This window comes from Emydura macquarii, unplaced genomic scaffold (genome assembly GCF_026122565.2).
Source record: "Emydura macquarii macquarii isolate MOO-44397 ecotype Brisbane River unplaced genomic scaffold, CSIRO-AGI_Emac_v2 contig_1876, whole genome shotgun sequence".
Taxonomy (NCBI): Eukaryota; Metazoa; Chordata; order Testudines; family Chelidae; genus Emydura; species Emydura macquarii.
In genome coordinates this window covers 25,652,670-25,774,565 of record NW_027132013.1, presented here as the reverse complement: position 1 = coordinate 25,774,565, position 121,896 = coordinate 25,652,670, and the positions used below count along the sequence as shown (strand labels likewise).

The 121,896-nt window shown below is 40.7% G+C and overlaps 2 protein-coding genes and 2 long non-coding RNA genes across 5 annotated transcripts; 1 reads left to right on the top strand and 3 right to left on the bottom strand.

Annotated features, from left to right (window-relative positions):
• Positions 1-870: 870 nt before the first annotated feature.
• On the top strand, positions 871-65,680 carry EIF2AK4 (eukaryotic translation initiation factor 2 alpha kinase 4). Of its 2 annotated transcripts, none has more exons than XM_067558018.1 (39): positions 871-1,300; positions 4,885-5,000; positions 6,550-6,652; positions 10,917-11,090; positions 11,869-11,949; positions 12,483-12,631; positions 17,835-17,950; positions 19,058-19,215; positions 20,831-21,366; positions 21,743-21,852; positions 22,825-22,982; positions 23,377-23,804; positions 24,763-24,832; positions 26,035-26,118; positions 28,143-28,265; positions 28,676-28,780; positions 29,274-29,334; positions 30,600-30,679; positions 33,293-33,394; positions 33,970-34,020; positions 35,217-35,453; positions 36,072-36,147; positions 37,350-37,471; positions 40,234-40,283; positions 40,425-40,593; positions 41,109-41,225; positions 41,969-42,034; positions 42,650-42,820; positions 43,490-43,624; positions 43,712-43,819; positions 44,567-44,695; positions 47,148-47,234; positions 48,734-48,846; positions 55,486-55,544; positions 59,324-59,421; positions 60,660-60,728; positions 61,468-61,512; positions 63,326-63,444; positions 65,320-65,680. In XM_067558018.1, exons 1-39 carry the CDS (start codon positions 1,154-1,156, stop codon positions 65,375-65,377), a joined length of 4,980 nt encoding a protein of 1,659 aa, XP_067414119.1. In that variant the 5' UTR covers positions 871-1,153; the 3' UTR covers positions 65,378-65,680. The 2 variants fall into 2 exon arrangements, with proteins under 2 accessions (XP_067414119.1, XP_067414120.1); XM_067558019.1 differs by lacking the exon at positions 871-1,300 and adding an exon at positions 2,530-2,559.
• Positions 1,406-3,075, bottom strand: LOC137159563 (uncharacterized). Its single transcript, XR_010921653.1, has 2 exons — positions 2,980-3,075; positions 1,406-1,912 (listed from the first exon to the last, which is right to left on the bottom strand). It is a non-coding gene; the product is annotated as an uncharacterized lncRNA (long non-coding RNA).
• On the bottom strand, positions 50,699-53,326 carry LOC137159701 (uncharacterized). The gene is made up of 4 exons (XR_010921700.1): positions 53,196-53,326; positions 52,428-52,469; positions 51,429-51,499; positions 50,699-50,999 (listed from the first exon to the last, which is right to left on the bottom strand). It is a non-coding gene; the product is annotated as an uncharacterized lncRNA (long non-coding RNA).
• A 2,338-nt stretch (positions 65,681-68,018) lies between the features above and the next one.
• SRP14 (signal recognition particle 14) lies at positions 68,019-71,307 on the bottom strand. Its single transcript, XM_067558020.1, has 5 exons — positions 71,253-71,307; positions 70,126-70,198; positions 69,458-69,570; positions 68,681-68,713; positions 68,019-68,252 (listed from the first exon to the last, which is right to left on the bottom strand). Exons 1-5 carry the CDS (start codon positions 71,274-71,276, stop codon positions 68,163-68,165), a joined length of 333 nt encoding a protein of 110 aa, XP_067414121.1. The 5' UTR covers positions 71,277-71,307; the 3' UTR covers positions 68,019-68,162.
• Between the last annotated feature and the right edge of the window lie 50,589 nt (positions 71,308-121,896).

Sequence of the window (121,896 nt, the reverse complement as noted above, 5' to 3'; positions counted from 1 at the left end):
TAGGAATTTTTAGGTGTAATGACACATGATGATATTAATGAAATATCAGTTTGAACAATCAGGATTTTGCTTTTGCTGAAGTTTCCAAAAGGGTTTTTTATTTTATTTTTTTATTTGTGGTCATATCACAAAACCAGCTGTGCCTAAACACTTCAAATTTTCTTCACTCTGTTGTCTTTGATAACGCCTTTATTTTTATAAAGTTTGAACACAGAAATTGCCATACTCAATCAGAGCATCAGTCTGACTAAACCAGATGCTTCAGAAAACCATGCAAGAAGTTTCATAGTGGGCAATTACAGAATAACATATCCATAGGACAAATGTCTTCCTCGAACTGTCATCTAGTAGTTGGTTTATGCCCAGAAACATGAGGGGTTTTAGCCTTCATTTTTATTCTGTCTACTATAACTGTGGATGTAACTATCCAGATAGGTGTCTAATAATTCATTTTTTAATCCTGCAAAGCTCTTGGCCTCAATGATATTTTGTGATGAGTTCCATGGGTTAACTATACATTGCATAAAATATTGTATTGTATTAAGCTTCTCGGGGCTGGGACAACATCCTGTGTATTTATGCCGCACTTAGCAAAATGGGGCTGTGATCTTGATTGTGCCCAGGCCCCAAAAAGAAAGTGTAGGAGAAGTCTCTGGGGGTTCATAAACACTACAGCCCGTCAGTTTACCTAACACTAAAATATTTACCGTCTTAGGCTGAGGACTTTTGGAGAGCCAGCAGCATCATTTCCACCGCGGCTGCTCGTTCCTTTCCCCTTCATCGGTCAGCTGCCAGGAAGGGGTAGGGGAGTATCTGGGGCTAAGGTGGAGACCAGAGCGCTTCGCAGATGCCAGGACGTGTCCCGGGGCTAAGGGGAGGCTCTAGGGAGGAGGTCGTGGTGCGCCCGGGGATGTGTGTGGGGCCGGGAAGCCCTAGGGGTGCCTGAAAGGCGGCGGCTCCTCCTGCGGCCGCGTGGGGCAGCACCCGTGGCGGGGGTGGGGCTGGGGCCTGTAGCAGAGACAGTGCACGCGAAGGGCAAAAGAAGATCCGGGCGCCCGGGCCCTGCCACTTCCACCGTGGCCTTGGCAGGCGCCCGCTTGACTAGTGCTCGGCGGCGGCCCCGCCATGGCGGGCAGCGGCCCCTGCAGCTGACATGGCTCGGGTGAGCGACGCGCCGGGGGCGGAGGAGGCCTCGGAGCAGCCGGAGAGTTACCCGCTCCGCCAGGCCAACGAGCTGCAGGTGCTGGAGGCCATCTACGGCCGGGACTTCCGAGACCTGCGGCAGGAGCAGCCCTGGAAGGTACTAAGGAGCCGCGAGCCTCGGCCGGCGCGTGGGACGGCGGGGGTGCGGTGCGGGGCCCCCGCCACCTGCAGGGAGGGAGCCCGTGTGGCAGGCCGGGTGTCCTTCGCAGGGACGCCGGGCAGCCTGACACGGTAGCGCCAAAAAAAATGAGTGCTGGGGTGTTCCCTTGTGTAGCCCTTTCCCTCCTTTCTGAGGGCTTGGGGAGGCGGGGGGACGCTGAAAAGGGCCCCCCGGGTGGGGGTTATGTACGGGAACCCCGCCCCATCGACTTTCACGGAGGGTGAGCTGAGGTGCCCGCTGCTTGAGCTCCCACGCTTCCTCTTCTCCACAGCACGCAAGGCTTGGCCTGCTCCGGTCCCTTCCCTTGCAGCGCAGGAGGTGGTGGTGCTAACGCGAGAGCCTTAGCCTGGCACCCAACATCTGGAGCTGCCTTTGCGCGGCAGTGGTTCTAAACGTGTCCTCCTTCCGGCTTGCAGCTGCATGCACGAGTGGGAGCTTGCTTTCTTGGAGACCTGGCAAAGGTGTTTCTGCCCCCTGCCAGCAGGGTGCAAGCGTCAGGGTTTGCCTCCACCAGCGGCATTACCATTACTGGCTGGGGCTGTGTTGGTACTACAGGAACAGTGGAAAGTTAAAATTATAATAATGATGGTGATGATGATAAACTGAGCACACAGGCTTCTCAGGCCATATTTAGGCTAGGGTGTTTGAGCAAAAATGATCTGTTTAGCTGCACAGATGGATGCCATAATATAACCAAAGCTAAAGCCACTGCTGGGTTTTTTAAAATCTGCGTTAATTAAACTTTCTAAGGAGCAGGTTTAATATTGAGTTTAATTAATATAATTAACTAAGAAGTTGCTGAAGCATTGTCTACACTAGGGTTGCCAATTGAAAGTTGGTGGGAAGTTTTTGCTGAAATTCTCCAGTGTAGGAAAGGCTTAAGGGTGTTTCCTCCTTATCTCTAGCTGGAACTTTTTCAAACTTGAGAGCTCTGTGTATAGTAATCATTAAATATTGTCTGCCTCCTCCAGAAATGAGCAAGATAGTTACTAGGGATCAGCAAAGGGAATTGTGCAGTTGTTGTTTTCCCAAGAGTTGTTTCTAAACATAATTAATGGACCTATTATCTATCAAGGAAATAATGTGTTTCACTGGCATCCCCTCCCCACCAAACTGCTGCTAACCTATGACATCTGTGTATGACACTTACTTAATGACACCAGGGAATTATTATCACCTGCATGTTCCAGAAAGGTGTAAGTGAAATAAAAGGATAATTTGGGATTGACTTTAAAGGGAAGCCCTTCCTCTCTTTCCACCACCCCAAGAGCAGCTGCTGCTAAATTTATACATCTTTGTGTGTGATAATTCCACTCTAGGACTGTGTAATTAAACATCAATGAAACCTATGTAAAGATCATTTTGGATAGTCACTTAAAACCTTTTATTACTGGCTCCTTACAAAGGTTGCTGCTAAACTGACAGGTCTGTGTATAAAAATACTGATTATGTGCCTTTAAACGGTCTTGAAACTTATATGATCCTTAACAAATATGCCGGTATTCATGATTAACAAAAGTTTTGTTGTTTCCCTTGTGATGGTCTGAATAACTTCTAGTTGAATTTTTGAGGCAAATCCTCATTGTTTTTCTATTGGAGTAACTCATTTCTCTCACCTTAGTTAGTCTCTCAGCTGGGTTCTGAGAGAGGCTCTTTATTCCCCTGCCAGGAACAGCCACCATTTTCTCCCTTTCAGCAGGGGACACCTTCAGAACATTTTTAGAACTTGGTTGCTGACATCACTAAGTCCTTGATTTTTCAAGAACATCGTATGCATTCAGCCTCCTTATTGGTTGCCCATTATCTTCCACCTCTTTGGCTGACCTCTGTATAACTAACTTACTCTATAACTCATCCTCAGCAGTCTTTTTTTATTCTGTCTATAATTAATACTCTTCAAATGTGACTTGCTTTTTAATTAATTGTTAGCATTTTTATTTACTCTATAGTTGATTCATTCCTTCATGTTAATTACATACCTATTTATCTGCTTAATTGACTTACCTCATCACTGGTTCTCTGCATTATTGATTCAAATTACTGTTGTTTCTCTGCATATTTGTTGCATGCTATAATTTATTCAACATATAACATTTCTCTCATTATTTGGCTTTTTGCACTCACTTTCAATTTCACAATAATTGTTTCTTAGGATAACTGATTTATATAATGCCCAGTCTCTCCTCTTCTCTATTTCTTTGCATTCCCCTTCTAGAAGTCTCTTCCCATATATTCTCTGCTGCTGCCTCCTGAACTGTAGTGATATCATCTCAACCCTGACCCTCCCTTCATTTCTACCTTTCCCAACTCCCACAAACTTCTCTCTGTGGGACTCCCCACTTTCAACCTCACTCATCCCTGCCCATGCCCTTCCCTTCTTTTGCTGCTCAGGAGTACTTACTGAGTCTCTAGAAGTATTGCCATTCATGGCTTCTTATATCTGCCACTCCTCACATGCCATAATACTCACTGAAACCTGAAGTCAGTATTTTCAATATGGACTTAATCCCTTCCTTAATCAGAGTGAACTAAGACTACTTTATTCCTGAATAGAGAATGCAGATGGGATTTAAATTAGTGTGTTAGTGCATTAACTTCACACTTTTAGTTGATTCATCTTAATTTTCCTGAGCATCCCCATGTAGACGAGGCCATACACTCTCTTCCCTCAGGAACCTGTTGGGAACATTGGGCACTTTCTAGCTTGTGTCGTCTTGTTGCTCTTCCTCTGTCACTCCATCTAGCTCTTTTTTTTTCTTTCCACCATTGTGTTTGTGATCTATGACTCACCTTTCTTCCGACTTTTCTCCTTCTCGGTAAATCCAGACTCCCAGTGTCAGAAAGTTTGTGTACTTTTTCCACTTTACTTTGAAGTCAGTTTAGTCCAAAGAATGTTTTTAAAAAGTCAAAAAGGAAAAAAAGACAACAGTAGTTAGCAAAACTCTACCATATGCCTAAAATAAAAAGCTCCATCTCTATGCCCCAGCAGGATTATATTGTAGCTATGATATCCTGGCATCACATCAGAAAGAAAGATGTTTAGAAGTGACATTTTTCAAAGGCCTAACATGAAGTGTAAGTTTAGATTTCTTTCTTTGCTGAATGCCCCATTAATCTGCTATCTGTGACATTCCACAAATAATCCAAAATTCCACTCATTTTTTAAAAAGCCAGAAACTTTTCACATATCTTTTTCCATTTAAAATACAGTGAATCTTTTTTATCCAGAACGCCCTCTTACCTAAATATGACTCTTGATAGGGCACTACTTCTTCTGAATATCTCTAGCCCCATTTATTCTATAAACTGGATAAACTAAGGTTGAACTGTTTAACATAAGGTGACCAATGGCGTTAATTCACGTGTTCACTAATCAACTGTAAATGAATTAACAGATTTTATTTTTTTTTAAGGCCAGAAAGGATCATGGGGATTCTCTAGTCTGACCTCTTGCATGATACAGGATTGGATTTCCCTGAATTAATTCCTGCTTAAATTAAATGCCTTGTTTTATATTTTAGGTAAAACAGCCTCCAGAAATCAGTTTAGTTCTGCATCCTCAGGGTTTGACTGGTGACAATGAAGTTTATGCCAAAGTTGATTTGTGGGTCAAATGTCCACAAACCTACCCTGATACGTGAGTGAAAATCAAAACCTACCTTCTAATATTTTCTTTATTCTCTCCATGACAAAAATGAAAGTTGAAGTGTAACATTGTGTTCATTGCCCTTATTCTTACCTTAGTTTAAATGTGTCTCTATTTGTTAGACATATAGCACTGAAGTATAAAAGTGGGGAACTTTATAATTAATTCATTTGAAAACCTGTATCTGAGATAGAAGCCACCTCATCCCTTCTGTGTTGTAGCTGCCAGTGAGTAATAGAGATGCATCTGCCAGTTGGAGATTCAGACACTAATTGAGCAAGATACTTAAGCCCACATGTAACTTTAAGCATGTGAATACTTCCACTGAAGTTGTTGAGACACAGTACCTTGCTGAATGGGAAACATCTTCTATCGTCTGCTGGTCCTGTATTGTGCTGAATTAGCCTTTTGGAGGACTAATGGATATTTCCTTTGAATGATGAAAAGTGTTGTGGATGATCAGCAGCTCCTGAGATTTGGCCTTGACAGTAATTTTCTGAATAAGTATTGTTGTGCCAGAACAGCCCAATAGTCCATCCAGTCCTTCCACCTCCAACAGTGGCCAGTGTGAGATACCTCAAAGAAAAATATAAACCTTCCATGGCATGCCCAGTTATGCAATGATCTAACATATGAGGTAGGGAAATGTTCCTGTCCAAGTGATGATTTGATTATACCCTCAAGCTTGAAGATTGATGACCATTATTATTTTTGTTTAAGATAGTATAACCGCAGATGTTTTTCTTATTCCTGTAACTGTTTAAGCCAGTGTTTCTCAATTGGTGTTCCGTGGAAGCCAGGGTTCCACGGGAACACTGTTAGGGTTCCGAGAGCAGCTGTTCTCCGCGCCGCCGAGAGCAGCTGTTCTCCGCGCCGCCAAAAAAGGGAAGATGTCTCGGATTTTCCGGCGAAGGGTATCCAGTGTAAGTGTAATTTAAGTAAGAAATGCTGACCTTTGCTTATTTCAACATTTGAAGACTGTTAAGAGTTTGGGGGGTTCCGCAATTATTTATGGAGTTCAAAAGGGTTCCGTGGCCAAGTTTAATTGAGAAACACTGGTCTAAGCTTTTAAAAAATGTTGATTGTTTACCTGAATGTACTTTATTGTAGTGTATTCCTCAGACTAACTGTGTATTACTTACATAATGGAAAAAGGAAAATCAGCAAATCTAAAACTGCCATACCTTATGCCAGAAATATGTACTGCATTTTCAGTACATTCCTTTAAAAAATAATGTACTGGGTTCGAACTGTAGTTAACATAGACTATGGGGTTATCCTGAGGGTGTTTCACCTTTCTTCTTAACATAATCCAAATTGCTGGGTCACAGATACTCACAGTTTCAACTACCAGAACTTTTTATAATCATGTAGATAGAGTATTACTTGTTCAGGTGTTGAATGACAATTGTCAGGTTGCTGCAAAAAAACAAAACCAAAGTTCTTATTGACCTGTTGTGTGGCCTATGTGAGTCTCCTTGTCTGTCTGTACAGCTGATCCTTAATAAGAGAACATTTCTTGTGATCTCTTTTTCTCCAGTGTCCCTGAAATACAGCTAAAAAATGCAAAAGGTTTGTCAAATGAAAACATTAATTTGTTAAAATCCAGACTCGAGGAATTGGCAAAACAACGCTGCGGAGAGGTAAGAGTTCTCACTTTTGTGAAAAGCCTAATTTGATTCTAAATAGTCTTGCAAATTATGTCTAGTAAAATGTTATCAAAATAAGGAACTACAAATACATCAAAATTAATATGTGATTATCTATCCTAGTGAAGCAGGGTGAGGGTTCTGCTCTTCCCTCAATGCTCTTCCAACTCAGGAAAGTTCAGTGTGTGCAGCCAGCAAAAATAAACCACATAGAGGCTGAGTTTGCATTCGTTGCCTGTCTAGGGACAGGATCATACCCTTAAAATGTTTTTATCATGTTATAGAAAGTAACAATCAGTGTATAAAATTGAGAGGATTTTATGCAGCTTATGTTGAATTTTAATTTCATTGTAAAATAGCTGTAACTATTTAGTCAAAACACTTTTTACTTGGGGAAGGAGAGGGTCTAGTGCACTCAGCAGTGGATTGTGGGACAAGAGACCTGGATTCTAACCGCAACTCTACTGTTCATGTCACATCTCTTTGCCTTAGTTTCCCTGTCTGAAAAATGGGAATATTGATACTGACCTTCTTTTGTAAAGCACTTCTAAGTATCCATGTGGACTGAATATGGACTGAATTGATCCAAAAGGTTGACAATGAATGTGGGAGCTTTTTGTAAAAGCACTGTTTTCAATACACTTTTTTTATGTGCATATGTATATTTTACAGATAAATATTTGTTTAATTTGCTTGTTTTAACCTTTAAAAAAATCAAGCAGTTGTAACTCCTCCATTGTGTTAAAGCAAGAGAATATTTTTGCTCCTAATTTCCTGAGTCCATATGCCAATTCACTTGGCACATATACTTCTCTTTCTATTTATACAGCATATTCCTGTTCTATTAGTTTTAATATGTTCTGATAGCTACTTTCAAAAGAATTATTTTAGATTATTTTTCATTCAAATTGTGTTTAGTAATGAGTTGTTACTTCAAAACTTTTTGGTACCTTCTGGGAATTAACAGTTCAATATTGTACTCCTGATTTTTGTAATAAATGTGTTAATGATAAATGAGAGCAAATATTCGAACTAAGGCAGATGTTCTCAAACTGGTCTGTGGACCATGGGTGGTGCTTTTGCTGGCGATCCATGGAGAGTTGCTTGGTCACATTCATCCTTCCTTCTATCTGCTGTATCATATTAAAAGGAGCTAAGATAATTAAATTTCCTAATATTGCTATTTCACGTGAACGATTTGCTGTACTTGCTACAGGGATATATTGTAGAATCATGAATCGGAGGGAGGGTTATCCTCGCTGTCAGGAAATGGAAGGTCATCCCTGAGAGAGCCTCTTTATTAGAATGGGGTCCACTGTGTGGACCCCCTACAGTAGGGTCCTTATCTTCCTAGTCTATTTAAGGGTGTGTTAAACAGTAAGTGGAAAGTTTTATTTTTAGCATGTTTGTTCAGAAATACCTTCTTTATTTTCTGTGTCTCTGCACTTGCTTTTAGTTCAGTGAGACCATAGGAAGGGTTTTTTGCTTTGTGCATGGCACGAGATGTGTTCATGTTGTTTTTGTTCCACACTGCCTTCTGGCTTCGTTATTACAAGCAATCAAGGAATTAAATATTTAAGATTCTTGGAAATTTCAATTCCCTATAAGCAGTCAGTGTAATGTGCTGTTGTCACATGCACACCCGAACTCAAACCAAACCCCGGGCTCTGGGTTTAACAGTAGGTCACTCAGCTGAAAAGGTGAAACCCTCTTGTGGTGTTGCTCTCATTTTGGAGAGCTGATAGTCTTTTCACTCTAAGGATTATTTAACTTGAAAAGGGGTAATACTAGATGTGTATGGGACTGGTAATGGCCTCTCATCATAGGTCATCAGCATGCTGGCCAACATTTTTCAGATAAATTTCCAAGTGCATCCTGTCCCTCCAGTGCACTCGCTGCCCTTCCACTAATATCCTGTTCAGTCTCTCCCATCCTGCCTGTGCCCTATGCTCTATAGAACAGAGGTTCTCAAACTGGGGGGTGCGTCGTGTATTCTGAGGGGGGCATGAGAAGCTTTAGGAAAAAAACTTACTGTGCACATTTTACCCTCCACCATTAATAACTAGCCATGCTGATCTCTCCAGACAAAGCAGCTCCTCAGCTGGCGTTGTGCATTAGACTCGAGATGGTGCTGTGCTTTTGGACAAATTGCTGTTAAGCTTGCATAGCATTATACAAAGTCGTTGCCATCTGTACTTTAATCCGTTTGCTATGACGCGATGTGCACGTTTAATTGCAAGCATCGATCATCAGGGCAGTTTTGCTTTTGCTCTTATTACAATGGATTGTGGGCTCTGTTTCAATCAATGCCTTGCTGCTTTTCATATTTAGTGAGAGTTGCATATTAGTTTTTCTTTATAAGTATATTTAATTGTGTGGCAGGGGAGGGGGCGTAAACTACTCCAGACACAAAGAAGGGGGGCGCAATTAAATAAGTTTGAGAAGCACTGCTATAGAACACACAATGAGGCAAGCCTAGTTCTAGCCACCTCCCCTTCTGGGCCCCACCCCAGCAGGGCTATAGTAAATATGGCTGTTGGCAGTGTTCAGGGAGACATGGCCATAGTTATGTCTGGGAAAGTGAAGACAAGATGTTCACTTTTTTCAGGATGCTTGCAGCAGAACAGAATCCCTTGGCCTTGTCCCCTCCCTGTTCTACTGAGTCCTGGAAGAGGATGGGACATTACCCTTCCTCGATCCTCCTCCTGCTGCTGCAGGGGAGAATGGGACTGTGTCTGATCTCTGACCCCCTTGCTACGCAGAGGCCCTGGGTGAGTGGGGCTGTTCCTGATCCCTGAACCGCCACCAGCCATCCTCTCCCTGTTGTAGCCAAGGCCCAGGGAGGGAATGGGGCATGACCCCCCCCTCCCCCCGACATACTGGCCATCCGACCCACACACCAGTATCTACCTGTCTCCATCTACTGCTGCCTGGGCTCTATGTTGCCACCACCACGCCCTGCACTTCAAATCTAGCTCCCATTGTCCTACCGTTGGCTGCTGAGCCAACTGACGCTGCCCCTCCCACACTCCCATTTGCCAGAAACATAGCAAATGTCAACTACAGGACCCAGAATCTTGTCTGTGAGCCACACAGCGTTTCAGTTCCTCTCACTGACTCAGAGAGCACGTGAGAGACTGATGCACGGGTGACTAACACACATGATTCTAGGTAAGGTAATTTTTATGCCAGAGATAACATTATTAAATCAGGAGTCAGGAATTTTTTGCTTGCACACGGCAGTCTCCTTGACATATTGGGAGACTTTGTCAGCTGGGTCATCAGTTTGTGTTCAGCCAAAATTGGCAGTGACTGAAAATCATTATCATTTGAGAAGCCAAACAGTGTAATTAGGTAATAGTCTCAGTCCCATTCCCATAGGATGGTGAAGGAACTGCTACTCTTAATGTTTGTAGCAAATAAGTACAACATAATAATCATTATCAATTGATACATTTTTGGCAGTCTCAGGAAGACTAACAACTGCATGGTCTTAGACTAGTGTGCTGTCCGAGCACCCAAAGACAGTCCCTCCAGAGCATGATTGAGGCATATTGGGGAAGCTTGCACTCCCATTCACTGTCCATGTTTTGTTTTTCAGAGCTATCCATTGGGCCTTTTTAATTTTATTTATAGCAAATAGTTTTTAGTGAGAAAGAACAGTGCCTTGTTGACTTTGACACTGGCCGTGTTGATTTTCAATCTGGGTAAAATTTGGAACTGAGCTGAACTGTCTTGTTTCATCAGGATGCCACGTTACCCTGGATGATGACAGTTGGTCGCTACCAAAGTGGTTCTACAGCTGTAATTGTGGGTTTGTTTGCAGAGAGAAGATCAAAATTTAATATCAGCATTTTAATTAAACAATTTGTTCTCAGCAACCTGGACAATAATACACACTTGTAGAGACACTCTACTAAATGGCTTACATTCTATCATTTGAAATGGTTTTGACCGTGTATAGAAAAATACCATTTGTTTTATCCAGGAGAGTGTTTGCATATTTGTAATGAAATCGTGAACATTTTTGAGAAAGCTTTCTTTGTTGCCCTGCTTAGTGATTAACATGTCAGTTAATAACCATAGTTCTCTGACAGAGAGTAGTATAAGGAGAAGTATGTTAAATTCTCATAATAAGTAACTGAGCACTGTCAGAGAATCTGCTGACTTTATTGCTTTTCTAAAGCCTTGTTACTATATTATTTAGTATTTGGAACTGTTTTGAAAACTGGGTGTCATTTATGTTTACCTTTTTTAGGTGATGATATTTGAACTTGCGGACCACATACAGTCATTTCTCAGTGAATATAATAAGCCACCTTCCAAGTCTTTTCATGAAGAAATGCTAAAAAATCAACAAAAGGAACAGGAGAGACTAGCCCAGGAAGAACAACGTCGTATGCAAGAAGTTAAGAGAAGAGAGGAACAGGAGGTAACAAAATTAAAACGTTCACGTTCTCATTGTTTTTTATGAATATGTAAAAAGTCACACTTTATAAATGCATCCTTAATATAAATAGTTCATAAAGATTAATAGCAAGCAGATATTTTAATAAGTGGTTAATCAATTGGTATAGATTGTTACAATGCCACAGGGTAGTAGACTTCTAATAACAATGGCTTATAGATGTCTGTAGCACCATTTTTTTTATGTGCTTATAACCCTCAGTAATGCATATTACTTGTTATGATCTTGTTATGGACATCAATTATTATTAACGCACTGCTAGCCATTTTTTGTATGTTTTATTTGTATGTGTGGCCACACAAATATATGAAAAATGGATTTCATCTTCAGCTACAAAGGGATTTGGAGTCTTAGCTCAGACCAGAACACCAGAGATCCTAGATACTGGTCTTGTCTTCATACCACATCTCCCTACATATCTGCAGTATCTCAGTCTCTGTTTTGGAATGTAATAAATCTGTACCGAAGAACTTCCTTTCATAACATCGTTAAGAGGCTCTGTCTCTTTGGAAGTAATTTTCCTTTTGTTATTCTTGCCCTTCTCCTTCAACATGGAATTGTTACCATTTGCTTGAAGTAGCTAAGAAACTGATTTGACTGAATTATTTATGCATCTGGGATCAATCCTTTTTTAAAAATCCTTGAAAAATTAATACTTTAGCTTTTCTCTCAGAAGTAAAATTAGAGATAGTTTTGTGTTGTTTCAGTTTTGCCTTTCTGATAGCAGTAAAATGTATTTCAGCAACGTGAAATTCTTGATGAGATTCAGAGAAGGGAGGAGGAGAAGAGAGAAGGAAGAAAAAAGAAAGAAATGGCAAAACAGGTATTGTTTTTAAACTTATGTACAAGAACACTTTTGTAATATTTGCTGCAAGCAATATATCATGATTATAAAAACGAAAGAGAATAAAATGAATACATTTTTATCACATGCTTTCTTAATTTTCTCTATGAAATATTTCTGACAAGTATTCAAAAATTTAAGTAATGATTTTTGTTCTTGGAGTGTAGAAATTGCTTCTGAAATTAATTTGATGTATGCTGAATTTTATCTATTTTATTGTATTGGCATCTTTTCAAGGCATAGACATTCTGTATTAATTTATCCAAGTGAAAGATATCAAACAGATTAAATAAACTAATATATAATGTTCAGTTTCAGTGTGAAGTGTCTTTATGTTCTTGCCAGTGCATAATGCTGAAACCTTCTTCCCCAACTTCACATACGTACTCCTGGTGGAAACCTTACCATTTCTTTACCCAAGAGATTTTACAGGATACATAATGAAGTTCATCCATGTGTTTTGAGGACTGAAGTAATCCCTTTACTTGTTTGTTTCTTTCACCTGTTCCCAGGAACGTTTGGAAATTGCCACTTTTACAAGCCAAGAAAATTCTTTCAGAAGAGACACTGTAGGGCACAAATCTGCTTCCAGTTTAAATGGAGGTGTGTTGGAACATGGAGGGAACAACAAACATCGCACAAATTCCACAGGGCATTCAAAGTATGTATAGTTTTATTTTGGATGAGGTCAGAGTGGTTTTTTTTACTATTTGGCAGTTATTAGATTTTGAAGTGTTCTGGTCATCATGCAATACTTTATAAGTAGGCTTGGGAGTATTACTGACATTTACCGATAAAAATTTAAACATCTGTTTTACGGTACACCCGCAAACTGATGAAAAAATATTTCCATCATTGATATTAGATGTATACAGATAGGCAAAGAAAGAAAAATGCTGCTTGAGAACTTTAGATTGCTTTAAGGATATTTACTTTGTATATTTTGACATGTGATGTTAACAGTTTGTTTTCTAATGGTTGTAAAGCTTTAACTTTTTGAATCTCAATGACTACTGTCATTAAGTAATTATCGTTTGACCCCCCACACACACACCTCCCATTGTCTGATCTCCTCCCCATAATTTCCTGCAACTGAAAAGGTAAGTCAATAAATCTGGGGAAAAAATGCTCAACAACGAACGTTGATACTTTCTGTCGAAATTATAAAAATTGAATACTGCCAAATCTATTTATAAGTTTTGTTTAAGTTGGCAGGGCTTAATGTGATAGTGACACAGTAAGTAGAAAACTCTCTTGTGAATGGGAGACTTATCCTTCAGTTTAAATTGAAGTATATATTTCTGTCCTTCGTGGATATGAAGTAATCCTTCTGAATGTGAATTGATGCAGTGCTGTCTTCCTAAGCCTGCATCCTAGTGGCAATTCCAGGTGAAAATTATCTGGTTCCAATTGGTCTGAGATACTGGAACAGATCAGCAAATGTATTAGTCTGCTGTGATTCATGTGGTTACTGGTCCTCCAAATGAAACCAGATCAAGTTGAGACTTGTTAAAGAAGTCTAATGGATTTCCAGTAGAACAGACAGATTGGAACAATATAGGGTGTGAACTTCCTATTCCCAAATCCTTTGTCTAATGGATAACCTGAGCTGTTTGCCTGTGTACTGTGGAGTTGTCAGAACAGGGAGAAATCCTGCTCCTCCATCTCTGGCCTCTTGGTTGCTACTTCAGTGCAAGGCTCAGATGGCCTCTGTCTCACTTATAGTATTGTCTCCCTTCCTGCTTGGGTGGGAATGGGCTGGTGGATTCAAGTAGTGGTAGAATCACAGCTCTTGTCTCCAATTCCCACAGCAAGGATAGAGGATTCAGGATGCTACTGCAGGTTCATGTGAATAACTGTGCATCCATTGTTTTCAATTTGAACAATGGGAAGATCGGCACCATCTAAAAAATTCAGGAACAAGAGAGAGGAAGACTGAAGTTCAAAAACATGGAACCAACAAGACATACCAATTCTACCTGCTCTAATGCTTTGCTTGTGGTTGCCACCCATCCATTCATCTTTATGTTGCTATAGCTTGTTGAATTGTCATCTTATCTCTAAAGCATGTAGCTCAGTGGCATTATATTTCTTTCACTCTTCTTTTTAATTATTGTTTGTTTTCTTTTCCTCCTTGTATAGCTTTATTATACACTTCTTGATTAATGCACCCTTTAAAAGATTTTCTCCACAAATCTCATAAATGTTACAGATATCTTGAACAAAAAACCTTTATGCCTCCACTATCTGCTCATTCTTCTTTGACTACCATTATATTTTATAAAGCTTTTTTAATGTTTCAGAGTTGTCTTTTCTTCTCTTTAATAAGGTTTCACTAAGCTGTACTGATTATTTATTTGTGCCTGCTGTACAAAAGACAAATGACCTTGATATCTTAAATCACAATAATACAAGCTCTTTTTATTTGTGGGTGTGTATAAATTGAATTTTCTGTGCAGATATAGCACAATATCATTTTCATTTTACTTGTTAATGTAAAATAGATAGAGCTTATTTTTTTCAACTTCCAATGCTGTTGGAAATAAATACAGACAGCTGAAACCTCTTGTAAAACCACTGTTAGTTTCTTGTTGCAGTATTAACAAAATAGTTTGTCAGTTTAATTTTTGAAGGTTGTCTTCACAACAAGAAGGGACGGGGCTTTTATTTGTTAATGAAACCTTAAATTCTGGCCAAATAATGTAAAATCTCCTGGAAATTTGTAAGGGGGCTGTAGATCTTACTAACTGAAATTTTCTTTATTTGCTTGTTGCTTTGGTCCCAGCAAATGGGGTTATTTTAGTCAGGTGATTCATGTGGTTGATGGTATGGTGTCAGTTTAAAATATCATCAGTTTCATATTAATTCAGATACTTTTACTCCTGGGGGAATTCTACACCAAAAATTTTAAAATTCTGCACACAGTATTTTAAAAATCTGTAAAATTGTACATGTAGCTGCGGCTCAGGCTCTCAGCTCCGTGCATGGTAAGGTACCGGGGCTCTGCTCCAAACATGGTAGGACTCGGGATGCCATGTGCAGGGCTGAGAACCCAAGCCTCACCATGTGCGGGGTTGACAGCGAGAGATCACAAATTCTTTTGGAAAAAATAAGTCTGTGGGGAACGTTCATTCTTTGCAAATTCTGCATTGGCAGTGATGCAGAATTCCAGCAGGACTTATACATGTCTTGAGCTGAATAGGATTTTCTGCACTAGTCCATCTGAGAAGAATAATTTTATATTAGAATTAGAAATTAATTTTTTTCAAGTTCTAATTTGGGGGGCTGTCAGTTTTAATTTAGGTCCTTGTGAATTTATGCAGTTTATTGGGTGTTTAAAAATGTTGGATAGAAATACTAACATAATGTGCGCACATGTATAGATGGATTAACTTCTCTATTTTGTGAGTGACACTTGTGGCAAATTGGACCTAAAATCTTTTAGAAGGTCAATTTTGTTTCATGAGCTCTGGTCTTGGCTACTGGAAATTATGCAGCAGCTCCAAAACCCTAAATTTTAATGGACCATTAAAGTTTATATTTAAGTATTAAATATAGGAATATTTGATAGAATTAACCATAGTCAATATAGTAACTCTATGTTATTTTACTGTTTTCTGCCTTGGGAGCTGTGGAGGCAGTTTGGGTTTAGGATAGTTACATTTGCTGAATGTTTTCTCCCAAAATGACCAGCAGTGATCTGGTTATATGATCACATGTAAATTGTCATCTCTGGGTTTTAGCATTAACAGACCTTTGAGATGAATGGGACAGTTTACACCTCTGAGCTATTTTTTCCTGCCTTTGCAAACTCAGCTATTACACTGACTAAAGGCCAGGTCTCTGCTACAGACCGACGTCAGTATAAATACATCGCTCAAGGGTGTGAGAATTCCACACCCTTGAGCAACGCACTTATACTGACCTAACCCCTGGGTAGACAGTATAATATTGGCGGGAGAATTTCTCACACCAACATAGCCATTGCCTCCTGGGGAAGTGGATTTACTACACTGAGAGGAGAAGCTCTCCCATCGGCATAGGGGCATCTTCACTAAATGGCTACAGCAGCGTATCTGCAGCGCTGCGTGTGAAGGCAAGTTCTTACACTCAGCATGTGTTTTTAAGATTATCCTCACCATCATGAAGGACTAGAAACATATTTTTTAAGAGTGAAAGCTGAGATTTTACAGCAGGAGGTGGATTTTAAGGCAGGCAGGGAATTCCATTTTAAATTTCGCCACTACAGAATCGCAGAATACATGAAGCCCTACCTATGAGTGAGCAGTTTCCTATGAGATTTTTATGGTTGTTTTGAGGATTTCTTTTTAAACTGTACCAAGTAGAATTAATAACATGATGAATTTATCTGAAAGGGCAAATGAGTATCAGTACATTAAATGAGTCAGCCCTAACCTAAGAGGAATACATTGGTAGTGCTGTTAAACACAACCTCTCCTGAGTGGAAATGTATTCTAATGGGAAATGTGCACATTAGTCCCTTGGAAAATAGTTTGCTAGCACTAATTAAATCCTAGGGCTATTAATGAAGTTCTATGGGGAACAGTACATTGCAAATTCAATTCCTCTATAGTCTGTGTGTAGCAGCTCTGTGGAGTCATCTCAGCAGCACTCCCTTAATCTTGGGAGTAGCGTTACAACTTATTTTCAGAATTCTACTTTTCATTTCTCTAGAATTTTTTTCTTCTGTGATTTGAATTGAGGGTACCCAAACTTTGTAACAGTGAAGGTGCACCTAATATGCATATACATCTTACATAATTCTTTTAGCAAAAATAAATGTGCACAACCACAGTAGCTTATTTTGAAATCTCTCTGACTGAATAGAGATTGCTTGTTTGAGTTCCCCAGCAATAGCATCAATACTACTTAGCACTACTAAATCTTTAAATTGCTTTCCAGACTTACTGATAGGTCAGTGAATACCTGGTGATTGTCAGGTTTATCTTCACTTTGCATTTGTAGAGGGGAATTACACTGCTGTGATTACTGGGTCAAAGTACACTGACAAGCAAAGCATTCTCTACACAAGAAATAAACTCTTTTTTGGGTTTCCAGTAATACTTCAGATTGTTTTAAAATGGTTTCATCTTTAATAACCTAATTTCCTCTTCACAACTGGTACTATAAACTATTTCGCTTCATGCAGTGAAGTTAGATTGGTCTGTTTCACAAGGGGTTGTAACATTCTAGCAGAGGGCCATAGTCTTGGGGTTTCCAATGCAACAGGCAATATTTAATTACAGAATAAACCTGTCATTTAATATTTCCTTTAAAAATAACTATTTCTATAAACATTTGGCCCACATGTAATCCTTTCTTAACAAAATCTAAATTTTAGGGACTAGACTGCTGATGTGTCCCTTTGAAAGAGAGAAAATAAAAGAAACAAGATGGAGTTGAATTTAGGAAAATTAAATCTGTTTGTCTTTAAAATATTGTGAAAGACATAGCAAAATCAAGCTGTGTTCATTTATTATTTTCAGAACTGTAGTATCAATTACAGGTATATTCAGACTAGAGTTGTTCATCCCAGGCTGAAGCATTAAAGCCTGGATTCAGCATGTAAGCATGAGCTTACATGCTTGCTGAATCGGGGCCTATGTATAGAGACCCATCGCCATATATTAATTTATATCTATAAGCTAATCACAAGTAAGATCTTGATCTTGTAATCAGATTTATGCAAGCAGATGTTCGCTCTTATGCAGACCTGTTGATTTCAATGGGTATCTCATTGGATGCAAAGGTTTGCCTCTTCAGATCCAATACAAGATTGAGACTTGTATAGATTGTATCAATAATATAATTCCAAATTAAAGATAAAACTTTCACATTCACAGGCGAGAACGTCAGCATTCTGCATGTAGTAGTGAAGATTCTCCTGGAAATTATGAAATTTTGAACTTCTGTTCTGGTGGTGCTGGTCAGCTCACTGTTCACAAAGGAAAATGTATAGGTGAGTAAAATAGCAATTGAAACTTTCATTTTTTAAAAAGTGTGTTGCTTACATAAAATGATTGGATGGGTAGGTGTTTGCCAGGTGGAGGGAATCATGCTGCAGGGACTTTTAAATGGTGTAAATAGGGGTAAAGCGTGGGGGACTGGGAGGGGAGGGAGGATGTTGCTCTAAGGACTCCGATAGGGGTATGAAGAGCCCTTGTCAAGCATGGGAGGGAGAAATGAGAGATTTTACTTGAGTGAATGTTTGTTTGTTTTTAGGAATATTTGAAGTGAAATAGATCTAGATCTCTAAATGAACATTTTCAAGGGAGAAAAAGTTTCAATGTTTACTATTATTATTTACATGACTAAAATACTCAATAAATGGTTTTGGGTTTTTATATTTGTAAATAACAGGCTTTTTACACATCGCTACCAGACTTGAAATTTTATAGCTATTGATGATATGCTTAAGGCCAATAATAAGAATAGGGTTAGATAATGCTAGGATGCCCTCCACCATTGCTAGCATTGGTACTACAGCATTAATGGGAGATATTCTCAAAAACCTCAACGTAGACAAGGCTGGGAGATTCAGATAAGCATATAGGCTTTATATTGTTTGAATTGAGCCATCAAACTTCTTCAGCATTCTCTCTCACTATATCACTTTGATGGATGTTGTTGAAAATACTACTTACTTTGAACAAACATTGTTTCATTATTTATTGTATATTTTGAAGATGCGTGATTAAGCTGCTGTATATAGAGTTTAGCATTTGGTCAGTGGACAAGAATGTTTGTTTAATGAAATCTCAAATTCCTACATTAAACGTATGTCATTTTATGTTAATATGAAGTTTATTGTAAATTTTCCTATAATTACTTCACTAGTCTTTGTTTTTTAAGTCTGTCATTTGATTTCAATGGAGCTGACATTCTGCAGACAAATATATCAAATTCAGTTACAAGTTTTGTTCTTTTGATTAGATTTATATTTTAAGATTCAACTGAATTAACTAAAAAGTGAACTTTTTAATGTTAATTCAGTATTTGCAAGCACTCTTTCAGGCCCATTAAAAGTGAAAGAAGTTATATTTTTCTTCCTCCTTTTTGTGTGTAGACAAGGATGAACAGCTTGGTAAATCAGTCTACAATGCCTTGGAAATTTGTACTGGCAACTTTGTCTTAGTATACGAATGGGTTCTTCAATGGCAGAAAAAAATGGGAAGATTTCTTACAACTCAAGAAAAGGAAAAAGTTGATAAATGCAAAAAACAGGTAATAAATACACTTATTTTCTGTTCAGCTTGATTTTTTTTGTCATGCTTTTTTACTATAACTGTCAGTTATACTGTGTAGTATTGTATATTGAACTGCTAACTGAGATGCTGGTGATGAGGTAGAAAATTCCAGTAGTTGGAATGTTTGCATCATTCATTGAGAGATGTTAAGTTGTTTAGGGGTGATAGGCGTACTTTTTATAATACATAAGTAAAATCTGTTAATACAATATTAAAGAAAATCCTAGGGAAGGGGGAAATCGAGCTTCTCTGGCATAGCCCTATGGTGGAGGAAAAGTTTGTCTTTGCCACCTGGTCATGATGTCCTCACTTAACTTGGGAATACGGCTTTCAATCTGAAATTTTTAAAATATACATGTGCTGCTGTGCCTGCTCAGTAGATTGTATTTAAATCTTTTGGCTTGAAGCTTTAAGGGAAAATTCTGTCCTGATTTGCAACCCTTGCAAACCAAAGATTAGTCTGAGACTAGAATGGACTGAGACTAGGTAATGTGACATTTCAGCACAAAAGGGGAATTTTTTTATAAAGAGTGATCTGTTGGAAGCAGATTTATTACAGAAGTGCTATTGCAAATTAAAATACAGTATTTAGGACTGTGAACTTGTTTCCACAAGGGAATGCTGTGTACTAAGATACGGAAATAGAGCTATGGGACATGAAGTGTGAGTGAATTTTGGGAATCTTTTAGTACTTAAAAAGATATAGTTTAATTGGTATAGTTTAATTAATTTATTATCCAGCCTCATTCACTTGCCACCCCATTACTGAATTAAGGGCATGTCCACCAACCCCATTCCAGAATAAATTAGGTTTGAATAACCAGGTTGGCAGCCAGCTCCACAAAGAAGATGCAGAACAGGGATGCCTGAGGAAGGGAGCCCAAGAACCAGGAAAAGAAGCTGGAGCAAACCCTAGCACACCCAGAAACACTACAGGAGCAGAATTTCAGGGTCACGCATTCCTTTTAGACTTCCCAATAATCACATCCTGTCTATTCAGTATAATGACACTGAGTAAGCTGGTCAGCAGCTCTGAAATGTGTCCTTAAAGTCAGTTCCCATCAGGACACATTTCTGCAGCCTGCTGGCCATTTCCTTAGTATATTCAAAGTTATCTGCACATCTCCCAGGGCCTTTGTATTACTTGGGTTACATTGTGTTAGACTCTGATTTAAAAAGTACTAATGAGTAAACCTCAAAAGGCTCCAGGATAGTTTTTCTTCAGGTAGCACCCAAATATTTAGATATTGGTTGAAACTTTAGCTGAACCTCTGGATTGTGCAAGATTGAAGTTGGTGCTGTAGAGAAAGTAGCTTTTGGTGTTTCAGTGCTTCCATTCCCATCTAAATTATGAAACCAGGAAGAGCAGAAGCACGAGAAACTAAACAGCTCTTACTGAAATTATTCAAACTATTTCAAATTTCAAAAAATTGATATAGGTCTTGGGCTAAAGTTTCGTTCTTCTCTTATTCATATGAGTTCATTTTGTCTTTATTAAAAACATACTCTTTTTAATGCCGCTTTTATGAAATGTGAGAACAATTACTGTATTTTGCTAATAATATGTGTGATGTTTTTTTTCTGTTAAACAGATTCAGGGTGCAGAAACAGAGTTCAGCTCACTGATGAAGCTAAATCACCCAAACATAGTACGTTACATGTCCATGAGCCTTAAAGAGCATGATGATTCAATTGTGGTAGATATTTTAGTGGAGCATATTAATGGGTCTAGCCTTTCTACATACCTGAGCAAAGAGGTCCCAGTTCCCATTGATCAACTGCGCCACTATGCAACACAACTTTTGTCTGCTCTTGACTACTTGCATAGTAATTCAGTGGTGCACAAAGTCCTGTGTGCTGCCAGTATCCTGGTAGATTCCGATGGAAATATCAAGGTGACTGACTACAGCATTTCAAAGCGTCTTGCTGATATCTGTAAGGAGGATGTTTTTGAGCAAACCAAAGTTCGATTTAGTGAGGATGCTCTGCCCAACAAGCCTGGAAAAAAAGGAGACATATGGCGTCTGGGCCTGCTACTGCTTTCCCTCAGCCAAGGACAAGTAACCAGGGAATATCCAGTCACAATTCCTAATGACTTACCTGCTGACTTCGAAGATTTTCTGAAAAAGTAAGTGCCCATCGTTTTTTTCCTTTTCTCTACCATCTTTTTTTTTCCCTAAAAGAAAGTTTTCTGGAATAGGATTTCCATAGTAAAATCAAATCCATCTGTCTTACTAGTAATAATACTAGAGAAGAATGATGGTTCAGTGCTTAAGGAATTAGCCTGGGACTCTGGAGACCTGGATTCACTTCTGTGCTCCTCCACAGACTTCCTGTGTGACCTTGGGCAAATCACTTAAAGAACAGAGGCACAAAGACTATCTGTAAAATGAGGGTAATAATAGTATTCCCCTTCCTGTTCCTAACATTTAGGGAAGCTCTCTGGTAGTTTAGAGCCAATTCATAGTTTTGTGAAACATGGTTTGTTTTTGGTTTGTTTCTAGATGTGTTTGCTTGGAAGATAAGGAAAGATGGAGTCCTCAACAGTTGTTACAACACAGTTTTATAAACCCTCCACAAATGAAAATACCTGTAGTGGAAGAAAATCCAGAGGGTAAAGAATTAGTCTCTTCTGCTATACCCTGGCATTAAGTAATTAATGATGGGAAGATAAACACAAATGAACATATAAAATAAGGTACACGCAGGTAGTTTGAGCTATGTTAAGAGTATCAAGAGCCGGTGTATATTTGTATTTGTATAAAATATTTTAAAAGGTAAAGAACACAGTATCTTTGTTTTGTGGTTAGTTGGTGTGAACTGGCTCAGTCTGTACCCCACCTTCAGAAGAACACACCCTGTGTGGTGTCCAATCTAGCCCCCCTTCCTGGAGTCTGGTTTTACTGGTAATTCAGAAACAATAACGGAATGTAAAACCTTAGCCTAAACTTGCTCCTGAGCAAGGCTATTCATAGGATTTCCTTACTCTGGCCCAAAGACACTCTTCCACAATTTCTGGGTTCTTGTTGGAGCTAATTGTGCTTATCTACCAGCATGACTCATTAGTAATTACCCTGAACTTTAATGCAGAGTTTTAGTACCTAAATCTGGGGGCAGGTCTATGCTACTGCTTAAATTGATCTAATTTACATCGCTCGGGGGGGGTGTAAAAGACACCACCCTGGGTGATGCAAGTTACAGCGACCTAAGCGCTGTCCACACCTGTGATCTGTCAGCAGGAGATGCTCTCCTGCCGATATAGCTTCTGCCTCTTGTGGAGGTGGACTGATTATGCTGATGGGAGAGCGCTCTCATGTTGGCATACAGCATCTTCACCAGACGCGATACAGCAGCACAATTACATCGGTCCAGCTGTGCTGATGTAGCGCTTCTAGTGTAGACCTGCCCTGGGTTAATCCAACAGAAGAACCCGGCATTCCAGGACTTAATCTGCCATCCTGTCATAATTGATCATGGTTCTTTAAAGTATGTGTCATTATTCCTTCTGATGAATGGGTAACATTGTGTTGTTTTTTTCCACATTCTGTACTTTTGACTATGGTCAACTCTTACCTTTTGGTTTCAGATTCACCAGGAATAGATTACATTGAAACTGTTATCCCCAGCAGTCATGTACCTCATGCTGCATTCTTCACAGAAACGCAGAGGCAATTTTCACGTTACTACAATGAGTTTGAAGAATTACAGCTACTTGGCAAAGGGGCTTTTGGAGCAGTCATTAAGGTTCAGTATGGAAAGTCATTCCCATTCATTTTATAGAACCATTCTTGTGTATTCATTTTTTTGATGAAATGCATATTAAATGTTTCTTTTTTTATTTTTAAAATGTGTATTTTATTTTTGAAATATGTGGGAATCTCATTAGAACTGCTATCCTTCCTGATAGCACTAAGCAGTGGCCAAGAATTGAATAGATCTAACTACCCTTTTGCTCTGATCCTTGGGGTCAGGGTAGAGGTATACTGGTGAAGAAGTGTGGGAAGGCTTACGCTCCAGTTGCAATTGTTTCACAGATAAATGGAGGGCTTCTTCAGTGCTCTCACTCTGGCACCTTTCATGAGCTCTGATTGTGAATGAACTAACAGTCCTGTAAGGTTAGATTTATTTTAATTCACAGGTACAAAACAAACTTGATGGCTGCTGCTATGCTGTGAAACGTGTTCACATAAATCCTGCAAGCAAGCAGTTTCGGAGAATTAAAGGTGAAGTAACGTTACTGTCTCGTCTGAATCATGAGAATATTGTGAGGTATTACAATGCTTGGATAGAAAAACATGAAAAGCCCCCTCCCAGTATCTCAACATCAGAAACTACAGAAGGGAAGAAAGCATCCATCAAATTAGATCTGAATGGGAAGGATGAAGAAGAATCAACAGATGATGTGGAAGCCAACGCCCCTCCTCCTGTTTTAACAAGTTCAGTTGAGTGGAGCACCTCTTGTGAGAGGTCTTCTAGCACCAAATTTAGTGGAGCTGAGCAGGAGTCCAGTGACGAAGATGATGATGATGATGATGATGGCGGAGGAGTATTTTCACAGTCATTCTTGTAAGTAGACTTTAGCATCGACATTAGAAAGAATAATGTCAAGTCCAAATTCTGATCTCTCTTTTATATCCCATATCTGTTTGGTCAATAATGTTTATCCATCGGGTTGTGCTGTTCCAAATGCACATTTTAATGTTTTGTAAAATACTTTATTTGCAAGTAGCCAAATAGCTGCGATGAGCACATTTTACAATAGATCAGTGACAGCTTGCAGTGTCACCGGGGGGGGAAGGGGGAGGGCGGGGCGGGAGAGAAAGGTTCAGCCTTAAGCTTCTAAGAGTTCTTATAAAGGGGGTCCATTCTGGAGCATAAGATTGCTCAATCCTGCTCTGTTGATTTGGTTTTTCCCTGCCTGACAAAAGCCTAATATGCTGTCCAGGGGAAATCATTAGCAGTGCTGCCAGCATTAGACACTGGATGAGAAAAGCAAAGGGAGGGAGGATCAAGTGCTCAGTCCTACAGAAATGCAGGACAAAAGGCAGTGGCTCCAGAAAAGTCAAATCGTGTGCCAGGAAGTGGCAGGAGACATAGGAGCGTGAAGGCAAGATCAAATCATCTGACCTCAAGTGAGAAAAATAGCTGGAGCATAAACTTTACTTATGTTCCTCCACTGTTTGTTTGTTTTTTTTGTCAGTGAAGGGGCATGATCTTCTAGAGGCAAATTTCTGAAATATATATAAAATCTGCATAGGAGATACAGAAATAAAATATATGGTTGGAAATACCTGTCTCTCTTTTAGTAACTTGGAGATAGGGTGATCTGTCAAGAAATACTTTTGCAGCATTTAACTGCACAGTTGTGGTGCTTTTTTTGTCAGGAATGTAAAATCTTTCCATTCTAACCTCAGATTTTCTATGTTTATAGTAAATAACCTACTAATACCCTTGCAAAAGGAATGGTAAGTGTATTCATTAAAAATAGAGGCTCTGGCTTTTTTGTCTTTCTTTTTCTAAACAGACCAGCTGCAGATTCTGAAAGCGATATTATTTTTGATAATGAGGATGAAAACAGTAAAAGTCCATCTCTGGTAAATATAAAATTACTAAATACTGGAAGAACAAAAGGAGAAAAGTAACATTTGGAGGTAGGATATAAATTACAAACCACAGATCAATCATAAGGGATCAGTCTGGTTCTTGAATACAGGTAGGAACACCTTTTGGAGATCTTCCCTGAAAGCAAATACTACACACAACCAATGTGTATTGTAACATTAATAAAATAAAGAGAAAGCGGCCTCTTGCTTATAGATAGAAACTGGGAGTTAGGACTCTTATTTGCATTGAGTTAAATGAGACTACTCATTTGTAAAGTTACTCATGAGCACAGGTGCTTGCGAGTTTGGGGACATAATATTACGTAATTTGAATAGTTTAGCTCTGATTGCCAAAATTAAAGATGAATGCTTTTTATTATTTGAAAGCGGGGATGCTGAGCTGCTTTTAGATAGTATAAATCAAGGTATTTGATTGTAGCTTAAGTGGTTCTTAATTTAACAGTTGAAAAGGGGGGGAAGGATATTAATCAGATTAATGTGATTTTTAAGCTGCAGCCCCTCACCACTTGCTATGTGAAATCATTGCAGCATATCACTGGAATATCACTATGTTCCCAGTTTTTTGTAGCAGACCGCATTTGTGTCTAGTCCTAATGGTTGACGAGATATTTGACCTTAAATCTATCACTCTTTCCTCCTCCTATTTGTGCTCTTTTGGCACTGTGGATAGGTTGGATCAATGTAGCTTTCAGTCACTAACTTTGATATGATTTAAAAACACAAACTCCAGTGCAAAGCACTTTGGTCACTAAAGAATAGGTTTTTGTTATATTTTAGTAGTTTTATGTTATAGTTCACTAAATTGTAGGTTAACATTTTATTTTTAAAAGTATATTACTCATGCTTATTTTCCACGAATAATTTATTTTTAAAGATAAGGTAGTGTGAGGTACAGATTAAATCCAGATATTCCACTGTGTACCCTTTTTCTATTATTTGGTAATGATAAGGATATTTGTTAATATTTTGAAAATGAGATGAATGGGACATGTAATTTAGAAGCAATGTTAATGGATAGATGGCAGTTCTTCCTGTTTTACTATCCCCAAAATCCAGCCACAGAAAGTCATAATACAAGAATATATTCTGGCTATCCAAAAATGATTTGATGATTAAGGAACTGAACCCCTCTGTGTTAGCATAACTGTTTTGTTTGTGTTCTTGTGGCATAGGATGAAGAATGTCATCAAAAGAATAGTCACAGTGAAGAAGACTGCACCCCAGTGGCTCAGATAGTGCACTATCTGTTCATTCAGGTTAGACATCTTGTGTGGGCGGTATTTGGCTATGGAGAACAGCATGGTTATTAGATAAACCATACATCATGCAAACACAAATGTAATTGCTTTCTGTGTGTAGTTGGACAAGTAACCAAACAGAATCAAATTGCTGACATGAGACTCTGAAGATTACTGTTCCTTTAGTATATAAAACTAGGATGCTTTTTAAGCAAGATTTGGCCAATGAATGTGTGCATTCTTGTTAAGGAAGAAAGAATGTGAAATACATCATACCCATCAATGTAAATACAGTATGCAGACTTTTTAAAGCCTTCTTCTAAACTGAAAGGAGCAAACCGAGGTCAGTGGTCAACTGGAAAGCCCTGCCTAAGTAGCACTTAATAAGAGAGGGATCCATTTCCACCACAAGTGAGTTTGACATCACTTTTGCTTGCTGTTTCACTAGTAGTGATTTGCCCTGCCCTGATTGATGGGAGAGAGGTCTGCAGGGCATGTACCGGGAATAAAGATGTGACCCCCAAATGAAGTAGAGCTGAACGCTCCCACTTGAATTTGTTGCTACTATCTGTGATCAGATGAGATTAGGGACAATCCCTTGGCACACACTTAGACTGGTGCAAAAGCAACTTAATTTTTGTATGCCTGGGACACCTCTGCCTCAATTTTTTTAAAGAATTATGATCAACCTTTACTTCAGCAGGATTTCAAAAAGGCATGCCTGATCCCAAGTGATTGCATATATTGAAAAACATTAAGAAAGTATCTGATGTATTTTTAAGCTTCTTTTCATGTGATTTAGTAGATGAGAGCAAGGAGAGAGAGAATCATGGAACCAGTCAGCTGTCCAAGGATCACAGTTAGGGAACCATTAGGTTAAGGGGCTTTACAAAGCAATACAGTACATACTGGTACTACAGTGACCATGTAAGCAAACAAATCAGCCATTATATGTTTAGCTATATGTTCATTATATTATATGTTCAGCATGGTAAAAAGCACCCTATATGGGCTACAAGTACACTTAATAATGTATGCCATGACAATGGACCAGCTCGGTAAATGGCGGGACCTTCTGTTTTTTACTCAGACAGACAAAGACACACCCTTTGAGACCCTGCTTTATACACTGATACAAACATGTTGCATATTGCCCCTCTAACGTGTGTAGTTGCCACCCTCTGACGTGGTAAAATACTACCTTTTACCTTCTACCGGATGGTTCGGCCAAAACATTTTTATTCATCATACTGTCATTCTGAGGGGTTAGTAAGCCCTTGTTATCTCTGGGGTATTGGGATGTTTTGGTACCTTTCTGGAGTGTTTCTGCATGAGTGTTTTGTACCTAGTGCTTCTTTAGGAATGTGTGAATCCACTCTGTTCTTACCAGTTACTGCGAGCCTGCTAGCATTTACAGCATGGCTTTTGCTAACTTTGCTTTATAACAGCAGGGCTTGACTATTGCTTTAGCTTAGTCCTCAGGCCTCATACCTGGCCTGTTATACTAGGCCTCTTGTCTCAGGCACTCGCTTTCTATTACACGGGCCACTGTTGAAGGTAGGATATTGTACTAGATAGACCTCCCGTCTTCTCTGGTATGGCAATTCCTACGTGTATTTATATAGATATACATTGTTTTAATACAAGCAGTTAAAGAACTAAAGCAAAATCAGTCCAGAATTTTTTTAAAAGCCAGTTTTAAACTGGCATTTCTTCTAGACTAGAGTTCCACTAGGTGTTTTTTGTTGTTTTTAAATTTGAGGTTAGGGAGGGATTGATTTTTAAACATTTGTCAGTACAGGAATAACAGAAGTTGTGATAATATCTGTGAATGACAATACCATTGTTTTTTCTGGTAGAAATAATTCTCTCAGAAAATTCCAGATTGTTTAACATAACATTTACAGAGATATGGCATTATAAATTACTCCTGACTGCGTTTGTTTTTAGTACAGAGCTGATCATTAATATATTGACAGAGGAAATCTTCTGACAATTTTTTTTAAAACTAAAACTATCTTCTCTCTCCTTTGCATCTATAGATGGAGTATTGTGAAAAGAGCACATTACGGGACACCATTGACCAGGGATTGTATGAAGATACTAGTCGGCTTTGGAGACTTTTCCGAGAAATTTTAGATGGATTAGCTTACATCCATGAAAAGGTTAGTAAATGTTACAACATCCACACTAGTTAGTAACTCAAATCTATAAAATCATTTTTTTGTTTCACACCCATTCCCTTAGTTTCCATTTTTATATGGTTCTGAAATCGTGCATATCATAAACCTGCATTTTGAATTGCTCTAGACTTGTCTTGTTGTCACCACAGTTTAGTTAGTTTTGAGATACCTTATTTGGTATATAATGCCATTTGAAATTATTTTTAGCTGTTGGGCTCTAGCCTTCAAATATTTTCCCAGTATCAATCATTGATGAGTTAGTGGAATGCGTTGATACTGTATACAGAACCAAAAAGGGGGCTCCTTTTCTGATACTGTTTTATAGCCTCTTAAAAGAAGGATTTTTTTCTCTCAGCTCTTCTGATTCAAACTTTTTTTTATTATGTTAACAGGGAATGATTCACAGAGATTTGAAACCTGTGAACATTTTTTTAGATTTTGATGATCATGTGAAAATTGGTGATTTTGGTTTAGCTACAGATCACCCAGCATATGCAGTAAGTATTAAGTAAAATTAAGCTTTGCAACACACCATTTTAGCCATTACAGAAAGCAAATTAAATAATTTTAATTTGATATGGGAGTAACATGGAAAGGAAAGATCGCAATAAAAACTAATGTTGTTCAGCAGATTTTAATGTGCAGTCTATAATTGCTTTATCATTTCACTAGTGTATATTCTAGTGTAGGATTATAAAGAATTTGTGTTTACACATACATGTGCCAAAGGGTTAAATGCATTTCACACTCATTAATTGTGTAAAGTGTTGTCTAGAATTGTGGTAGTTGATCTTCAGAAGTTTAAGCCCAAATTTTCAAATTTAGTGGCCAAAAGTTACAACCTTATATTTGAATTTGGGGAATACTGGCTATTAAACAGTGAAAATGCTTTAGTCTAAAGAAGTTTTTTCAGTTAAGTCACTATACTCATTGCAGTCATGAAAATTATAAACTGTCTGACCTTTGTGTGTGTTTACTTTTCTGTTTCAGATAGACACTAAACAAGGAGAAGATCATTCAGAAAGCCATCTAGGAAAGTCTGATCCTTCAGGTAAGTACAAAAAATATTGTTTACTTTAACTGGTGCCAAGAAAAATCTTACATCAAACAGTGTTGCTTTGTGTATCCAAATGGGTTGAAATCTGCATCTATCCTATGCAAAGCAAAAGACCCCTTCTATAGTCAGGTTTTATTTATTTTATTTTGCACCACTATATCTGAGTGTGGGTGGGTGGGTGTTTAGGTTCCAAATCATCTGGCTTTGTGCAGAGATCCCAGCCTCTACTCCATGCTACGAGTAGAGCCCTGCACAGATACAAATATGTGGATCCGTGTCTGCTGGAATAAACTTTTACCCAACCTGCAATCCACCCTCTCTCTTTTAGATTTAACCATATGAGCACATTAGCTGTTTTGGAGTCAGCAGCCCCTCATCAGCTGTTGAGCCCCTGCTATCCCGAACAGCTGATCAGCCCCTTCCCCCTGCCTAAGGGCTGATCAGCCCCTTCCCCCTGCCTAAGGGCTGATCAGCCCCTTCCCCCTGCCTAAGGGCTGATCAGCCCCTTCCCCCTGCCTAAGGGCTGATCAGCTGCTCCAGCCCTGCCCCATCCGATCCGCAAGAAATGGTCCACAGATATCCACATCCGGGGATGCAGATATAAAGCGGGTATCCACAGATTTGTAGGACTCTAGCTATGAGCTGGAATAGCAGCTGCTGTCCTTTCATACCCTCTTTGCCAGGAGGTCATTGCCACTTGATCTACATAAAAGTGAATTCACTCTCTTTCTCAGCCTAACCCCATAAATCAGTGCAGATCCCATTTCTGGCCTGCATGGGTTGCAGAGATTCTTATGTAGACACTGCCTGTGCTTTCTCCCACCCTTCCCCCACCCATGCAGGACTTTTTCAAGATTTCAGTTGTACAAACCTCCACAGTGAGTTGAATTTCCCACTGTGTGTTGGGGGGAGGGGTGGGGAATTTTAATATGTTCTCATTTGATCTACCTTGTAAATATACTGAGGATGAATATAATGGAGTTTAATTTGGTTATGACTCTAGTCTTAGTATTAACATATTGCATCACAGTGTCAAAACGGAATCCTATAAAGAGAGGGTGTTTGGCATACAAGAAGGAGACATGCCCAAGTTGTACCTGTTTTGTCGATATATATGTAGGATATTTTACTTAATTTTCACAAGGATTGAATTCCCATTTAAAGAAGAGAGTAAAAGAAAGCTAAGCTTTCTTAACTATTTGATGCTGTATTCCACTTGCAGCTTCTCTGACACTAGTAATTTTTTTATATCCATACAGATAATTTGACAGGGATGGTTGGCACTGCACTATATGTGAGCCCTGAGGTCCAAGGAAATACTAAATCTACCTATAATCAGGTAATATGAAAATGACTTAATACAAGGGCATTATAAGAAAATAGCAGTAGAGGTTTCTGTTTTTAGTTGCATACTATATGATCTTTACCTGTTGTAAATAAGCTCTGACATCCATAGATATGATTTAAATGTAAAGGCTTAAAAGTTAAAAATGCCACAGGTCCTTACATATGCAGTAATTTTTTAAAATGTGCACAGTAACCATTTTAATGTGATTATTTGGGTAAGTTCATTATACTAATAAAATCAAGATACTAGTCAAAAGTTAGGGACATTTAGAAAAATTAATCGATTTAGAAGTACGCTTTGTCATCACTTGTTTGTTGAAAACAGAATTACCAATTTTGTGTTGACATATTTGCCAGGTGTAATTTATGAAGGTTTGTCACTCAAAAACGTTGCATTATTTCATATTCTTTTCTGCAGAATTCACAGTTAAGAGGATTTCAGTTAATTTCCATTTTCACTCGAGGTTATTGCAGAGAATGCCTTGCATCTGTTTTTACCAAAACAATTTTCATCTGCTAAATAAAATTACTTTGGGGTTGAAAACTTAACCTCACCAGCCACTGTGGGTACATCTACACAGCAGAAAAAAAAACCTACAATGGTGTGTCTCAGAGCCTAGGTCCACTGACTTGGGCTCACGTGGTGGGGCTTAACATATAGCAGTGTAGATGTTCCCACTTGGACTGGAGCCCAAGACACAATGATGCAGGAGGGTCTCAGAGCCCAGGCTTCAGCCTGAGCCTGAACAGCTACACTGCTGTTTTTAGCTCCGTAGCATGAACCCCACGAGCCCAAGTCAATTGACCCAGCTCTGAGATTTGCTGCCACAGGGTGTTTTTTGTTTTGTTTTGTTTGTTTGCTGTATAGATGAGTCTTTATGCACCTACATCAGTATTAGCGTTCATCTTGCAACAAACAATACAAATCCTTAATCAGAAAAGATAATTTTATATGTTGTAACACCTCTCTCCAGTTTAGGAGTAAGGTTATATTTTTGGGTGGGGGGGGAATCACAGTGAGGTAAAATGGTCCCAGTTTACTGATCTACTGGACTCCTAGTGTTGTATGATTTTTTGGCATTTATTTTTTTCTGCTAAACTAGAAAATGTAATTAAAAGATTGACATTTGTGTGTCAGGTTTCCTACACACAGACAGATAAAACCCCATGATTTCAGTGCATAACTACAGATTTGTGATTTTTCTGGACCTAATGCATCAGTATCCAATAATGATCAATGCCAGTTGGTATTTAAAACTTGAAGGTGAAACTGCCCTCCTGCCACATCCCAGGTTTGTGCCATTGCTGTCCGTGTGAATTACATAAGCATTTTGAGAGACTGATATTTGTTTGTTTACTTTTTGCATTTCTATCAGACAATAAACATAGATTGGCCAGTTTGACTTGCATTTAATCATTTTACCATATGTTTGACTTGGTTTCACAAGCACAGTGCTACCACATTTGGGTTTTAGACATTGCAGGAGAATATTTATTTGTTCAAAAATTGTGTTTTATATTTAAATTTAAAAAAAACTCATGGAAACATTTCTGTTTCTTAGGTTTTGTAAAAGCTTGACAGAATAGACATTTTGCCCCAACTTTGGCCAATTTTATCAACTGACATTTTCATTAAAGAAAATCCTTGAGAATTAGGGAAGAGTATTTATTAACATACAAAAAAAGATGATGATTTTGAGGGGGTTTTTACTAACATAAGGCGGTGGAAAATAATCTCTTAAAAGCAGCCCCAAAACACTTGCTGGAATTCTCTAACTTTTATAGGACTATATTCTGAAAGGTGCTGCAACTTTTGCTGGAATCAATGAGAATTGCAGGTGACTGGCCCTTCCTGAGATGTGGTCAGTAGTTTGTCATGCTAGTTAGAAAATGCTTTGTTACCAAAATATATCTTTCCCATAATTACATTTTAGACTTGCATATGTACATCTGAAAATGTACATGTCTAAAAATGGGTTTGCACTATGTCCTTTGATTAAAGTAGGCAATCATTTAGTAGGACTAAAATATGAGAATTAATGATGTGGCTAAAGAATAGGCAAACTGCTAGCTTTAGAAATATGAAAATGTAATTGCTGATAGAGTTGGGCAAAAATGGACTGCAGCAGTGTAAGTGTACACAAAGCGACATCAAAAGAGAACAAAAAGAAGTATGCTTTTTCTTTTGATGGAGGGGTGACCAAGTCCTTCTCAGAGCACAGAAGAGCCCTCTTGCAAAGGAGGACAAGATGCAGCTCCTTCTAGGGATTTAAAATTGAGAACAAGTATCAAGAGTAGATAGATAAACAAAGATCCTGTTTTCACACAGGTGTGGTTCGAGAGAAGAAATATGTGGTGCAGTGTATAAGCAGAATATTTTCTAAATAGGAATGTTTTCAAAGTAAAACATACTTCCTACCTCATTAATGTGTTTTCTCCTGACCACACTCTCAAGATTGTGAGCCACACACGTACAGTAGTAATGGGGCCATATAAGTAACTAGAATAGAATGGAAAATACGTTCATTTTTGTCTGTTAAGTTACTATCATCATGGATCAGAAACACATCTTTTAGGCTTACTACTTGATTTTTTTGTTCCCTAGAAAGTTGACCTTTTCAGTCTGGGTATAATATTCTTTGAGATGTCCTACCATCCCATGAGTACTGCATCAGAAAGGATCTTTGTTCTCAGCCAACTAAGACTAGTATGTATAAATGTTGGAGAGGTTGGGGGGAGGAAGTCCATCAAATACTTTATTGAGTAATAGAGCAGAAAAAAGTATGCAAAATATTGACTATGCTTTATATTGTAACCAAATGTTTGAAGTTTTTTTTATAGTAAGCTAAAGAGAGGAAATTATATACTTCTCACATGAAAGAAAATTGGGGTTTTCAGTGTAATCCCTATTAACCCGTTGTGGTATTTGTCCCTTTCTAGTGACGGGACCATATATTTGGTTTGCGTCAACTGTTGCCTCTAGGTTTATAGAAGCACAAGAATAAGAGGCTCACATCCAGAAGGTTCTCACTGAGAGGGTTTGGGGCCATGGTTGTGTCTTGTAAACTCTTATTCTGTGTGCTACAAAGCACCATATAAATGCTTATGAATAATAATAGAACATTGTCTTGGCAATCTTAACTATAACAGCCAGCTAAATTTTTTTGCTTTGAGTAATAAAAATATCTAGACTTACTGTTTCTGATATATACATGTTTTAATAAGGTTAGCTTGCTCAAGTTTGCGTCCTCATTCTAATTCAAATATATTTATCTTTTTTAGCCTGCTATTGAATTTCCAAAAGACTTCGATGAAGTGAAACATAAAGAGCAGGTAATTTTATAGACATTTTAATTATTAGGTGTTCTCTGTTAAGAAATGTTAATGACTATTTTTTCACTTCATTTTAAATTAGTAATCTCTGCCAAGTCATCACATGATACTGGAACAAAGTAAAAAGAAAACTCAAAAGGCTAAAGCAATTAATACAACTGACATTTAAATATATTTAAAACACAAAGTTCCTGAGGTGCAGTCATAATGGATTAACAAGCTACATAGTTCGTTGGCGTGTCTTTTAAACTCTGAAGGACTATTATGACACTAGGTTCAGACAAATTGAAGCTACACTGTACAGCAATTAATTTAACCTTTGAAAACTCTTTGTTTCAAACACAGTGGGTGTGTTATAGAAAAAAAGATGTGTACAGTGAAATGATAGCTATAAGTTGTGACCAGGGGTAGTGGCCACTAGTGGTGCATTCTGGCAGCTGGGGACAGCTGGAGCTTAATGGATTCAAACATTATCTTAGGTTTTTATAGCCCCATTTATCTCGATCATGCCTCTACTGTATGGGCCAGGAGTGGAAGCCATGGAGATACTATGCTTTCCTATACATCATTTGGAGATTTTCTTTACACTAGGAGAGTCCCTGGGTAGCCAATAACACCAGCTTTCTGGCTTCTTTGCCCTGCTGCACAGTGCTCTGGCTCTTTGTTAGAGCATTATAAAATGTTTATCTTTTGGCAGCAGTTTACTAAAAGAATCCCAATACTTGAGGTTATAACAAATACCCAACAAATGGAATCCTATCAGCCAGTAAGATTCTCGCTTTTATATCAGTGTTTTATAAATCCTTGTTGCATGTTTTTACTGCATATCTTCTGTAAATTAATATAATAGTATCTTACTTTACATTATATTGAGTTTTTGCATTCTTTTGTCTGTTATGAAATTGTTATACAACATTCCAAGAGTCTTGCCTGGGGGAGAATAAATTTTTAGTGATACGAGTATCATATTATATCATATCCATATATATATTAGTATAATATCTCAGTAAAAGATATTCAAAACTAATGAGGAAAGAATAATTTTGCCTACAAGGTTCAAATACTACTGAAAGTTTTTGTTACGTGAGTATCTTACTGACATGATAATGTAACTGATAATGCTTACTTAGATATTCATACCATGAGATGTTTTTAATAGGAGTTAAATTAGTAATATATTTTGGTTTAATTTGCAGAAAATAGTTATTAGTTGGCTGTTGAACCATGATCCTGCAAAACGACCGACTGCTGTGGAGCTGTTAAAAAGTGAACTCCTCCCACCACCCCAGATGGAAGAATCTGAGCTTCATGAAGTGCTTCATCATACCTTAGCAAATGTAGATGGGAAAGCCTACCGGACTATGATGGGCCAGATATTTGCACAACGCATCTCTCCAGCGATGGATTACACCTATGACAGCGATATGTTGAAGGTTAGTTTTAAATTGATTTTTAATTAACTCCAGCCAAGAAAATGTAGATGTAACTCAGCTCAAAACCAGTTCTTCATAATGTTTTACCTCCGTGCTTAGCATCCCTTTATAAACTGATAATTTAATATCATTGGCCTGATGTCTCCAATCTAATTCATATCCTGTTCCCCATCTGAGTTTCACATATTTAGTGAAGAATTAAACTAAATTTGGCTGTGGCAACAAATGGCCACAAACCTGTATGCATATGATCGCTTCTTACTCTTAACTATTACAATAGTCATGATACTCACATCTAAGTGTTTTTGTTTTGGGGCACCAGCTGTTTCTACACTGTCAGACAACCCCTTTTAATAGCTGCAGCCAAGATTTTCTTCCTCTTATTCTAAAATACCTAAAAATATTATTCTAAATGTATTTTGTTTCCTTCTTTCTGTTACACTTTTTAACTATTAATCAAAATGTATAATGGGAATGTCATGTTTGGAAAGAATAAGGACATTATGTTGTATATAGTGTTTGTGGTGGTTTGTTATGGTCATTTGAATTATATGTTGTTATCTTCTGTGTTTGAATATACTTAAATGTTCCTTATTTTGGGGTGGCTGTTGTTTTCAGGGTAGTTTTTCAATTCGAGCAGCCAAGATACAGCAGCATGTATGTGAGACTGTCAGCCGGATCTTTAAAAAACATGGTAGGTTTATGTGCAGATGTTGTTGTTCCTTTTGTTTTTTCCTTACTCAGAAAATGGTATTGAATAGATTTGAGAGACGATGAAATGTTTTCACTATTAACAAACTAAACACGAGGTTGCATGAGACGATAGATGCATATTTAGAACTTTGGCCTTCATTTTGGCTTCCATTGAGAAACTGGTTTGACATCTCAATTATTAATCTACCATAAATGGAATATGATGACGATTTCAAATCTTAGTCCATGTAAATCTTTGTTTTTGAATGAATACTAAATTGTTGTGTTATGATGACCAATACTTCAGAGCTTTTATAGGATAAGGAATGCTATATGGATATTATTTTAGGTTAACGTAGACCAAAGAAAGACAGTGATAGATAAAACTTGTGAAGGCTAGTTCAAAGAAATGGGGGGGAAATCCATTAAAATGTTGGAAAATTTTGAAACTTTTTCAGTCACATTGTTTGTAACTCTCACTTGTTGGATTTTCTATGAAATTATTTCTAGAAAGCAAAAATAGAATTTTTTAAACATTTTTGAAATTGTTAAAAATTGATCAGTTCTTATCATATGGCTAATCTGACCAATCAGTGACAACCTGACAATGAGAACCAGAAACCAAAACACATTAAGGCAAACAACCAAGTGGCTATTTTTTTTTTAATTGAAAGCGTGTCATATTTTTGAAAATTTTCTTAAACCATAATTTAAGAGAAATCTTCATGTTTTCACAAAATATTCTGTTTTCAAGAAACATCTCTAATATCTCACTTGCTGTGGCTGAATCCATATTTTCATGGGCACATACTTCTTTGCTCAAAAGTATTTTTAGAGCTGAAACAAATTATTTTCAGGAGGAAGGGAACCTTTTGTGGAACCTGGAGGTTGAAGAGGGAGGAAAAACTGATGGTGATTACACAATTCTATCAAGGGTGGAATTCATCTGTGAGATTTTCTAATTAGCCTCACACACCTCTTCCTCCTGCCCCCTCCCAAGAAACAAATAAGAAAGGTATTACTTAAATCTCTGTTTATTCATAGACCCCAAAATTAATCTATTTCTAAAGGTAACAGATTTTAAACAAATATTACTTAAAAAGATTCTTATACACGTGGAATTTTGATTTTTTTTCTTTTTAATTGACTTCTGAAGAGAGGGTGCAACCTCTATTTGAATTGTGTTTTACCAATTTTGCATAGGAGCTATCAAGCTGCATACCCCATTGCTAATGCCTAGAAATAGGAAACTGTATGACCATAATGAAGCTTCATATTTCATGGATCACAGTGGGATGCTGTTGATGCTTCCTTATGATCTCAGGGTAAGTAGTATACACTTTATAGTTTAAGCTAGTGGGTTTGGGGAATGTTATAATTTCTGTTATTGTCTTTGATTCACTAATCAAGATTTAGGCACAGGTTTCTCCCAACACTCAGGCATCTGATTGCACAGTGTCTATCCCTTTTTTCTTGTTTGCCAATCTGTCTTCTCTACCCGGAGTTGATGACATTTCCAGAACTGATAGAGAGGACAGAAAAAAATGGCCACTTGAAAAATGTAACCTTTGCAAGTGAGCCTTCTTTTTGTATCATAATTGAACTTCACCCACAACTCCAGGGAGTGTGTCCAATCAGAATTGTGCCTGCACTTGTCTCCAAGAGTAAGCATCACAACAGTCACAAAAATGAACTGTAGTACAAAGAGTGGAAGTACACTGAATACTGAAAAAGCATTGCTACTTTTTCCATACTTAAAACATTTTAAAACAATTAAATTTAAGAAAAAAATGCTACGCTATAAATATAGCGGATGATAGTGGTGTAGTAGATTTTTTTCACTTGTGCACATGTGAGGGAGAAGACTTCATAACTCAACTTTTTAATGGATCTTTCCTTCACACTTATGACCCAGTGAAAATAACTGCATCCCACTTCCTTTCTTCTTCAGAAGTGGCAGTTACATACGTACTGTATGCATGTAGCTGCCATCACCCTGTTGTTGCTACCGCCTCTGTTGTCCATTGGTAATTTTATCCTTGTATACTCACAACTACTCTCAATAGTCATTGTTCTGGCCACAGCAGGAGAAAGACAGAAGGCAATGGATGTGGTTTAATTAGACTGCAAATTTATTCACTTCACATACCTGGGAATACAGTGAATGACATCATTATTTTCGTAATTGTTTTTGCCTATTTGGAAGGGCTGCTGTCAGCCCTTCCCAGTGTGCTCCCAGCCCATTTCTGGGAACCTGCTACGCTACCCTCCCCTCCTATGAGTGTGAATGGGGAAAAAAGGGGGGGGTCATCTCCCTGCTGTACCAAACATTAGGAGTCCCAACTCTGCCTTCCCCATCCCTGAAGGGATGCCTTCTCCTAAATTCCCCTCCAAACCCAGTTTATCAGAGAATTCTGTCCCTGCAATAACAAGTACCTGCAGTGGACACCTGCCACAAAGAGGCACCATCATTTAGCTTGGCTGCCTCCCCACAGCCCAACTGCTATGAGAAGGGCCTTCTCCAGAACTGCCCAGGATATAAATACCCCCACCTCTAATCAGTGTCCCCCACTTAGTCCAACCACTTCCTGCTCCTCCTTGCTCTATTCAGGTACATTTTCATTGCTTCCCACCCCAACTCAGTTGCAGAGTGGCTCCATTAAAAGAGCAACAACCCCTTTTTTTCTGGTCAGCTGGAAAAAGACCCACCGTGTTCGGGTGCAGGAAGCACATTCTGTGATACTGTTTCCAAGAGAGACTGCAGTATGTGCTGAGGAACTGGTATGCCAACAAAGTTACCTTCACCTTTCTCTGCCTCCAGTAAGATGACAGATTTTCTTCAGCATTTCCAGGCAGCAACAGCTTCAGAGATGTCAGACACCCAATTCAGTTTGGCTTAAACGAGGTTTTGTTGGTAGTTTTATAGAAACTGAAGGAAAATAAAGGAAAATGACAGCATATTGCAAGATTATCTTGCCTGTAGTTTGTGAGATGTTATGGATAAATCTCTCTCCCTGCCTGGGAAGGTTACAGTAGAAAAGACAGGCTCCTCTCCTCCTACGATTGTCTGTGTGCAGTCCCCACCTTCCAGTTTTAGGCTCTCTTTCTCTCATGTGACAGTGTCTGAACTTTACTCAAGAATGGTCAGCTTCTTGTTGAGACTATCTGAAGTTTGTCATCTGGAAGTATTCACTTTTCACCAGGTCTTGCATATATGCCTGTTAGCTGTTTAGCTTTTGTGCCTAAAGACTGCATGGCAATTCCAAGAATCCTTGGGTGTTATTTTTCTCACTATATCTACTGTGTAACATCATGGCTGCTAATCATATTAGATCAACAAAACATGCACTGTCTGACTACAGCTGGTCTTTTACTTTGCCTATGTCACTCTTCTATCTTTGTCTCCTCTGTAGTTATTAACCAAAATATTTTTTGCAGTTTTGTCAGTTACATATTTAAGTGCCTTGTACCCAATGTCCAGTTTATATTTTTAAAAGTACAGTGAAACAGGCTAGAGACTTCTTTAGTGTTTTCCTTCAGTAGTGCAAGTTATAACATCTAATTCTGCCTTTGTTACCCCGGCTTCAGGCCAGTGTGATGCCAATGGTGTAATAAAAGGAAGAATCCGACTAAGTGCTGTCTATACTCTAAGGGCCTCCACAATTTTGATCTCTTTGTTGGAATGAGTGTTTTCCTAAGATATGTTTTGGTTACAGAAGCATTGACTGAATTTGGCAGCTTATAACCTCTTCTGTGTTCCTGGAAATTGGGTTTTGTTAACAGCACACAAACAATCTTGGTTAGTATTCCTTTTTTTGCTAGATCCATATCCACTTTTGCAGTGCTTTCTTCCTATGTCGGCATAACTGAGTTCTCCCCCACTCAAAGGGTGAACACCATTTTTCTGAAAGGTACACCAAAGATACTTAATACCATTTAACTGTAACAAATATACATTTTTCTGAGACACTATTACAGACAGGAGAATAAAGGTGTAACTTCATGATGCATAATTCAGCATTATCCTGGGAGCATGTCAGAATGAAGTTATGCATATTTGTCTCAACCGCCTTTTTTGTGTTTTCAGATTCCTTTTGCAAGATTTGTAGCTAGAAATAATATATCAAACATGAAAAGGTAAGAAAATGGCTGGGAGGAATTATGTCTCATCCAAATACGACTAATAATCACCTGTTGAACATGTAACTTTGTACTATGACTAAGTAAATGACAGCACTGAATGTAGTGTATTGATTCCTTCTTTGGTGTTTTCTGTAGATATTGTATAGAGCGTGTATACAGAACTCGGAAGTTAGACCGTTGTCACCCCAAAGAACTCCTAGAATGTGCATTTGACATCATCACTTCCACTGGAAACAGCTTTTTACCTATTGCAGAAACAATCTATACTATTTCTGAAATCATCCAAGAATTTCCAGTACTACAGGTTGTTCCCCCATCCTATCTCCTTGACTAATGGACAGTTTTCATTCTATGAATTTTTTTTAACCATAAAAGGCTGTTTCATTAGAGAGGAAATTGTAAATAAGGAAGTATGTAGGCAACAATGTCTAGAAAAAGACTTTCTCAACTTCTAACACACTAAATATTTCCATGTTTTGTCTTTTGATAAAACTTGAAAACTAAGTCAGTATAATATAAACTGTAAATGAAAAATGTTTTGCGAGTGCAATTTCCAATGAATAGTCTGTTTGCAATATATAAACTATTGAACACTTTTTTGCCACACTGTTTGAAACAATGGCTATCTTCTTTCAGGTGTGGGTGAGTTTATCTCTTAATCCTGACATTAAAGGTATCATGAAATAGCACAGATACCGTTAGTTCTGTAGTATGCAGAAGGGAGTTAAGGTGTGGGGGAGATTCAGAGTTAGTCATGAGAAACAAAAAAGCTATTTTACAAATTGGAATGCCAATAAAACATATTTTTCCCTCTGTTAGGAAAGAAAATATAGTATTTACTTGAACCACACTGCTTTATTGAAGGCTATACTCTTGCACTGTGGGATACCGGAAGATAAACTCAATCAAGTCTACATCATTCTGTATGATGCAGTGGTAAGATATTAACGGCTTATGCAGAGATCAGTTCAGTTACTGTAAAGTGCCTTATTAATTATAGATCCATCTTTAAATATGAATAATAATACTTTGGTAATTTACCAGGGAGCATTTTAACCATACATTAAAAGTGATTGATTATTCCAGATTATCAGTTTGTATTAAAGCTTTATCTGCTACCTCTTTATAGGAGAATTGTTATCTTAAAACACATATTTGGTGGGGGGGAATTCTTACCTATGTGACTAAAAACATTCTAGATTGTTAAAACTGAAAACATTACATTCAAATATATTTTTATTGTTTTATATTTTGCTTTTACTTCACACAGTTTGATCAGAGAAAATGGATTAGTCATTTTCATTTGTGAACACTAGAAAAGAATGTTTAAATCCCAGCAAAGAACATCCATGGATAGTTTTTAACTTCATGAAAAAATTTCTGTTTAGCATTAGGTTTTATATTTTTTTTAAAGCAAAAGTTGAATTTTAAATAGACTTTTTTTTACCTGTAAAATGACCAAACCAAAAAAAGGAATCACTGAGAGACAAGTAAACATTTTGCCATTGTTTATAGTGATATTTCAGAGAGTAATTGATTGAGGATGGGTACATCGAAGGGGGAAAAAGGTAATCAAGCTGTGATATTAATTCTTGTCTCAAATAATTAGTAAACTTTTTTTCTCAAAACTGAATTTTCTAAAAACATGCTACAATGTAATGTTTTTTGTCGTACTTTAGACTGAAAAGTTAACAAAAAGAGAAGTGGAAGCCAAATTTTGTAATCTTTCTCTGTCATCTAACAGTGTAAGTAGTTCAACACTACACATTGTATGTTTATTTCCCTATAAATTGTTATAAGTCTGTAGTACTTATTTACCATGAAACCCATTAAAACCTCAGCTAAGAATATGCCACTCATGGTACAGATATAATGCCACTGCATTTGCGGTTGAAATGGCATTGATCTCTTTGCTGTCATACCTCCTTGGAAATGGTATAAATTATCTCTTTCAGTGCTGCTATTTTCTGGGTTTCTCCCTTCTTTTTAATGTTTTGTGTTTCAGATCATGCAGATGCTCAAAAGGTAAATGGAATATTGTAGACTGAGATTTCCAAATGAAAAACGTGTGAGATACTGAATAGTATTAAGCAAAGTTAGGTGCATGAATATAAGGAAGGTTTGAGATAGATCTTCACCATCCAACTTTTTGATGTCCTGATTAGGGGTTTTTATATTTTTATGTTTTATGTTTCTACTTCCTCCCTCCTACTTCCTTAAATTATTAAGCAGAATTAGTTAGTTCTGCAAAACAAGTATAAATTGTAAATCTTTAGCCACAAGAAACCAAATACTGTGTTGCTGTTCCTATGCCTTCTATTCAAGCATATTTATGGTATTGCATCTGTGTATATTTTCAGCTTTGTCAACTGTACAGATTTATTGAGCAGAAGGGAGAGTTGCATGATTTAACCCCGTTGATAAACACAATGATAAAACAAAAAACTGGTGTCACCCAGCTGGTAAAGCATGGCATGAAAGATCTGGAAGAAGTCATGAGCCTCTTAAAGAAGCTTGGTATAAAACTTCAGGTTTGTAAAACACTCGGATTATAAATTAATTGATTTATGGCTCTGTACCCCTGCTCACTCTTCATAAACTTTTCCCCAGGGACCAATACATTGATAGTCTGAAGAACAGAAAAAGCACCATAAAATTGTGATACAGTATATGATAAACACTAATAGTGGCCCTTGTGTTTAGATCCTCACTTTCAGAATAGGACCTGTATCAATCAGAGATCTTCAGCTGAAGAATACTTATATCTGTGTAATTGGATTATTTTAGTTGCATTCTTAGCGTAAAAATAATTTTCTCTACATACATATAACTGAAAGCGTAGGGGCTTCTCTGAAAATTTTAAAATAAATTTTATATTTTGAAAATTTTAAAATGTATAAAATGCAAATGGTAACAGTTGGAGTAGCTCTTTTTCTCTACAGGCTTGCTATTTAGGACTTATACACAGGTCTGCGGTAGTTCATGTCCTCTTGTGATGCTTTAGATTTAAGACATTCTTTCTTCTCTCAGATTTTTTGGCTGAAACTGTCTTTTCAGGGAGCAGTATTTTAATCGCAGCCTTAAATCTCCTTAAAACCAGAGGAAGAAATGCTGATGTGTACGTTTTAATACTTTACAATTGTTTAACTAAAACTGGTTTAAGACTTAGTGAGGACATAATATTCATTTTTGTTTTACAGGTGTCGATAAATTTAGGACTGGTTTACAAAATGCAACAGCATAATGGAGTCATCTTTCAGTTTATAGCATACATCAAACGCAGACAAAGAACTGTGCCTGAAATTCTTGCAGCTGGAGGCAGATATGATCATCTGGTGTGTATACTTTAACCTTTTTTTTTTTTTTTAGATGGATATGTTTTTTTGATATCTTACTAAAAGCATTGTTTCTTGTCTTTTCAGATTCCACAGTTTAGAGGGCCGCAAACAGTAGGACCTGTTCCTTCTGCTGTTGGAGTCAGTATAGCTATAGATAAAATAACTGCTGCGGTTTCCACTATGGAGGACTCTGTAAGTTTCAGTTCTGTTTCATTCTTATTTCTGTCATTTCAGTAACCTATATTGCCTGACTATCTGTGGCTACATATTAAGAGGTTCAGATGTGTCTCAGAATAATTCCATACTAAAATAGACAGAAACCTCAAGATATAGTGCATTTTATTTTGGGTTTTTTTTCCCCCATCTATGTAGATTTTTAAAAAAAATTATAATAAAAAAAATTGATAAACTGAAATGTAATGCGTGGCTTGTTTAATTGAATAAAGTTCCTTTTGAAATTTATTCGGTGATTCAGATCTGTGAAAGGGAAAAATATCTTTCCCCCATTCTTCCTTGAAACAAGTATATAGTCATGTTCTCCCCCTTATGATTTTTTTTTGTCTCTAAGCCCTTTGTTTCTTTATGAAATTGGCTTTTCTACATAAGTAATATAACAATTAATTTCAATCAGCAGCAGAATGTATATATTTTTAATCCTTCTTTGTGAAAAGGTAAATTAACATTGCTAAATGGGTAGGAGGCAAAGCCAGATAACTCACTGGTTTAGGCTTTGCAAGAGCTTTATCTGTAACAGGGCAAGATTTGCTGAAGTGCTTAATTTAAAAAATGCTTAGTAATGAACCATCTCCTAATCTCTGCTTAATTTGCTTGAAAAGCAACACAATAATGTATTTGTTCTCCAGGAATTTAACCATTTTTACACCTGAAAACAAGCTCTGGTTGCTCACATTGCCCCTCTCATTTCTACGGTTCTTCCAGGTTACTATGGGCGCTTGTGACCTGTTGGTTGTGAGTGTTGGGCAGATGTCAATGGCGAGAGCCATCAATATCATTCAAAAACTCTGGACTGCAGGAATTCCAGCTGATATCATGTATGACTGGTCCCAGGTAAAGAGTCAATCTACATATTTGTTAGCTATATGTCAGTTTCATAAAGGCTGGTATTGCTGAAGCAGCCCCTTAGAGGTTATTCATTTATCAAATCATAATATTGAGCAGCTGGGTGCAATTCAGCTATCCTTAAATCAATGAAGATTACCTTTGCTTTTATAGTATTTATCCTCTGTAGCTCTCATCATCTTTATTTTGCAACACAGACAGGCTAGGTGATGTGCCCATGGTTACTCACCAAGGGCATGATACATAGCCCACTGAAGCCAGTGGAAAGACTCTTACTGAATTCATTGGGCTTTGGATATGTCCTGAGTCAGGGTCAACAGTGAAAGAACCAAGTCTCCTGATTCCATGTCCACTGGATTATGCTGCTTCCGTGGGTTGACGCATGTATTGGAGACAGCTTTATTTATAAAGCACCCAAGGTTCTGGAGATCCTGACATAAATCTTCCCAAAACATGTATTTACCAACACACATCAACAATATGAAAACTAAGTATACTTTTAACACCCCCCCCCCCCCCAAAAAAAAAAAAAAAAAGAAAGAAAGAAAGAGGAAGTCATTCATAGGAGGAAATGGAAATGGTCTAAATATGGGGCTAGTAATAATGAAAAACACCTTTTTGGGGAGAAAGTTTTCATATATTGTTTAGAAGTGGGAAGGGAGGGACTAACATGGCTGCGAGACAGGAGCATATTCTGCGACCAGGCCCACTGATGGAAGGGATAGATCCATGGGTGGTGGGTGAAACTTCCTATCAAAGAGGCAAACTCCCCATCCTGCTTCTTTCACCTGCAGCCTTTGCACCAGGCCCCACTGCCGTGTCCCTTCTCCCCCTGTCCTCCCTCCCCCCACCACTGCTTACTGCGTCCCTGCTCAGCCCCCCTATTGTCACTTGCCACCTTGGGGGAAGGGGAGTGTGGAAGAGGGCGGAGGGAGGGACACAGCGAGTGGCAGAGCCAATGGGGATGGGGATTCAGTGGCGAGTGGGCTGAGTGGGGCGAAGGGGGCGGGGCCTGGGGCAGAGCATGGGTAGGCTGTGAGCAAGGCCTTGGGCGGAAAAGGTGGGACGGGGAGCTAGCCTCCCCAAGGAGAAGTTTCACCTGCTGCCCATGGTCATAAACCTCAGCCATCCCTTTCTGGGGGGGAGGGCACTGACTGTTCCGCCCTGGAGCCTGGAATTGCTGTTGATAGGCCTGTCTGCGCCCCAGTCACCATTACAGTAGGGTAATGAAGTTGTTGCACCAGGACTGCAGACAGGACTGTTGGATTACTGACCTAAAAACATTCCTTCTGGAAGTGTCATCACAGCATTAGTCTCTTTAGGTATTCCAGGGCTGATTCCTGGAAATGTTACTCATATTTAAGGACTCTCCTCATTCCCTCACAACAAGCCCATTTTGGATGGCTTGTCTGGAAAATCTTCTGTAAATCTTACGTTTTAGTAAAATATTTTTTGTTATTCTAAAAAAAAAAAAAAGAGAGAGAGAGAAAAATCCCAAAAAATCAAGCCCAAACTAGCATAGATAGTCAGATGATGGGACAATAAACAAAGTACTTAAGCAATTTACAGCCCTCTGGACAGTTTGTCAATCTGGTTCAGTTTATTTATATATATGCTAAGTGGTGAATGTCAAAGGAAATGCTGTGGAGTTGCCCATTCTCTCAAATTTAGTCAGCTGTGCTTCTGCACACTCAGAATGCTCCACAGCATCGAGTTCTGAGCCATTTAGCTGCCTTGCTGACATTATAGTAGGCTATAGCCTTAGTATCATCAACAATTTCCCTATTTTTTCCTGCATCTGGCTATATGCTGTTGAAATGCAAGTATAACTGCTGGTTAATGACTTGACCTTTCAAGTCATTTGTTTTTACTGTGCCCACATTGGCCCTTGCTGGTTTCCTTATGATGCTGTTCAGGGATGGTGAGTTGTGCACTTAACCTTGGACAGTTTTTTGCCTTGACAACTAGTGTTGACATAATTTTATGTCAATATAGCAAATACTGGCCCTGATTCTTCGCAGAGAACTGCACACGTGGACACCCTGTACAAAGCCCAGTTGAAGTCAGTGGAACTCCACACAGGAACAGGGATCCATCCATGTAGATCTTGTTGACAGAGTGGATCTGTTAAGGAAAGTTACACTGGGAGAATAGACGTCCATAGCCCATTCTTGCTAACATGGAAAGGACACAAATATCAAACTTCTACTTCTGAGTCTTAGTGAAACACACTCTAGTGAGTCATACTCCTTGAAACATGAAAATAAAAAATTCACAAGGAAATTGTTCCCTGGATTGATACATAAAGCTTTGCATTACTCAGAAGGTCAATAAGTGCACTATATATGAATTTCCAGTCAACTTAATTGAGATTTTGATTGTCTAAATTCTCGTTTTATACTCTGCCCCACTTCTCTACCTATACTTTTTCTTCTTCTAGTCCCAAGAAGAACTGCAGGAGTATTGCAAATGTTCTGGGATTACATATGTGGCTCTTGTCTCTGAGAAAGAAGGAAGTCATGTAAAGGTAAAGGTGGGGTTGGGGAGAATTTTTGTGCATACTTGAGATGAATAATCTGCTCTTCTACATATCTTTTTAGAGTTAATACAGTATTTTCGGGGGAAAAGTGCTCTATAATTTAATAATTGCCATTTCAGCTCCGTACAGTTTCAGAGTTAATAAGAAGTACAAAATTACTCTGAAGAATGGATAGTGGATGCACAGCAGATCCATCTTCCTAGTTTTTTCACCAAGCCTAGACTCCCTCCTCTTTTATTGGGCGGGGGGAAGGGGAAATCTGATAGCTTAAATACAAATACTGTTTGTTTACAGAATCGTTCGACATTGAGCCTCATCTAAAACGTATTTGAGGTTTGTTTGTTTGTTTTTAAAAAAGGTAGTGACCAAGTGTTACCACCGTCTAATGGCTGTTTGGTGACATTATGAAATGAATTGGTGGTTTCTGTCCTCTTTCAGTTGGGCTGCTGTTTACATTACAAAACAAATACCACCAAAATTGGCAGCCTTTTGGGTAGCTAGCAAAATAAATAATGTTTGAATAGGCACAGAGACTTACTCATCCTTTCTATTTGTCTCTCTTGATCAGGGTTAATGTGCAAAGGCATTACTGTGAGGAAGCTTGAATTGCTGCTGTCTGTATTGTATCTGTTCTGTGCATAAACAGAGGGCTTTGGTGCTCAGAACTGTCACTGATTTTGGGCCATTAACTTTTGCTGTTTTTTTAAATTCATTTTCATAAAAAATAAAGTGATCTGTTAAAATCATTTGCCCTTATATGGCATGATTGTGTAACATAGTTATAATGTATAACTTTAACCTTTCAGTTATTTCAATTATCTATCTTCGACTTACACTAACGGTATGAACAAGTTGATCTTGACAATCATTTGATCACAGAGTGATGTATCTAGGCATTAAAGATGCAATAAAAAAAGCACACTTATTTTTTTTAAACCTAGTGATGATATTTTGTTACTTCAGATCAAAAATACAAAGAGCGTGTTAATATATTAAATGGCATAATGATTCTCTATTTTAATTAGTCTTCTCATAATTAATAAAACAAAGACTGAGAAAATCTGCATAGGTTCAAATGCTGGAGAGTTACTTCTCTGTAAATTCAGTGAAAGTCAACTACAGTCCAAATTAATCACTTACTTTAAAAAAGAGAACCCTGTGTTTTAATGCCTTATTTCCTCCTGTACACCCCAACCAAAGGTCATTATCCTATATTAACAAGTGCAAGTGGCCAAGCCTAACAGTGAAAATGTCAAAGAAATTATTATTATTTAGTTGCTGAAATCTAACCAACCAAGCCAGAGGGTTTAATTGGCCAGTGATCAGATGAACCGATAGTCTCAGTCTCATTCCATCTGATAATTGCATCTTTAAAATGTGATGAGCCTTTTCAAACTTAATTTCTCTTTGTTTCCACACTATATTTATGTAGATTTTCAAATTTAGCCATTTATGATTCATTAAAATGTTAAATTACCATTTTGTAGGTGAAATCCTTTGAGAAGGAAAGGCAGATGGAGAAAAGGATTTTAGAGTCTGATCTAGTAGAACACCTGGTCCAGAAACTGAAGACTAAAGTCTGTGATGAAAGAAGTAACAGGTAACAGCACAGTGAACAGAAATGGTTAAAGTTAGAGGTCATTTCATAAATCAAATTTAAATATAATCTTTCAAAATAAGACTTCAGTTGAGATTTCCGTTAAAATGATTTTTAATTAAAATTACCATTGAGAGCTTTGCCAAATTCCTTTTTTAAAAAGAAGGAATATAATTTGATGGCATAACTTCTGTTATGTCTTGAGATTTGTCAAAGTATTTTTTGTCACTGGCAACTGAGAGTAATATTTTGAAGCATTCTTCCTACAGCTTTACAGATGTAGGGTCAAATTTTCAGCTGGGCTTTGGGTATGAGCAAAATTGTTCAAATTTGCAATGTCAGCACACCTGCCTGAACATTGATATTATTACTTCTTCTTCTTTGAGTAGTGCCCCTATGGGTGCTCCACTTTAGGTTTTGGTGCATCCTCAATCAGAGATTTTTTCACCAGCGGTGCTTCTCTGGGTTATGTACGTGCAATCCATGTCTCATGGCACCGTTGGCGCCCTTTTCGGCATGCGTGACATGACACCCTCAGTTCCTTCTCAACCATCCGTGATCCAAGACGGAGCTTCCAGCAGTTCCTCAGAGCTCGATAGAGAATCTCTAAAATTTACTCTTTTTACCAAATTTAGTCAGTTTTGTCATTAGTTATAGTTACCCCAGTTCGCTTAAAAAAAACCAACAACATTATTCAATACTTATTTTTCCCTTAGACTAGGTTAGTTCTTCCCCTTCCTCAGGACGGTGCGACATGCCAGGCTCACCCGGCTTAAAGCGCTGCACCTCCTGTAGAGATGCGATGCCAGTGTTCGATGGGCATGCAGAGTGCATTAGATGTCTCGGTAAAGGACACATTTCTCAAAAATGTCCTCACTGTAGAAACCTTAAAGCCAGAGCCAGGCGTAATAGGGACAGAAAGAGACATTCCACACCGCCGGACATAAACCACAGGAAAAAGAGGAGGCCCTCTCCTGTTAAGGAAAAGAGACTTGGTACCAAAGAGGCTGCAGGTTCCTCCGGTACAACAGCTCCTGAGTTACCAAGAGACCCTCATAGCTCCGTTACAGAGCCTCACCTAAGCAGGAAGCATCCAGACACTGAATGCACCACAGACGTCCGGCACAACCATGGGTGGCACCCCCTTGGTTCGAACCACTACTCCTATACCGCATGCACTAGCCTGGTTGGGATTCCTGGTCTATTTACTCCACATACAGTAGACTGTCTGCTTCTCATAGGCATAGGGAAAAATCTCGGGCAAGATCCATTCTCATGGATACTCAACTTCAACCTTCTGAAGACACTGCACAGCAGGTCACTACACAACCTGCAAATAATTTGTCCTCTTTCCCTGATGAGGCTATAATCCCTCCACCCCCCACGACTGCCGATGACTTCAAGCAGTTTCAGGACCTCTTTAAGAGGGTAGCTTGGCAACTTTGACATCCTCCTCAAAGAGGTCACAGAATCACAGCACAAACTGCTCAAAATTCTGCAGACCTCAACTTCTTTGAAGATCACTCTCCCTGTGAATGATGCCCTTACGGAATTGGCCAATAACATATGGCCACCATTCCCCCCCCAATTGCAAAAGGGCTGACAAGAAATATTATGTACCAGCCAAGGGCACAGAATTTCTTTTCACTCACCCACTCGCAAATTCCCTGGTGGTGGAGGCAGCCAACCATCTATCTAAACAACACCATAATAAGTCAGCCCCACAGGACAAGGATGATAAATGAATGGACTTGCTGGGCAGAAAGGTCTACACCTCTACTACTCTACAATTAAGAGTTGCTATTTATGCGGTCATATTGTCCAGTATGATCACAACAATACACAAAGATGGCAAAATTTATTGAACATATCCCAGAGAACGAAAAGGAGCAATTGCATAAAGGAGGGTCAATTAGTTTCTCGGACGGCATTACAGGCCTCCCTTGATGTTGCTGATACCACAGCCAGGACAGTCGCAACCACAGTAGTCATGTGCAGATCATCATGGCTTCATTCTGCAGCATTACCTAAATAGCTTCAATCCACGATCAAAGATCTGCCATTTGACAAGATGAAGCTTTTCGCAGAGAAAACAGATGTCATGCATACAGTGAAAGATTCTCGGGCCACACTCCATACCCTCAGGATATACACACCTGCGACAAAAAGAAAACTATTTAGGTACCATCCTTACAACTCCAGATATCAGCATCAATTACAGTACAGATGATATGATTCATCACATAATAGACAAAGACCCCAGCGATGCAGACAATCAAATCAGCAGCCATCAACATCTCAGGCTGCTCAATTGAAGCCTCAATTTTGAGGTTTTGGTCGAGGGTCTGTTTGACCACCCCCAAATTCAAGAGCCAGAAATGATACCAAATACCACTCTTTTCGACCATGGATTACGCCCGTTTTATCAAACTTGGGCAATCATCATCACAGAAAGATAGGTCTTGGAGATTATCCACTCGGGATATACTATCCCCCTTCATCTCCAACCTACTACCCAACCCCCCTCCCCATCCTTCTTCAGGGACCCATCTCACGAGCATCTATTACAAGAGAAAGTCGATCACCTGTTGCAGATAGGTGTACCATACAATATGTCCCATCTCAGTACAAGGGCAGAAGATTTTATTCTCATTACCTGGCCCAAAAGGAGAACAGAGGTTGGACACAGATTTTAGACCTCAGGAGGTTGAACAAGTTCATACGGGTACAAAAATTCAGGACGTTCACTTTGGCTACCATAATACCGGCATTGGAAAAGGGGGACTGGTTCGCAGCCCTCAACCTCCAAGACGCACACTTTCACATTGCTATCCATCCAACACATCGTAGATTCTTTAGGTTCACACTAAGAACCAACCATTATCAGTATGCAGTACTACCTTTCCGCCTGTCCACTGCCCCAAGAGTGTTTTCCAAAGTATCTGTAGTCATATGGGCGCATCTACGCAGACAGGGCATAACCATATTTCTGCATTTGGACGATTGCCTCATAAGAGCACGCACCCAATCTCAGGCCGTTCATGCGGTTCAGATACAAGAACACTCTTTCGAAAAGTAGGACTAATATTAAACAACAGGAAATCCACCTTGATTCCTGTGCAACAGATAGAATTTATAGGGGCATCTGGATTCCTGCACAGCCATGGCATCGCTACTGGGTCACAGGTTTGATGCCATAGTAAACCTGCAAGCCACAATAGAAAACAGCCCGACTGTAACTGCCCACACATGTCTCCAAATGCTTGGACACATGGCGGTCACTACTTTTGTAGTGCAAAACCCATGACTGCACATGCAAGCCCTACAACTGTGGCTCTCAACAGTCTACAGACCACAAAAGCATTCCATTCATAGAATGCTAACGGTGCCAAACAAAGTCAAACAATCATTGAGATGGTGGACACAACGCGTGAACCTGACATTAAGCGTCCCATTCACACGGGAACCACCTTCAATTATGATAACTACAGATGCATCCCTGCTAGGCTGGGGAGCGCAGTTGCAAGAACATACCATTCAGGGCAAGTGGTCCACAGAGGAAACAAGTTTTCACATAAACTTACTAGAACTATGTGCGGTCCGCAACGCGTGTTCCCACTTCCTTCCTATAAGAAGAAACAAATCCATAAAAATCATGATGGACACCATCACGTGCATGTTCTACATCAATCGACAAGGAGGGGCATGAACCAACTCTCTATGCACGGAAGCAATAAAACTGTGGAATTGGTGTATACACCACAACATAGATATATCAGTCACCTGCTTACCTAGGGTTCAGAACACCACCACAGACATTCTAAGCAGGCACTTTGGCAGCACCCACGAATGGGAGTCGTACAAGGGAGTCCTAAGAAAAGTATTCCAACTATGGAGTTACCCCAAAATCGATTTATTTGCCACAGCACAGAACTGCAAATGTCGTCACTACTGCTCAAGAGCAGGATTAGGGAAAGCATCAATGGGGGGGACGTGTTTCTCCTAAACTGGAATATGGAACTATTCTATGCTTTCCCATCCATACTGCTGATATGCAAAACTCTGCACAAAATACGCAAGGACAGAGCAAGAGTAATACTGATAGCTCCACTGTGGTCCAGGCAAACGTGGTTCACTTACCTGATACAAATGTCAGCATGCAAACATATCTCCCTTCCACGTCTCAGGGATCTCCTATCTCAGGATAGCGGCCATATTCTTCATCTAGACTTAAAGAAACTACATCTGACAGCCTGGCTCCTAATTGGTTCCGACACACAGAACTACAATGTTCAGCATCAGTAAAACACATATTGCTAAATAGTAGGAAACCTGCCACAAGGAAGACTTACCTGCAAAAATGGCACAGGTTCTCCACATGGTGCCACACGAAACAGATCTCCGCCATCGATGCACCAACCCCAGCTATTCTTGACTATCTTCTCAACCTGAAGGAGACAAGTCTATCGATCAGTTCTCTTAAGGTACACATAGCAGCCATCAGCACTCTCCACAATCAAGTAGACAACAAATCAATCTTTACACAGTCTATAGTGAAATGTTTTATCACAGGTATGCTGAACATATACCCAGACATTCGCCCTCCTACGATTCCGTGGGATCTCAGTCTAGTGCTTAAAACCATCATTAAACCACCTTTGGAGCCGCTAGCAACTTGCTCCCTACTATATATGTCTATGAAGGCGTTGTTTCTAGTCGCCATTACATCGGTGTGACGTGTAGGAGAACTCTGGGCACTCATGGCACATCTGCCATATACAATCTTTCACAAAGACAGGGTGTCCCTTAGACCCCACCTGAAGTTTATCCCCAAGGTTGCATCATCTTTTCATATAAATCAACCTGTTCATCTACCCATGTTTTACCCAAAACCTCACAACAGTGCGCAAGAAGCAGCCCTCCACACAATGGACATTAGACGAGCTATAGCTTTCTATCTAGAAAGAACGAAGGCATTTAGAAAATCACCCGAATTGTTTTTATCACTGGCAGATCGCTCCAAAGGGAAAGCTATCTCCAAACAAAGACTAAGTGGATTTCAGGATGCATTCACTCCTTTTATACACAAGCAGGTGTATCACCACCATGAGTCAGAATGCATTCCACCAGGGCGGTTTCCATGTCATAGCTTTTTTTGCATAATGTCCCAATTGTAGAAATATGTAAAACAGCCACCTGGGCATCGGCTCACATGTTCACAAAGCATTATATTATTGACGAAGCATCAAGGGCTGATGCAGCAGTTGGACTATCCGTACTCTTCTATTCAACCTAAGATCTCCAGAGCTCCCTTCTCCTAATGAGGGCACTGCTTGGGAGTCACCTAGAATAGAGCACCCTTCTACTCGAAGAAGGAAGAGATGGTTACCTTGTGCACTAACTTAGGTTCTTCAAGATGTGTGTCCTTGTGGGTGCTCCACTATCCATCCTCTTCCCCTCTACTTTGGAGTCTACACATACGGCTTCACAGTAGAGAAGGAACAGAGGGTGTCGGATTGCGTGTGCCAAAAAGGGTGCCAACGGTGCTGTGAGATGCGGATTGCACATACGCGACCTGGATGAGCACTGCCGGTGAAAAAATCTCCGATTGAGGATGCGAGGATATACCAAGACCTAGAGTGGGAGCACCCACAGGGACACATCTCGAAGAACCTCAGTTACTGCACAAGGTGAGTAACCGTCTCTGTGTATCACAGTAGCACCTATGAGCCCCAATCATGGACCAGGATCTTATTGTGCTAGGTGCTGTACATACACAGAACAAAAGAGGTCCCTGCCCCCAAAAAACATACAGTCTAAGTAAAATTCTTGCATTTATGCATGTACATGTTAGAATCATTCAAGTATGCCTATGGACATTTGTACTTGTGAAGGCACATGTACATGAGAAAGTAGAAGCACGGACTGAAAAATAGGCCCTTACTTTCATACTATCATGAATCTATATGCAATGATTGTCAAAAGATTGGCCTTCAGTATTATTATTGAATGGCTTTGCAAAATTTAGCTCTGTAAAAGGTAATTTCCATATTGGGACATTTTTGAAGAAAAGTACAGCTATGTGGGTAGGTTTTTTAACAATTTTATTGGCAAGAAAGGCTTTTCCTTTCCCCTGCTACCCATCGCCTCCTGCTTAATCAGGCTGTGAAGTCCAACTGTTTTTTCTGTTTGACATTCATTTAACATGACTCTTTTATGTCGCAGAAGCAACATTATGTGACATAACTGCAGGATCCTATATAGGAATAGATAGGTTGTGAGAGAGAAATCTGATGTCTAAAATAGTTCCCATTTACAATTAGTGAAAGTGGCAAGAGAAGTTTTGCTATTTACTATGGATGCCAAAGACAGTTGTTGTTGTTTTTTAATTAACAAGTGTAATTTAATTTAATTTTAAATTTAATGAATTGTGTGTTGGCATTTCTTAACTAATCAAAAATACAGGATCGAATTTGCAAATGTATGTTGAAAATCTCCTTTACATTTTTTTCAGCTAATTGGAGTGAAAAGAATACAAGATACTTTAGTATGTGAAAGTTTGCTAACAGTAGCTTACATTACTATCATTCTTTTACATTATGTGTCTATTTTTGTAACTGGTTTTTGTTTGCTTGCTTTTAGAGAAATTTCAGATAATCTCTCAGTGCAAAATCTAAAAGGATCCTTTGCTAATTCTTCAGGTATATAATCACTAATTCTAAGATAAAATTGACTGTTTTTGTATACAGTATACATTCTTTGCAATAAAGTAGTGTGTATATATATTTAAACACATTATATGAATCATTATAAACAAACCACAAACTTCCTTCCTTACAACATTTACTTGGCTAGAGTAATTTCTTTCTAATCTCGAATGCTGTGTCTACAATTTGAAAAGTTTAAATTATTTTTCCTATAAAATGCAAAAAATAATTTTATGCTAAACTTACGAAAAACAAACACCCATTTTGTTTGGCCCATCAGTCAAAATGTGCACAAGGCACGAAGTTCTTCTTGTCACACTAAATAAGCTGAAACTTTGTTTACAGTAAACATTTCTGATTCTATATCTGGAAATGGCTATCTTGCTGCAAAGTGATGCAACTTGTGATGCTGACAGCGTAGAAAGCTAATGAAGGAGACTCTCAGCCAGTTTTCATCCTTTTTTTTTTTCCTACTGGTTTTAGAATCAGATGATTTTCCAGGGTGAGTCACTAAGTTGCAGTCACAAAAATTGCACACATATGCTGTCAAGCTGTCTGGAGTGGCTCACAAAGATGAGTACCAACCTCAGGGCAGACTGTTACAAATCAGGGTACAAAGTGCAAACTGGTTGTGAATGCTGTACTTGAATTTCACCAACCAAGTAGCAAGTCTGAACTTTTCAAGCACTATAACAGTCTTAACATGGAGTCACAAACAGTTCCCTGGGGTATTCTGGTCTATCTTGCCACCCAGACAAACTTTCCTTTGTGATAGAGGGTCCCTTAACCAAAAATCACAGCAATATTCAGGTTACTCCCGGACCCAAAGGACTAGCCACTTATCGCAGGTCAGTTGCACCGTATATCCTACACAAAAGACAATGCTTACAGCCAATCCTATAATTAATAAATTAACTATTTATTAACTAAGAAAAAAGAAATGAGTTATTTACAAAGTTAAGACAGGTAAACATATACAGATGAGTTACAGTATTAGGTTCCAAAAGGTAATAGCAACTGCTATAATATGCAAGCTCTATAAATCCGCTAGGGCTAATCTAGGCCAAACAGCTGGGGATCCCTTGCTTATGTTTACATATCTTTGCCCTTCAGAGTTCAAACAGCACAGAGATACAGTTCTTTCTTGTCAAAGACTTGTATTCCTTCCCCCAGAATTCAAGCTGATGGGACAAATGTTTGTGCACATCTCCTCTTCATGGGTGTTGGGGAAGGGGGAGCAATCAACAAAGTCTTGTCCACTGATGTTCCACAATGGCTTGTCTGGTGTCTCTGGGCCTTCTTTTGTTGGAGAGATGACATTTTTTATGGTAAACTAGTATTTCACATTTGGTCATGCTTCTCTCCTGACTGGGTTTGCAGTTTCAGAGGAAATACCTTTATAGCTAGTATTACCTTATAACATGGAGTACAGATGTTGTAAGTAAGATTAATACATGCAGCATCCTATAAGCATGTCATAAAGTCTAAACACATTCTTATAAACTTAACATCTATTTTAGCAATGCTAACACACATGTAAACTAGACTAGTTTCCATCTATGCATTTGTCAGTGTTCATTGAGGCTTAGGGGCCTTGGCATGAGCTGGCCCCTGGTGAGCCTGCATCACATATGCATTATACTCAATAACACAAATTTCCATATACAAATTGGGTAACTGAGTGCTTACCTCCAGGCTTTGTGGGTGCACTGGGATTCTCTTTTGGGTAAATTTAGTTTTGTTTTCTATGATTATTAGTTTAGAAATGATACACCTTTACTTACATTTTTTAATAGGCTATTAAGGTGGGGTGTCACAATGCTATTGAAATTAAAGACATCATTTTTCAGATGGTATATTAAAAATGATAATTTTTACTTAGATTTCAAAATATTTAATTTTACAGTTTATTCAGTGTGTCCTTCTCTTTAAAATGTTTTACTATTGGTCTGAGCATAGTTTCTTTTAAGCATTATTTCATCATCTTTGATATAGGATATGCTGCAAAAAGAAATTGTGGTTTATGATTTGTAGGATTTTTTTTTTTTTAAATTTGGCATTAATTCCACAGAAAATTCAAAGGTGGTTCTTCAAGTGCTTGCTCATGTTGATTCTATTGTAGGTGTGAGCGCTGCCCCCCCTCCTCCTGTGCACGGTTACCAGAATTTTTTTCCCCTTAGCAGTGCCCGTAGGGCCAGCTTTGGCGCCCCCTGGAGTCCGGTGCACATGACGTGGTATATGAGGCACTGCTGGCCCTACACCCCTCAGTTCCTTCTTTCAGCCACAGACGGTTACTGGAACTGTCTTGCTTGCTGCCTCTGCAAGTGCCTCTTAGCAGTTTAGTGTTAAGTGTTCCCTTAAGTAGCTGTTAAGCAGTTAGTTGATAGTGTAAATAATTTAGTAGGTAAGGTAGTTCCTTTAGGGACCTCCACCTGGTGGCAGGGCATGCCCTGATCATCTGGCTTCAAGACTTAAGTCCTGCAGAAAACCCTTCTTGCTTAGCGACCCCCACGACAGTTGTCCTTCCTGTGCGACTCCCCAAGGCACTTCAGACAAGTGTCGGATCTGTAAGGCGTTCAGACTGTGGACTTAAAAGGAATGGGAAGTCCGTCTGAAGGCCTTATTGATAGAGGCAGCTCGGAGACTGGCTTGCTCCCTCTCAGTACCGAACACCGTGTCGGTGCAGAGGGCTCCTCCAGCACTGGAACCACAGTGGCACTGAGCTTCCTCTTTACTGTCGAAGAAGAAGCAAAAGAAATGGTGCTCAGAGAGGAACTACTCCCCTGCACAAAGGAAGGCCAAGGACATGGGGTCAAACACTGGAGCGGCACAGACACAGCAGGCTGAGCAGTCCCTGCAGGAACAGGCCTTGCCTAGGGCTCCAAGCCCTACCAGAGAGCACCCTACGACTCCGGGAAGTGGAAGAGGACATCTGCAGCTCGTGGTGCCATCAATGCCGGAAGCATTTCAACCAGCAAGCAACCTGATGGCCCTGCCCTTACCTCCAATGCCAATGCCCCAGACGGACCAGGCAAAGGAGAGGGCGCTGGTGTCAAAGGGGAACCCCCCAATGGGACCCCCCCAGTGGCAGCACTGTTCTCCGGAGCCCCAACATTCTTCTCCACAAGCTAGGTCACCGTGGAGAAGATCGCCACCCTCGAGGCATTGATCCCCAAGGGCATGCTGCCTGTAATCGAGACGGTCACTAGAAGGAAGAACGCCAGTACCGGAGGAGCCCAGCGGCATTGGCATGACACTGCTCTTGGTCACCAGCACAGAAGGCTTCGGTCCTGGCAGGATGGCACCGGTCCCACACTAGATCAAGCAGACGCTCACCATTGGGGGCTAGGCACTGATCATGGGCAATAAACAAAAATTCATGGAGGCCCACAACCAGTCCACGACTTTTAATAAAAATACCCTGGGAGTGAGGGGACAAACCGAGCTGCTGGAGCTTGCAGCTGCTTCAGCCCTGCCACTGCTCCAATGGCAGGGACTGATTGCTGCTGCTCCAGCTCCAGGGGAGACTGACAACCTGGGCTGCTACCCTGGCGGCCCTGGGCCTGGCCGCCAGTCAGCTGTCGGGCAGCGGCCCTGGGGCAGGCCTCTGATCCTACCCTGCCCCAAAAGTCACAGAATCCGTGACTGAATTGTATCCTTATAAATAAGTCTTGACCCATTAAGATTAGTGGGGGGATTGGTTTTGTTTAAAAGAATATATAACATGCTTGTTTACGTGGAGAAATTACATTCTCAAACTATTTGTATTTTAGGTTTATTTGAACCACATGGAACTTCAGTAGTGCCAAATGTGAGTTTTCTAGCTCCTGAAAAATTGTCTGCCAGTGTCAGACGGCGTTATGAAACTCAGGTATATGCAGATTTTTTTCTTTTCAGTTTTCGGTTGATTTTTTTTTCCAGCCTGCATGTAGCCTCACAAGCTATTTGTCCTGCAGAATCAGTGCCTTGTTTAGTCTGCAGAATGGATAGTGAATGAAGCAAAGGAGTTGCAAGAAGAGGAAAATTGATTTTTTTTCAAGGGTGTTAAGGCATTGGAATGTGATCCAAGGAGACCAGTTCTTGACTCTGACACAGATTTTCCATATGATTTGGGGCAATCATAATGCATGTGTACAAGAGAGCTCAGTGAAGATTGTATGCGGAACCTTAATTCTGGAACTTCCTAACTTTTGAGTGCTTAAGAAAATGTTAAGGTTACAAATTAAACATAGATTTTGTATTTAGTGTGTATGCAGTGGATTCAAACGTGCCCTCTATAGCTTAATGCTTCATTATGTCCTCTCCAGGTAGTGGATGTAAGCAAAAGTTATCCAACATGGTGTGTACAAACAATGCCCATTTTGCCTAAAACAAAGTGCTGTAATGTTAGACCAGTCACTGTACAAAAGATAGATGGAGTTTTCCTCATGTGGATGCTAAATATACTAAATGTAAGGGAAAAAAGGAACAGGCTCCGAAGAGGATAGAATATTCAGGGTTTACTGACTTCCAAAATATTTGGATTGTATGATGGAACGTAACTTTCTCTTCATGTCAGAAAAGCACATTTTTGTATGCAAGAACGTAACAATTTTTATAGAATGCTGGATTCTGTCTCATCCTACTCTGGAAAGAAGGCAATATGTAATGCTGTGGGACTGAATGTACCAGCAATTCAATATCCTATTGCCCAAAATGCAGCCGTCGTCTTTGAGCTGCAGAGGAGCTACAGCGTATTATAGGACTGCCTTCTGTGATTCTGCTGCTCATCTCTGATTCGAGTGGTGTCTTCTCTTAACTTTGTGAAAGATGGCCTCCACAAGTGCCCATAAGAAGCATAGCTTTGATTCTGTCTCGGGAAATTCACAATCATGTGTGCATTCTGCCTAACCTCAATAGTCCTGGTATCCTCTCTTACCACTCCTACTCACTACTGGCAAAAATACTTCATGAGTGAACATGAGCCCTGTGCTCACACTCCTGCTATTAATGTAAGATGCCCCCATATTCCTAGTTAGCAGTTGACCATCTGGCACATCAAAGTTTATTATCAAGGATTAAATCTTCTGTTTCCTGAAATTTTTACCCACTATTCATTTTAATTTGCAGGTACAAACAAGACTCCAGACCTTTATTACTAATCTGCAACAGAAAACAAGTGAGATTGAAATTTTAGCAGTAAGTCTCTTTGCTAAAGCCTAAATTAAATGGCAAATGTCTGGTCATTACACAGGTTGACACTCGAGTCATTAATGTTAATTGCTAGCAAGGTGTCTGTCACCAGCAATAATCTCAAATTTTAGAAATGGCAATTGTAACCAAATTTAGAAATTTGTTGTAAAATAAAACCCATACGTTTAGCTAGTATAGTGAGAAATGTTGCCTGTTGTATGAATTGACTGCTGAGTGTATAGCAAAATGTTTACATTTTAACTACTTGCCCCTAATTATATAATGTGTAGATGTACAGCTCCTTCCAAGTCCTGTATGGTAGTGGATTTAATAATAATTTGCTGTTACATTATCACTATAAAGAACATTTAAATGTTACTTTCTAGGTTCCCTCTCAACACTCTCTGAAGAGCTTAAAAACGGTGCATCTTTCCCAAGTGCCCTTTACGAACAAACATGTTCACCTTTTTTGAAATAAAGGGAAGACTTTCCATATACACAGACGAGATCTGCCAAATATAACTTGCCTTCAGAAATATGTAAAATTCTGATGCAGTCCAAATGTGTTTGCAAAGCTTCTTTATGAATTAGAGATTACATTTTTGACCCTTTTTTGAGTACTGGGATCTTCAAATGGCCAAAGTGATGACAGGAATAGAACCGGCAAAATAAGTTATTTTTACTTGTAAGCTATATAACATTTGATTCCTTGACATTGACCTCTTTGCCCTGCTGTTTTTTGCAGGTAGATCTGTCAAAAGAAACCATAATACACTTCTTATCATTAGAGGTAAGCAATGGTCGTGTGTATGTAATTTGGATTTAACAGTAGGTTTTCAAAGGTTTAAAGTTAATAGGGTGAAATCTTGTCCTTATTGAAGTCAATGGTAAAATTCTCACCCAGTTTTTCTTTTAAAAGATTTAAGAAAGGCTAAACAAATTCTGTACAGATATAAAGGGTTTAGAACAGGCCTTGAAAAATTCATTTGCCAAATGCACAAGTAGGAAACTTTACCCAGTGAGGTGGTGGGGTTTTTAGTCTTTGTTTATGAAAATAACCTTCTGAATGTGAACTGAGCAATGTTGTCTTGAGGCTGCAGACAGCAGCAGTGCCACAATGTGGCTGCCCATGGCTTTCCCAGGCAGCAGCCATTGAGATTAACATGATTCTGATCAGTTTTACTGCTACTGTTCAGAACCCTATGAGCTATAGTGTAAATTGCCAGTTTTACTCTACTGCACCATGGGAGTACGCTGCACCAAAGGTGTGCACTGGAGTTCTTAGTGAGGGAGGATGACCCAAACAGCATAAACAGAGGAACTGAGTCAAGTAAGCAAAAACCATATTCCCATTCCTCAATGTTGTTGGAAAGCTGAGGGTGGAGAAGTGACAAATTCCTTCTCCCTTCCAGTGGGGAAAAGTGGTGTGGCTTAAAATTTGGCAGTCCTCTACTACACAGAACTTAATATGAAAGACGTTGATACTAAACAACAGTCTAATAGCCTCCTGAAAGAAATCCTATCAGTCCTCCTCTTCCCCACCAGCCTGGGGTTGTAGCTGGACTTCCCTGCTTGTCCTTCATATCTACCTCTCAATGGCAGAGTTAGTCCTCTGGCAATTAGTTATCAGATCTAACTATTGAGAAGTTTGTTTTTAAACATGCGTGAGTGACAAATTGAAATAATTTGTTTTAAAATGTTTAATGTGCCTATATGGTAAAGTACTGTAGATGCCTTAGAAACAGAAAATAAAGCCACACCAAACAGTGCCTATTTATATTTAAATAAATCATAACCCGTTGAAGTATTAGAATTGATCAGCATAACATGCAAAAGGCACAGGCTGTGCTGAATGTAGCAGGAGCCAAAATTATGCTCTGCTATAGCTGTTTGTATTACAGTGCCACCTGCTGGTGAGACTAGAGAACTGCAAGTAGTTCTGGCAAATTTGCATATTACCTTTAGAAGGGTATAGTGGGAAACTTATTTTGAGTCAAGAAATTAATAAATGTTAATGTTAATACAAGTGCAAAATATATATACACAATATCAAGTGATGCTAAGTAAAGATGCTCATAGGAATGTTAAATCAGCCACACAATTGTGTAAGTAGCCTAAATATTGGAAATCGAAGAAACATCGAAATCATGTTCATATCAGATATTCTTTTTTTGCCTTGATCAGTTCAGAAGGGAAAAAGCCCATCTTCTGGCAGAAGGCACCAAAGTATGATCTGCTGTTTGTACAGGCAAAAGAATATGGGTGGGAAAGGAGGATGCAAGCATTTTCACTGTGGTGATAACTCTGTAGAGGAAGAGTGGGCTGCTCAAGCCATGATGCTTGCTGTCATACTGTAGGAGAGGAGAATTTGATGACCAGCAGCCTCCTTGCAAAGATCTGTGCTATAACAGAGCCAAATTGTACATGTAGTTTTGTGCATTTTGTTTCAAGCAGCTACTTCTTTGGCAGGTTAAGGAGTAACTGATATTCTGCCTGCATGACCTTCAGAAAAATAAACCATTCACTGCTAGTCCTTTTTCGCTATATTTTTCTTTCATAATGCAATGTAATATATATGAAAATACCTCATTCTTTTTCCTTAGTGTGATGAAGATGAACAAGTTTTTTACACGACTGTGAGACAATTGATGTCACGATTGCCGAAGCAGAGATACTTAAAATCCATTTGTGATGAAATTTACAATATCAAAATAGAAAAAAGGTAATGTATTTGTTACACTGCTGTAGGTGCCACAACAATTGAGCCATTCCACACATTTGAACTCTGGTAAATGGGCTGCTGTAAATTTTCTCTAGAGAAAGGCAAAGAATAGACCCTTTTAAAAAGTGTCTTACTCCATATGGATATTTCCTAAAATTACTCCTCAGTTTACCTTAAGGTGAACACACCTGACTGGTCCTCTTGTCCCCATTTTTATGGTCTTAAGGTGTGACCTAACATTCATCTAAACACCACAGTTATACAACTATAAGAAAAATCTTGTAATATGTACTGAAGTATATAACTGAACTGTGGAATATGTAAAATTCTAGGCAGGGAGATGTTAGCTCACATTTAATCTCACATTTTCCTTTCCATGTAATTTACACATTTGGCTTTTGGCAGTGTAACTAGTAACATATTTGGACAGATGTGTGTTCTGATAGCTGGGAATCTGTTCTCTTATGTCAGCTGTGCAGAATTTCCTTGACACACAAAGACTTGGATTTTAGAACTGCTGAGTATCCATAACTCCCACTGATTTTGGTGGAAGCTGCAGGTATTTGGCATAGTTGAAAAGACTTAAACTCTTTCCATTTATATGCAGTAAAACGTGTTAAAATACCCTAAGCATAAATGCAGAAAAGAAATGTGTAGATAGAGAAAATAATTTAGAACTCAAATCTGGTTTAACTTTTCATTGACAATTTCATTTTTATTAAAAATTGAATGTTTCAAAGTTAATATTTGACTTTTTGTGCAGTCCATTGAGAGCCACTCTTCCCCCTTCGAGAGCAATATTCAGTTAACTTTGGTTGAATCATTCAGTGAAACTAGAATTTGGCTTTCTAATAATAGTGCCTTTCAGTACTGAAGATATCAAACACTTCAGAAAAGAATGAAACAAGATACTAGTCATGCATCAACAGTGTAGACAAATTCCAGTATTCCTCAGTGGCTTACAAAGCTTTGAATACCAGAATCCAGTGACGGCACACTCTCCTTTAGTAGCAGACTTCCAGAGGATCTACTTCTACTTTATCTGAGAAAAAACTAAATTTGTGAGTCAGAGCCTTATCAGGAAAAAACACTTTATATTGAAGTTAGTTTAGAGGTCTCTCAAATTGATTCTTTGCCACTCAGCTGCTACTGAAAGCCAATTTAATAATGTTAAAGCTACTGTAGAATGAGAAGTTTTATCAATCCTAACTTAGCCCTTTTATGTTAAAAAAAATGTTAATATATTTATTTAGCAACACTAACCCTTTCACAAATATTCTTCAGCATAGCTTCATAGGGCAGTATTCTTTGAAGTGCTGACATTCCATTAAAATATCTGCTACCTGGATTGCCAATGATGGTGAATGTTACCCTACATCAATTAGACCACACGGTCAAAGTGAAATCTCTCTCTCCTTCTGCCTAAGTGGAAGAAAACTACATAAGTCTCTGTTCTAGAATTCAAAGCCTTAGTCATCTGGAAACATTAAGGGATTGAGAGAATTCTTATTTAGGATAGCAAAAAATAGGTATAATGAGGAAAGGGCTGAAATTAGGAGAAAAAATTAGACTAAATTTTAGGAAAAGCAACAGTGGGATCTTTGCTTGTGAAATAGTCTTCAGGGAAACTAGAAGTACTATTACTTTTAAAGTAAGTGGACATAGCACAAGAAAAATTTAGACTAATCCTGCATTTATAGCAGGATTTACTAAGAAGATCTTTCCCATCTCTAACCTCTTAAGAGCAAATGATAGCCACTGAATTCTCCTGGCTCTAGAAGAAAAAAAAATATTTTTTGGAACCTTTAGAATGATCACTGAATTACTCTGTTTTCTTGGAAGTAAATTCTAATATTGGTTTTTTTCCCTCTACAGAATTCCTATACTTATCCTGTACTCTTATCGAGATGACTACTACAAAATTCTGTTTTAGTTCTAAAGAGGCAAGAGTTGGTGGAATACTTAAATAGCACGGGACATTACCAAAATCTGCATAATCTGGAACCAAAACTATCAATCAAATGTGAATTAGTTGAAGCACATTCATTACGACTTTTGATATAGGAATATATACTTTCATGGAATTTCAATAAGCTGTGATATAAAAAGACTCGGGCAATTACTGCCTTTATTTTTTTAGCGTGCAGTGTCCTGCTTTATACTTTGCATTTTTATATGTAAAACTTAAGTGTCATCTAAAAAAGTTCAAAATAAATGTTAAATGGTTATTTCTTAATGCATAGTCATATTACTTGCACAGCATCAGTGTTAAGCAAAGAAAATGAATGGGAAAGTGAAACTAACTCAGCAAAAGAATTGCAGAGCTGTTCCCAAATTTCTATATTTTGCAGCTGTCTTATCACATCAGTTAATGCTGCAAGCTACTGAATAGGACTAACTTAAATTTTCACTAAAAAAGCTGTTTTAACTGAGTAGCCAGTGTTTTTCAAATATGTATGGTATTAAGCAGCAGCATATGGGATGAAAACCCCCTGAATGTTCTTACTCAACTGTGATCTTAAAATAAGGCGTCCTACAATCCCCCGATAGCACATTCATTTTTAGTGCAAGAATCAGCAGGAATGAATTTTACAACACTAATATAAACAGATCTTTTTGGAATGAGGGAGAGGTTTGCTTTGAAAATAAACACCATTGTGTCCCAACAGCTTACATAGAGAGAGAAGTTACTCATTCCTTCTCGAATTTTTTTTTTATTAGGCATTTTTAAAAGTGAAGGTAAATTGCCTTAACTTCCCCCCTTTGTGCATCTGGAGGGGAGTCTTTTTATGGTTACATACCCACCATTTCCCCTCTGCTCTCATTGGTCTTCCCCAGTATCTACATTTAAGTCAGATCACTTTTTTTCTATGGCCTCTGACAGCCTCTTCTGGTATCTGGCTGCAGTGAGAAGCAATTTCAAGAAAAGTCTTGGCCCAGAGCTGGTACAGATAGCAGCATATTTTGCTAACATGCCTCTAAGCATATGCAAATGGTGATTTTTTTTTAGAAGCTTATAATTCAATCAAGGTTGAGTGAAATTTCTCTAGGACAGCAGAAAGCTATCCTCTCTGATCCCAGAGTACCCCACCAGCTGCAAAGTTTCACATCTTTACTCCAAAATAGGGAGGTGCTAACACTGTTCCACTGAGAAACTTTAAGAATCTTAAAATGTTTTTCCTAAACATTTTCAGAAACAGCTGACCTGTGTTGGCTGTAACTTTCCCCACCAAACAAAACCATCCTCAGGCAGAAATCCAATATGGAAAATTCCAGCCTAAGAGGTTAGCAGTGTTAAGAATAGGATCCTAGGAGAGAGACTTAAGCAATCCTAACATCTTTGAGTGTAAATTCTTTGGGGCAGGGATGGTTTTTGTTAGTTTGCATGGGGCCTAGCAGATCTGGATCCTGCTCCACAACTGCAGCACTTAAGTGCTGTGATAAGAGACATTCATACCATTTCCCCCTGTTAATTAAGGGTACAACTTTATTTACAGGATTGCTTAACTATCTTTTGCTGAGGAGTGGGTGTTGGAGTTCTGCCACGCAAACGTCCAGCAGTTCTTCCCATTCAGAGTTTGACCCTAGCATTTGGTTTGATTACACAGGTATAAGGTCCTTACATCCACGTGGATTGTTTTTCCACAAGTACACTACCTTTATTTGAGCTGCTGCTTAGTCCTGTACTAAGTGACTTTTCCAGCTGCAGTGTCTCTACCCCTTTATTATATAGCAGCATGTAGGAGGTCATACTAAGGCTAGCTATCACCCTTTACTTTCAGCAAAGAGTGAGTACAGACATTACCTTCCTCTTTCTCCAGAGGAGGGGGCCAGTTGTGTTTTAGAACAGAAATTATAGACAGCTCAGAATGCTTCAAGGAAAGTCCATACCTATTTATACAAGTACAAAAGGTTCTATATGTGTGCACAAGTAGAGGTTCTAATGCCCGTCTCACTACGTGTAAGTAGTATGAGACGTGACTGGCTGCTTGGATCCCCACTGCAAACATATGATCAGACCACTCATTCACTAAAGACTAAAACTTGCAGTAATCATTTCAACCACATGCATTTGATGTTCCTTTTAAACAAAGTAAATATTTTTTCACATTACTTGTTCATACCAAAGCATCAGGAGATCCTGTATTTACAATTTAACCATTCAAAGTAAGAAGCTGCAAATCCCTGGACACGTATTCAGAAGTATGATACTTACTAAAACAGACATTACAACTGGAACATATGAAGCTCTAGAACTTGCTTTTTTGGCTGCTTATCCTTCAGCAACTGCTAGAAGCTAAATTAATAGAAAAAAATATCAATGTTCCTACTACTTCTCAACTTACCTACTTAGTTTACATAAGGCCTATCTACAAAATTGTTTTCAGTCGCTGCTACTTAAGATCTATTCTCACTTTGCCCTTGTGACCAGCCAGTAGTATTCCCCAAAATAGTTTACACTGACCATCCTGCTTAAGAATACACTAGTGCAAATACAAAACTAGTTGGCAGCTGAAAGTGAAGAGGTGTCAGTGTAACCCTGTGAATACTGCTGCCAAACAATCTACAGAAACCACCTTTTACTTTCATTTTATTGAAGTGCTAGTATTGTTCACATCTCACTATTCCACAGCCAAAGAAAAGTGGTGACTCAGGAAGAAATGGACTTTGAAGGCTAGAATGCGAATCTTGCAGTGATGGAAAGACGTTCTGTTCCATCACTGTGTTGCTTTACTTTTCTTATTTTTGCTTTTCTTGTCTTTCTTCTTCAGGCCATCCATGTTCGCTCTCAACAGGTTGGAATAGGCCTGCAATCATGAAATAACCACTTTAAGATAGATCAAGTACTCAGAGGCAGTGCACTGTGGTTAAAAATAAAAACTATACAAAGTCTTCCATTTAGACAACCTGTATTTCCATATAGCTCCTTTTTACAGACTCTTCAAACTCATCAGGAAACAATCACCCATTTCTTCCCCACAGTGATAAATAAGATGCTTTGGAGAATTTCATACAAATACAGATGGGAAGTCTATATACATACCAAGATAGAGAGCTACACTTCAATTTGTTGAAAGCACCTATCCTATAACTTTTAAGTACTTAACCAACCTACCCATTTTGGGATAGGTGAATGATTTGTAGCTTCAATGTTTTCACTTAAATTATTGAATATTCCTCCTTACAATACAGAACAAAAAGGGAAGAAGAGAGACATGGGGCATAGGAAACTTACCATTTGGAATTTATTTACTTCCTTTGAGCTTACCTGTGAAAAGCAAATTAGGGTGTTCAGCATGAAATACAGTAAACATTTTATCCTAGGACTAAAGATTTCAATAGACATTTGCCTGTCAGTTACAGCACCTGGTCCCACCTAGCAGCACTTAACCTGAAGCTGTCCGATCAAGTGATCACATTCAGTCACATGTTGAGTTGGCATCAATATGGATACAGAGACCATGTGGAAGGATAACAGGAAAGTACTCTTGGTAACAGTTCTCCCTTCCCTACCTCATCTCCTCCTCCTCCCCCCCACCATTTAAGTCATGTTTCAGTAAGAGAGTAGCATTTCATCTCCAAATCTACACACTTTCAAACAGATACAAATGTCAATGTAAAATCCCAAGCCAATTACTTATCTGCTTATTCCAGCACTTTTCATTTGTCTCTCTATTACAGACTAAGTTATCCTGGCTAGTTTTTCAACATAAGGCACTCTCTTCAGATTAATTTTCATTCATTTGTGACATCCATTCAAGTTCTCCCACAGCACATTCAAATTCTCTTAGGAATGCTGAGCCCCATGTCTCCAGCATCCAAATGTCCAGGCTATCTCCCTATGCCCAAGCTGTGACTGCCGTCATCCCTGACACTGATGGTTTATCCACCACATGTAAAAATTCCAGACAATTTTACATGAACTAAAGTTGGCCTTCAGCCTCAATCATACAAAGTTATTTCACGAACAAATGAGTTTGCACGCTCTCTCTGACACAGATTTGCTGCTTACCACGGTGCTAATCTTCTTCTTTCCATCTGTTGCTCTCAAAAGACATTTATTGTCTGCTGGCTCAAAACCTTCCACATGGCCCTTACGTGGAATGGGTTTTGTTCGACCATCATCTGTATTGAAAACCAAAAGCATGTTTTAATCTGTTTATCCAGATTTTACTAAAACTAGTAAGTTTATCCAAAATCTTAGTGCATCAAGAGGATGCCTGCCACCACCACCACCAAGCTGTATACCACTAGCTTTCAAAGCAATTTGGAATCCAAGGCACCATATCAAAGGTTATACCCTGAAGTTATGCAGCATATGCCATCCCCACAGGAATGGATAGTGAGCTGTTTTGCTGTTCTCCTCCTCTCTGCAGTTTTTATAATTCTGAGAATATAATTTCCATATTTATTTTAAAAAGTTCCAATGAGAACTGTTCAACATTTCCCTGCAATGTTTAAATTTCAAACATCACATCACTAAGAATTTGAAAGTGAAACTGACTTGACTTTTCTTTGTCCAAGCTGAGAGAAATGTAAAAAGTATACAAAGAGCATACATAGCAACAAGATAATATTTTTAAATTGTCATTTAATGTCATTAAATTATTAGGAACAGAAGAACTTTGAATTAAACTGACTGTGTCCCTTCAAGCCAATACAAAAGGCACTGATACTTACATTTTTTCAGTGTTATGTAAACACTGCCTGAGGTTCTGCATTTTTGAAAAAGCCTTGTTAGCTCTGTCAAGAACTGCAAATGAAAGAGACCCATCTCTGGTTAAGAACTGCCACTGAGAAAAAAAAATCAACACACAGGACAGTTTTCTGCTAGATAGCAAATATTGCCATTCTCAATGTAATTAACAGCTGATGTCTCACTACAGTAGCAATCTTACAACACAATGCTTCCCAACAACTTATACACACAATTTGCATGGGTTAAATCAGTGCAAGTGTTGTATGAAGAAAGTGTTTATATAGATAGCCTCCTTCATCCAAAAGGCACAGGCAGCTAAGCTATTTAAAGTAAGCCTGTGGAGAACACTGGGTCCAAACATTTAGGTTTATCAGCAATGTTTTGTAAAATCTACCATGCAGAATTGTGTCCGTTTTAGTAGCACTGAGTGTTTGTATTAGTGTGTTCTTTTATAAAAAGTTTATATTTTTTAAATCAGTGGAAAACACGTCAGCTGGATTTACACCTTTCCTTGAGGGTTTGCAAATCAAACAGGCCAGTAATTTGCTGGCCTATGCGAACCTGAAAGTCAGCCCGACCCCTCTATTTTCACCGGCCCCTAAGGAGTGCAAGGCCAGGAAAGAAACCACCCCCACAAGCCGGGGTGAAACGGCCCCTTAGAGCAGCCAGGCCCGCAGCGTTGCGCTTCTGCTGCCGGCCAATGGCCCCTTCAAGCCACCGCTGCCTGCAACCAGGCAAACAAGACGCAGCCCAGACTCGGCCTAGCTCGAGCCACCGGAGATTCGCCGGCCCTGCTGCGCCCCCGGGAGGGTCAGCGGTGCTTTCACCCCACGCCCTGGCTCGCCCGGCCCGCATCGTAGGGGGGCATCTTGCGCCCAGACCGGGGCGCTGCTGCCATCGTGCCGGCTGCGGCCACGGAGCAGCCCGGCCCAGCCAACGGTGGGCGGCCAGCCCGGGACACCTCCCCTACAGGGGCCCCGTACGTGTGGCACGGCTCCGCTCCGGACAGTGGCCGAAGAGATGCCCGGCAGCCCGCCCCCGCCGGCCTGGGGTCCCTGGAGGCGGGCGCGGGGGGCTATGAAGCCCGGGAGAGGGGCCCGGCCCGCACCTGCTCGCTCTCCAGCAGCACCATCCCGCGCAGCAGCAGCAGCAGCAGCAGCAGCAGCAGCAGCAGCAGCACCGACCGCCCCGCCCGGCTGCCTCCTGCTACCCCGGAGCCGGAAAGCTAAGCTAAGAGCCGCCCCGCCCCGCCCCGCCCCCGAGCCCGCACCATCGAGCGCTGGGCGGGGCCGCGAAGCTGCTCCGTGCTGCCCCCCGCGGCTCCCCGCGACGCTGCCTGAGCTGCGGCGACCCCGCCCAGCCGGCCCCTGCTGTGAGGCGGGAGAGCGCGCCCTGAGGGAGGCCGGGCGAGTCGGTCCGGGAGGCTGCACCCCGGCGTGCCCTGTTAGCCCGGCTGGGGTCGGAGTGCCTGGGGAGCCCAGTGTGCCTGCCCCTGCCTAACCTTGTGGTCTCTGCTTACCACCTCCGCTTGCCACCGCCTTTGAGACACTAGGGCTGGGTGGGGTGGGGACAGTGGGTGCTGCAGGAGCGGGGCTGCTTGGCTGGCCCCTATTTAGCTGCAGGCATTTTCCTGGTGCCTACTAGTCTCTGGGTATCTCGCAAGCCGAGGAACCTAGGACGTGCCACACCAGGGGCAGCTAGTTCTGGGCCAATACCTGCTGCTTCAGAGGCGGGTGCGGGAAATCTTGTGCATGCAGTTTATGGCATAACCTCTTGCTACTGAAAGTATCTACACCCCATGGAGGTGGGAAATATGCTGAAGGAATGTATGCCTCCCACACTTTGTGTAATAAGCTTTACTAAAGTAACTGGAGAGTCTCATCATGCGTATAAATGTCCAGTGAATTTAGCCTTCCCACCTTCCTCTCAAGTAAGGAACCATTATTATTCCCATTTGACAAATGGGGAAGAACAGAGAACCGCAGCACATGGACCTTGGACTTCAGAAAAGCAGACTTTGACTCCCTAAGGGAACCGATGGGCAGGATCCCGTAGGAGGCTAATATGAGAGGGAAAGGAGTCCAAGAGAGCTGTCTGTATTTTAAATAAATATTGAGAGCGCAGAAACAGACCATCCTGATGTGCAGAAAGAATAGCAAATATGGCAGGCAACCAGCTTGGCTTACCAGAGAACTCTTTGGTGAGCTTAAACATGAAAAGGAAGCTTACAAGAAGTGGAAGCTTGGACAGATGACTAAGGAGGAGTATAAAAATATTGCTTGAGCATGCAGGAGTAAAATCAGGAAGGCCAAAGCACAACTGGAGTTGCAGCTACCAAGGGACGTGAAAGGTACCAAGAAGGGTTTCTACATGTATGTTAGCAACAACAAGAAGGTCAGGGAAAGTGTGGGCCCCTTACTGAATGGGGTGGCAACCTGTGACAGATGATGTGGAAGAAGCTGAAGTACTCAATGCTTTTTTTGCCTCTATATTCAGAAACAAGATCAGCTCCCAGACTACTGTACTGGGCAACACAGTATGGAGAGAAGTGAGCAGCCCTCAGTGGGGAAAAAACAGGTTCAGGACTATTTAGAAAAGCTGGACATGCACAAGTCCAGGGGGCTGGATGCAATGCATCAAAGGATGCTGAAGGAGTTGGCTGATGTGATTACAGAGCCGTTGGCCATTATCTTTGAAAACTCATGGTGATTGGGGAAGGTCCCGGACGATTGGAAAAGGCAAATGTATGCCAATCTTTAAAAAAGGGGGTTACAGTGGACAAGAAAATGGATATGAGTCAACAGTGTGCTCTTGTTGTCAAGAAGGCTAATGGAATATTGTGAGGCATTAATAGGAGCATTGCCAGCAGAATGAGGTAAGTGATTATTCCCCTCTATTCAGCATTGGTGAGGCCACATTTGGAGTATTGTGTCCAGTTTTGGGCCCCTCACTACAGAAAAGATGTGGACAATTTGGAGAGAGTCCAGTGGAGAGCAACAAAAATTATTAGGAGGCTGAAGCACATAATTTATGAGGAGAGACTGAGGGAACTGGGCTTGTTTACTCTGCCAAAAAGAAGAGTGAGGGGGGATTTGATATCAGCCTTCAACTACCTGAAGCAGGGTTCCAGGTGGATGGAGCTAGGTTGTTCTCAGTGGTGGTAGATGACAGAACAAAGAGCAATGATCTCAAGTTGCAGTGGGGGAGATCTAGGTTGGAATTAGGTAAAAAAAAATTCACTAGGGTAGTGGTGAAGAACTGGAATGGTTACCTAGGGAGGTGGTGGAATCTCCATCCTTAGAGGTTTTTAAGGCCTGACTTGACAAAGCCCTGGCTGGGATAATTTAGTTGGGATTGGCCCTGCTTTGAGCAGGGGGTTTGACTAGATGACCTCCCGAGGTCCCTTCCATCCCTAACCTTCTATGATTCAAAGCTGAGGCTCAGAGGAGATAAGGGGTTTGGCTAGCATCACTCAGCACAGTGAGCTGAGAATTGAACCTAGATTTCCTGATTCCCAATCCTGAACACATGGCTTGAGTTGGGAGACCTAGGGGGGGGTGTGGAAGGCTCTAGCCCATATGGTTGCAGAGAACACATTCAGAATGATGATGTTTAGGGCCTTGCCAGTGTCACGGTTGTGAAAAACATGTCTCAGACCATGAAATCCATCTCCCCCATGGTGCTGGGAGCTTCAGCCGCAGCTCGGGGCACCTGGGCTTATGCCCCCGCGGCTCCTGCTGAGGCTCAGAGCACCCAGGCTTCCACCACTGGGGTTCAGGGTGCCCTGGTTCTGGGTTTCTGCCAGAACTAGGTGAAGCCCCCTGCTGGGGTGTTCCCAGCAGCAGGGGGGAGATTGGACTGACTTCTAGGAGCCTTGTCCAGCTGCAGGAAGCTTCTCAGCTGCTTCTCAGCTTCAGAGCCCAGCAGCAACCCTCTCTGGCTGTGAAACTGAGTTGACCAAAACGGACCTTGAATTTGGTAGAGTCCTACTTATGTGACTCAAGTGTAACTAATGAAGTGCCATGTGAGTTTGCAAACATCCTGAAACAAAAACTCTTTGAGAAGTGTAAACTGCCCTCTTCATTTCAATGAGATGTAATCGCAGAGGCCCAATAATAATAATGTAAGCTCATTGGCACCACAAGTGGGTGGTGAATGGGCAAGTTACCCCCACTTGTTTTTTTCCTCCAGTCAAGGAAGCCAAGCCAAGTCAAGCCCAAGGAGCTTAGCAGAGGTCTTAGGTGCATTTTTGCATTGAGGGGCAATCCAATGTAAGGAAGACAGTAGAGCACATGTGATCATACTTAGAACACCAGGGATTCAGTGCCAATATTGAATAACAATAGTGGTATCTTATTCTGGCTTCTCAAGTGGCAGACAGCTAAAAAGTGACGATTGTTTAAAGTGCTTATATACAAATTGTAGAAGTTTATATATTCAGATGGGTGAACTTGAGTGCCTCGTATTAAATGAGTATATTGATATAATAGGCATCACAGAAACTTGGTGGAATGAGGATAATCAATGGGACACAGTAATATCAGGGTACAAAATATATTGGAAGGACAGAATAGATCGTGCTGGTGGGGGAATGGCAAAAGCTTATGTTTGCAAATATTAAATTTGTTAGTCTTTAAAGTGCCACAGATCTCTTGTTGTTTTTATGATTATATTGTTTATGTGTATGTGTCATATTTGTATTGGAAGTTATGGATATGTTTGATGAATCTGTATTTCAATTTATGTTGTGTTTCTGGGCAACACCCCAGACAGGATGGCTGCAGCACTAGCTGCTTAATGGCCCATTAAAAAAAACTTACAGGTACAAGGGTCCCAGGGAGAGGAGCCAGGACTACATCTGATGAGTCACCAGGACTTACTCATATGACCCTAAAGTCCATCTTATTTCTGTAAATTTCCACAAGCAGCATAGCAAAGGCCAAGGGACATAAAAGGCAGCTACACCACATCCACTTTGTTTTCAGTCTTTGGTCTTCAGCCTACCTCTGGATCAACTCACCTACAACTGAACTGAAGCTGTGAAACAAAGGACTGAGACCCATCCAGGTACTGGATGTACACCAGAGGGACTATACAAGCCTGCAAACTCCACAATTCTACTTGAAACCTGATATATATGGACTTTCAAATAATTTTTATGTATGTGATTGCTTTAATCATTTTACATTTCTCTTATAATTTGTTTCTTTCGTTTTATAATAAACCTTTAAGTTTTAGTTACTAAAGGATTGGCTGACAGCATCGTATCTTGGGTAAGATCTAAATTTGTATTGATCTGGTAATGTGGCTGACCCTTTGAGGACAGGAGAACTTTTTTGGTAAAGAGCATAGAGTTTTAAATAACTTATCTCTTTACTGGACCTAGTGGCTTATTGGGAGCCAGAGACTGAAATGCAGTAAAGAGGGCTGTGTATATTTTGTTTTAGCTTCTCGATAACCAGTGTGGGGAATCAGAAGTATTGTTTGTGGCTGGTTGGGAAGTTTGACTTCAGTGTCACCCACCAGTTCTGGGAGAATCTGCTCTCCTTATGCAGCCTGCCCTGACCTTGGCATTTTCAGGTGGCTACTCTAGGCAAGGCCAGGTCAAAGGGTCCTCTCCTGGATCAATAACTGGTTAAAAGAGAGGAAACAAAGGGTAGGAATAAATGGTCAGTTTTCAGAATGGAGGGAGGGAAATAGTGGTGTCCCCCAAGGGTCTGTACTATGACCAGTGCTGTTCAACATGTTCATAAGTGATCTGAAGAAAGAAGTAAACAGTGAGGTGGCAAAATTTGCAGATGATACACAATTACTCAAGATAGTTAAGTCCAAAGCAGACTGCAAAGAGTTACAAACGGATCTCACAAAACTGGGTAACAAAATGGCAGATGAAAGTCGATGTTGATAAATGCAAAGTAATGAACTTTGGAAAACATAATCCCAACTATACATATAAAGTGATGGGGTCTAAATTAACTGTTACCACTCAAGAAAGTGATCTTAAAGTCATTGTGGATAGTGCTCTGAAAACATTCACTCGTGCAGTGGCAGTCAAAAAAGCTAACAGAATCATTAGGAAGGTGATAGATAATAAGACAGAAAATATCATATTACCTCTATATAAATCCATGGTATGCCCACATCTTGAATATTGTGTGCAGATCTGGTTGCCCTATCTCAAAAAAAGATATATATTGGAATTGGAAAAGGTATGAAAAGGTCAACAAAAAAGATTAGAGGTATGGAACAGCTTCCATATGGAGGAGAGATTAATAAGACTGACTTTTCAGCTTTGAAAAGAGATGAGTAAAGGGGGATATGATAGAGATCTATAAAAAATTATGACTGGGGTGAAGAAAGTAAATAAGTATTATTTACCTCTTCTCATAACACAAGAACTAGGGGTTACCAAATGAAATTAATAGGCAGCAGGTTTCAAACAAACAAACAAAGGGAAGTATTTATTCACACAACGCACAGTCAACCTGTGGAACTCTTTGCCAGAGGATGTTGTGAAGGCCAAGACTATAGCAGGGTTCAAAAAAGAACTAGATAAGTTGAGGAAGGATGATTCCATCAATGGCTGTTAGCAAAACCATGCTCTGAAGTGTCTGTTTGCCAGAAGCTAGGAATGGGCAACAGGGGAAGGATCACTTGATGATTCCTGTTCTGTTCATTCCCTCTGAAGCACCGGCATTGGCCACTGTCAGAAAACAGAATACTGGGCTAGAGGAACCATTGGTCTGACTCACTATGGCTGTTCTTATGTTCTAAATAAGCAGAACTTGATTTATGCTGGAACTTGGAAAAATGCCACTACCTTTTTTATTTCTAATTTTAATCCTCTCTATGCCTTACCCACAATGTTTTTTTCCCTAACTCAGCTCTCCACTGGCCCCACTGCCAGCATCCATCTCCCTTTCCAGTCTGAACTCTCCATATAAATGTTTAATCAAAAAGAGCTTTATATTATATGTTCAGATTAGACAGTCAAGGTGGATGAGCTAATATCTTTCATTGGACCAACTTCTGTTGATGAAAGAGACATGTTTTTGAACTACCTTGTCTCTCTGATATCCTGGGACCAACACAGCTACAACAACATTGCTAGTATGTTTATTACACTCTTTACAGCACAATATTATATTGTTACTTATGAAAACCAAACCAAAAACATTCATAATGTGTCCCCCCAAGGAAATCACCAAAAGTACTCTTTAGGAATGGTGGGTCGTGAACCAGCTCTTGTTTCAGTTGTACTGAAGTGGATTTGCCAAGTTGCTTACATCCAGGCCTTCTCAGGCACCAGAAATATCCCATATGCTAATTGCCACTACAGGACATGCAATCCTGCAGGATGTGACACTTTCTCTGAAGCGCTATGGAAACTGATGCAAAGGATTTTGGGTTATGTCTGAGAATGTCTGGTTCTAAGTTCAGGGAATTAAAAATGTAACTTCAGTATATGAGAAGGGGTAAAACTCTTAGCCTTGTACAATAAATATACAATAAATGGCTAAGTGAAAACAAAGTGTCTTAGGGTGGAGAGAAAGGGCACTTTCCGTCCATAATACTTGTAATTCTTGACTAAGGTCAAAATGCTGAAGAGTGGCAATTTCCTGTCAGTGAAATTTGATCTAGTGCTATTTCATATTTCTAACAAAGCTCAGACACTGACAAACTTTGTGTTTTGCTCTTCATGTGCCTAACAGAATGGAAATTGAGGAGATAATTCTTCACCAATGTATGAAAAACGACAAGAAACATGGTGAATATTTTAGCTCAGTAGATGGATAAACTTCTGCGTGTACAATTGCACACCCAGAGAAGAAGTTTCCTTTAGGTTAACATCTAATTTTTAATGATATCTTAAAGTGATGTAAGCAGTTCTCATGAGGAAAAACTTTATACAAGAGTTCCTTAGAGTTATGGGTCAATAAATGTTGGAGAATTGATCCTCTTCAGCACCTGTTATCAGTTGCAGTCAGTCTGCAGATTGCTTAAGAGGCAGTAGAGGGTGCTATCACTACACAGACAAACTAAGATCAACAGCGTGGGCCTGAAGTACAAGTAAAGATATATGAGAGAGACAGGAGGTCACAGCAGTGGCAGGGTTCAGCCGAAATCTATCACTTTATACGATTCACTCAATTATACTGCCTTCAGAGTCGGTTTCAAGGTAATTCAACCACTCTTTCACAGATTTCTGATGTTGAAGGGTCCCTGGTCCCAGTTTCTTTTCAACTGTTATATTTACCTGGGAAAAAAGAAATATTTTCCAAGTCCTCTGAGTACCGGTTTTCTAATGGGACATCAACATCATCATTAGTAGTAGCAGTAATACTGGCCAAAGCCCCATTTTGTTATTATCATCGTCGTCGTCATCATCATGGCAAATTCCAAAAGGATATAGCCTCCTTGCAGATCAATTGCCACCTGGGCTGATCTCTAGCAAGGTCTTTAAGGCAGTCTGGCTGGATGTTCAGTCTGCATCTGACATCTGCGATCTTATCGCACCACCAAAGTGATGTGAATCACTGGCTACATATTGGCATGCCTTAGTAAACACACTTCATAATTCATTGATCTTCCACCCTAATAACATGTCGTACCAAGAACGCCACTGCAACCGAATCAGTGCTGATGGAGGCGGTTGGTGAGTTCAGGTACAAATATCCTCCTTGCTGATCTTGTCCTGCCATTTAACATGGAGCAGCTGATGAAGATGCAAGAATCACAAATGTCAGTCTGATGCTCTTCAGCTTTCCTCAGTGCCCAAGTTTCACTGATGTACAATAAAGTTGGTATAACTGTGAGCCACAACTTCGTAGCAAGCTTGATGTCACAATGTCTCCACAGAGGCCACAGAAGGGCCTGAAACATGGCAGCAGCTACTGCTATACAAGCATCCACATCTTTTGAGCATCCTCCAGGACTGTCTATGATGCTCCCAAGTATTTGACAGTTGCCACCTGTTCAATATCCCATCCAGACAAGTTAATACTACACTGGTTGTAATTCAGAGTTGGAAGTTGCTTGATGGTAATGGTGAAGGACATAATTTTATCTGGATTAATAACTGGACCAATGCGTGCTGCTTTTTGCCCAACCAGACTAGCTATCAGCTGCAGCGATTCACCAAACTTAGCCAATTAGACAATGTCTTTGGCATATTTGAAATGTCAAACAGCCTAATGCCACTGACAGCTGTCTCCTAGAGCTTATTCATCAACCAATCAACGACAGTGACAGGACACGTCCTTGCTGATCTCCCATGGAAATAGAAACCATGCCATGTATTTGCCATTGACACAAACTTTCTTTTCCATTATTGAGTTCTTCTGTCAATGATATTGTCTTCCCATGGTGCTGAGCACTGTACAAATATATAACAAAGAGATGCATACTGCATGTACTGATGAAACAGAAGAACAGAAATGGAAAAAACACAACAATTACAATATTCACCCTTTTGGAAACTTCTGTGAATCTGGGCATTGGGAGACAAAAGAAGCCCATTTCCATACATTCCTGCTAACTTAGAATAAGAATTTTTTTTGGCCAAAGCATTGCACTGGGCTTTAGGTTATCTGAATTCTATCCTCAAGCTTTATGACTTTGGACAAGTCATTTATTTTCCCTTTTCCTCAGTTCCCCTACTTATAAAATGGAGATTATACTTTCCTTCTTCACAAGGTTGTTGTGAAGGTAAATTCATTAATGCTCATGGGATGCTCAGATGCTAGAGCACCATAGAATGGATTTTTTTTTTGGCCTACAATTCTCTCATCCTGCCACTAGGAGCCACTGCTGTAGCTGCCAGAGATTGCCTTTCTTTCTACTGTCTTGCTGCCGCTAATCTGAGTGTTTCAGTGGAACCTCAGAGTGTTACCAGACCCCATCAGCCTTAAGCAATGAAAGCAATTTCCTTGAGGGGAGTTTGGGAGAGAGGAAAGAGGAACACAAGGGGGAAACAACCATGGGGCATGGAGAGAAAGGAAGAGACAGTGAGAACCCTGGAGATCAAGGAAAAGAAAGATATCCTTAGATGGGAAAGGAAGGAAGGAAAAACACTCCAGAGGGGAGGAATATGAGAGAGAGAGAAAATCTCAGGCACAGTTGCCAGAAGGGGACATGAAAGATTGCAGAGGGAGAGAATAATAGGAGACGGCCTGCAAAAATGGTGGAGGGAAAGCAGACATGCTGTGTGCCCCCACTCTGCCCCCGCCAAGACAAAAGGTAGGAGCTGTAACAGTAGCAACAGGAATCAATGGTGACATCTGATGGGGTATTGCCCTTTTGTAACCCTGCTCCACGTCATGTGACTGGGGTGAGGCAATAAAGATAAGTCTCTTATCAACACTTCTGGTTGCTACCCTTTATTACATAGTGTCAGAAGAAAACTAAATTTTTGGCAAAAATGGAGCAAATGAATCCACCTGAATCATTGAGTATGGAAGGAAAACTGGCAGAAAACTGGAGTAAGTGGTTGCAGTGCTTCCAAATTTTCCTGGAAGCTAGCAATATTGAAGAGTATCAAAAAAGGTGAAATCATCTACACTGCTACATGCAATAGGCTCAGAAGCAGCAAAAAGAATGTGAAAGAACTACTAGAACTAAATTAAATTCTTGATCACCTTTGGTCAAACATTGGCAAAGATCTAGTTGCATTAAATGGAAAAGATTACCTCATTAGTGGACTACCAGTCTTTTTTTTAATTGACCTGTTACATACCGTATCGAGCCACAATGTAATAACATACTGTAAATGTACAGTTTTCTCATCATGGAACTCCACATGAGTTAATAACAGATAATGGCCCACAAGTCACAAGTGGTTCATTTTGGCAATTCTCTTTGATCTGTCATTCAGGTACATCACATCAAGCCCTAACTATGCACAGTCCAACAGGTTAGCAGAAAAGCTAATACAGATGCAAAGAATTTGATAACAACAAACCCCAACATATTCAAGGGGTCTATAATTAGCATTGTTAGAATATTGCAACACACCTCACATCTTTATTAGGATCACCAGATCAGAGACTAATGGGCAGAAGGAAAAACTTTTTGGTGTCAACATCTAACAGACTCCTTGAGCAAAAGACAACCCTGAAGAAGCTACAGAAGAGCTATATGCCAGAAAATTAATAGAGAAGAAATACTGTGGCAAGAATGCCAGTTACTGTCTTTACAAATGGGAGAGACTATTAAATATCAAGCAGAAAGTGACTGGCAGGTTGCCAACATAATAGGTACGTATCATCAGCACCAAGATCATACACCCTAACCACTCGTGTGGATCACTCCTATAGAGGGAACAGAAAATATCTAACAAAAATAAGAAAAACTTTGGTTCTCTTTTTCTTGAGGACATTCAGAGTATGTCTACACAGCCCATGCCAGCGAGCCTCCTAGCCCATATCACAGACTTGGGCTAGTGGGGCTCATGCTAGCACTCTAAAAATAGCAATGTGGACAGACAGTGCTTTGAAGTTGCAGCTTAGGTTCTGAAGGCTGGATTCAGAGCCTGAGTTCTAGCCTGAGCCGCAACTCCAAAGTGCTGTCTATACAGCTATTTTTAGAGATCCCTTGATGCATTTCTTATACTGAGAACTGTATCTATTTCCCTACCCCAATATATTGTACTTAGGGGGTTGGGTGGGGAAACAGATTAATCCTGAGAATGCAAGGCAGACGTGAACAGTAGGGACAGGGAAAGCTGAATGACCACATATGGTACCCTGTCATGCACTTTAAATATGTTCCAATGGGTACGGGTAAAGCAGTGGCAGTTCCTTATAATTTGCCTCTCTTCCCTCTGTGTTGGCAGTAGCCTCCGTCATAGCTCACGTATACAGGGCTGAGTGTCAGGAACTAGCTTGCTAGTTCAAGCTTCTCTTCTTCCATGATAGCTCACTTGTAAGTGGGCATGTGTTAAGTAAACCATGCCAATTCTAAGCAGAGAGCAGCCTTCCAACCTTTAATGATTTGGGGAACAAAGAGAGGAACTCAGGGGAGGAAGAACAAAAAAATAAATAAAACAAATTAAAAAAAGACAGAGAGAAGAAAAAAATATTTTTTTAAAAAAGAGGAGACAGAAAAGAGGGTCCAACAAAATGGTGGGGGAAGATACTCTGAGGATTTTCAGTTAGCATATACAACCTGATTACACCTTTTTCATCCTAATCTTTTCTCATCAATTTTTCTTATTCTGGCTATGTTATTTCTTTCTCCCAGCTCTCCAGAGAGAGGAGGTGCCTTTCACTTGCCTGTCTTCATTAATGAGAAGAGCAGAAGTAGCCTGGCTCCTCTCTCATGAACTTCCTAAGCTCCAAGATCCAAACTTCTCTCAGCTCCAAGATCCAATTGCACTACCTCATTCACATTAAGAGGTAGAGCCCCTTCCTCACTCTCACAACTGTCAGCTCTTTGGCCCTGATGGGAGTGGATGCCAGGAGCTTCTTCAAACTGGGGTCTCCATGCTGTCTGATCTTAGAGTCAGGATATGCATAAATGTATGTGGGGCTCCAGACACTGAGGCACTGTATCAAACATGTTTCTCTCTCTCTCTCTGACACATACACACACACACACACATTTCCTCTCTTTTTGTCCCCCGGTTTCTTCCCTTTTAACTTCTTTGAGAGATCCTCAGATTCTAGGAGAATAAAACCTAGTTCCTACTATAGTAATAACAATAATTAGTAATAGTCACTGCTTTGCACTGTAATGGAGAGCCTGTCATGCAGGAAATTCTAAGTACTTTATTAACGTAAAAGGCTAAGTTCTCTCTTCAGTTACACCCTTGAAGCCCCTGTGAAGTCAATGGGGTTGCCTGGATGTAGCAGAGAGCAGAACTTGGTAGCAATTAAATAACTTCTACCTTTAGAGCAGCATGTTCTATAAACTATAATTGATTTCTGGCAAAGACTGTTAATTGCTTTAAACACTTCACTTAATATGGGGCTCAATCAGGCCACCATTGAAGTCAATGGCAAAACTTCCATGGATTTCTGTGGTGCCAGATGAGGTCTATGTAGCACTACGTACCCTCCCTGAGAATGTGATAGAAATCAAATACTTACCAAACCGCAAAACACATCTTGCTGGTAGAAAGAGGACATATAGTGATCACTTCATATTGGTTAAACACAACAATTTAGAGATGAAATGGAGAATACCATATCCGATTGAAATTGCAATGGGAAGTTTAGGTCAGCAGAAAGTCATTACATAAACTGGGATTTGGCCTGGATGCCAGTTAATAATAGGGAATGGTGTAATTATGAAAAGTGCTATGAGATCTTTAATCAGCTCCATGTCACATCTCATTGAGAAGATGGAACACTGGCTTCATAGGGCCCCCTGATACCATGCTAAGGCTTTGCTTTCTGAGGAGGAAAAGGGCCACCTACTAACTTACCAACCCCATTTCCTGTAACACCTATGTGTCCCTTGGATGTCTCCTAACCCAAGAGCAATCTGGCTTGACTTGTGAGATCTAAGAGGATCACAGCACAAGTTGGAATGACCATAAGACAGTAATTTCCCAACAGCCCGTGTGAGAGCACATAATGCCTGATGTAAGAGCTGTGCAGAGCAGCAGGGAGGTAACGTTAGAATTCAAGACTAATGAAGTGATAGAGATTACATTGACCATTATTTCTTTCACTTTAATTTTAGAAATGCAGTTTTGAAAAGTTTCCACCAGAGGTTTCCAGTGATGTTATAGTCCTCTTTGTGTATTACTGCATATGTAGACTTCTTTTGTATTCTTCCTCATCCCCTAGTGCCCCTCTGAAAATACAGATACTTTCTAGGAACAGGGTGGCGTGATGTGGCCACTTTCAGCTACCAGCAGCTGGGCTGTATTCACTGGTGTCAGAGGTTGGAGGAAGCCGTTTCCTGTTTTGATGGTGTTCAATGCCATTTAACAATAGGGGGAAAGAAAGCTGCATTAAGACTGCAGGATCTAAGCATGGGGAAATTGTTTTCAACATTACAACTCTGCACATCTCCCTGTTCTGCCCCATCCTCACCTCCATCTCCTCCTCCTGTTCCTAAGTCTAAAAGTTGGAGGCAGCAGTAGAGAGAAGAGGAGAAAGAGACATTCAGGGCTTGGATAACTGGTACTTATCAATGCCTCTGCCATAAATGGCCCAAAGGCCTAAGCATCAGGTTTGAAATACTAGACTGCCTAAAATTACTGGTTCATATCACAGTCCGTCTTCCTTCCAAGTGAGATCTGCTGACATCCATGTGTGCTAACTTTCAGGGACTTGGTGCAGCAAGTTTGAATCATGCTTTCTGTAACAGTGCTGAAAACATTTTGTCTCCTCTACTAAGCAGTTAAATTGTTTTCAGCACCAGATCAAGGGGATCAGTTGCTGATAACCATTTTCAGCAATGGTCAGCTTACTGGAGTAGAAAGGACATTAGTGTAGGAAATGTTTAGCCCTTCCCCCTCAGTACAGCGTTCTTATCATCTTTCTGAGTGCAGAGTCCTTAATCCCCTCATATCTGTCTCAGTTCACAGAATGTCTTTATCCCTTCCCCCTCTCATTCTACTTCCCCATAAGGTACACTTGTATAGCATCTCTCAGTTCAGTCCATGCAGCTAGTCCTCAGGGACTCTCCATCTAGGAATCTCACCTCACTTACTGGCCCTCTTTTTCTAAAAGCAAGCTCTGGGGCTAAGGGTTTGGGGTACAAGTGTGTAAAGAACAAGTTAATTAAAGTAAACAATATAGCTTCTACTGGAGCCATTCAACAACAGGAAACAGGTGTTTCTAGAAACCCAGAGAGTAATTTGAGTTTGTCACCTTCCCTCCCATTTCATTTCTGCACCCTCCCACCCCCGCCTGCCACTCCTGAACATGCACTGTCTTCAAACATACAGAGTAGAAGTGTACAAGGGCCCCAGGCAGATTGGAAGTTGCAGACTCTTCAGCACCTGCTCTGCAGAAATCTCAAGTGAGTCACCTCCATTTGCCATAGCAGGTAACGCAGCCATTGTCAATCAAGTCTGCAGAGCCTAAATCACAACACTGTCAAAAACCAGTACTGAAACAAAACTGAGCTTGTAAATGTAATTCCTTTACAAAGGCCTATAACCTTAAAGAACCTCAGAATCATCATCAATAAGTCCTGCAGCTTTTAGCTGCGTTCCAGAATGATTTTGCTTTAAGGCACAGCCATCAGGTGTTGAGATAGGCTTACAGCACAGTGAGAGTGGAATCGCCACGTTGGAGGGTGCAGAGAGAGGAAAAGTCCTTATGATGCCAACTGGGGTTCTGAATTGGATGGGATTGGGTTACAATACCAATGCAAAAGTAAAAAGAATCCTTGGAACTGAGGGTGCCAAGAATAGAATGGATTTGGGGCATAGTGCCAGGGTAGTAGGAGAACGTAAAGAATAAAACTATCTTAGACCCCGACCGCATTATGAAATTTACCATGCTTAAATACAGTAATTGCCCAACCATATTATATCACTGTCTGGACTTGCCTGTGTAGACAGCGCCAAAATGTTATCATTATGTTGAGAAACTGTTCTCTAGCTCTTTGGGATGCCAGGAAAGAGTATTTTAAAAAAACGAGGCTCTAGCTAAGACCCATCTACACTAAATACAACATTGTCTGTAGCCAAGCTACAACATGCTCCTCTGATTTCAGTTCTTCAAACATGATTGAGTTGTGTTCACACAGCAGTTTTTTTCACAACACAGCCATGTGCCAACTGTGTTTGTGTGTCCACACCTATCATTCTGCTTGATCATGCATGCACAGGTGCATTGTGATAAAATCTAGGGAATCATCCCATACTGCCTCAGCAGGTGATGGAATGCCCAAGGGCAAGCACAGCATGGCGTCAATAACACATGGGGCAATGCTCTCTGGGATGCTCTGGGATGCCCTCAGGGGGAACTGGAGCTCCCTTCTGCCATGGGCGGCAGGGGTCCCCACAGTTTCTAGCAGCCACAGGCGGGGGGGAGGGAGGCGCAGCTCCTAGCCCCCACGGCGAGGTACGGAGCTCCTAGCCCCCGCAGCAGGGTCCAGAGCTCCTTGCCTCTGCTAGCAGGGGGGAGACCCCCACAGTTCATAGCCGCTGTGGGCAGCGGGGCCCCCCCACAACTCCCTGCCACTATGGGAGTCTGGGGGACAGACCCAGAGCTCCAAGCCGCTGTGGGGGTCCTCCCGGCTCCAAGTCCCGGGGTGTGGCAGAGGCCCCGTAGACCCAGAGCTCCCTGTGTTCCCAGCCATGCGGGCAGCAGGGGTTCCAGACTTGTCAGCTGCTGCAAGTTCTTACCTGTCCCACAGCAGGGTTGGGGTGCTCATCACCCCAGTCAGCCCCATTTTCTCACGGTTATTTTTAGTAAAAGTCAGGGACAGATCACAGGCTTTGTGAATTTTTGTTTATTGCCCATGACCTGTCCCTGACCTTTACTAAAAATAACTGTGATAAAATCTTAACCTTAATTATCAGGTATTAATTATGTTGTCTGTAGACACAAACCTTGTTTAAAGCCAATCATGTCACTATCTGGTTACACAGTCAGCTAAAAGTTATAGCATAGAGAGGACCTATGCAGGGCAGTCTTAGAACTAACAGCAGTCCCCACGCATAGTTTATAATGTAATAAGCAATTCATTGCTGCAGCTAGAAACCTGTCCCCTTGGTGATAAGTCTTAAGAGATAAAGCATAGTCTGTTGCATCTTCTTCATTGCATAGTCTGTTGCACCTGTCCTAGTTTAGGACTGGACATTGCATTCAGATACCTCTGAGTAAAAGGCTTTGCTTAGTTCCATAAGAAACAGCACAAATGGCTTTTCCATATTCAACAAGCTTGTCAGAATGAAACTCTTCATACAGACGCAGTCAGTTGCCATTTTATCATCACAGAGCACCTGATTATCAAGATCATAATGTTATCTTTTGGCAGAGAAATCCTGGCAGCAAACAGCCTCTTAAATCTGAAGGCGATTAGCAGTTCTGTGCTAGATCTATGCTTAAGTGACAAAGTCTGAAGACACAGTCTTTGGCTGAAAGCACTGTGGTAAGGAACTGACACCTTTCCAAAGGTCAAGTGGTTTTCCATTCAGCTTGGAGCAGAATGTACCATTTAATTCCTTCCAAAGACTAAAGGATTGTATATAAGTATAATATACATCAGCTGAGTCTGGGCCTGCCTTTGGTTCAAACACCAACAGCTGGCAGACAGATTTTGGAGATGCTGTACATATAGAGTTGGTAATGCTTTGGCCCAAGACAAGCCTCCTTGGAATTCATGCAAAATGGGGATCATCTTGCCCAGTATGGGTCTCTCTAGAACCATTGTTTCCATTACAGTGGTGGATGGGGAACAGTAGCAAGACTGGCCTTTCCAGAATTCCTGCTGCTGTGGAGATTAGGCCCAGGACAGGCCTTGCTGGAATCCCTGCTGCCTTAGGGTGGGCTGATGGTCCCAAGGCAGGTTTCTCTCTCTCACACATGAGGTTTATCAGTTTTCTTACTTCTTGCCGTACAAACTCTTCACATCATGCCATGATCCTGCATTGCAATGTAACGCTATAATGCAATATAACGTGTTGTACCCAGAGTAGATTTGGGACTTTCAAAATGACTAGCAAGATGTGGGATTGACCCATAAAAATCTGAGCTGCCTCATGAAAATTGGATGAGGCAGTGTTGTCTTTGCTGTCTACACAACGTTAAGAATCTGAGAAGACCACATGGTTATTTGGAACCCAACTACGTCCATGTTTACTAGCTTGTAAGTCGGTGGCACGGTCCGGCTGGGGCATCGCAACCCTTCCTGAGACCCAGGCTCCGAGGAAGGCCACAGTGCCTTCTTTTAGGGGAATAAACAGTGCCCATTTACAAGTCTTTGACCCCAGCCCCCAACGGGGTGGGCTAGCAAGTGGTCTGGTGCCCCCCGCCCTCAGGCAGGGCGGGGCAAGCAAGCAGTTTACGGTCCCAAGCCCGCAAGCCGGGCAGGGCTGGTGGGGCAGTCAATAGCCCCTGGTCTTCCCACAGGCGGGGCTAGCAAAAATAGTCTGGGGTCCCCGGCCTCACAGGCAGGTGGGGCCAGTAGAGCTTGGTATCCTCTGCTTAGCCAACGCCGAGGATCTCAAGCACTTGTGGTTATCACATGACTGCCAGGTGTCATGCCCTTCTATCAAGGAGTGAGAGTTGCATGTGCATTCCTGGCACCTTCAAGCCCATTCAAGACAGTTATCAATACCCAAGTGTGAGGCATATATTTTTTGCATAATATCCCTACATAATGAGTGGAGGCAACAGCTGCCTGTCCTCAAAATATGATTCTATCCTGCACAGTCATTGCCTCTTTAATTTGGCATATGGTTCTACTCCTCCTGGTACTTGCCTTTTGTCTTCTGGTACTGCTGTGTTGACTGCCTGTAGTTGGATGTCCTTTTCCATAACCTCTTTGATTTCCATCAGCTTCACTGTTGAAACTGAGAGACAGTGCAACATGTTAATGGATTCAATGTCCTGATACCCATCCCCCAACTTGTTGATGCTGGATATCTATGCCCTCCTCAGAACATCTGCTAACACCAGTAATTGTCCTGGACAATATCTGATCTCTGTCTGGTAGCACTGGAGGCACATCAACATGTGCTGCAATCTCTTTGGAGGAGTAAGAAGGGGTTTTGCCAGGACTGTCTCTAGGGGTTTGTGGTCTGATTGCACTATTACAGGGTGGACACAGGTGTGCTGTTGGAGTCGCTCCACTTCATAAACCACAAAAAGCTCTTTTTCTATTTGGGCGTACCCCAATCAGTCTCCGGCAGGGCTCTTCTGGTATAAGCAACTGGCTGCTCCTGCAAAAAAATTACACCCAGTTCTTTCTCCAGTGCATCACACTGGAGTGTCAGTGGTTCTCCTGGCTGGTAGTACTTCAGGACAGGGCATCTGTTATGATTTGTTTCAGTGCATCAAATGCTTGCTGTTTGGAACCTGCCCAGTCCCACGTGGAATCCTGACTTGAGAGCTGACATATGGCTTCCGCTACTGCAGCCAGGTGTAGATATAACTGGGACAGAAAATTTATCATTCCTATAAAGTGTTGTAACCTTTTCACTCCCACTGGAGCTGGAATGTCTCTGACTGCCTTGATCTTGTTGGGATCTGCTTTAAGTCCATTGCCGGGAGCAGATATCCAATGTATGTCACCTCACGCTCCTTGAGTTGCATTTTTTCTAGGCTGAGTTTTATGCTCTTGTCCCTGCATTGCTGTAGAAAAGCTTGTAGTTTTCCATCATGGTCTCATTTAGCTTTTGTATCATTGCTCACTTCACCTCAATGAGGATATCATCTGCAATTATTTTCACCCCAGGTAGTCCTTCCAGTGCCTGGGGAGTCTTCTCTGGAATACCTCCGGTGTTGGGCTTATACTCATTGACGTGCACAGCCATCTGTAGTGACCAAATGGTGTTGCAAAGACTGTCAGCGTGTTGAACTCTTTATCCGTATGTGCCAAAACCTGTCCCCCATCTAAAAGAGTCCAATTCACCCCAAGGAATCACCTTGCAGGAGGCCCTGCTATCCAGCTGAAATCGCACCATTGTTGCATGCACCGAGGTTAATGTTGTCCCTGTTGTTTCCTGTCCTGACAGCCTAAACTTGATAAGCTCTCAGAAACAAGGAGAGACTCATGATGATGAGTCACCACTGTCTGATGTGCCATTTCTCACTGAATCTTTCTGAGAGCTGGTTCTGCTCTTGTACACTCTCCTAAAATGGTTTGATTTGCCATATTCCTTGCAGTGCTGTTATAATGTAGGGTACTTCTCCTTTACCCACTCCTGCTGTGTCCCACAGTAAATGCATCTCAATATGGGTATGGAACCCTGGTCACGTGCTCTCCTTTGCTGTTGTCTGACTGCATGTACTCCTAGGGGTGTTGTACCACATAGGGTTTTCATGTCTAAGCATTTGTCTAGTGTGACATCGCCTTCTCAGAGCAGCTGCACCTGCGGGTGGTGATCCTAAGTGCCACAGACTATCCTGTCCTGAATTAGGAAATCTGTCAAGTCCCCAAAATTGCATGTAGCAGCCAGTGTCTGTTCGGCAGTAATGTAAGGGATCTTCCTTCCCCCCCCCCCTTCAGATTGTTCTCCAGTGAAAAACTTGTGTTACTCCACAGTTTCATTCTGCTTTGGGGAGCGATACGCCGCTAGGGCTCCTAGGACTGGGTAGCTGTGAGGCTTGAGGCAGAGCTGAATTTCAGAGTGCTGCAGACTTCTCTGCCTGGCTCTATAATGAGGTCAAATAACACTTTTACTTTCCTGCATGGTCAAGCCTGTAAACAGATCAAACTCCTCCTTCCATCAGGTCCATTGCTGGGCTAAGTTTATGTCTGCAAAACCCAGGGCTTCATACAGAGTTTCCACTGCAGAGAACTCACTGTTCAGACATTGCCACCGTGTTTGTGTGAGCCTGAATCCAGGTTAAACTGATCACGTGGAACTTTATTAAACCCTGAGCACTGCCCTGTCCATGTGGTTAAGTTCCTTCCAGCCCAACTTTTCACATTCCCTGTTTCCACTGGTGTCCCATCAATAACAGTCCTTCCAGAAAACACGGGCCTTCCAACACCAGTTTCATTGATCATGATATAGCACCTAGGGCCTCTGATACTCCAGGGATAGCATGTGACCCTCATACGGGGCCTCCCATGCCCCAGAGGCAGGTTTTCTCTGTCTTTACCAACTTGAAATGTTGGGAGATAGGTTATTCAGTCAGAATGTTGTAGTCGCCTTTAAGCCTCTGATGGGAAAGCCTCCATCAGCAAAGCTCAGAAGCTGCTGACATCGGAACTATCACTTCAGCTGGCTGAATGATGAGGCGATAAAAAGAGGAAGAAATTGTTCCAGTGGATGATGCTGAATTTGCTGGAGGTTTTAATGTCCCACACACATATGAAACATGGCAGAGTTGTGCCATGGGAAATTTCAGAAATAGAAGTCTTTTTTTTTCATCTGCTTTTTTGTCCTCTTTTTTCACCCCACATTTGGTCAAGGACTTGGGGATTCCTATTGTTCATACCCCATCCTGATAGCTCAATTAGATTTTTATATGCAACACTTCTTCTCTACTAATATAAGGTACTGTTTCTGGCAAGAAAGATTTTGTCATGTTCTCCCTTTATCTGTTCTTGTCCTCCTGCTTTCTTCTTTCTTTTGTGTCTCTCCTCCTCTTTCCCTTCTCTTATGTAAGGGCACCAGCAATTTTTCACATGGTACACACAACTGAACCACTTTCACTTTAACTTTGCATGGCATCTACACATACACTTGTTTTATCTTACACTTAGCGGTAAAACTGGCAATTAAAAAACTAAAAGGAAGATAATAAAAACACAACTTGTAATTTGATGTCAACAATCAGGAAAATGTATTATAAATTTTAATACTAGTTACTAACAACATTAAAATACAATCGAAACTTTAAATGTGCACTTACCATGCACTATCCTGGAAGTGGAGCGGTATTCTTCGAATTCCTGTTGTGAGAGCGGAGTTGTTCCTGAGTGCAGCAGCCACCAAGCCTAGCGCAGGGGGAGCTGGAGAAAACCCAAGTGTCACCGCCAATTCCTGTGGAGCCATGCCTGCTGCAGATGCTGGACCCAGCACCAAACTTATGGAGTCACTCCCATCCCTTAGTTCCCCTGCAGCCATGCCTGAGGGGGCTGAGCATGCCCAGGAGCACCTGAAGCCACAGGCCCCCCAGTTCTGCCATTGCCAATGGTACACATCGTGCATAACGTTCCTACGGCTGAAGGTGCCATTGCTCTTCTGTACTGTTTCCTTTCCTTTGCATATCTTCTCTCATCCCTTCTTCCCTCCTCCCATCTCTCGCTCTCTCACCCATCCATCACCTCTCCTTCCCTAATGGTCTTTCTTTGCTGCATCCCCTGTCTTGTATCCCTCCATTCCCTGTGATGCTTTTTACAAACTGTGAAAGAGACAAAGAGTAAATGAGAACTCCCTTTTCACTCGAAAAGAGTCTCTTCTGGGCAGGTGTTCTTTGATAGAGCAGAATGGGATGCCGGTCACTGATGGGCCCTAGTCAGATTTAGAGTCAGTTGGTGTAGCTATGCTGGAGAGGCCTGTGAGTGAAGAAACGTGGCTGAATGAGACTGAACTTCCCAGAAAAAGGTGCTCACTTCCTCTAGAGGGTGAGAGGGGGAGGCTACCAGGAGAGCAGTGTGGAGGAGTGACTGAATGAGTATGACCAATCTTCTTTTACTCAAAAAGAGAATAGTCTTTCCCTTGGGTTAAGAAGCATTGGGGCCCACTGGAGGAGGAGTGTACAGATGTCTGTGACTGACTGAACATTATTGTTATTGTTTATATGATAGTAGCATCGAGAAGCACCAGTAAGAAGTGAGGTCCCCTTGTGCTAGGTGCTGTACAAACACACATAAAAGATGGTCCCTGCTTAAAGAGCTTACAATCTAAGTGGAGACTAAATTCATTTCTTATGCTAACTTTACAGTCCCTAGTGAAAGGCTGAAATGCTTTCTTGGAGCAGGCTGGGGAAACCCCTGTGTCTGGAGTGAAATGAAAGTCCCATTTCTCTGGGTGACAGAGATGTCTATCTTTTTCTCAGCTATGTATTTTGCTGTTGATCATAAACTAGAAAACATACCCAGTGTTTCATGGGCTCTACGAACTACAGCTTGTTCTCGGCTGATCTTGTTGCAAGGAGCAAGCCCCTGGCTGATTCACTAGCTGGAAAAATAAACACAGCCCAGTGGGAGGCTGCAGGGTACTGAAGAAGGAGTAGGAGCTGCAGCAGCTGGTGTTTTCTTTGCTGTTTCTTTTCAGGGGATCTGGGCAGGTTGGAGGTGCAAGTGATTAATGTAGAATGATAACACCTCCCCTCCCCCTCGTGGAGGAAAGGCAACTCCTTGTGTATCACTGTTCTTCAAACTCTTCCCATTCCAAACTTAAAACATCCCATCCCTTATGATGCAATACTGTGGGGACTGACAGCACATCTGTGTGTATTAACTGTTCATTGTGTGGTTTCCATAGATGCTGTGGATTTATTCTGCAAGTTTTCAAGGGTTGCACACACATTCTCTAAGACTTCCCTCCTGGATTTGTCTAGTCCCAGGGCAGCATCCTATTGCATTTGTTTGCAACTGATTCTTTTCTAATTGGTTCCATGCCAACCTCTCTGGAATAGGGGACATATTGGAGGCATGTCTGGAGCACACTGCACTCCAGTGTCCCTGCCTCCATAACGACTCCTATGCTGCTCTAGAATGAACCACACATCAGGGAGACTCAAAACATTACAGAAATCTTGCGTCCCCTCCCCCTACCACAGGTGTACCAAGTACTGCTATGGCACGTCTGAGGATCTTACCCTTGTTTCTGTTAAAGTGATTTACCTTGCTCTTACCTTTTTTGTGCAGGAGAAAAAAAATCCAGTAGACAGAGGCAGGCAAGGGTGGCATTTAGTTTCCAAGACTAATGAAGTAAAGAGGGATGGCAGAAGTTTCAGATATTAACATATGGATGAAGATTTCCCACAAGTGATAGCTAACATCCTGAGGTGAAGGAGGCCTGTTGTCATCTTTCTCAAGTGGGGCTGATAAGAGGCAGTAATTAAAGTCTATACATGTTGATGTATGAAGACAATAAAATCTTCCTGTTTACTCATGTGTTCATTTATTTAGAGAGCAGGGCAAGATCACTTTGGTGACTGGTAATGGGATATGGAACTTTTAATATCTAGGGCACTGGTTGTAATCCAGAAAAGGTTTAGCAGCGGCTGAAAATCTTCACTATATGACAGTTGATTGGTGGTCTTTGTGGAAAATCAAACGTACACAGGCTGATTTCTAGTGGGCAGGTGGCCACATGTCACAAAATCACCATCACCACCACATCTTCTGGCTGACAGTCTCTACGGAAAGGACAGAGAGAACAACCACACCAAAAGGCTAAGGCACATAGGCAGGACTGTAGTGAGATGCTCACACACTGCTGTTACTTTTGTTTTACTTGCACTGTGCACAAAGAAAGGATTTCAGTCTCCAGGACTGTCAGCCTGGCACTTGTTACTTTTCAACACAATGTACTTTCCAAACTGTAGTCCAAGCCTGTACTCAGTGAAAATGCTCTGTTATTTTTAATGTGAATGTTGGCGTCTGCACTCCTTGGTCTGTGTGGTATATCCATGTGTAATTGTGGTTGTGACAAGGCCCTGATTTACGGAAGTGCAGACCATGCTTGTTTGTGAAGCATTGTGTGAAGGTCTGTGTGGATGGGCCTTGTGATTGTATCTGTTCCCAGCATGTATCAATGTATGTTTGTTTCTCTTTGTGTGCTGGAGCAGGGGGAGGAGAGGGCTGCTAAAGACTGCGTGAGTCACGCGCACACTGGAAGCTTCTTTAGTTTTACTATGCAAGGCTGGCTCCTGCTAAGACAAGTGCTGGCACATCCAGCAGCAAAAAGGAGAGGGAGGCAGAAGGGAGACAAACAGAACAGAGCTGGCTAGCCCTCTGCATTTGAAAGTGATGGCCCTGTGGAGTCTGAGAAGTCTGTGTGCATATATGTACAATTGTGTGTTTCCAGGACTGTCTGTGTAGATGTATATCTGCAGGAGGGCATGTCTTTCTGTGCACTTGCCTTCATTGTTAAAAAAGGTGTGTTTTTTAACCTTAGAGTAAGCAGCACCCATGATTGCTATTGTGTGGCAAAAACCACAGTGACGACCAGGCAATTTAGTTTTTTCCATGAGGTAAAATAGGTGAAGTCATCCCCTATTCCTCTGCCTCGGGCTGACCTGGCCTAGTTTCTCTCACAGTAAAACTAAAGTACCTTGTCTTCACTGTGTTTTAATGTCATGATAGCTCACATGCATTAGTTGCCCTGAGGTAAAAAACATACTCTTTTTTAGCAGTGAAGACATGGCCTGTGAGAACTGTAGCAGCGATTAATGTGTCAGTGTGTATTTAGGCTAATTTTACATGTGTGTTGAATTTTCTCAGCTTTGATAGTTAATGCTAGGCCTGCCTCTAACCCTGTCCACACTCCTAATTTAACACAATTTAAAATCAAGCTCAAGTAGCACACCTTGCACTCCAGGGCATAATTTTTAAACCTATGTTATAGAGCTGTGCTGTAGGCTCACATCAGAGGTAGTTGTGAACACAGTGGAGAGCACTGCTTCTTTGTAAATGCAGTGTGCATGTTTTAAACCAGTTCTGAAAACAGCTTCCCTGATACAGTTAAAGAATAATAGGGGCAGGGATTTAGCAATGGAATTGGGACACAGTATTATATGGACGGGGATTTAGCCATGGAATTGGGACGTGGTGCTAGAGAAAATTAACCATGTGCAGAGCTTTTTGGTTCCTTTTAAGGAACAGAGAAATCCCAGGTGGTACACAAAATATATTTCACTGTAGAAATATCACTGTTTGTTCCTCAATATACTAAAATGTCCAGAAAATTATCTTCTACCACCTACCCATAGGTAGAATGAAGCAAGGATCTTGGCTTCAAATATATACCAATATCTCCTAATTCAACCTTACACTGTAAGTTTCAGGAAATCCAGTGGGATTTCTTCTGCTAAAGCCAAGAATCCAATTAATATTTGTGGTAAAAAGAATGAAACTTTCTTACAAAGTAAACAAACAAGTTTTCGCCACATATCAGCAGCATGCTGCTTCGTACACCTCCCGTTATTTAGCCACAGCCTGTGTTGGGGTGGATGTGGAGACACTCTACACCAGTGGGAGCCTTCAAAGACATTCTGGCTGACCCAGTGAGGATTTCTAAAGAAGTGTATACCAGAATGTGGGAGCTTGTCAGACTCCCAGTGCCAGCTCAGCTCAACCCTCAGCCCACGCCTTTGCGCATCTGTCTCCCTGGGCGGTGCTAGCCTCTCCCTCTTCTTGTGCTCAGAAATTCTAGAGGGGGTTATGCCTGACTGTTGGCTCAGGGCTACACTGGCTGGGGACTGAATGTGGCCTCTCACCACACAAGGCCAATCCCAATTTGGCCTCAAATATTCCTCTATATACCCCGTTTCATACTATATGAACATTTTAAAGACTGCCAAAGACTCTTTTTCATTCAGCAAACTTCACAACATAAGTTGTGGATTGAAATAATAAAAAACAATGAGGAGGTAAGAGTTGACAATGTGCTTGGTACTATACAAAGCACAGAAAAAAACAAAACCCAGGTTGTTTGCAATCTAAAAGCGAGATTGTGCCCAACTCCTGTGTGGGTGTAGATAAGGGAGGGAGCTCTTTACGGCAAGGACTGTCTTTTTATTGTTGTTGTTGTTGTTCTGTGGTTGTACAGCACCTAGTGCAGTGGGGTCCTGGTCCATGACTGGGAATCCTAGGAGCTGCAGTAATATTGCTACTAGTAATAATGAGCTTTCCTGTGTTCTCGGGGTCAGGCACAATGGAAGTTGTAAGGAAGTACCAGGGCTTCACCCAGAGCTTTAGACAGGGAGGCAGATAAAGTAAAATTGGTCAAAAGAATTTGAATTTTCAACAAAAACCTTTTGCAAAACTGAAATTGTTGGCAACAGATTTTTTTTTTGGACAGTTTCCAACTAGCTCTGACATAAAATCAGTATCAGCAATCTCCATCTACCCCTCAACCTAGCATCATTGGTTGGGTGATTTCTTCCAGGTAGGTTCCTGTGCATTCTAGTTCTACACACATGGTACTTGCCATGGAATTCACCACCTGCCACAGAACTGTGTTGCAGAATCTCAGCTCATTTAAAAAAAAAAAAAAAAAAAAAGATTTATAACCCTTTTGGTTATGAAGGGCTGGTTGAATAATTATTAAAAGATAATAGCTTTGACAAAAGAGAAAGTTTGCTAATAATTTATTTGACAAATATTTGACCATCCACGGAGTTGAATGGATAATAGAAATATGTATTCATTGATTATTAATTCAATAGCTGACAAAGAAAGAATGTAAACAGATAGATTATTTGCAATTATTATTCAGGAGGCTCAGAGTAATATAATGTTTAAAGTACAAATAATTGCTCCTGACAACAGATGTTCCCAATAAGTTGTTCACATATGAGGGATATAATTGGAGAGGAGACTCCAGATGTTATAGGGGGTCCATACAGTACCTGTTCACAGTAGGAAGCTGTTTGAGGGTGGAAATAAGAATGTAACTTTATTGAACTACACTGCTCTAGAAGAGATTTTTTTGGAGGCAAAGAGTGAGAAAAATGATCAACAGTTTGCTAAAGGATAGAGAATGGCTCTCCTAAAAGGGATATATATATATATATATATATATATATATATCTTAGCATGGATTGGGTTTATAGCCTCTCTCCCATTATGAGCCATCCCTTAAAGTGTGAGACAAAGCAAGAATAACTCTGTAGCTCAGTGGTTTGGCACTCACTCACTTACGATGGGCTGGAGTATCTAGCCCATTTTCCAATGACTAAGTATTTATGTACTATGGAACAGCTTCAATAGAAGAGATTGAGTAACCCTCACACCAGAATATCCCAAGCCCAGTGGTTAGAACATTCTCCTGAGTAGTGGGAGGTGTAGATCCAAATGAGGTAGAGTTGGGATTTGAACCTAGTTCTCCCATAGTCTATGTACAGGCACTAACTACTGGGTTATTACTATAGCCTTCTGCAGCTGTGTTTTATGCAGGGCTTGATCTGTTACACTACCTGTGAGAACACCTATCAACTCAATCCCTGCAGGCAAGATAGGGAGGGGAATGCCTAGTCTGAGGCTTTAGGTGTGAATTAAGTGCCTGGGTATGGAGTTAAGTGGTTGTGTGCATGCCCAATTTTTAGGCTCCTATGGGACTTTATCAGCAGAAATTTAGGCATCTATAGGCAGCAGCTGAGTGGAAATTCTGAGGATCAAAATTTTGGACTTAGGTGCCTAAATTCCTTTGGGAATAGAACCCTTAGTGCCTCTTTGATCCTAGATTCAGGCCTGGGAAAAATTAACATGCTAGCCTGTTTGGAGCCAGGCATGTGGACATTTCCCAATTAATAGTACCCCCACTGTTTCCTTAAGTACCCTTGGTAGTCTCTCTGCCAGTTCCCTATCTTAGTTATTGATTTGTTTCCCTCTAACAGCTGTCTTTGCTTTAATCACATGCAGCCAGGCAGAATAATATCAAACAGGTAAACTGAGGTGCACATAATAGTCCTAAAAATAATACAGACAACTCCTTCATTCTCTATCATTGGCACAAAAATGGTCAGGAAAGGGTAACCAAGCTGCAGGTGTTGGAAGTGAGCCAGCCATTTGGGATTGTTGAAATAAATAGATACTTTTTAATAAGACAGTCTTACTTTACACAAAGAAAATCAATAAAACAAGAAAGAATGAATGTAAAGTCTTCTTGAGAGAGTACTGTGTATGTACCTCACTCCATAACAGCAGCCAGCTGGAACTGAAACTGCTCCTCGGACTCAAGGGTCTCACAGTAAGCAGGCAGGCAGACTGCTTAGAAATGACACAGAAAACAGTCACAATAGCTACATACAGCACAGAACTGAAACCTCTCAGCAGGAACTATTATGCCACCCCAGGCTCAACCTCTCCCTTACTGCTAACTGCCTCCTTTCTTACCTTAGTTCTCTTTGTGGGATTTTTGGGTTTGCTTGTGGGGAAGGAGAATCAGCCGTAGGGGGGAATAGAGGCTAGATGTGGGGAGGAAGTCTTGAAAACTTTCATCTGTGTGAACAACCTTAGCTTGTGTGCACCAAGCTGCGGGTTTGTTTGTTTTTGGGTTTTTTTGAGCACTGGCTGAGGTTCACAAATCCATTTACTGTTGGGCCTAAGGCTCTGTGGGGTTGAGATGCAAAACTAATGTTTTTCATAGTGACTTGTTCATAATTCTGCCTACAGGTCTGGATTGTTTCATTTGCTGAGATGTAGGTGAGACTGAATGGGAGAGGGGCTTTGTTCTATAAGCCCTATATTTAGATAGATTGCAAACAAGATATACCTGTTACTGATTGCTGAAATTGGTTCACTTGTTCATCTGTGTATGGGGAACCATATCCCTGGGCATATTTCATCAGCTTTCTTTCGCAATCAGTATCATTGTCAACTGCAAATTACAGCTGTGTTTCATGAGAAGCTAAATGTAAGTAATGGAGCCATGGCAAAATCTAAGCAAGGAAATAATTTCCTCCATAAGCAAGTGGGAGGGTTCCCTTGTAGTTAATGGTAGCAGCAATTCTTAAATCAAAGGGTATAATGGGACTATCTCTAGACAGCAACGTGCTTTAGATCATGTTCGTGTCTGTGTCTGTGTCTGTTTATACATATTGTGCTTGGACTATCCCCTTTTTCTATTAGCGAGATTCCCCTTCCCTCCCCCCAGCTGAGCTGTGGAGAAGCTGAGAGGCTGTGGGTACTCCATGCTGATTAAATTCTGCTGACTGAGGAAGATGTCAAACTCTACCCAAAGCAGAGAGCCGCCAAGGAAAAGCTGCTTTTCTTTGCTTTTGACAGCTGGAGCCATGAATTTAAGCAGAGGTCTCACCTTCAGGCAAGTCAACAGCTGGGCAGAGAGCAGCCCCTCTTAAAGGGAGAGTGCTCTAAATTTTCAGGAGTTCAATGTTACCAAAAGGTGAAGAAGTTGAAGTACAGGAGAACATTCATCTGAGAGAAAGAGGTGCAGCTGCTCTTTTTTTTTTTTTCCACCCTATTTATTTTTTTCCTCTTGCTAAAGAAGCACCAAGTGACAAACAAGAAAGAGGAAATGAAAGCCCAGCCTGAAATCCCACCAGTGGTGTTTTCTTCTCTTCCCCTACCCCTTAAAATGTAGTGCTAAAAAACAAGGAGGCAGAATTTAAAAAAAAAAAAAAAATCATAGTGCAGAAGTTCAAAGAGCCCATAAAATGTAGGGCTTTCTGAGAAACAAAAATGTGTGTACTGGGCCTTAATACTCATATTTGTTAAGGCCACACATGTTGTGGGTATTGATGCTCAGTAGACTGGTAATGGGTTAGTAGAATTTTTTACCTCTGAATTGTTGCCTGTTTAAATCTAGCTCTGCATAATGGTGATCATAAGATTTTTACCATTTAATGGCTATTCAGTTCCCATGTGACATGGAGTTTTCTGGTCTCAATTCAGTGGATAGATGTCCATGTCACAAAAATCAGACTCATAGCTGCCTCTAATTGGCAAGTAGGTGGTCGCTGGCAGTCACAATGGAGAGATGGAATACTTAATGGTCATTGAAACTGAATTAATCTACACAAACATTTTCTCCCTAAAAATTCCTGCATTTGCTACTACATTGTCAGTTCCAGTAGTGGTGGAAACCCCAGCAAAGACAAGTTTAGACCAATGTATTGTCTAACTTTGTCAATATGCCAAGCAACTAAATTTAAAAAAAAAAATCTTTTTTTTTTATCTGTGCCAAGAGAGAGGAAATTAAATGCAACTTCTGTTAGTGATGATGGATCACTTCAAATAAGAACCAACCCAAAATTACCAAAATATGGGCCAAATTTTAACTCCTCAAATTTGAAAATGTTTAGAAAACTTTCTAAAATCATATTTCAGTACTAAGCAACTTTGCAGTTCCAGCTTCTCACAAGAATTAAAAATGAAAGGGTCAATATCATCAGAGGTTGTTTTCATGGTACCAGTATTTCTGCTCTGCTCAAGCAGGAAGGAACTGGAAACTGCTGCAAAGCCTGTTCTTACGAGATTTCCAGTCCAGTTTTATAGATCCTCATGGTTCGTCTAGAAGTTTTGCTAAGCATTCAACCTGCTGGGGAATTAACCTTTTAAGGATCCTCTGCCATCACTGATTGTAGTAAAATCTAGGATCTAGCTGAAGTTATCCTAAGCCATCAACTGAAACACAGGGTTGCCAGATTTGTGAATGTGTATAGTGTAATAAGCTCAACCACCACCACATCATGTTACAATGTCACTTGTTACACTACAGTAACAACATCATTGATAATACATCCACCTATTATGTTGCAGCAAAGCATCATCACCTTGTGTTGCAATGTTTCTGCTATAGCTGGGACAATACTGCAAAACAGTCCCCAAAATTCATTAAGTTGGTAAAAGAATTCATTCTGTGTTTGTTCCCCTTCTGTGTTTGCTTCTCACTAATATTCCAGGAAACAAGTTTATTAGCAGAGATGATTGCAGAAACAGCAAGTTTAAGGGAATTCAGAAGAATATTTGAGGAAAATCACTTTACAATTCACTTTATGCAAACATTCACACTGGAAATCTGATTCTGAGAGTTATTTATCTATACATACCATGTAATTTATGTAACCAGTCACACACATTCAATTTCAGACATTTATTATGATTAATGAATGAACTAGAGAAAATCATCATGAATGATTTTCCAACAGAAAAAATGGGAAATTCTTCTGATAACGTATCCATTAGGAATTATTCTCATAACTCTAGTTCCTGTACGTCTTGTGGATCAAAAGTGATTCTGTGATCTGCAAATCTCTCTCAAGTTCTGTGTGTGAGACATAGGATCATAGCAGGATCAAGCTATCACACTGGAGTCAACTTGAAAAATCTGGGACAGGTGGTAACCACAACTTCAGCACATAAAGTGCTAACCTAACAGTAGTGGGAATCAGCTGGCTAAAGCTTTGCATGGTACTTTGAAAATGTAGGGCATGTAGTGTGTAAATTCATCAGCTTGGTGTGAATGAGAATCAGGCCCTGGATCTTTTGCTTTTTGTCAATTAAACCAGACTCTTAGGGCTACCTGAGTGTAGATTTTGTAGCCTCCCACATTTCATACTCGGAATATGTATTGGAGACATCAGTAGATAATTTCATCTGTGCTAGAGATCTCTCTGTTCCTATTACCAGGAAATAGTTAATATTCTTCCCCACTAAGGCCCACATGCACCTGCAGGTCTGTGGTGTGTGGTTTCTTCTCACAGCTGCGTCTGTGACTCTGCAGTCTACATGGAGGTTATAAAGTGTAAATGGAGAGTTTGTGAGATTATCCTTCGGTGGTAATGTAGCCTCAAGGGCTACAGAGGCAATGAAACCACTATCTTAGTAGAAAAGCAATTTCTGTGTGGTGAGCAGTTTCAATAAAGCGCAATTCTCAGCTGTTATATTTCCCACTAATATAGCACCTTCCATCTGAAGATCTCAAAGCACTTTACATACATCACTTAATGCATCTTTACAACACCCATTTGAAGTAGATATCTATTATTATCATCCTGATTGCCTAGATGAGGAAAACGAGAGAGAGGTTAAATAACGTGAGGTCACAGACAGCAAGTTTGTGGCAGAGCCAGATATGAAATTCAGATCTTCTGATTCCCTGTCTTGTGCTTTAGCTATTCAATCATCCTTGTGCTCCCATAGTTAGTTATCTAATAGCCTTAAGCAAGGAAAGAATTATTAATCCTAACAGCTAAAACCCAGAGTTAACTATATCTGCTAGCTCACAGCAGCAAGGGGATTACTGGGGTCAGTAGTTACAAGAGAGAGTTGTCTGCTAGCTCTGGGCAGAGGGAACAGTAATTAGGATCATCTGTTATAAACTAGAGTCACATGTTCTCAGTAAAATGATAGCAAAAGATCTTGATTCTTTCCTGCATCTGAGGTCTGTTTGGTGCAGGAGCAGAAGAATGTGAGTGTGAAGGTTATCAGGAAATTGATTACAGCTCCCTGATTCTGTGGGCTTATCTACTTTGGCCCTAGCTGTGGCATGAGTTAAAGTAGAGGTCCCCAAACTGTGGGGTGTGCCCCGTAGGAAGGAACCTTTGGTTGTGGGGTGTGGTGGAGCCTGGACCAGCCCTCATGGGGACGGAGAGGAAGCAGCACCCAGCCCTTCTCTGCCCCCATCTCCGCTCCAGCCCCCTTACCCTGGCTGCAGCCTCAGCCTTGGCTCCCGACTATGGCCCCAGGCCCTGCATCCGGGCACCGCGCCTGGCCACATCCTGCGCCCAGGTCCCACTCCTGGCCGGCCCTGGCTCCCAGCCACGACCCGGGCCCCGGCACCATTCCTGGCCTTAAGTCCCAGCTCCCAGCCCAGTTCGTGGCCCTGGACCTCGTTCCTGGCCCGGCTCCTGGCACCATTCATGGCCCTGGCACCAGGCGCTGCAGCTCCAGCCCCTGTCCCAGTCCCAGCCGCAGCTCGGGCCCCAGCTTGTGGCCCCACTCATGACCCCCAACCATGGTTTTGGTCCTGCTCCTGGCCCCGGCTCCTGATTGTGGCTTGGGGGGGGGGGGCAAGACCACATAAGGGTGGGGCACAACCCCAACAGTTTGGGGACCACTGAGTTAAAGTAACCCTTAGGCTGTTCTAGCTTATGCCAGCCATAGGATTCTTTTAGGGACCATGCACCCATGAAGGATCAGCAGCTGAGGAAAAGTCCCCCTCCTTACATGCTTTCTTCCACGATGCCATGGTGGAGTGGGGCCACTTGGCACGTGAGCCAGATCCATTGGATTTCAGCTGAGATTTTCTTGCTATGAGGAGAATAGCCAAAGGCACCAGTGTAGGCCTGTATTCTTAGTAAAAATGCCCTGGTATCTTTAGGGCTAAGCCTTCTAAACAGAAAGAGGAAGTTCTCATGAAGAAAACAAGAGCACACATGTGCACCCATATACGTCATGACTGCATGCACAAGTCAGGCAAATGCACACAAATGGCATTATCATACACAATTCCTGCTCCACATTTGAACAAGGAATTTTACTTAATGTCTATGCAATGAAAAACATTTTCAAGCAAAAGGAAGTCCTGTGTCATATGAGGCTATGTAACTGGAAGGAGGTGCTGTCATTCTGTTTTCTCTGTGTTGCACCTTTAAGTGAAAAACTTCTCCCTGCTTTTGCTTCTGGACCATAACACAAGTGTTACAAAACAGTTTTCTAATTCTTTCTCTCTCTGTCTCTCGCATGGAGACTTCATATTTGTGCTTTCTTGTTTTTTGCTTTCCTTAATCTGAAATAAAAGTCACCTAGACTGTTTTGTGAATAGGAAAATTTAACAGTCCACATTATGGCACATCACATGGTTCTCAATTTATCTGCCTTGGAAGGCTGAGGGTTTTAGTTAACATTACTAGGATCGTTGTTATTTATTATTTGTATTACCAAAGTACCTAGGATCCTTAGTCATGATCCAGCAGAGGTACACAGACAGAACAAAAAGATGGTTCCTGTCCCCAAGGAGCTTACAAGCCTACTTCTGGTTTATGGATTTTTAAGAGTCTGATTCTCCTTTCAGTTACACTAGTGTAATTTATTTGGAATTACTCCTGATTTGTGCTTGTGTAAATCAGAGGAGAATCAGGCCCTATGTGTTTCAAACCTGATGCTTTGCCACTAAGCCATCTGCCTCTGGCCACACAAGGGAGTAATGCTAAATTAGGCAATAAAAAAGATTGCTTACTTTGTACAACCTTTTATTTTCCTCCTTAAATCATTTTTAGTTAAACAACTTTTTGCCAGGGAGCTCTGTCTATGTACAGAACTTCTCTGGTCACCAGCACTGTTACTAGGGACTTGAGCTTTATGGCCCTCGTAACACCGAAGGGCGAAGGTCAAGCTATGGAGCCATTGTGCCAGCCCCACATTTCTTTTCAAACACATGTGAGAGACAAAACTCCCCTGAAACCCCTATGGAAAACTGCCTCGGGGGAGATGGGACAGAGAGCAAGAGAGCACTGGCCAGGCAGATAAAAGCTACATCAAAAGAAGCAGAGAGCAGCTGTCCATTTGGAGAAGGGGCTTTTATTTGCTTTTCTTTTAATAGAGACTGTCTCCGAGAATAGTTTTAAAGAACTTTGCATGCAAAAAAAGGAGGGGGGGCACCACCCATAAGGAGGAGGGGAGAAAAGCCCCCACACCAAACAGAAGGAGGTGCTGCTTGCCTGGAATCACAGGCTGAATCACTTAAATCACTTTTAGTGCTTCCAATGCAAGTTACTGCCTCTGTTTATAGAGTCACGGGGAGAGGCCCAAAGTGAATACACTTCCCAAATCAACATCTGAACTCGGGTCTGAATCAAAACTAACATCATAAACTTTAAAACTCCTTAATTCTGACAAAGGTTTTGTTCTGTGGCTGGGTCCATTTTAAGCTTGTATCTCCATAAAGAAGAAACATAGCCTGTTTCAGAGACAGCTCATGGTATTTGCTGTAGACTATTTCATTACATAAAGTCTCCAGTGCACAGAATTGCTAATAATAAACTGTACATACTGATAACTGTTGATTATTAAAACAGTACAAAGTTACTCTACAGTTCTAACAGTAACACACTCCATGTACTTATTTTATTCATGTATTTAACTTTAGATACACAAAAAGACCCTCTCCCCAGCCTTAGGTGCTTTAACAGTTGCTACAAAATACACACACACACACACAAACAAAAGCCATAGCCAACCCTCAACCCAAACAAATCCAGCAGCAAATCCCAGCCCACATAATAAAACAACTAGCTGACAAGAATATCTCCCTCTCCAGCCCTTGCCAGAGACTTCCCTCCCCCACTTCTCCTTGCTCTCAAGGCACTTAAAAGGACACCAAGAAGTTTAGACCTTAAAGGTAGGTTGAAAATGTCCCTTTAAAGCTAGATAATGACAGATATGTGTAAACTGAAAAAGGAGAAGAGCTCATTTGTTCTTTGTATACGTTTTTTTTCCACAGCTCCTACTCATATCTCAAGTTTTTAAATTTTTGAATATCTGAGAGGAGCCCAACCTGTAATGGATGCAGGTTTTACACATACACCCCTTCAAAATCTGATATTGTTTTGCTCTGGGGCTTAGGTTTGCTCTGTAATATCTATCCCAATATGCTAGTATATGAGCACCTCACAATCTTTAATGTATTCATCCTCCCAACACCCCTGTAAGGTTGGGAAATACTGTTATCTCCATTTTCCTGATGGGAAGCTGAGGCCCAGATCCTCAAAGTTATTTAGGCTCCTAATTTCCATCAAAATGAGAAGCTGAGTCTAAGTCACTGAGGATGCCCATAGTAGAGCAGGGAACTGAACTTGTGTTTCACACATCCTAGGCTGATAGTATCTAATCACTGAACCACCCTTCCTCTTATGCTTCAGAGACTGGAGTCAGCTATGAAATGCCTTTCTGGGTCTAGGTTCAGATTCCAATCTCCCCCAAATTCTGTGGTTCGTTTTGGGCCTAGCTCTATTACACATGCTGTTTAAATTACAGGTTGTAATGGCAGGATGGGGAAAGTAATAATCTTTAAAAACATGCTTTAGGACATAACTTGAGGTGTTTAGAACAGAGTTCCACTCCCAAGTAATGGCTGAATTCATTGTGGGATTTTTTTTCTTCTTTGTAGCACCTGGTATACATCTTTACAGGAGGCAAGATACCAGACTAACTGGACCAATGGTCTGTTCAGATACAGTAAAGCGTATTGTATGTTTCTTCATAAATATGGTTTAAAATGATTCCTTCAATAGAAACTTCAGTGAATGCTGCAGGTCAACGGAGGATATGATCATATTCATGATCCAGTCTGTAATGCTCGCCAGCCTCAAGTGTCTATCCATTTTTGTCTCACATTGTTGTCTGCCATGATGCCAGCCCACATGTATCTGCACAAAAGTCACATGTATTCCCAAGTCCTTATGAGTCAGGCTATCCAGCATCCAAAGTATAACTGGGACATGGTACACTTGTGTGTGTATGTGATATTGCATGTAATTATCCAAGCTGATGAGGCTTGAAGTAAGAGAACAAAAACCATGATGTATGTATCTTTGGAACTGTCAGGAGATGTTGACATTCTGGGTTTCGTGTACTGCCCCCTTAAACTGAGAGGCATTTCTCTGCCTGCTACAGGGATATCTGGGAGGTAGCTGCCATTTTGTGTTTCAATTTTGCTGCAGCAAGCTTGAGTCTGACTTGCACCCTCCTGAGCAGCGCAGGGTGTGCGCACATCTGCACCCTCTAATTCTGGGTCTGCCTGGCCCCCAGAAAAAGCTAGAACAGCCTCAGGACCTACACAAGCTTATAAGAGTTTCTCATGCCCACCTATGGGCTGCTCTGGTTCAGAATAGCCAAGAGACAGGGAGCGCTATCCACATCCTCATCAGCCCCAGGATTGCTCTTGGCATTTCCCTGCACCAAGAAGTCCCATAGGATCTCTTATTCTACCCCTATGCTGTTCAGGGATATTCCTGACTGGACAGGAGGAGCATCCACCTGTGTTCTGGGCCAGACAGAATGTTACAAGTGAAGTCACTGTGATCTCTCTCTCTCCCCCTTCTCCATGGAGACCTTCTATTTGCTCTTTCTTTGTTTGGGTTCCTTAATCTGAAATAAGTCACCTAGACTGAGATATACATATTTCCTGCCTTGTGTGTCGGGAAAAAACAACAAAGAATGACAAAAGAAGATTCAGTTCAAAATCCATGACATGTCACCATCCATATCAGGTTGCAGTCTGGCACTTGTAAAATCCATATCAACACCACAGGCATATTTCCTTAATTTCACGGATGTATTGGTAAGGAAAGACTTTTATCTGGAGTGCTCTAATTTACAGGGTGGTTTTAAGCACAAAAAAATCAGACTACCATTTGGGGCCCCATACCCTTGTGCTGTTTTTTGGTAATTCACAGTCCTGCCTAATCTCTCCTTTGAGATGTGGGACCAGAGGGGGAAGAAACCCATACCTCAATCCTTACTAGTAGCTTGTGATTCCATTTTCCCTTGAACCTCCACAAACAGCCAAAGCCAGTTCTGATGGCCTTGGTGAAGAGCAGAGTGCTAGTTTTTCCCAGCAATGTGCTATCTGCCATGAGCTGTGCTCTGTCTGTAGCACTAAGGTGAAAAGTTCGTCACTGTTGTTGTATGAACCTGTTTGACTACTCATGGTGTTTCTCTTTCTCTTGTAACAGATCAGACTAAAGCCAGTACTTCAGTGATCCCTTTGTCTCCTAGGCTGTGTCTATGTTAGGGTTTGGGGTTGTTTTTGTTTTTTTACATTTCTTTCTACTGCTGGCACTGGTTCTGCTCCACTGGCGGCAGCAATGGTAGGGGCACGAGTTTAGGCCTTGGATCTGATTCTCAGCTTACACTAGTGTAAATGTGGAGTAACTTCGTTGAGTGGAGATTTACTCCGATGTTATTGAGATCAGAATCTAGCTTTTGTTTGGAATCCATTTGGACCTTTGGCTAAAATAAAGCATGTATAATGTTTAATCTTGGGTAAACCCGTTTAAAAGCCTGTAAAATGTTGCAACCGTTGCAATCCATGGATTGCCCCTGGTTAACTAGACCTAAGGCAAAATGTGTGGGGCCAGAGAGGGAGGTGTTCCTGATGGGTGTGCATAAATTCTGGCATTTACCTCTGCTGGAGGTCTATCAGAGCTTGAGTCTCACCATTTGTAGCGAGGTATACTTCTCTAGTCATTTTTTTAAAAAAATCCCTATAAAAACCCTACACACTTGGAGGACAAACCTGAAGAATGGTCATTGATTAGGGAAGATCCTAGCCCAGCTTTCACAGATTCTAAAGGAAAGACCCACATTTCACAGATTGGGAAGAAACTGAAGATATTTCAAAGTTCTCCGTGAGATGTCCTTTCTCTCCACTCATCGGCATTTATTGTGCTTTTCAGGACTAGAAAATCCTCATGACAGAATCCTCAGCACACATCACACATCCACAGAGTGAAAGCTCATCATGGGAGCGACAGTGTTAACTCAACAGCCTCATCAAATAGTATAAAACCTTCTGCAAGACCTTTAGAAGCTTTTTCTTTATCTATTTTAGTGCTGCCTGTAATGAAGGGGTTACAGTCTCTTAGAATGTAACAGTGCGGGCTCACTTGGCTGGAACAGACATTAACTTCCACAGTAAATCTGGCAGGAGCTGGTAATTACAGAAAAAGCGGCCAGGGGTCATGGCCAGCCAAGGCTCTGGGGTAACAGAGCAGAAAATCAAAACAGAGGGGGAGGGGAAATCATGTTCATCATAGTCTGAGGGCTGAGGTCCATCTCCTCCAAACTGTCAGGAGCCTGTTGTCAATTGTTATGTTTAGAAGGAGCCTCTGGAAGATGAGGTAATAATAATGTTAAACATTAACTGTGTTAGTGCTCCCACTGCACTGTAAATTCACCTCCACCCCAGCACAGTTGGGAATGGAAGAGCACTTTGTGGAGACAGTCAGAAAGTGCAGTTTCCTAACTGTGCTTTTAGATTTGTTCCTTTCTCCCCTGAATTGTGGCACTAACCCTGGACTCAAAGGCTCCTGCTTCTTGGATTGTGCACTCTCATTCGCCCTAGTGCATCTCAAAGGTCACTGTCCATGTGTACACAATCCTCATCCCATGTGTTCAGAGTCTCAGCAATAGGGCTAATGTCTGTCAGCATGCTTGCAATGTTGTTTTCAAGATGGTGGTGAGAGTGCTTGTCCACTCACACTCACTAGCGCCAGAACAAAGTCTCAAATGCAGAGTGAGAGAGAATGCACAGACATCCACTGACCTCGTGATAAAACCTTGGAAATGGGGAGACTGTCTATATGATTGCCTTGCAGTACCATTGCAGAGTCCCACGCTCCAGGGTCTCTCCTTCCAGCTGATCTAAATTAAGGTCTGTCATATGGCTATGTCCCTGAAAACATACAAATACTACCCTGTCTAATCGATAAAGACTGTGGGGGCAGAGGCATGGCAGTGTGGGAAAAGTGTAAAATGCAGATGTTTACAAACTGTAAAATCCACCTTCCCCTGAGTAAATCAGAGGCTTTTCAGCAACCCTCTGGGATTCTCTCACATACAAGCAGACTATCACACTGTCCCTTTCCCACCCCCCATTTAAACTCCTCAAGCCTCGACATAGTTAACTCTGGTTAAACACATGATGTACCATCACAAGAAAAATGTAAGACAGATAGGTTTTATCCCTGACTGCGTCAGTGACTTGCAGCATGTCCTTGGGCAAGGCACTTACTGTAACTATTCTCTGTCTCATCTTCCCCTGCTGTAAAATGGGGATAAAAAACCCTACCTTACAGGAGTGCTGAGCCTTAATTCATGTTTATAAAGAACTTTGAAATGTTTTGAAGACAGGGCCTACAGAAATGTAAAATATTATTATAAATAGTAACAATTGAAGTTTAATACACTTTCAGGTGCATCTGAAAAACTCTCTCTTGAAAAAGTCATCACTATGTATAATTCCACATGGTTTACACACAGTCTGCTAACTTGTATTGCAACTGTGTTTTGCGTCAAGGAATAAGCCTCGTCACTATCTGCACTAGGTCAGAGACAAGAACAAGAGCCCCTTTAGCTGCAAACTGGAGTCCCATCTAAGGCTGAGTGATCATGGATAAAGCTAGAAAAAGTGGTTTGTTTACTCATTAAACTGTAATAAGCTGCCCACATCTGCCTCGTTTAGTGCATTATATGTTGTCTAATGAAGCGGAGATACACTAAGATAGAAGCCATCTTATTAAAAAATCAGGGCTATGAATTTACTCAGAGAAAAGTGCATTGCAGCAGCAGAGGCAGCAGCAAGAAAGTCTATCGGTCAGCTGCAGGTCAGGAGTAGCACTTTTGGCTATGGTTACCACGCTGTCTGTCACTTGCTGACTCTGTTTACTCTGTAAAAAATGTTAGTTTTTTAGTAAAATGTCCCACACCTAAAATTTCCAGTGGCATATTAACGTCTGGAATTGTCTTTCTGAAGATAGCTACAGCACTTCTGTTAAAGGTAATTGGACCTGTTCCATATTCTCTCAGCCTCATGACAATTTAGAACTGAAAGTTTTTATTCATTTTTCATGTTCTATTTTCATTAAAATGAGAAGTTTTTTGGAAAGTTTTTGTGGACTAAAGTCTAATCAAATGTTTCCATATGGTCCTTAGTTATCTCTGTTCAGTCACTAGTAGATCTTACACATCTGTGACAAACCATGAAACAAAGGGCCAAATTCAGAGGTGATGTGTGAGGTGATATAACTTGCACATCATTAAGTGGCTGTAAGGGAGTTTAATGTGGTAGAAAGTATAACAAAACGTAAGTTAAACCTAATCCTCCTGCATGTTGCTTTTCCTGATGCACCTCTGTCTTTCAGCCCATCAGCATTTACGTTACAAAAATGTAGATTTAATTAGACTACCTTTCTCCCACTTGTACCCACTTACTAACATGTAGTTTACACCACCTTTACACATCACCTTGGAATTTGGTTGTATATATTCATTGTAGTTACTCGGTTGACAGAATGTCGAATGTGGTCAGAATGGCTAGCTGGCTGCAGTGATGGCCTGCGTGTGTTAGGATGAGACTCTGGTTCAGTGCACAGAAAGGCTGCTGGAGGTCAAATTTAGGACATAGTGAAAATGAAAACCAAGGGTGTCTCAGGTGATTGGTGATAGACAGTAGACCTTTTGTCACCAGATCTCTTGTTCTAATCTCACTACGCTGGTAGTGATCTAACTTTATTATATGGTGGCTGTGATTTGGACTATGTGAAATGAGTTGATGGTCTAAGTCCAGTTCCTTGTGGAAAATAAGTGAATTGGTTCAGATAAAATAAGACTAACCCTAACCTTCACCTCAAATTGAATCTTTTGTGAGGTTCAAAAACTTATAATCAAGATTTAGTTTTCATGTTCACCGCTGCCTCTGCACATCTGGTTTCTTGCTGGAAGCTGAAGTACCAAAAAATAGTGAGAACGGCTGTTCTTCTAGTATTTCTGCCTGGATAAGAAGCCAGAAGTACCGGAAGTCTCAAAAGAGAACCTTTTCTCATGAGATTTCCAGCCAAGGTTTGCAAACCAGCAGATCAGGCTGTCAGAATAAATTTCAGATAAGCTTTCAAACCTTGGGGTGTTTAGCTGAACTGACCCTCTGAATTGTTTGAGGTTCTTCCATCACTAGGCTGACACGTGTCCTTGTTACATTACTACAATTTGTCCCCTTATTTGTAGCCTCAATAAGGCCAAAGACTGAATGGACATAGAGAGTGACTACCTTCTCACCGGAGGTCAGTCTGTAACAGTGTGCTGGTACATTAGTGTGGCTGTGTGTGGGAAGCTTGCACTGCTGCCCAGGGTGGTTCTTGTTGTCTAGGTACACAGAAGCCCTCCATTCCAAAGACTGTTAAACAAGCATCGTCTACAAGCACTGAGCGTTGAATTCACCCCTAGGCAGAGGGCCAAGGTCAATGCACCCCTTAAACCCTCTTCAAAACATAACACATGAAGACACCAGGAAAATAATAATACAGGGATCTTACAGTGATGTTGGAATAATTTTTACTTTAACCATAAATGCCCTTTTATCTAACCTCAAAGTCAGGATTCAGCATTTCTAATGTAAATCATTTACAGAAACAAAAGTGAGAGAATATTGGGTTTGTGTGGGATTAAAGTAAATATGAACTTTGTAATGTGACACAGATGAAAGGTAAAATTATGGTAGAATAGAGCATCTTGATGATTGATCCCACCTCTAAGAAAAAGCCAAATCCTCTACCACAACACCAAGGCTGAGTCATTGCTTAATGAACTGAACATTGCTCACAAAAGCTCAGCTCTGAGTTCCCTTTTTATATACTGAATCTGAGTCCTGATGAAGAACCACAAAATTGCATTTTGCCTTAGAAACGCCGACTGCATAGTAGTAATAAATCTCAAGGGTAACAAAAAGGTCCTGGAGGAATTGTTTATTTAACCTTCTTAACCTCCTCCCCCGCTCCCACCGAGTACCTAAACCCACTCATGTGCTTATTAGGAATTATGAGGTAGGTTCCCAGGGTCACTGGTTTTACATTGTCGTTCTAAAGAAGTCTTCTGTTCTGTTCTTTCCTTGTACTTGCTAGCGCCACTGACAATGAAGAAGAGAAAATATAGATATAGCTTAAGTCTCAGTGGAGTCTCAGCTATATTTCACTTACAGACCGTAGCATCTTTCATCCAGTGATCTCAAAGCTCTTTATAAAGCTGGAAAAGTGTTATTATCCATATTTTACAGATGGGGAAGTGGGCCCAAAGGGTAAGGCACTGTCTATAACTGGAGAGTTTTTACAAAAATGGTGCAGCTGCTCCAGAGTTAGCAAGGTCAGGAGCGCTAATACAGATAGTTCTCCAGCTTCAGCAGCAGAGAACCGAAAACAACTGTTGGAGCCACAGACCTGTCTACATAAGAGTTCCCAATCTTGCTAACATGAGCTGCACCAACAGTGGATTTTTTGGTAAAAATTCTCTAACGCAGAGAAGGCCTCAGCAACTCACCCAAGATCACAAAACCAGTTAGTGGTAGTTCAGGAGTATCCTTGTTCCCTGCACAGTTAAGGATGTGAGTACACCATTGGGCTGGAAGTTTGGATTCACTGCTAATGATGAAAGTGAAAGGGGGAGGCCTCCTTAGAAGACCTCAGTGTTATTACTGCAGAGAAATATTCCAAAAGATTGCACAGTAGAACATGATCCAGATGCTAGAGTGAACTCAATCTGAAACACATTTGCATCTGGAAGCATGTTACAACAGATCTACCTACTCCAGTTTACGATGCAAGAAATCAGTGGTGTTAAATAGTCCAAGAAGCCTTTTCCATATGAAAGCACAGCTTTTGGTAGCATTCTGTTATTTTTAAATCAATCCTTTCACCTATCTAGATTCTAAGCTGCTGGAGGTAAGGATTGTCTTTTTGTGCTGTGTTTGTACAGAGCCTAGTGCAATGGGGTCCTGGTCCATGACTTGTGCTCCTAGGTACCAGGGTAATGCAAACAAATAAAACTCTTATAGACCTAGGTTAGGACAGATCTTGTCTGTGTAAGCAATGAAGATTTCCATTAGTCATTATGAATAGATGTTTGGTAATTACTGATGCAGAGCAGATGGGCTAAGTTTGAAATTGCACTTTACCACTAGGTAGCCCTTTTTCTTACCCTTTGACCTATCGGTCTGAACACTGCTGACAAAGGTTTTCAACAGCCCACTTTGATTACAATATCTCACGTACCCAACTCAGTAAAAGTCAGTCGGTAATGGTCTGTGTGCTTGACTCCCTCACCTTGAGCCTCCATGGATCTGGTTGACAGTGTAGTCACTGATGTGTGAAAGCCAGTGTTCCCTTGCTCCCTCATTTGCTCTCAACCTCCACACCCCATGGCCATTGAAATGTTGCTTTTGGCAGGAGCTGGGACATAGGGGAGGGACAATTAGCATGAACACTCATTGTTTTCAGAATGTTTTTCTTAATGTCTCAGAAAAAAGAAGGATCAGGTTGAAAGGTCATTTGACCTCTTTGTTTTCTTTGGATTGAGAGATTCAACCCTTCAGAAAATGTTTTATTAGTTCTTCTGAATTTCATTTTCCACTTGGGTTTTCTCTCTAAGCAATACACTTTGAAGGCACCAGCAGGCAGTGCCCATGTTTATCAAACTGAGAGTTATTTAAGGAGAAGAACAACATCTATCACTTGGCTAAGAGAAAGCAGTTTTGTTTTTAAACTTTAAAAATGAGAAACACAATTCCACTCCTTTACTTTCAAGGGAACAAATAGCTCAGGGGATTGGTAAAGGGATACAGAGCTTTTCACTGTGAAGGGGTCAGTCTGACTTCAAATAAGGTCGATATTAACCAAAAGTTGTTTCATTGGCTACTGAGTAGCTATCAATGCAAAATCCGTTTGTGGCCTTAGTTTAGTTCGTAGTGGGCAGAGTTCTTATATCACAAATTGGCACAAGAATTGCATTCTTGATTGCAGTCTCAGCAGACAAGCTACTAAATGAGCATGATCACTTTGTGAGGCTAGGCAGACAGTGTGACCTGCACTGGGAGCTAGGACCCAAGAAGACAAGGTTCCAGGCATGCTCCGTGCCTCAGCTTCCCTATCTGTAAAATGCAGATAATGAAACCTGCCTCCTGTGTAAAGTGCTTTGAGAGCTACTGATGAAAAGCACTGTACAATGGCTAGGTGCTATTATTACTTTGACGCGGTCAGTCCACGTCAGATCTGAGATACTCTAAGTGGGTTGGTGTGCGGAAAGCTTGTGCTGCCACATGCTATCCTGTACTTGTTATGTAGCTCAATAGAATACATCAGTCTTTAGTCACCTTAGTGTTGCCCCTTCTAATGAGCACCGCGTTCACCAAAGTAAAATGTAGCTTTAAAAAGAAATTACTATCAGGCTTGTTTAGGGTGACCATCCTTGGGCTTCGGTAATGCTGAATTGCCATAAAAAATAGTGCTGGCTGCATCCAAGAAACAAATCTTAAAAGCAGCATCCCATTCTTTATCAGAACAAAGTATAAAGATGTACAGTAAAGGGGGAAATAGAAAAGGGAGAATGGAACAACTGGGGAGCAAGGAAAAAGGGAAGGGGAAATAAGGAAGCAATTGTGGGGTAGGAAAAAAGAGAAGCAATTAGAGGACAGGAGGGAAGAGAAAAACAGATAGCAGATAAGAGAAGAAGAAATGCAGAGAGAGAAGAAATGTGAGACTGGGGACATGAGAGAGAAGGAGCAAAAAGTAGAAGAGAGGAATGGTCTGTTTAGATCTACACTTGTGATATTCAATTCTCCATATGGTTTAGATTAGGGTCAGAGGCTGAGCCAGGCCTAGCATTTAGATTTTGATGGCATCAAAATCTTGCAAATCCTTCTTGTGAGATTTCAGCCTAAAATGCTGGCGCTTTCACAAGATCAGCTGTGCTTGTGAGATTTCCTCCATCTTGAGCCACAGCAGAAGCAGATCAGAAAATCTGCATGTGGAACCAAAACCATCAAAATCTGGAATCAAAAGTGGTTTTGATGCAAGGATCCAAGTATATACCCAAGCATAATGTGAATGGAGGAAGACGGATTTCGATTTCAAGATATAGTTTGTGCCTCTCTCTAGTTATGACCAAAGGACAGAAGAGCATTTTGGAGGAAGGGATAAATTAGGAGCGATTCAGGGCACCATGAGAGAGAGGAATGCTGATTAATTCTCCCTACAGATTGTCAAAAGAGGAGAAACAATCCATTAACATGTCTTCCTATTCCTAGTTCCACCAAACTAGATCAAACATGTCCTCTAGCGAGATGGGAAGAAAAGGCGGGAACACAGCTGCATCAACCAGGTATTTCTGGTTTTTGTGCCCTTACATTTATTCTTTTCCCAGCTAAACGGGCACGTATGTCTCTGCTTAGAAGCTCCTTTTGCTTGGGATCTGCAGGCCACTAACTGCCCTCCCCTATATACACACAAAACCATTATTTCTAAGTCCTGGCACAGAGGTGGCTTCACACAAACATCCCCTCATCAGAAGTGGCTTTAAAATTTGCTCTGTGATTTCATGAAGAAGTAGGCCTTAGTCCTGTACTTTCTCCCTACATTTACCAGTGTATGAAATGTAACATTAATAAAATAACAACAATAATACCTAGCTCTCACATAGATCTTTTCATTTATAGATCTCAAACGCTTTACAGAAGAGGTCAGATCATCATCCTTACCTATATGTGTGTAAGTATTGATTCAGTGGAAGATATATTTGGTGTTCATAACTTATTGCAAAGACATCAGCTGCAAACACAGTTTTCTTTGAGAGGGTGGGGTGGGTGGAGGGCCTTCTGTTATTAAGGATCCACAATCTGCTCTTCTACCTCCCTTCCTAGAGGCTATGCCTTGGGATGAGCTTCCTACAGCTGTGGAGGGCCAGGGAGTCTCCTTGAGAGATTTTTTGTCAGCATTACAGACTCATACGAGGTACTTCCTCCCCCAGAGGTTGATCCTAATGCCTCTGCAGTGCTCCAAGTCCCTGCCAGGCTCAGGAAGCAAGAAGCAAACTAAATAAAGCTTTTCTTTACAAAAGAGGAGCCTTGCCACTTCTTTTCCCCACAAAGACACTGTCTTGGTATTCATGGAGACACCATCCGTTTTGCAATACGGCAATTTTGCAGTATAGCCATGCATTAAAAGACAGCAGATACCTTTGGATAAATGGGGTCTCACATTGGATGGCTAGAAGGAAATGGATGGTGCAAATTTCTGGGGGTGCCATAATGCATTGTTTAAGCAGGAATTTGGTAGCTGTACAAGTTTGGCATGACAGATCCCGTTTTACAAATTAAAATCCACTGAAAATTATAGCTTAAATGGGTGTGAGCTTTGGAGGTAGGCAGCATATGTGAATATGAGCCACAAAAACAAAATTTTGACCCTCTTTTCAAGCAGGATGACCAACGCCCTGGCAGCTCCTCTGTTACCTAATCTCCAGCTGTGGGCCCTGCTTCGTGCCAAGTCTCCTTTGGCTCTGTCTAGTAATAATCGTTTCTGGAGTCCAGCCAGGGACTGCTGCCAGTTCCAGTCACACTCTGCTAATGCAAGAGGCAGAGTTTATTAATTCATTGCCAAGGCCCATTGTCTGGGACACTGCCTGGCTGTTTATTTACTCCAATATGGTCTGTATTTACTCAGACAGAGCAAGCGAGGGGACATTGTTTAACTTTGCGAGCCCTTCTGCTGGAGTAGATAGACATGTGACCTTATGCAGGGCTCCAGATAAATATTCAGAGCTTGGGAGTCTTTTTTTAAAAAAAGTGTGGCCTCAGATAACTCTGGTAGCTAGTTGACAAATTTGTGGCACAATGTAATAAAGGAAAATCTCGTAACAACGTTCTCATTTGAAATATGTTTGATAGTTTTTGTCCCATCGAAGATAAAAGAAGAGAAGTAAGTGTGTAACCTACAGCTAAGGACAAAATACAAACTCTAAGCTAGGTTAAATTCCTGCTTGAAAAGAAAACCACAAGCTAGGACATGTGGTGCTGAGCTACACTCTACCTTTAATTGACCCCAGTGTGTCTATGGATTTGAGGGGGAGGGGACTTTGAAGAGTATGAGATGTTACAGGATAGTAGTATATTTGCTGTAATGCCTAAGGGCATATCAGGGGAAGGCACTAAGGCCCAGTCTACATATATAGCTGTTGTACCAGCATGGCTATTTGGGTTAGCAGTGTGATTTTTCATTTACTGATATCGTTTTACTGGGACAACCCCCAGTGTGGATGCAGTTATATTGGTATAAAGGTGACTAAGGCCTGCTCTATAATTAAAAATTAGATTGACCTAGTTACGTCCCTCAGGGCTGTGAAAAATGTTGTGCCCGGAGCGCTGTAGTTAGGTCAACCTAACGGTTGGTGTAGATGCTGCCAGATTGATGGAAGAATTCTTCTGTCAACCTAGCTACTGCTCCTCAGGGAGGGGGATTAACTACATGGATGGAAAAACCCTTCTGTTGTTGTAGTGCCATAGTGTAGACACTTCCTGCAGCAGCACAACTGTAGCTCTGTCACTGTGCCACTGTAGTGCCAGTAGTAGAGAGAGACCTTCAGAGTGCTATAGCTGACTGCCCTACCCAAATGGGAATAGCTATACTGATATAAAGCACCTTTGTACTGATATACCTGTAGCCACACGATAGGGGTTATCTAAAGTGCTACAGCTTTTGTAGGGGGTGGGGTGCAGAATGGCAAGCTGACTTGTGTGTGCCCTTGTTTGGGTTGATTTAAGTCAGATCCTCTATGCTATTGTAACACAGTTTTGTATTTAATTTCCTGTGTTTGTAACTCAAGCCTACTTCCAGTGTTGCATGTGTGAATGTTTGTTTGGGTTTTCGTAAGGGCCTTTAAGTTTCTGGAAAGCATGAGGATTTTAAAATAGCTGTTAACACTAAACTAAAAGCCTGATCTTCCTTCCATTGTGGTCAGTGATAAAACTCCCATTGATTTAAAACAGGAATGGCGTTGGGCCCTAGGGGCCAGATTCACCATTGACCTGGGTTGTGTGCTGCCAGATCAGAATAGAAGCATTTTATTCCCACTTTACAGAGGTGTAAATGACCACACAAGATGCAGAGCAGTGGCAAATCAAGCCTAAGTTTTCATTTGTGTCTTGTTCTTTTTAACATGATACCTCCTACTGTGAAAAGAGCAATCACGCTCATCAGTACTATCAGCAACCACTTCCCACCCTGCACACACACTTTGTGTATGAACAATCAATACCATGGCACGCATATGAAATCTGCTGATGGTCCTATTCTTTCAGGAAATATGAGAACAATTGACTGTCCAAGCTGAAAGAAAGGGAGGGTTACATCAACTGGGAACAGTCCCAAGAAGTGCACATGGGCTCATCTTGCTTTGCAATAGCATCGACCCTTGTGAGGTTCCCCAGAAAGGCATTATATTGCATTGCCATGATAATGTTTGTTTGCAGTGTTGTTTGGCAATTGTATCTGTGGTTGCCAGTTGACCTCCCCCGTATGGTTTCACTTCAGGTAACACATTGGTTTTATTTCAATGACATGGTGATACCATGGTTGGCTGTGCTGTGCAGTAGCACAGTTGAGTCTTTGTTATGCTGTCAGCAGCACTATTTATACATTATGACGCTCCTAAAGGCTGCTTCCTGTGTTGTTGCTCGTCCACAGGCCAAAGTGTCTGCCAGATATGTATAGTGGCTAATGCCATTCATTTGTTTACCGGTATTTTCTGTGTGGAGCAGGTTATCCTGATGCTATGTGAACTGTATTTGCTCCCTATTCATTGCTGGGTGTAATTTAAAGTGTTGATTCTTAACTTTATAAGCCCCTGCATGGTTAATCCTAGGTTCTGTCTGATGTGTCCTACTGTAGCAGCTGAGATCAGCTGAAGTGCTTGTACCAATACACCTTGTAGTTTAACTGGTAGGGGGCTGGTGGCAGGATTATTTGCATGAAGAGTCTATAACTTGCCTCTCACCCTTGGTGAGCCCAAATTTGTTGACCTTTGGCTCATGCATGCTGCAAGTTCTCTTTATTTCCTATGCTTTCTCTGGGCCAGGTTGAGCCAGGTGGTTTGTACGGAGTAGCGGGGGAAACCTAGTTTGGGGTTCATTTAGAAGGACATTATATTATTTTGGACATTGGTCCGAATTTGCATATTTTATTAGTTAATTTTTAAACAGGCACCCCGGGCTCTAAATCTATTTTCAATAAACTGAAATAGAAGGGAACACTTAGTAACCTCAACAAAAAAAACAAAAAACAAAAAAACTGGACTGAGTGAAAACAGGCACTGAAAGAAAAAGGAAAGACACACCAACATATATTTTAGAAGGAAAGGGGGACATAGTACAGAACTGAACAAAAGAGAAGAAAACAAGCAAGCAGGGGGCAGTTATTAAAAATTTTATTTTATAGAAGATTTTATGCTCAGACATTGCAGTAAACCACATTGCACATGCATTTCCATTAGAAACAACTATAAATATATATATGGAAGGGAGTGGTAATTGAACAAAGGATGCAGATTTCTGAAAACTAATACTATAAGCTATTCTAACATTTGGCTGCATTATTTGTGCCTGCCAATTCATCCCTGAGTACAACTAAAGTTTTCATTATATCGCATTAAAGACTACATGCAACTGAACTGAAATGACACTTGCTTTCCCAGGTAGAGAAGGCAGCTCTAAAAAAGACTGGGACTTTTCAACTTGGAAGAGAGATGACTGAGGGAGAATCTGATAGAGGTCTATAAAATCTGGAATGGTGAGAAGAAGTGAATCAGGAAGTGTTATTTATCCCTTCACATAACACAAGAACTAGGGGTCACCCAATGAAATTAATAGACAGGAGGTTTAAAACAAATAAAGGAAGTACTTCTTCACCCAACACACAGTCTACCCGTGGAACTCATTGCCAGGGGATATTGTGAAAGCCAAAACGATAATGGGGCTCAAAAAAGAATTATATAAGTTCATAAAGGCTAGGTCCATCAATGGCTATTAACCAAGATGGTTAGGGATGCAACCCTATGCTCAGGGTGCCCTTAACCTCTGACTGCCAGAAGTTGGGAGTGGACAACAAGGGATGAATCACTTGCTTATTGGCTGTACTGTTCTTTCCCTCTGAAGCACCTGGGGTTGGCCACTGTCAGATACTGGGCTAGAAGGGCCATTGCACTGACCCAGTATGGTCATTCTTACATTCTCTGTCTGTGGCATTGGAAGAAAGAGAGAGACACAATCAGGGCAAGGTGTGAGGGCAAGGACCCTGGATATTTCTGAAGGGGTTAGTACATTTCTACACAGAATAGCTGCTAGGTATCACCCCAGCTGTAGCTGCATGCAGATGGTGAGTAATTAATCCTTATATGCAGTTTACAAAATACTTTGGGATCCTTCTGCATAGAAGGATCTAATGGGTTCACTTTCTTTGCATCCCCAAATGTCTGACCAACATAGGGATTTATAGGAGACCCATCTGGCAGAAACTCAGTCCACCCAAGTTAGAGGATACTGGTGGGTTGAGGCAAACATCTATTGGGCGTGCAGAGATGATGTCTGCCCCGTTGAGAAGGATCCCAAAATGCTTTTTTTAAAAAGATCTTAAGCTGTATATAGGGGTCATCATTGTACATATCATTGAATGATTGCTTCTGTCATTAATGTTACAAAATTGTGGCCACTTATTGTATCCTGGTTGTCACTGCACTGTACAGCATGGCATCCTGGAATTTAGCCCAGTAGAGAGGATAGAAGTCTGGTCCAAAAGCACAGGCATCTGCCCGTTGGACCAAAGGAAATTCTCTTTTGTTACCGTAGTGTCTATGACACACTACTGAACAGGTCTGATTTTATACCATGGAGCCCAAACTGTACAATACACTTTTAGCCAGTGAATTATGATAAGTTC

Excerpts from the sequence above, each read along its gene's own strand:
- SRP14 (XM_067558020.1), bottom strand. The coding sequence starts at position 71,276 with ATGGTGCTGCTGGAGAGCGAGCAG. Across the intron at positions 70,199-71,252 it reads TGCTGCTGGAGAGCGAGCAG|TTCTTGACAGAGCTAACAAG; the intron begins GTGCGGGCCGGG and ends TTTCATTTGCAG. Across the intron at positions 69,571-70,125 it reads TTACATAACACTGAAAAAAT|ATGATGGTCGAACAAAACCC; the intron begins GTAAGTATCAGT and ends TTTTCAATACAG.
- EIF2AK4 (XM_067558018.1), top strand. The coding sequence starts at position 1,154 with ATGGCTCGGGTGAGCGACGCGCCGGGGGCGGAGGAGGCCTCGGAGCAG. Across the intron at positions 35,454-36,071 it reads ATGACAGCGATATGTTGAAG|GGTAGTTTTTCAATTCGAGC; the intron begins GTTAGTTTTAAA and ends TGTTGTTTTCAG. Across the intron at positions 37,472-40,233 it reads TGCTTCCTTATGATCTCAGG|ATTCCTTTTGCAAGATTTGT; the intron begins GTAAGTAGTATA and ends TTGTGTTTTCAG.